This window comes from Chiloscyllium plagiosum, unplaced genomic scaffold (assembly GCF_037043375.1).
Source record: "Chiloscyllium plagiosum isolate Xiang-an unplaced genomic scaffold, Cpla_swu_hap1 HiC_scaffold_6, whole genome shotgun sequence".
Lineage (NCBI taxonomy): Eukaryota > Metazoa > Chordata > Chondrichthyes > Orectolobiformes > Hemiscylliidae > Chiloscyllium > Chiloscyllium plagiosum.
In genome coordinates, this window is record NW_028270144.1 from 16,546,961 (window position 1) to 16,653,860 (window position 106,900).

The 106,900-nt window shown below is 44.5% G+C and overlaps 2 protein-coding genes across 2 annotated transcripts; both read right to left on the reverse strand.

The window, feature by feature from the left end:
- Positions 1–312: 312 nt before the first annotated feature.
- On the reverse strand, positions 313–34,137 carry LOC122550474 (vitamin K-dependent protein S-like). The gene is made up of 15 exons (XM_087987907.1): positions 33,913–34,137; positions 33,130–33,287; positions 26,021–26,045; positions 22,160–22,222; positions 20,440–20,562; positions 18,903–19,025; positions 14,974–15,099; positions 13,233–13,354; positions 12,331–12,449; positions 7,379–7,574; positions 6,630–6,791; positions 6,239–6,407; positions 4,222–4,373; positions 1,893–2,124; positions 313–1,037 (listed from the first exon to the last, which is right to left on the reverse strand). Exons 1-15 carry the CDS (start codon positions 33,971–33,973, stop codon positions 886–888), a joined length of 1,983 nt encoding a protein of 660 aa, XP_087844033.1. The 5' UTR covers positions 33,974–34,137; the 3' UTR covers positions 313–885.
- A 9,065-nt stretch (positions 34,138–43,202) lies between these two features.
- Positions 43,203–106,612, reverse strand: pros1 (protein S). Its single transcript, XM_043691241.2, has 15 exons — positions 106,456–106,612; positions 99,881–100,038; positions 97,860–97,884; positions 90,917–91,003; positions 85,070–85,192; positions 80,655–80,786; positions 75,705–75,830; positions 73,359–73,480; positions 66,131–66,249; positions 64,547–64,739; positions 63,270–63,434; positions 54,164–54,332; positions 51,737–51,897; positions 49,579–49,810; positions 43,203–43,612 (listed from the first exon to the last, which is right to left on the reverse strand). Exons 1-15 carry the CDS (start codon positions 106,514–106,516, stop codon positions 43,461–43,463), a joined length of 2,025 nt encoding a protein of 674 aa, XP_043547176.2. The 5' UTR covers positions 106,517–106,612; the 3' UTR covers positions 43,203–43,460.
- Between the last annotated feature and the right edge of the window lie 288 nt (positions 106,613–106,900).

A 106,900-nucleotide genomic window follows, 5' to 3' on the forward strand; every position in this document is an offset into this window, starting at 1 on the left:
GTGCCCCTCTGAGGATGCAATTCCCAGAGATCCACCACCTTGACTGAAGGAATTTTGCCTTATCTCAAGTCCTGAATGACTTGATCCTTTTCTCCTGACTCACAAAGCAAGGGATTACTGCACGGTAATCTACTATGTGGTGTTCCACTGGATTACAATCTAGGGTGTTGTGGTTACTTACATTGCTGTGCGATGACTGACAACATTATGATCCATTATATCTGGATCTACTCTGTCGGGATCAAAACTCTCTCTTATGTGGATCAGTAACTTTAGCAATACGTTTTCCTGTTGCACTGATGAAATCACACATTAAGCAGATAAAATAATTTTATAAACTTTGCATTTTGAGTATCTGAGTCTTGGAAATAAAATATCATGGCTTTTTTGGTTAGGTATCTTCATTGTGTGAAGTTTATGTCCAAATTTTGAAATGCCAGTGTTTGTAAGCATACAGTTTGAATATAACAAAGTAAATGTACTTGATGTGTTTTATATAAGCCACATTTGAAAAGCATTAGTACATGATACTGTGATCAGCTTATTGGATACATGAGGATAAGCATCTGAAAACTCTGCTGTTCATTGCCAGGGTTGATCTGCTCCTATTTAATCCCAGTTCACCGAATTGTTTTTATCTGATTATGATTGCGAAATTGTATTATAGCCACTGCCTTCATTACAAAACCAACTTGCCACACATCTTTGTCTCATGAGCCTTCGCTATTGAACGGCCTTGCTTTTGTCTCACTCCCTCAACCTCCCACTCCAAACAGGGAGGGAACCTTCACTGTTAAGGCTACAGCAACTCGGTCACATCAGCTCTCGGAATGAACAGGATTCAGCTTTGGTGCAGCAAGCAGGCGAGAGGTCGAGTACCGTGTGCTAATCTCTCTCAACCACTAGAGGGCAGGAGTGTGACCTTATGTCGTTGTGTTTGTAAAGAGCTTCGTCCAGGTCGATGTAGTGGTTATTGATGCGAACGTGCATACAGCCTTGGTAGAAGGCAGTCACTGGGGTAGACGTTACTGGGACATCTGCAAAATGAGACATTGTAAAAGGTTAGGCAGCTGGGCAGCAGCATGGACAACCTGACACTTTCATTATGTCCTTGTAAATTCCAGGATTAAGTAACACTGGGAAGTTGAATTCACCCAATGGGTCTGATGGATATTGTTTTTCATGTCTTCATTCCTTGGTTTTTTACATTCAAGTGCGAGTGTGTGTGTCAGGAAATGACCGGCACTTTCCTGTCTGTTAATGACAATGAGCAGGGGGTCAGGCTGACTGTGCTACAGGCCAGGTAACCCCTCACCCAATGACAGGGGACATCCTGCACCAAAGCAGCCCAACCCCACAAAAGAGAGAGTTTTGACTGGCACCTCTGAGTTTCACCCAGAATAAACATTAAGTACAATCCTCATGGCGATTCAATGTCAGGGAAGGTGATTGCAGTGTGCTGGACTCCAGTTGGTGACATGAGAGAGTGAGAGACGGATCGGAGACATCTGGAAACACAGACATGGCAGCTGTGACCAGAACACAGTTTGTCACTGAATTCAATATGGTGCCGGGATGGCTGAGCATTTCAGTGGATGGGGTGGGTGGAGGGCTCCTCTGGAAGTGAAACCGTGATACTCCTGAACAATACACAATAATTCCATGAGGTAACTAGCCAATTTCCAGTAACATTGTTCAGAGAACTAACCAAGAAACAACATCACATAGTGGGGGAAAGCTTGCAATTACAGTGTGACAGGTAAAACGTCGACATGGAACTTTGTTTACTACAAGTCTTAACATAAGAACGCCACAGAGAAAATCATGAAAGGAAATGAGGGTGATGTGGACAAGGGTGTGAACATGCCACAGGTATACGTCATGGCTTTTACCTGGAAGTCCACCCAAGTAGGACAGCACTGAGCCTTGCATATACTGGTCCAGTTTGGAGAGATGTTCTGCGAGCTCTGACATGGCCAATGGACTCTCACCGACCACTCCAGAAGATTCTAAGACAATACGGCCTCTCGTTGCAATGAGCTGGACGGGCCATTTGTCTCTGGTACAAAGTGTCAGTCCTTCCAGTTTATAAACTATCACGTTCTCGATAGCTAGGATGATGTTCTAATAAAAAAAACAAGTTGGGCTTTGTGTCAGTTTAACAGGATAAAATGACAAAAGGTGCTTTACAGGAGCATGATCAGACGCTGTAATGGTGCAATGCCCCTCCCAGAGTCCTGCATTGAACGGACAGCCGAGATTCTGTGCTCAGATCCTGAAAAGGTTCTAATACAACTCCCTGAGGCTGACATCAAACTGACAGTGACACCTAGGATCGTGCTAAGTTGATTGCATGGAATTATTTTTTTTGTGAATTTCTTACATGGTTTACCATGAGCTTGATTACTCTAACATCCAATTTTTGAACTTATTCCCGACTTTTATTCCTGATGATTGCGATGCTCATTGAACTGTGTATCCCGTTTCAGTAACAAAAGGCTGGGACGTTTCCCATTGGTGCAAAGGAGGTTGAGAGGTAACAGTACAGGGGTTTATAAATCCAACAGGGGTATAGATAGGGTTAATGGAAGGTGTCTTTTCCCTAGGATGGGGGATTTCAAGACCAGGGGCACATTTTTATGGTTGAGAGGAAAAACATTTTTTTAAAAATGTGAGGGGCAAAGTTTTTACACAGAGGCTGGTTCATGTGTGGAGTGTGCTTCCTGAGGAAGTGGTGGATGTGAGCACAGTGACACCATTTTAAAGACATTTGGATAAGTCTATGAATAGGAAAGGTTTGGAGAGATATGGGCCAGGAGCAGGCAGGTGGGACTAGTTTAATTTGGGATTATGTTCAGCATAGGCCAAAGGATTTGTTTCCATGCTGTATGACTCTGCGACTCATTTACATTTGGATGAGTTAATAAATGTGCTGTCAGTTCAGAACAGTAGTATAAATTAATTTTTCACATAACACAATAGTTTAGCAGTACAGTCAACAGCAGTATTCCCTGAATAACTGAGCCTTGCAATGCTGGGTAGAATTGAAAAATACCATCTAGCATCCCTCAGCACTGTTCCATAAATGTTCCCAGTCAGATTGCAGGCTTGAACAGCCCAGAAAGTGGATACAAACAACAGATTTCACCTCAAAGAACATAAGCTGCTTAGATGGAATCACTGAGGTTACAACACTTTCAGAGAGAGGTCACACGACCTGACCTGTGGATGCTAAATCTGTTGGTTTTGAACACAAATAGCTATAGAGTGGTGTGGTTACATAGGTGTAGTTGCATAGTTCAAAGCTGTTAATAATCTGTGTTTAGTAAGTTTTTTTTTTAAAAATAGCCACATTTTTCTTGGTTAATGTAAGGAACCTGGATGACTTGCTCCTGACACTGAATCAGGAGCAAATTACTGCAGATGCTGGGATCTGGGCTGAAAACAAAAAGTGCTGGAGGTCACAGCAGGTCAGGCAGCATCCATGGAGAGAAAGCAAGCTAACATTTTGAAACTAGATGATGTGTGTGTGCGTGCACGTGTATGTGAGAGAGAGAGAAAGAGAGAGTTGCAAGAATCACTTTCTTTCATGGACAATAGAGGAGGAATCAGGCAACCTTCCTGACTGGGTCAGAATAGCAGCATGGGTTAAATGCAGAGTTAGAAAATCCTGCACACTGTCCCCCTGAGGTCATTTAATCTCAGCAAACCTCCCGTTACCAGAGTGAATCTCTCCATGTCCACACGGCTGGTCTCTTGGATGCAGAAATGACAATGTCAACAATGTGTGTGTTTGATCTGTACACAGCCCAGGTAGTCTGAACACAGGTGCAGACTAACAGAAGGAACAGTGCACACTCCCTCAGTTACTCCTGTAAGAAACAGTCATGGTCGGATCACGTTTTACACTATTGTGGTAACTCTCTCACCTCTTCCTCTGCAACGGTTGTGACCTTTCACCCCTGAAGCCCTTTGACCTTTCCCGCACCACCGTCCTTGACCACTGGCTATTATTCATGGATCAGGAAGGAACGTGTCTTCCCCCAGTTTGGAGTTTGACCCAGCTGGAATCTGTCACTGAGTCAGGAGCTGCTGTGCAAACGCCTTCATCCTCAATCTTACAAAGCAATGAACAGAAGCCCATTCTGTTACCCACTGGGTGAGAGGATCACTGTTCTCTGACATCGACGCCCAATCCCATTATTTTGTCTCGTTAATTACCTGTGTAGCAGCATCCAAGTCCGTGATGGCCAGGGACAGTGAGACATTGCTGCCACTTACAATCGCAAATAAGACGCCCGTGTCTACTGAGGGTTGGATTAAAAGGTCCACGTTCACCGCCCAGCTCCCAACATCATTGCTCAGTTTTGTCGCTGAGTTTAGAAAAATAAAGTTTGCTGTTTTAGTCAAATTCACCCAGCACAGATTCAAGAATCATTTTGTAAGTGCACACTCAGTAAAACTTAGGAGCTGGTGTAGGGTGTTTGGTGCTTCAACCCTGCTCCACCAATCATTACGATCCGATTGTGGTCACAGCACCACTTCCTGTCTGACCTCCATAACCCTTGGCATGCTGGTTTATTTTATTCCAGTGAATAATTCAGGGCCAGCAATTCAGATTTAAGATTTTATGGAAACGAAGGGAGGTAAGATGAGGAAAATATTTTATACTTTTAAGTTGGTAAGATCTGGAATGCACACCCCAATGATGGGCTGATAGGCCTCCTGTATTTTGTGATTCTATCCCTCTGCAACAATGACTTATTTCACTAAGTAAGATTCAACACACTACGCTATCCATTCCACGTGAGCCGACTGCACTGCCCTGCTCAGGATTGTTATAAGGTTTACATTAGAATGGTGCTGGAAAAGCACAGCAGGTCAGGCAGCATCCGAGGAGCAGGAAAATCGATGTTTCGGGCAAAAGCCCTTCATCAGCACAGCTCTGCCTTAACATCATGGGATGTGCTCTTGTAGTTGGGATTCCCATTGTGTCAGTTCGGAGGTCGTGTCATGTGACCCAATCAGCACCATTTTGGAATGGAAGGAGTTCTCTGGACCAGTGATCCAGAGGCCCAGCCTAAAATTCTGGGACATGGGTTTGAATCCAACTGTAGCAAATGGTGAAATTTGAATTCTACTAAAAGTTTGGAAATAAAAAACTACTGTAATGGCAACCATGTAATCATTGTCAATTATAGAAAATACCCATTTGATTCACCAATGTCATTCAGGGAAGGAAAACTACTATCCTCACCTGGGCTGGCCATTATGTAACTCCAGACCCACTGCAATGTGATCGATTTTTAACTGAGCTCTGAACAGGCCTTTGAAGCGATTCAGTTCAAGGCACTTAGGGACAGGCAATAATGCTGCTCCAGGTAAGTGACACACGTATCCCATGAATCAAGAAAAGAATTACAAATATACACTTTAGGATTGAACAGTGATTCTACTTAAAGACTACGGTGTGTTGAGAAAAGTCTGACAGAACCCAGACACAACTTTCATTTTGGTTGTAATGGGGGAAAATCTGATTTGCTTCAAGTTGAATCACTTAAAAGTTGCACTTTTCAGGAACACTATTACAATGTTAAGCAAGAAATTAATGTGTGAATGCAGAAACATTTCTAAAACATCGACCTCAGTCTGGGAGTTCCAAAAACCATCAGCCAATTGGATGTGTAAATGAAATCCCAGACGTCCATGATGATGATACATAATAGGTTGGACTGGGTCTGAATGGTCTGATTGAGTGAGCTGATAAACAATGGAGCGTTTGAGGATTCAGTACTGGATCTCAGTGCTGCTCATTATCAGTCTGGAGCAGGTTAACAGCAGCAAACATTGTAAAGGTGGGATTAAAATGGGAGTTGGAAAGATCAGGTAAGAGCATGGAAGGGGAACAAAACAAAAAAGTGTAAGCACAGTGACATAAAACAACTCTCAGATTGAAACTGTTCCAGTTCATAATCGAGCCGAAACAAAAATACGAAATAAATTTATGAATATTACGAAATTCCCTACTCTGAATCCAGGGTTAATTTAGCTTATACAAAATGAACCTCATAGGTAACTTCCTCCAAGAGGCTGACAGTGATGCCTCAGGCATCAGGTGTACACAAGCCTTGTGTCATCAGAGCTGGCAAAAATGAAGCTTTTTCATAAGTGACATGAAGATTGCCAGTCAATGACAGAACTCCAGTCTGATGTAACAGGAAGAGAATGGTTCACTTACCATATGTGATGTCAAAGGAGGCAAAGCCATATCCAGGAAAATAGGATCCTATCCCAATGTCAGAGAAACATTGCAACCTTTCATCATGTTTGATAGTCTCACTTGTTATCGTGTCTTCACCATTCATCCAGTTCCACCCACGCATGCAGGCATCCAATCGAGGATTTATCTGCAAGAGGACCAATCAGATCGTGAGGTCGCTTGGTAATTGAGAATCGCAGTCAGATTCTCATTCCTGATGTGGAATGTCTTGAACAGAGAACTTAGAGGAAAAGGAATCATTTCAGAGGAAGCTCATTTTCAGAGGAGAGAAACAAGGCTCACATACTCTGTAAGTAATCCCGAAGCCTAGCCTGATCGTCGGAAAGCAGTGTGTCATAAAGTCAATTACCGATTTAACAAGCTGCCCTTCATTAAGTAGGCCTCCAACAGAAATGTCTATCTGAAATGATCCTTGTATCTCCTGGAACAGGCTTGTGGGGATGTTAATATGCATCACCGCCTCTCGGGCAACTTTCACAATCAAGCTGCTCCTTGATTCTTCAACGGAAATCTGAAACGGAAAAATATTTTGCACCTTCAGAAACAGCAAAGTGAAACTAATGGACACAGTCAACGCAACGTGTAAGGTGCCACACTGGAAAGGCAGAGCCTGTACAACATTGACAACCATGAACATGGTCCTCTCATGTACATCAGCAATGAAGGGTTTCCATTTAACAGAACAATCAGGATCGGGAAATTTTAACTGGCGCCTTGTTAGCCAACACTCTCAATAAACTGGCAAGAATTATATCCCTTAAATACCAGAAGTTTACTGTGTTAATGCGATGTCTGAGTAATCAGTTGAGGGTGTGAGTGAGAAGGCTCTCTGCTGGTAAGTTTTATTTAAGGCATCATTATTTCAGTCAATCAGGTGGCAGATAATGTATAACTGCGACATACATACCCCCTGCATTTCATTTCTACATTGATTATATGGCTCTCTTGATCAATCGGTTATTTGATCGACCAGCACACTCCTGGCCCCATGAGTACTGGTCAATACTACGTTGTCTAACAAAAGTAGCTGAACCCCAAAGCCCCACAAACGCTCCTTAAAAGAAGTGCAAGTGAAGTGGTAAGCAGCTGTGAACATACCGTGTGCCAATTGCCATTGTTCAGGAGTGGACCTCCAGTGGTAACGCCACCTGTAGCCTCATTGGTGTTACTGTACTGAACTTGCAGCTTCCCATTATGCAGTCCCAGCATGATCCAGTTGCTGTTTTGCTGAAGTCCAGCTTGGAATATTGTACCTTCTGTATCAAACGTTCGAAAATCGAATTCCACCGAAAAGCTGCCCATTAAATAATAAGCAATCATTACCCGGATTACTGAGGAACACTCTCACAGCGAGTGTCAGCAACTCTGACTGGAGCACCACGTAACCAACCAATTACCTCACTCTCACACTCCTGTCATTGGTCACATGGTATCTCACGTGAGCCCCTACAGCCAGTGAAAAACAAACAGACTTTCCCAGTTAATCTTCACGGAGTTAAACATTTTCACCACCAGTCAATCCCCATTCCCAACACAGGTTTAACTTGTAAAACTTGGATGTATATGGTGCCTTTAACCTAGTAAAGCACCTCAAGGATTGTGACAGTTAGCAAAGTCAAAATGCTCGGACACAAAATGAAGCAGAGCAAGATCACAGACAAAGACACATCCCTCCCTGACACGGTCAATGCTCTCTAAACTAGGTTCGAGCAGAATGCTAGAGGTGTGGAGGTGCCTGCCCCGGACCCACCCGTTCCCTCGGTCACTGCTGCAGACATCAGGTCAATCTTCCTGGAAGTCAACCCAAGGAAAGCGATGGGGAGTCCCTGGCCAAGCACTCAGATCTTGTACAGACCAGTTGGCAGAGGGATTCACCAACATCCTCAACCTCTCCCTCCGACAAGCCGAAGTCCCCACCTGCTTCAAGAAGGCCACCATCATCCCCGTACCTAAGAAAGCACATGCAATGTGCCAAAATGACTACTGTCCAATGGCTCTGACCTCAGTAATCATGAAGGGCTTCGAAAGGCTGATCATGACCCACATCAACTCCTGTCTCCCAGCCTGTCTCAGTCCCCTACAATTTGCTCCCCAGTGTAACAGGTCCACAGCGGACACCATATCAGATTAGATTACTTATAGTGTGGAAACAGACCCTTCGGCCCAACAAGTCCACACCGACCCGCCGAAGCATAACCCGCACAGACCCATTCTCCTACATTTACCCCTTCACCTAACACTACGGGCAATTTAGCATGGCCAATTCACCTAACCTGCACATTTTTGGTTTGTGGGAGGAAACCGGAGCACCCGGAGGAAACCCACGCAGACATGGGGAGAATGTGCAAACACCACACAGAGAGTTGCCTGAGGCGGGAATTGAACCCGGGTCTCTGGCACTGTGAGGCAGCAGTGCTAACCACTGTGCCACCGTGCCGCCCACAAATCCCCAGCCCTGTGCTCATCCCTGGAACATCTGGATAACATCAGACTCCTGCTCATTGACTACAGCTCCGCCTTCAACACCATAAACCTCTCCAGACTGATCTCAGAACTCTGTGACCTTGGTCTCGGATCCACCATCTGCAACTGAATCCTCAGCTTCCTGACCCACAGACCGCAATCAATGAAGATAGGGAACTGCACCTCCCCCACAATAACACTCAACAATGGAGCCCCCAAGGATGTGTCCTCAGCTTCCTACTGTACTCCCTGAACACTCACGATGGTGTTGCCAAATTCCAAACAAGCAGCATCTACAAGTTTGCTGATGGCACCACCATGGTAGGACAGACATCTAACGACAAGTCAAAATAGAGAAAAGAGACAGAAGGCTTGGTGACATGGTGCAATGATAACAACCTCTTAATGTCGGCAAAACTAAAGAACTGATTACTGCCTTCAGAAAGAGAGGAGGAGAGCACGCCACTATCTACATCAGAGCTGAGGTTGAGAGGGTGGAGAGTGTCATCTTCCTCAGAGTGACAACCTGTCCTGGATTTCCCATGTAAATGCAACAGTCAAGAAGGCACAACAATGGTTCTTCTTCGTCAGGCAGCTGAGGAAGTTTGGCACGTCCATAAGGACCCTCACCAATGTCTACAGATTCACCGTTCTCTACAGACTCACCGTTGAAAGCATACTGCCTGGTTGCACAATGGACTGGTATAACAACTGGACTGGAAGAAACGACAGAAGATTGTGTGCACAGTCTAAACCATTAAGAAAGCCAACCTCCCACCCATGGACTCCATTTACATGGCTTCCTGTCATGGAAAGGCTGCTAAGATCATCAAGGACCCATTCCACCCCAGTTATGATCTCCTACAACCTCTTCTATCAGACAGAAGATACAGAAGCCTGAACACACACCAGCAAGTTCAGGAACAGCTTCATCCCGGCCGTAATTAGACTGATGAATGGACTCTCTAGCCTCAAATAATGCTGATCTTGCCAACGCTGATCTTGGGTGGCACACACCCTGTGCAATGTAACCTGTATGCTTCTGTCTAAGTGTTTTTGTTCTGTACATCCTTGCTTATTATATTCTGCCTGTACTTCTCGTAAACAAAGCGTTTCACTGTACCTCAGTACACGTGACAAATAAATAAATCAATCAACAAATATTTGTTCATATGTGGAGAAATTAGGGTAGATGACTAGGTGATGAAAGCTTGTTCAAAGGGGCAGATTTTAAGCAGCGAGTTAAAAGGGGGAGAGCAATACAAGTTGTACAACACAAAATAATGCAGCACAGAAACAAGCCTGTTAGCACACCAAGCCTGCACCAATTCTAACTACTTGTTGCCCAAGCATGGTTTCATCCATCTGTTCACCTGTCGTCCATGTGTCTCTTAAGATACATCGTAAACATTGCTAACATGCCTCCACTGGCAGTGCATTCCAGGTGCCCACCACCTTTTGTGTGAATCATTTTCCCTGCACTTCTCCCCAAACTGATCCCCCTCTCACCTTGAACCTGCACCCTCTTGTAGTTGACCTTCCCATCCTTGGAAAAAGCCTCTGACTATCTGCCCAATCTCCGCCTCGCATAATTTGTCAAGAGACTTCCAGTGAGACGATTCCTGCACTAGGGCCCAGGCAGCTGGCAGCACAGCCTCCAGATTATGGAGCAATTAGAATTGAGATTGTTCGGAAGGTTGGAACGAGGGGGAAAAAAGATTGTGAGAAGAGAGGGAGGGAGATTACAGATGTGACCCTGGAGAGATTTGAAAATAAGAATGGAAATTCTACAATTCAGCTGTTGGCAGGGCAAATACTACTGTGATTAGTGAGCATGGTGGGTGAACAGGATTACGTGTGATTTAGGACTCAGACAGCAGAGGTTGTTTTGGGACATTTTACTGCTTCAACTTCCACACTGAGAGTGACAGACATTTGTTCAGTCACAGTCTCCAGGTCAATGGAACAGGTTAGCTATGATCCCACTGAATAAAGGAACAGGTTTGAGGGTTTGAATGGTCTTCCTCCACTCCTGTGTTCAAAGCTTTCATTGTGTAGATATTTCCAGACAACATTAATGACTTGAAAGACTAAAGGCCTAAGCACTTTCAAATGTTCTGGAGTCCTGCCCAGTGGGACTAAAGACTGATAATCATGTGCACTGGGGCTCTGTAAGAACTTGCACAGTATTTGGCCATTAGTGAGCTCCAGGCACAGTCCCATCTTGGCCGAGTGAGACAGCAATATTCTCATAGCCTGTGCCAGGAGGACCCCACACAGGGATTCAAACCAAACGTAGGGCAAGCTTTATTTCAAAATATTCATTCAACAAGTTTCAATTTTGCATAAGGAAGCAATTTATGCCCATGGTTATGTTTTATTATTTATTTGTACGTTCTGTTCAAACTTCACACAACCCGGACTTATCGATTTGAAACAAAATTCACTCAACTTTAAAAGATGAAAGTTTCAGGGTGAAGGAGCACGCTCCCTAATAGACAGAATGAAAGAACTTACCTTTATATAGCACCTCCTTGACCTCAGGAGATCACAAAGTTCTCTCCAGCCAATAAAGCATTTGCTGTCCTTTCTGACGCAGACAAATTCTAGGATCAGCTGCACACAGTTTCACAATTCAAGGTTTGGGTAAAGATTTGCGGCTCAGGTGTCGGTTGCAGTAGTTCCGGGTATGTTCGCCGAGCTGGGACGTTGACTTACAGATGTTTCACCCCCTGTCTAGGTGACATCCTCAGGGCTTTGGAGCCTGCTGTGATGTGCCGCTGGACTGTACCATCTGGAATTTATTTGGTTCCGTTCCTGCTGCTTCCGGTTGCTCGTTGTAGTGGCCGGTATATTGGGTCTAGGTCTGTTTGTTTATTGACGGAGTTTGTGGATGAGTACCATGCTTCTAGAAATTCTTTGGCTGTCCTCTGTTTGGCTTGTCCGATGGTCGTTGTGTAATCCAGGACAAGCTAAACAGAAGACATCCAGAGAATTTCTAGAAACATGGCACTCATCCACAGACTCCATCAACAGACATATCGACTGAGACCCAATATGCCGGTCACTACAACAAGCAACAGGAGCCGGCAACAGGAAGCAGCGAGAACGAAACCAAATAAATTCCAGAATAGCCAGGCCCACAGCACATCACAGGAGGCTCCATAGCACTGAGGATGTCACCCAGGCAGGGACAGAGCGCTTGCAAACCAGCTCCCCAGCTCGGCGAACATACCCACAACAACTGCAGTTTCTCTGTTCTCCCATTCAAAGACACAGTAGAAACAGAAGACTATTCAGCCCCTCAAATCCGTTCTGCCATGCAAACCGATGGAGACTTGGCTGGATCTCGGTTTCATATCCCCACCTTGGTTCCATATCCATTAATCACTTCACCCAATCGAAATTTTAGAATTGACCCCAGTCAAAACAGATTCTTGTGGCAGACAGTTCCAGATTGCCACTGCTGTGTGTGTGTGTAGGAGGGCTTTCTGACCTCACTCCCTGAACAGCCTGGCTCTGATTTTAAGATCCTGTGCTCTGGACTCGCCCAGCAGTGAAATCCTGTGGCAGTGACAATGCCTCACCTTGTTTGCTGCTTTCTTTTGAAGTTAAAACGCATCACAGGAGTCCCTTTGAAGAATCGTCCCAGATATAAGGACCCTTCGTTTTTCCAAGTGTTCAGTGAAGCACATGGCATAATAAGCTGAAACAAAGAGACATCAAGATGGCTTCCTGTTTTCAAGAAAAATGTCCTGTAGCAAATTTTACAATGTAGCAACTAGTCAAAATGTCACAATGGAGATATTTTTCCAAGGCCAACTACCCATTTCTGTTTCTTGTTGGATAATATTAAGAATGCCCCAAAAGGTGTATGCACCTCAAAGGTTTCACAATCATTGCAGTCCAGACGGACACTCCCACAACTCCTTCTCCCTTGTGACCACCAAAATCCCTGACTACACCATTTAGGTTCTTGAGTGATGTTTGAGCTGCACTCATCATCCAGGCAAGTGGCATGCATTATACCACACCCCTCACTTATGCCTTACCGAAATTGGACAGGCTTTAGGGGGGAAAGAAATGGTGTGTTACTTACCACAGAATTCCCAGCATCTTACCTGCTCGTGTAGCCACAGTAGGACTCATCCAGTTCAGTTTCTGGTTAATCATTAACCCCCAGGATTTTAATGTTTGGAGATTTGGGGATGGTAATGCCATGGAATGTCATAGGGAGGTGGTTAGATTTTATTCGAGATGCTTAGCATTTGCGTGGGGTGATTATTGTCGGCTCAAATTCGAAGCCTGTCCAGGTCTTGCTGCATAATGAGCAAGGACTGCCTCACTATCTGACAAACCATGAGCGGAAATAGACGATTGCTAAAATGCACTTACTAAATAGCCACAAAATAAATAAATCATGTGGCGTCAGGTTGTCTTATTCTCCCCATTGTTCCACCAAGGAGACAAAGTACAAACAAGGTCTTACTGTACAACTCTGTAAGTCCGCTGCCAACTTGAGGCCTTGCTTTCCATCACAGAAACAAGCATATCCACCACGGGTATTGACACAATCTCCAGCACAGATATTCTCTTCACACTCATCTATATCTGAGCGGCAGAACAAAGGTTCAATATTATGACACATATCCTTGATTTGTTAAGCTTTAAATTAACTCAGCACGTCTTACTGCCAATGAAGTGTCATCACTGCTGTATTGCAGGAAACATGGCAATGAATGTTCCACAGGAAAAAAACAATGAGATAAATGATGAGATAATCTGGTCTTTGCAATGTTATTTGAGGGAGCACTCCTGCCCATTATAGTGCTGCGGGGAGGCTTTAGGTATGCAGGAAGGCATTGTACTTCTCTTCAAGATAGCACTTCTCAGAGTGCAACACGCCCTCAGTATTGTACAAGTGGGCTTGACTGGACTGAGGAATTCCTGCAGTACTGTCCTGGGACTGAGAGAATTGACCTCCAATAATCTTAATGACCCTTCCTTTGTATTAAGGATGACTGTCTCCAGGGGAGAGTTGTCCCATTCATCTGTTGGTTGACAGCACCTCATTGAGCCAGGGTGCACCATCTAGTTTGATGGCAATGAGGTAATGGATGCTGAGCACAGACTGTGCTCAGACTGTTGTTTATTGCCCACAGTACCTCACGGATACCTAGTCTTGGGCTGTTCAATGGTTAGATATATATTTAACTGGGCCCACCTTGCAGGGGTGATGCTGTCATATGCCTCAATAGGCTGTGACCTCAGTGTTTCTTCCTTACAGAAGTAACTAAGGAGTTTGGAACCTGAATTATTGTTGGGACTAGGATGGATAGCTTTTTGTTAAACAATGGCACGATGAATTATTGATCAAAGATCAGAATATGGCATGGATTGGGTGGAACATGGCCCACTCTTGCTCTTAATTAGTACATTCATATCCCCCATAATCAAATGGGACAGCAGAACAAGCTTGAGGGGCTGAATGAGCTCCTCCTATTCCTATGTTTTGCAGCCTGTGTTCAAGGATGCGAGCCTATTCGGAGTATTAACTGCTAGAACTGCCAACAGTTGTAACCCCTCCTCTCAATGAAACCGTCCAACACCCCCAGCAGTATCTGACAAAATAATTACAGTCGGGATTCCCTCCAGCAAGTTCCTTTCAGGGCATTTTGACAAACCTCAATTAGATAAGAAGCTCACATCAATGTTTACGGAGAATTAAAGCTCACCAGCTGGTGTGTTAGTGTTCCCCGAGGTTCAGTTCCTTCAAAAATCAAATGTGGAAATCACCTTCCCAGAGTGAATTCCAGCCTGGAACAATTCTAATCATTCCAACCTGGCTCAGGCTCCAAACTGCAGAGTTCCTCCCGAAACCTCAGCAATTATCCCTCAAGGTGCCCCTGGTAACCTTTTCGATCATGTTTTCAGTCACCTGTCCTAAAGTCTCCTTATATGGCTCAGTATCAAACCGCTCTTATGAAGTTCTTGGGGTTTGTTTTCCATAACACTGATGACAATATATAAATGCTAACACTGATGACAATATATAAATGCTAACACTGATGACAATATATAAATGCAAGTTGATTTTCTTGTTGAAATCTGTCATTTTATTCTCTGCAGTGAAACACCTGCCCGGATTGACACCAATAAGGAACTCGCACCTGGAAGGATGATTAGTTCCCAGTTTCCTTACTCCAGCATAGAGTTTGGGAAGCAATTACCTTCACAAGACTTCGTCGAAAAGTCATATTTGTATCCAGGATCACATGTGCACTTGTAAGACCCCAGTATATTTTCACAAACTGCCAATCCACAAATCTCCGAATCCAACGCACATTCATCGATGTCTGGAAGTTTAAATTATTTTTATATGACTTGCAACTTACAATAATATCAACTGAATTAATCTAATAAACTAAACATTTGAAGCAGCTGAACAAAAAAAACCAACGACTGGAATAAAATGTATCCTAAATTATAAGAAAAAGGAGTGTCAGCGGTTCTGTTCACTCAGAGCTGGCTCAGAGAGAGCTGGATCTGTGTCAAGGGAAACAAAATGTATTCTGGTACGCGGGGCAGCCAGAGACCGGAAGGCTGATGACTGTCCTGCAGGAAGGCTAGCCAAAGACAGTCTGATCAGTATGTGGTGTGGATGGGTGTTAGGTCTCCTTTTTTATAGCTATATTGGGTCTGTGCTCTATGCACTGTTTCTCATTGATTGCACTGTCTTGTCAGTGCTGGCTACTGTTACCTTTGAACGGAAGTGGGATTTGAGGTTTGTCCTCATCTCCCTGAAAACTGGTTGAACGGTGGAGTTTGGAGTTTGGCTTTACTGCCCTTTCCCCTATATATAGTGGGTTTTTTGTGAACTGCTGTTTTCTGTTTATTGTTAACTGTATTTTGTACTGTTTAATAAAAAAATTTAAAAAAATAAATAAAATGTATCCTGATCTCCTATCCTAACATCTCATTACTCAACGGCCTAAAGGCACCACACACTCATGACAGAAAACCTCTCTAGTAGTGAGTGTGGTACTGGAAAAGCACAGCAGGTCAGGCAGCATTCAAGGAGCAAGAGAATCAACGTTTCGGGCATAAGCCAAATGAGGAATGAGGAATGAGGCTTGTGAGCCAAGGGGGTGGTGAGATAAATGGGTAGGGGTGGGGCTGAGGGGGGAGGTAGCTGAGAGTGTGATCGGTAGATCGACGTGGGGGTAAAGGTGATAGGTCAGAGAGGAGAGTGGAACAGATAGGTGGGAAGGAAGATGGACAGGCAGAACAGGTCATGAGGGCGGTGCTAAGTTAGAAGGCTAGAACTGGGGTAAGGTGGGGGGAGAGGAAATGAGGAAACTGGTGAAATCCATATTGATGCCATGGGGTTGGAGGGTCACAAGGCGGAAGATGAGGCATTCTTCCTCCAGGCGTCGGGTGGTTAGGGTTTGGCGGTGGAGGAGGCCCAGGACCTGCATGTACTTGGCAGAGTGGGAGGGGGAGTTGAAGTGTTCAGCCACGGGGCAGTGGGGTTGGTTGGTGCGGGTGTCCTGGAGATGTCCTCTGAAATGTTCTGCAAGTTGGCATCCAGTCTCCCCAATGTAGAGGAGATTGCATCAGGAGCAATGGATACAGTAAATGACGTGTGTGGAAGTGCAGGTGAAACTTTGATGGATGTAGAAGGATCCTTTGGGGCTTTGGGCGGAATGAGGGGGGAAGTGTGGGCAGAGGTTTGCAATTCCTGCAACGGCAAGGGTAGGTGCCAGGAGGGGAGGTTGGATAAGCGGGGGAGCGTGGGCCTGACAAGAGAGTCGCGGAGGGAACTCTTTCCGGAACACAGATAGGGGTGGGGAGAGAAATACATTTGTGGTGGGGTGTCCGTTAGAAGATAGCAGAAATGGCAGAGCATGATGCAATGTTTACGGAGATTGGTGGGGTGGAAGGTGAGGACTGAGGGGTTCTGTCTTTGTTGCGGTTGGAGGGGTAGGGTGTTTGAGGGCAGGAGTGCGGGAAGTGGATGAGATGCGCTGGAAGACATCATCAACTATGTGGGAGGGGAAATTAGGATCTTTGAAGAAGGCCATCTGGTGTGTTCTATGGTGGAACTGGTCCTCATGGCAGCAGATGCAACGGAGGCGGAGGAATTGGGAATAAGCGATAGCATTTTTACAGGAGGCAGGTGGGAGGATGTGTAGTCCAGGTAGCTGTGAGTGTCAAACTCCATCAATGTGACTGACTCAACATTGTTATCATCCACAAACGCACTGACTCCCACAGCTACCAGTCCATGCTGACCATAATCCCAAACTAAACTAATCCCACTTGCCTGCACTTGGCCCATATCCCTCAAAACATTCCTTAATTGTGTACTTGACTAAATGCCTTTTAAATGTTGCAACAGTATCTGCATTCAACACTTCCTCTGGAAGTTCATACCACACACGAACTACTCTCTGTGTAAAAGAAATTGCTCCTTGTGTCTTTTTAAATTCTTTTTCCTCTCATCTTAAAAACATGCCCCCTGGTCTTGAAATCCCCCACCCTAGGGAAAAGACACCTGCCATTCACCTTATCTCTTAACCCTCATGATTCATAAATCCCTATAAGTCACTTCTCAACCTCCTATGCCCAGTGAAAAATATCCCAGCCTATCCAGCCTCTCTTTATAAATCAAACTCTCCATTCCTGGCAATGTTCTAGTAGATCTACTCTGAAACCTCTCCAAATTAATAATATCCTACCAAGAACAGGGAGACCAGAACTGGACACAGTATTCCAGAAGAGGTCTCACCTATATCGTGTACAACAATTCTGGAACACAATCATTCTTTGTTAAGGCCTTATTGAATTGGGGCAAGGCCAGCATTTATCTTCCATCCTTACTTGTCCTTGAGGTGGTGTCCTCTTGAGTCATGCCAATCCTTGTGGTACAGGGACATCCACAATGCTGATAGGGATGGACGTCCAGAAATTTGTCCCAACGATAGGAAAGGAATAGTGATATGTCAGGATGGTGTGTGGCTTGGAAAAGAACTTGCCAATGATGGCGTTCCCATGTGCCTGCTGCCCTTGTCTTTCTGGAGGTCATGTATTTTGCAAGTGCTGTCGAAGAAGATTTGGCAAGTTGCAACAGTGCACCTCATAGAGAGCACACACTGCTGCTACTGAGCATCAGTGATGGAGAGGGTGAATGTTGATTGTGACGGATAGGGTGTCAAGGTGTCAAGCTTGAATGTTCTCAAAGTAATAAATCCTCCAGTCAAATGGAGAACACTGCAAAAGCCTCTTCACCCCATGGACTGCAATGGGTCAATAGCACTGGAATATACCTTCACCCTATGGAGTGCAGTGGGTCAATAGCACTGTGTATATACCTTCACCCCATGGAATGCAATGGGTCAAAAGCACTGTGTATATACCTTCACCCCATGGAGTGCAGTGGGTCAATAGCACTGTGTATATACCTTCACCCCATGGAGTGCAGTGGGTCAATAGCACTGTGTATATACCTTCACCCCATGGAATGCAGTGGGTCAATAGCACTGTGTATATACCTTCACCCCATGGAGTGCAGTGGGTCAATAGCACTGTGGATATACCTTCACCCCATGGAGTGCAGTGGGTCAATAGCACTGGAATATACCTCCACCCCATGGACTGCAGTGGGTCAATAGCACTGGAATATACCTCCACCCCATGGACTGCAGTGGGTCAATAACACTGTGTATATACCTTCACCCCATGGACTGCAGTGGGTCAATAACACTGTGTATATACCTTCACCCCATGGAGTGCAGTGGGTCAATTGCACTGTGGATATACCTTCACCCCATGGAGTGCAGTGGGTCAATAGCACTGTGTATATACCTTCACCACATGGACTGCAGTGGGTCAGTAGGCAGCTCAACACCTCACCTCAAGCCTATTTAGCAAAGAGCAGTAAATGCCACTACCAATCATATCCCAGCATCGAACTGTAGAACCTCAGGCCCATCCCAACAGTGATTTTTCCTTCCTTCTCCTGTCCATTTTTCCCATCCGCAAATGTCAATGAACGGGAGCCCACAAATGTGAACATCTGAAATTATAAAGTGATCAGGTTGGCCTTCTCCCTCAGAGTCCAAACCCACAGGACTCTGTCCCCAGGTGCCCACCTCACCTTCACAACGTCGATTGTCCTGCTTCTTGATGAATCCTTTCTTGCACAGACACTCGTAACTCCCCTCCGTGTTTGAGCAGATGTGTTCACAGCCACCATTGTTGATTTCACACTCAATAATATCTGGAATGCAGAGAGTCACAATGTCAGCAGCAGAACCAATCCCAGTATTACTTAACTGAACCAATCACAGTATTAGTTAGCTGAACGAATTACAGCATTAAATAAAAAGCGAAAGACCTGCAGATGCTGTAAAATCGAAACAAAAACAGAAGTTGCTAGAAAAGCTCAGCAGGTCTGGCAGCATCTGTGGAGAGAAATCAAAGTTAGCGTTTTGGAGGAAGAGTCACTGGATCCGAAACATTAATTCTGATTTCTCTTCACAGATGCTGCCAGACCTGCTGAATTTTTCCAGCAACTTCTGTTTCCAACACAGTATGAGCTAACTGAAACAATCAGAGAATCAGTTTCCTGATGAAGGACTCTTGCCCGAAATGTTGATTCTCCTGCTCCTCGGATGCTGCCTGACCCTGCTGTGCTTTTCCAGCACCATTCTGATCTTGACTCGGATCTCCAGCATCTGCAGTACCCACTTCCGCCCAATCACAGTATCAGTTAACTGAACCAATCACAGAGTTGAAAGATCGATCCATGATGGTCAGTCACTCAGTTGTAAAGTGTATGAACAACACCATGGAATGGAGAAATAAACTGAACAGGCTTTCACAATTCACATGAATATAATCTCATAACTATTTTGTTTACAAAAAGAAATAAAGTCGGGGGTGATAGTAGTAAGAGGCCAAAGGTTGAAATTAACCTCTCACTGTCCAAACAGTGTTCTTAATAAATTTAGAAATTCAATGTACTAAAGGAAGCCATTGTTGGCTCATCATGTATGGGCTGACTCTTTCAAAGAGCTATCCAATTAGTCCCACTCTCCTGCTCTCTCCCTCAGGCACAGCACAGAGAGAGCAATCATAAATTTTCAGTCCTCTCTCAGAAGATAAGGACATAGCAAGTAGGAGCAGGAGTAGGTGATGCTGCCAGCCTTGCTGAGCTTTTCCAGCAATTTCTGTTTTGGTTTATGATTTCCAGTGTCTCTAGTTCTTTGGATTTTTTTTCAGGTAATTCAAGCCTGCTTCGCCATTTGATATGATCATGGCTGATCTCATCTCAGTCTGAATTCCTCTTCGCTGTCTGCTTCCAGTAACCCTTTACTAATTACAAAGCTGTCTCCTTCAATTTCGGCAATATCCCAACATCCAATGCACTCTGGGGAAGTGAATTCCACAGATTAACGACCTTTAGAGAGAAGTCATTCGCCCTCATCTCTGTTTTGAAAGCCACCTTTAGCCTAAAACCTTGACCTCTCATTGCCCCACTCTACGTCTACTTTGTCAATCCCTTACAGCATCATATACAACTCAAATAGATCTCCTCTCATTCTTCAAACCTTAAGTGAGTATCAGTATAAACTGCTCAATTTCTCCTCATCAGGAAAATCTTTAATCTCTGGATGTAACACATACTGTACCTTCATCACATAAAATGCCCTCCCAGCCTGATTTGCAAAAGCATTTGAAAGTTCCCTTCTGATCCTCACATCGGTCATAACCCACAGGGTTGCAAGGTGGGGGAGAACACTGATCTGGGATATCTAGAAACCAAGCAAAGAGAGAGAAATTAAGATAGTATTGGAATGCTATTGATAGGATTTGAGAGTCCTTGGAGATTCACATATTTAAATTCTCAGCAAGATCAACTTTATTGACGAAAAAACATTTTTTTCATGCATTTTTTTGGTTTCATTTCAGTAACATGATCCAAGTTAAATCTGGGACAGAGTGCAATATCTTCAACAAATCACATACACAGTCAAAAATGAAACAAAACAAAAAGGTCAGTTCCAGTCAGGAACACATACACTTTCACTATAATCCAGCAGACTGCACATTCTTCATTAGTGAGCACTGCATACAGTAATTCCCAGGCTCAAAACATAAAACAAATTATGAGCCATCAGATCATAATACTGCCTGAAATTTCCAGTCAAAGAATGAGGCAGTGCTGCACTCTCAGGGGGTCAGTGCTGAGGGAGTGCTGCATTCTCAGGGGGTCAGTGCTGAGGGAGTGCTGCATTCTCAGGGGGTCAGTGCTGAGGGAGTGCTGCACTGTCAGAGGGTCAGAACCGAGGGAATGCTGCACTGTCAGAGGGACAGTACTGAGGGAGCGCTGCACTGTCAGACGGTCAGTACTGAGGGAGCGCTGCACTGTCAGAGGGTCAGTACTGAGGGAGTGCTGCACTGTCAGAGGGTCAGTACTGAGGGAGTGCTGCACTGTCAGAGGGTCAGTACTGAGGGAGTGCTGCACTGTCAGAGTATCAGAACCGAGGGAGTGCTGCACTGTCAGAGGGTCAGTACTGAGGGAGTGCTGCACTGTCAGAGAGTCAGTACTGAGGGAGCGCTGCACTGTCAGAGGGTCAGTACTGAGGGAGTGCTGCACTGTCAGAGAGTCAGTACTGAGGGAGCGCTGCACTGTCAGAGGGTCAGTACTGAGGGAGCGCTGCACTGTCAGAGGGTCAGTACTGAGGGAGTGCAGTACTGTCAGAGGGTCAGTACTGAGGGAGCGCTGCACTGTCAGAGGGTCAGTACTGAGGGAGTGCTGCACTGTCAGAGGGTCAGTACTGAGGGAGTGCTGCACTGTCAGAGGGCCAGTACTGAGGGAGTGCTGCACTGTCAGAGGGCCAGTACTGAGGGCGTGCTGCACTGTCAGCGGGTCAGTACTGAGGGAGTGCTGCACTGTTAGAGGGTCAGTACTGAGGGAGTGCTGCACTGTCAGAGGGTCAGTACTGAGGGAGTGCTGCACTGTCAGAGGGTCAGTACTGAAAGAGTGCTGCACTGTCAGAGGGTCAGTACTGAGGGAATGCCGCACTGTCAGAGGGACAGTACTGAGGGAGCGCTGCACTGTCAGAGGGTCAGTACTGCAGGAGCGCAATACTGTCAGGGCGTCAGTACTGATGAAATGCCGCACTGTTGGAAAGTCATCCTTGAGGGAGCAGGGCAATGACCTAGCACTTTCCTTGCATAAGTTGACAGTTTTCCAAATTCAGGTACTGAAGTAACAGAAAGCCCCAACTTGCCGTCTCCCCAACACCTCCAGCCCCAGTCCTTATCACTGTATCTTTGAGACAAATGCAGAGGTATTTTTGTTACATTTTCAGCCTCCCGTCAACGAGCACATGATGAGGAACTTACTGTGAACACAGGTCACAAGATCTGGATTTCGGTTGCTGATGGGTCCAAAACTTCTCAGGCATTCTATGAGGAAGAGCAACACAAATAGTTAAAGGGGGAGCATCATGAACCAATGGTTGCACAAAAGTCACTTTAATGCAGTTTCTCACTCTGTCTCGCCATCGAAGCAATCACATTAGCTTTAAATTGCAAGATCTCCAAATTCAATCACTACACATTCTAAAGGTAACAATTTCATGGTATAACACAAAAAGATGAATCAGTGTGGGTGTTCCCTCCTGAACACTTGCCAGGAGGGTCTGGAAGTTCCTTCACTGTCCCTGTTAGAAGCGATTGGGAGGAGCTGTCTCTCAATCTCTCCCTCTCCCCATTGGAAGGCATTATCATTGACTCCCATTATTCTTTCCCTATCCTGATCTTCCAAATGTTTTTTGCCCAGCACCAGTGAAAACCAGGAAGGTCCTCCTTGGTTTCCCAATTCTGACTGATTTCCTCAGATCATGAGAAACCGGAGCAAGAGGACAGTGGAATGTCTCTCAATAGTATCATGGCCAATCAACCTCTTCAAGTCTATCCCCACATTCTTTGGAAAATGTGAAAAATGCATTAGTCTCAGACCTGAATGTATTCAAAGACTAAACATCAACAGCTCCCTGGAATAGAGATTTCCAAGATTCAAAAACCTCTGAGGGAAGACATTTTGTCCTCATCTCATTCATAAACAATGGCAGCGTGGCTCAGTGAGTAGCACTGTGGCCTCACAGCCAGAGACATGGGTTTGATATCATCCTTGGGTAACTGGACAGTTTTCACGCTGTCTCTGTGTGTGTGTGTGAGTTTCCTCCCACAGCCCAGAGGTGTGCAGATTAAATGGATTGGCCATTCTCAACTTCCCACAGTGTCCAGAGATGTGCAGGTTAGAAGTGTTACCCATGGAAAATACACATTTAAGGGGATTGGGTGGGATGCTTTTTGGAGGGATGTGCAGACTCGATGGGATTACAGCCTTTACTTCTTGATTCCTCAAACAGACAGAAACAGTCTCTCAGCACATCATGTGAAATTTTATTCAGTTCACTATGATCACCTCTCGTCCTTCTGAACCCCAGGGAAAGTAATTCCATTTGATTCAATCTCTCCTCAAAAGGAGAATTCCATTACCAAATAGTGAAACTTCCTTGCACCCACTCCAAGGCAAATATACCTCCCTTAAAGGGCAGCACGGTGGCTCAGTGGTTAGCACTGCTGCCTCATAGTACCAGGGTCCCAGGTTCGATTCCAGCCTCAGGTGACTGTCTGTGTGGAGTTTGCACATTCTCCCCGTGTCTGCGTGGGTTTCCTCTGGGTGCTCTGGTTTCCTCCCACAGTCCAAATATGTGCAGGTCAGGTGAATTGGCCATACTAAAATTGTCCATAGTGTTAGGTGTATTAGTCAGAGGGAATGGGTCTGTGTGGGTTACTCTTTGGAGGGTTGGTGTGGACTGGTTGGGCCGAAGGGCCTGTTTCCACACTGTAGGGAATCTAATCTAAAACAAAATAAGGAGACTGAAATCAGACATAGTATCACAAACCACTTTCATCATTTCACTTCCCATTTCCAATCACCTCACCCAGTCAATTCACCTTTTGCGAGGGATTGATTTTCAATTGGAACTGAACTATTAGAATTGTGCAGCTTAGAACAAAGCCATTTGGCCAATCATATCTGTGCGATGATAGATCTTTGAAAGAGCAATCCAATTAATCCCCATCTCCCCCCTGCTCTTTCCCCACTGTCTTGCAAATGCTTTTTCCTTTTCAAATATGAATCCTTTCAAAAGATATTCTTCAATCTGTTCCTACTGCCCTTTTTGGAAGCATTTCAATGATGCTGTGCAAAATTGTCACATAATTTCCCCAGTCGAGTTAATTTGCAAATTACTTTAAAACTATCTCCTCTGTTACTGAATCATAGAATCCCTATAGTATAGAAGAAGAAAATTCAGCCCATTAAGTCCACACTGACCCTTCAAACAGCATACCGCCAGAGTCATCCCTCTACCCTACTCCAGTAATTCTGCATTTTCCATGGATAATCCATTTAGCCTGCACATCTCTGAACACTATGGGCAATTTTGCACGGCCAATCCACCAAACCTGCATATCTTTAGATGGTGGGAAGAAACTCAGGAACGCAGAGGAAACCCAAACAAACACAGGGAGAATGTGCAAGCTTCCTACTGACAGTCATCTAAGAATGGAATCAAACCCGGGCCCCAGCTGTGAGACAGCAGTGCCACCCACGTTCCCCCAATATTGTTAAAACTGGCTAGCCCTGACTTTCTAACCTAATAACTCTTCTATATGGAAATGATAGGAGCATATTTGACACAGTGTTGGCGGGAATATTATCAGAAATCAATGATAATATGGTGCATTCCATACAGCCAACCTTTGGCAGCTCTCAGGTAGGAAGCTTCCCAGCTTTCAGATGCCAGGTCATGTACATGACCTGCATCAACATTCTACAATGACCCATCGGATAAGGTTCTGTTTGCAGACAGGACAAACTGTTTGAACAATCATTCACAGTAATTCTCACACATTAGGGGTCATTTTCTTTTAGCATGCCAAGTGTAAATTGGACCATCATGAATCAGCAGCCCCTTTCAAACCTCTTCCCCAGTTTTATTCCAGCTTCATAGGAAAGGAACATGACAATCAGGAAAGATTGAATCGGCTGGGAGTCTATACCCCAGAAAGCAAACTGAGAGGTGACCCAACAGGGAGGCCTTTGAATTTATGAATGAGTTTGATAGGGTAGATGTGCAGGAAATGTTTCCACTTGAAGAGAGACCAAAACTAGAGGCCATAAACATAAGGTTGTCACTAATTCAACAGAGACATCTCTCCCTGAGCGAACTTGCCTGGGTGGGTATAGCTCCAGCAATACTCAAGTGGCAGATGGAGTTTAATTTAGATAAATGTGTGGTGTTGTGTTTTGGTAGGGTAAACCAGGACAGGACCTCCAATATTAATAGGATTTACAGAGCATGTTGCCAAACGAAAAGACCTAGGAGTTCAGGTGCATTGTTCCTTGAAAGCAGAGTTGCAGGTAGACAGGGTGTGACAAAGGCATTTGGTACACTTGTCTTCATTGGTCAGTGCATTGAGTATAGGAGTCAGGATGTCATATTTACAGGACGTTGGTGAGACCACTTTTGGTCACCCTTCTATTTGGAAAGATGTTGTCAAACTTGAGAGGGTGCAGAAAAGCCCCAGCCTATTCAGCCTCTCCCTATAGTTCAAACCCACCAGGACTGGTGGGTTTGAACTATAGGGAGAGACTGAATAGGCTGGTGCTTTTTTCCCTGGAGCATTGGAGACTGAAGGGTTAGTTTATAGAGTTTGCTAAAACCATGAAGGGCATGGAAACGATGAATAGCCAAGGTCTTTTTCCTCGGATGAGGGAGTCGATAACTCAGATTTAAGGTGAAACGGGAAAGATTTCAAAAATCTTTTCACACAGAGGGTGGTGTGTGATAGAACAAGCTGCCAGAGGAAGTTGTGGAAATGTGTTCAATTACAACTTTTAAAAGGCATCTGGATGGATTTATGAATAGGATGGTGTTCAGAGGGATATGGTGTTCATTAGGAATAATGAAGAGCTTATACTCGAAAGGTCGATTCTCCTGCTTCTCGGATGCTGCCTGATCAGCACCACATGCTTCGACCTTTAAACTTCCCACTCCGGGCAACACCCATCAGTTGATTTTAATTTCAACCCAATCGAAAATGTAAATTTATTTTTATAACATTTGAGACTCGAACAACAGAGGAAATAATTTTAAAATCATTGTTCAATGCAAAGAGTCAGCTTACCCAAGTACTTTGGATAAAAGTAAGCCTGCAGAGAGAAAAGACATCACATCAAATATACAGAGACAAGTTACCAAATACCTGACAATAATAAAGCCCCAATAAAAGGATAAGATCCTTCCATTACAAGAGGGTGACACGTATAGGGTAACGCAGGCGAGATTACTCACACTAGGAGTACCTAGGAACTTCATGGATCATGTTTACATACTGCTGTGTCCAAAATAAACCTGCATTTATATAGAATCTTTCACAACCTCCTAAGGCAGTTTACAATTAAGCAATCACTTTTGAAATCTAGTCACTATTCTTTTAACTATTCAGGGAATCTGGTTGTCACCAAGCATGGTAGCATTTATCACCCATTCTTAACTGCCTACAGTAAGATGGTGATGAGCTGTCCTCTAAAATACTGTCCTTGTCTGATGGTATTTGATCAGAAACGTAACTATTGACAAAAAAAAAATGATTCCGGAAAATACACAAAAATAATCCAGCTGTCTCAGAATAAATTTGGGAGTTATAGTCTGAAACACTGTTTGAAATAAACACGTTCAAAGAATTGAAAATAATGTCAAATATTCCATCTGGTGCCCGGGCAGAGACTGATCATTCAATTTCAGAATAATAAATGCAATTAGAGAACAAACCATAAAAGACAACTCATTTGTTCTCCTTCGAACAACATTTTCCAAACCCACAAACTCGACTATCTTGAAGGACAAGGGCAGTCGATGCATGGGAACGCTACAGTCTGCAAGTTGCCCTCCATGTCACTCACCATCCCGACATGAAACTATATTGCCATTCCATCACTGTCACTGGGTCAAAATCTTGAATGTCCTTTTGTAACAGCCCCTACATCACATGGATTCAAGAAGACAGCTCACCAATACCTTCCCAAGGGTAATTAGGAATGGGCAATGCTTACAAGGCCTTAGCAGTAATACTCACATCCCATGAATAAATAGAAATAAGACACATGACATAGGTATCAGTTAAAGATGCAAACCTTTTGGTATAAAGCTCGAAAGAAAACAGCACAATAACATTTGGACAAGTTGAGAGATATGGAATTGAACAGTAAATGTTTTATAAAGTAATTTTCTTATATAATATTGAAAGAACACAGCATAATAGGAATGTTCTCTTCTAAAAAATGTGGTAATGTAGGAAATGCAGCAGTTAGTTTGTGCACAGCAAGATCCCATAAACAGCAATATGTGTATGAAGAGGTGACCAATGCTTAATGCATTAAGCCCAATGCTTAATGATAAGAAAGCAAAGCTCTTTAGTGACATTAGTTGAGCAACACTAAGGACAATTCCATTGTCCTCTCCTTAATCGCACCATGGAATCTTTCACATCCACTTGACAGGACAAGAAGGGCCTCAAATTCAACAGATGAATTACATCTGACTTTAAAGGGAAGCCTTTTGTTACATTAATTAAACTCCTATGTTAGATTCTCTCACCATTAAGGCCATGCTGGTTACTGAAAATTGTGTGTGAACCCATGAAATATCCTGGAATACATAAGGAAATATGATCCTTTTTTATTGCTTCATGTTAGTCTCAGTTTTTTTTGGATTAAGGTGATTTAACAAAATTGCCAAACTTTGTCAAACTGTGAGCTTAGAATTAAACTTGTGACACATGCTGACTTCAGGGACAGACATCCGTCTTCATTATTTAATTCATCTATAAATATGACTGCAGATCCACAGTAAAATCATTGGTTCTTAACTAGCAAACAGCTCAACCATATGAAATCAGGACAATTAAAAACACCAATACTCACAGTGTGGACATTGTTGTAGTAAATGTCAGAGTTGGATGATGAAAAGTAAGGCCTCTCCTCTTCTCATGGCTCTCTGTTTGGCTAATATTATCCTGTTGCACACCTCACCATTGGTGGGCACGCCTTTTCTCTATGCTCTAGAATCCCCAGTCTTGCCCAATGCTTCCAAAATTTCCCAATGACACCCCATTTCAAGGCTTGAAAATTGTCTCAAAGCATTGGTGACAACAGTGACAGGGAGAGTGAAGAGGAGAGGACAACCCAGTGCTTAGCACTGCTGCCTCACAGTGCCATGGTCCAGGGTTCAATTCCACCCTCAGGTGACTGCCTGTGTGGAGTTTGGACATCCTCCCAGTGTCTGCGTAAGTTTCTTCTGGGTGCTCTGGTTTATTCCCACAGTCCAAAGATGTGCAGGTTAGGTGAAGTGTCCAGGGAAATGCAGGCTATGTGGGTTAGCCATGGGAATTACAGGGTTAGGGTAGGGGTGTGGGTCTTGGTGAGATGCTCTTTGGAGTTTCAGTGTGGACAGTAAGTATACAGTTAGTGGCAGGACCTTGAACAGCATTTGGTGTTCTTGGGGTTTAAGTCCATAGCTCCCTGAAAGTGACCATGTGAGTAGAGAGAGTGATAAAGAAGGCACATAGTATGCTTGGCTTTATTGGTTGGAGAATTGAGTACAAGAGTCAGGACATCATATTTATAAGACTTGGGGCAGGCCATACTTAGAGTATTGCATTCAATTCTGGTCACCACATTACAGGAAGGATGTGGAGGCCTTGGAGAGGTTTACCAGGATGCTGTATGGATTAGAGGGTATGAGCTATAAGGAGAGGCTGGAAAAACTCGGGTTGCTTTCTCTGGAGCAGCAGAGGCTGATGGGAGACTTGTTAGAAGTCTATAAAAGCATGGAGTTGACAGGCAGAATCTTTTTCCCAGAGTTGAGATGTCTAAAACTAGGGGGCATTTAAGGTGAGGGTGGGGGGCAGTTCAAAGGAGACGTGAGGGGAAAATGTTTTCACACAGAGAGTGGTAGGAATCTGAAACATGCTGCCAGGGATGGTGGTGGAGGTAGATACGATAAGGGCATTTAAGGAACTTTTAGATAAGCACATGAATATGCAAGGATTGGAGGGATATGGAACAAGGGCAGGCAGAAGGGATTAGTCTAGTTTGGCATCATGTTCAGCACAACATCATGGGCCAAAGGTTCCACTCTTACTGCTGTACTATTCTCTGTTCTAAGACTTGATGAGCCAAATGGCCTGGTTCCACACAATAGGGATTCAATCATTCAATGGCCCAGCAAATTGGGAGCAGGGTAGCATTCCGTGGCAGCCTTTGCTGTATTGGAGTTCAAGGAGCCCATGATTTCTGCCTGGAACATCTTCCCCTTATCACCTCCCTTAGGTCCTGATCCCCTCTTTGGAATGTTCTAGTCAACAGTGACCTCCAGGGTGTTGATAGTGGGGGATTTATTGACATTAATTCTATTGACTGTTAATGGGACATGGTTAGATTCTCTCCGTGAAAAACAAAGAAAACAAAGAAAATTTACAGCCCAGGAACAAGCCCTTCGGCCCTTGAATACTGAGCCGATCCAAATGTACTGTCTAAACCTGTCAGTCAATTCCTAAGCATTTGTATCCCTCTGCTCCCCACCTACTCATGTATCAGTCCAGACGCATCTTAAATGAATCTACCGTGCCTGCCTCTCCCACCTCTGCTGGTAACGCGTTCCAAACGCCCACCACCCTCTGTGTGAAGTACTTACCGTGTGTATCCCCCTTAAACTTTCCACCTCTCACCTTGAAAGCATGACCTCTGGTTATTGAATCCTTCACCCTGGGAAAAGGCTTGTCTCTATCCACCCTGACTATACCCTTCATGATTTTGTAAACGTCAGTCACGTCCCCCCTCAATCTCCTTTTTTCTAGTGAAAATAAACTTAACCTACTCAATTTCTCTTCATAGCTAGCACCTTCCTTACCAGGCAACATCCTCGTAAACCTTCTCTGCACCCTCTCCAAAGTGTCCACATCCTTTTGGTAATGTGGTGACCAGAACTGTACACAGTATTCTAAATGCGGTCGAACCAATGTCTTGTACAATTTTAACATGACTTGCCAGCTCTTATACTCAATACCCCGCTCGATGAAGACAAGCATGCGATATGCCTTCTTGACCACTCTATCCATCTGTGCAACAACCTTCAGGGTACAATGGACCTGCAGTCCCAGATCTCTCTGCCCATCAACTTTTCCCAAGGCTCTTCCATTCATTGTATAATTTGCTCTAGAATTAGACTTGCCTAAATGCATCACCTCACATTTGTCTGGATTGAAAGCCATCTGCCACTCTCCAGTCTATCTATATCCTCCTGTATTCTCTGATAATTCGTTATGCTTTCTGCTACTCCACCAAACTTTGTGTCATCTGCAAACTTGCTGATCATACCAACAGTGCCCTCTTCTAGATCATTTGTGTACATTTCTAACAACAGTGGACCCAATACTGACCCCTGTGGAACACCACTGGTCACCTTTCTCCATTTCAAGAAACTCCCTGTCTCCTGTTGCTCAATCAGTTCTTTCTCCACCTAGCTAGAACACCCTGCACATCAGGTGACTTCACTTTCTCCATTAGTCTACAATGGGGAACCTTATCAAACACCTTACTAAAGTCCATGTATATGACATCAACAGCCCTTCCTTCATCTAACAACTTAGTCACTTCCTCCAAGAACTCTATTAAGTTGGTAAGGCACGATCTTCCCCGCACAAAACCATGTTGCCTATCACTAATAAGCCCATTCTTTTCTAAATATAAATAAATCCTATCTCCTAGTACCCTCTCCAGCAACTTCCCCACCACCGATGTCAGGCTCACTGGTCTAATTACCCGGAATATTCCTACTACCCTTCTTGTACAGGGGGATAACATAAGCTACCCTCCAGTCCTCCGGCACCTCACTTGTATTTAAGGATGCCACAAAGATATCTGTCAGGGCCCAGCTATTTCCTCTCTTGCCTCCCTCAGCAACCTGGAATAGCTCCCATCCGGTCCTGGGGATTTGTCCACCTTAATAACCTCTAGCCTACCCAACACATCTTCCCTACTTACGCCAATGTGATCCAGACTAATTAAAACTTCTATCTCTAATCTCAGGATTCATCATGTTCCTCTTAGTGAACACTGATGCAAAGTAGTCATTCAGAATCTCACCCATTCTCTCAGGTTTGGCACACAGCCTTCCTTCATTATCTTTTAGTGGACCAATCCTTTCTCTTGTTACCCATTTGCTTCTTATATATGAATAAAATGCTTTGGGATTTTCCTTAATTTTGCTTGCTAAAGCTGTTTCATGACTCCTTTTAGCCCGCTTGATTCCTCGTTTAAGACTTGTCCTACTCTTCCGATATTCTTCTAGAGCCCATTCTGTTCTTAGCTGCCTAGACCTTATGTACACTTCATTTTTCCTCTTGGCTAGTCGTACAATTTCTCCTGTCATCCACGATTCACGAATCTTGCCCTTCCTATCCTTTGCCTTCAACAGAACATGCCTATCCTGCACTACTGTTAACCTATCTTTGAAAGCCTCCCACATCTCATATGTGGACTTCCCTTCAAATAGCTGTGTCCAATCTACATTTCCCAGCTCCTGCCTAATTTTGATATAAAGGTTGTCATTGCTTGGTTCTTGTGTGACATGAACGTTACTCGCCACTTTTCGGCCTGGAAATTGTCCAGTTCTTGCTATGTTTGGGGCCCTGATGCACAATTCTACGAGAACTGAATTAGCCCTTGAAGGAAACGTATCTTCACTCAAAGGTTGACCAAAGAGTGCAACTTGCTCCCACAAGTAGTTAACACTAAATCAATTAAAATTAAATCGAAGATTGCGAGACTTTTCCAAGCCAAGGGGTATGGAGCCAAAACAGGTAAGCTATCACGGTGGCACAGTGGTTAGCACTGCTGCCTCACAGCACCAGAGACCTGGGTTCAATTCCTGGCTCAGGGCGACTGACTGTGTGGAGTTTGCACATTCTCCCTGGGTTTGCTCCAGTTTCCTCCCACAGTCCAAAAATGTGCAGGTTAGGTGAATTGACCATGCTAAATTGCCCGTAGTGTTAGGGGAATGGGTCTGGGCGGGTTGTGCTTCAGTGGGTCGGTGTGGACTTGTTGGGCCGAAGGGCTTGTTTCCACACTGTAAGTAATCTATCGATTAGCCATGTTCTCAATGATCGCTTTCTTCTGATTCTAAAGTCTAATTGCTGCGTTAAAGCAGCTTCAGGTTAAATAAGAAGAAAAAAATTGTAAAGTCTGCTTTTGGAACTGAGCACTGGTGTTAGTGACAGGACTACAACCGTTTCCAGTTAAATGTGATTATTCTTCCTGTAAATTACAGTTTATTTAAACATCGTCATGCCAGCTACAATTTTCTAAATTGCTGCAAGGAGCCAGAGAAGTAACTGGGCACGATTCAAACACTCCTCCACCAAAACTGCTGACAAAATCACAGCGAAGCGGCAGGAAAGCTTCCGATAAAGAAATTTATGAAGAACTTTCAGTCAGCTTTTCCTTACTGTGCACAAACTTGTCTAAGACGCCTTGTTTTGTAACCTCGACTTTGAGAGAAAACAACAGACTCCGACAGCTACAAACACAACTCCCCCCAACCCCCACACCAACACATGATCTGAAGTGTAACAGCTAACACTGACCCAGTGACCTCGCTGGAGTTGAGGTGAAGCAGAATGCAGTTTATTTTTATTCATTCATTTTATTTTTGTAAAAACAGAAAACTTGGTTTGTAAACTTTGGGAATACAGAAGACCTGTCTCCTACACTTTGGAAAGGTCGACCCTCACAGAGATCAGGGCGTTCCTAACATCTCCCTGGGAACGGGTCCAACAGTCTTCACTCGGTTTAAACACGAAACTAAATAATTTGCGCCATTTGTTCCTCTCAGACAATATAAAGCAGGGACAAAAGGCTGGAGTGTTAATGGCTCAGTGACAATTTGGCATCTCTTACCCGGTGTTTATATAGATACACGTCAGGGTCCATCTCCAGGAAAACACTCGAGAGGCCAACACTTGTATAGATTTTGTATTGAGCAACACTAACACACACACACACAAAGCTAGGAGGACTGGAAAACAGTGCTTAGCAAAACTGGAAATACCTACTGGAGAAAAGCAGGTTCAAATCAGTTAGGTATTTAAAATGTAAGGGACAGAGACACGGACCCGCGGGATTAGGGGTAATGAAGGCAGTGGGACTGAGTGGCCGAGGGTAGAAGGACTATTACCGTCTCTGGGTCGTTCTCGAAGACTTCCCTCGCCTCTTCCCTGCTGCAGAATTCCTCCACACATTCCCGCTCCAGGTGTCCCTGCCGGGTCTCCTCAAAGACATGGTTCGCCCGCTTGACCCGATGGAGGAAGCTGGAGGCGTCTCTGCGGGACACGACTGAAGAGAAAAGGAGAGAGAGAGTGGGGACAGAGTAATCAGAGGGAGGGGGAAGAGAAAGAATGAGAGAGAGAGACAGGGACAATAATCAGAGAGTGGGAAAGAAAGAATGAGAGAGAGGGAGAATAATCAGACAGTTGGAAAGAAAGAATGAGAGAGAGGGAGAATAATCAGAGAGTGGGGAAAGAGAAGGAATGAGAGAGAGACAGAGAGAGGTAGGGAGAATAATCCGACAGAGGGAAAGAGAGAGGGAGAATAATCAGAGAATGGGGAAAGAGAAGGAATGAGAGAGAGAGAGAGACAGAGAGAGGTAGGGAGAATAATCCGAGAGAGGGAAAGAGAGAGGGAAAATAATCAGGGGGGGGGGGCAGAGAGGGAAAATAATCGGGGGGGGGGGGCAGAGAGGGAAAATAATCGGGGGGGGGGGCAGAGAAGGAATGAGAGAGAGGTAGGGAGAATAATCGGAGGGAAAGAAAGAATGAGAGAGAGGGAGGATAATCAGAGAGAGTGCTAGAGAGAGTGAAGGAGTCAGCAAGGAAATGGAAAGGACAGAGAGTGAGGGAGTGCGTGTGTGTGTGTGTGAGAGAGAGGGAGACGGAGGGTCTCAGTTGGAGAGCTCACTTACACTGCCAGGAGTGTGGGCTGAGCAGCAGAAGCAGGAACAGGGGCCCGAAGCAGCCCAACATCTTGTCACGGTGAGGTTTGCGGGCGAATTCTCAGCTCTGCCTCTCTCAGGCTCCACCAATTAGCAGAGAGAGGGCCGAAGATAAACATGACAACATCCACTGTCACCTCTTTAACCCTTGCTGCACTGAGAGGTTGCAGCGTGAACCGGGACACAGAGCAGCATGTTGCAGCTTGCACGGGCTATGCAGAGACGGCCCGGCCCGGCCCTGCCCAGTTTGTGCAGCTCTGCTCAGCCTGAGGCTGGGGGGAGCATCAGAAATCAACACTCCTCCTCCCCACTCGAGTTACTCTTCCCATTCCACCCTCACACTAACTCTCCTCCTTCCCCCACCCGGCACTATCATGATCCAGTGATCCAGTCAACTCAAAGAGGAAAAAAGAAACAAATCATCTGTGTTTGATGATTTTCCATTTAAAATCATGTAATCGCTGCACATTGGAAAGTGTTGTACGACAGGACTACACGATACGGAATCTTAGAATTCCTGCTGTGCGGAAAACGGCCATTCGGCCCATCGAATCCGCACCGACCCCAGACATAGCCAGGCATCCCGACTTATAACCCTACATTTCCCATGGCTAATCCACCTGACCTCGACATCCGTGGACACTATCGGCAATTATAGTATGGCCAGTCCATCGACCCTGCTCAGCTTTGGACAGTGGGAGGGAACCCATACAGACACGGGGAGAATTTACAAATTCCACACAGTCGCCAGGAGCGGAGAATCGAACCCGGGTCTCTGGCTCTGAGAGGCAAAAGTGCGAATCAACGACTCTCTGACAGTGCAACACTCCCTCAGGGACTGAATCTCTGTGCAGCACTCCCTCAGCACTGACCCTGTAACAGTGCAGCACTCCCTCAGGACTGACCCTCTGACAGTACAGCACTCCCTCAGTACTGACCCTCTGACAGTACAGCACTCCCTCAGTACTGACCCTCTGACAGTGCAGCACTCCCTCAGTAATGACCCTCTGACAGTGCAGCACTCCCTCAGTCCTGACCCTCTGACAGTACAGCACTCCCTCAGTACTGACCCTCTGACAGTGCAGCACTCCCTCAGTAATGACCCTCTGACAGTGCAGCACTCCCTCAGTATTGACCCTCTGATTGTGCAGCACTCCCTCAGTACTGACCCTCTGACAGTGCAGCACTCCCTCAGTAATGACCCTCTGACAGTGCAGCACTCCCTCAGTACTGTCCCTCTGATTGTGCAGCACTCCCTCAGTACTGACCCTCTGACAGTGCAGCACTCCCTCAGTACTGACCCTATGACAGTGCAGCACTTCCTCAGTACTGACCCTCTGACAGTGCAGCATTCCTTCAGTACTGACCCTCTGACAGTGCAACACTCCCTCAGCACTGACCCTCTGACAGTGCAGCATTCCTTCAGTACTGACTTTCTGACAGTGCAGCACTCTCAGTAATGATCCTCTGACAGTACAGCACTCTCTCAGCACTGACCCTCTGCCAGTGCAGCACTCCCTCAGCACTGACCCTCTGACTGTGCAGCCCTCCCTCAGTACTAACCCTCTGACAGAGCAGCACTCCCTCAGTACTGACTCGCTGACGGTGCCGCACTCCCTCAGTACTGACCCTCTGACAATGCGGCACTCCCTCAGTATTGACCCTTTAACAATGCAGCACTCCCTCAGTACTGACCCTCTGACAGTGCAGCACTCCCTCAGTACTGACCCTCTGACAGTACAGCACTCCCTCAGTACTGACCATCTGTGCAGCGATACCTCAGTAATGACCCTCTGACAGTGCAGCACTCCCTTAGTACTGTCCCTCTGATTGTGCAGCACTCCCTCAGTACTGACCCTCTGACAGTGCAGCACTCCCTCAGTACTGACCCTATGACAGTGCAGCACTCCCTCAGTACTGACCCTCTGACAGTGCAGCACTGCCTCAGCACTGACCCTCTGACAATGCAGCATTTCTTCAGTACTGACTTTCTGACAGTGCAGCACTCCCTCAGTACTGACCCTCTGACAGTGCAGCACTCCCTCAGTACTGTCCCTCTGATTGTGCAGCACTCCCTCAGTACTGACCCTATGACAGTGCAGCACTCCCTCAGTACTGACCCTCTGACAGTGCAGCATTACTTCAGTACTGACTTTCTGACAGTGCAGCACTATCAGTAATGATCCTCTGACAGTGCAGCACTCTCTCAGTACTGACCCTCTGCCAGTGCAGCACTCCCTCAGCACTGACCCTCTGACTGTGCAGCACTCCCTCAGTACTAACCCTCTGACAGAGCAGCACTCCCTCAGTACTGACCCACTGACAGTGCAGCACTCCCTCAGTCCTGACCGTCTGACAGTGCAGCATTTCTTCAGTACTGACTTTCTGACAGTGCAGCACTCCCTCAGTACTGACCCTCTGACAGTGCAGCACTCCCTCAGTACTGACCCTCTGATAGTACAGCACTCCCTCAGTACTGACACTCTGACAATGCGGCACTCCCTCAGTAATGACCCTCTGTGCAGAGATACCTCAGTAATGACCCTCTGACAGTGCAGCACTCCCTTAGTACTGTCCCTCTGATTGTGCAGCACTCCCTCAGTACTGACCCTCTGACAGTGCAGCACTCCCTCAGTACTGACCCTATGACAGTGCAGCACTCCCTCAGTACTGTCCCTCTGATTGTGCAGCACTCCCTCAGTACTGACCCTCTGACAGTGCAGCACTCCCTCAGTACTGACCCTATGACAGTGCAGCACTTCCTCAGTACTGACCCTCTGACAGTGCAGCATTCCTTCAGTACTGACCCTCTGACAGTGCAGCACTCCCTCAGTACTGACCCTCTGACAGTGCAGCACTCGCTCAGTACTGACACTCTGACAATGCGGCACTCCCTCAGTAATGACCCTCTGTGCAGTGATACCTCAGTAATGACCCTCTGACAGTGCAGCACTCCCAAAGTACCGTCCCTCTGATTGTGCAGCACTCCCTCAGTACTGACCCTCTAACAGTGCAGCACTCCCTCAGTACTGACCCTCTGACAGTGCAGCACTCCCTCAGTACTGACCCTCTGACAGTGCAGCACCCCTCAGTACTCACCCTCTGACGGTGCAGCACTCCCTCAGAACTGACCCTCTGACAGTGCAGCACTCCCTCAGCACTGACCCTCTGACAGTGCAGCATTCCTTCAGTACTGACTTTCTGACAGTGCAGCACTCCCTCAGTATTGACCCTCTGACAGTGCAGCACACCCTCAGTACTGTCCCTCTGACAGTGCAGCACTCCCTCAGTACTGACCCTTTAACAGTGCAGCACTCCCTCAGTATTGACCCTTTGACAGTGCCGCACTCCTTCAGTACTGACCCTCTGACAGTACTGCACTCCCTCAGTATTGACCCTCTGACAGTGTGGCACTCCCTCAGTAATGACCCTCTGTGCAGAGATACCTCAGTAATGACCCTCTGACAGTGCAGCACTCCCTTAGTACTGTCCCTCTGATTGTGCAGCACTCCCTCAGTACTGACCCTATGACAGTGCAGCACTCCCTCAGTACTGAACGTCTGACAGTGCAGCGCTCCCTCAGTACTGACCCTCTGACAGTACAGCACTCCCTCAGTACTGACCCTCTGACAGTGCAGCACTCCCTCAGTACTGACCCTATGACAGTGCAGCACTCCCTCAGTACTGACCGTCTGACAGTGCAGCACTCCCTCAATACTGACCCTCTGACAGTGCAGCACTCCCTCAGCACTGACCCTCTGACAATGCAGCATTTCTTCAGTACTGACTTTCTGACAGTGCAGCACTCCCTCAGTACTGACCCTCTGACAGTGCAGCACTCCCTCAGTACTGTCCCTCTGATTGTGCAGCACTCCCTCAGTACTGACCCTCTGACAGTGCAGCACTCCCTCAGTACTGACCCTATGACAGTGCAGCACTTCCTCAGTACTGACCCTCTGACAGTGCAGCATTCCTTCAGTACTGACCCTCTGACAGTGCAGCACTCCCTCAGCACTGACCCTCTGACAGTGCAGCATTCCTTCAGTACTGACTTTCTGACAGTGCAGCACTATCAGTAATGATCCTCTGACAGTGCAGCACTCTCTCAGTACTGACCCTCTGCCAGTGCAGCACTCCCTCAGCACTGACCCTCTGACTGTGCAGCACTCCCTCAGTACTAACCCTCTGACAGAGCAGCACTCCCTCAGTACTGACCCGCTGACAGTGCAGCACTCCCTCAGTACTGACCCTCTGACAGTACAGCACTCCCTCAGTACTGACCATCTGTGCAGCGATACCTCAGTAATGACCCTCTGACAGTGCAGCACTCCCTTAGTACTGTCCCTCTGATTGTGCAGCACTCCCTCAGTACTGACCCTCTGACAGTGCAGCACTCCTTCAGTACTGACCCTATGACAGTGGTGCACTCCCTCAGTACTGACCGTCTGACAGTGCAGCACTCCCTCAGTACTGACCCTCTGACAGTGCAGCACTGCCTCAGTACTGACCCTCTGACAGTGCAGCATTCCCTCAGTACTGACCCTATGACAGTGCAGCACTCCCTCAGTACTGACCGTCTGACAGTGCAGCATTTCTTCAGTACTGACTTTCTGACAGTGCAGCACTCCCTCAGTACTGACCCTCTGACAGTGCAGCACTCCCTCAGTACTGACCCTCTGATAGTACAGCACTCCCTCAGTACTGACACTCTGACAATGCGGCACTCCCTCAGTAATGACCCTCTGTGCAGAGATACCTCAGTAATGACCCTCTGACAATGCAGCACTCCCTTAGTACTGTCCCTCTGATTGTGCAGCACTCCCTCAGTACTGACCCTCTGACAGTGCAGCACTCGCTCAGTACTGACACTCTGACAATGCGGCACTCCCTCAGTAATGACCCTCTGTGCAGTGATAGCTCAGTAATGACCCTCTGACAGTGCAGCACTCCCAAAGTACCGTCCCTCTGATTGTGCAGCACTCCCTCAGTACTGACCCTCTAACAGTGCAGCACTCCCTCAGTACTGACCCTCTGACAGTGCAGCACTCCCTCAGTACTGACCCTCTGACAGTGCAGCACCCCTCAGTACTCACCCTCTGACGGTGCAGCACTCCCTCAGAACTGACCCTCTGACAGTGCAGCACTCCCTCAGCACTGACCCTCTGACAGTGCAGCATTCCTTCAGTACTGACTTTCTGACAGTGCAGCACTATCAGTAATGATCCTCTGACAGTGCAGCACTCTCTCAGTACTGACCCTCTGCCAGTGCAGCACTCCCTCAGCACTGACCCTCTGACTGTGCAGCACTCCCTCAGTACTAACCCTCTGACAGAGCAGCACTCCCTCAGTACTGACCCGCTGACAGTGCAGCACTCCCTCAGTACTGACCCTCTGACAGTTCAGCACTCCCTCAGTACTGACCATCTGTGCAGCGATACCTCAGTAATGACCCTCTGACAGTGCAGCACTCCCTTAGTACTGTCCCTCTGATTGTGCAGCACTCCCTCAGTACTGACCCTCTGACAGTGCAGCACTCCTTCAGTACTGACCCTATGACAGTGGTGCACTCCCTCAGTACTGACCCTCTGACAGTGCAGCACTCCCTCAGTACTGACCCTCTGGCAGTGCAGCACTCCCTCAGTACTGACCCTATGACAGTGCAGCACTCCCTCAGTACTGACCGTCTGACAGTGCAGCATTTCTTCAGTACTGACTTTCTGACAGTGCAGCACTCCCTCAGTACTGACCCTCTGACAGTGCAGCACTCCCTTAGTACTGTCCCTCTGATTGTGCAGCACTCCCTCAGTACTGACCCTCTGACAGTGCAGCACTCGCTCAGTACTGACACTCTGACAATGCGGCACTCCCTCAGTACTGACCCTCTGTGCAGTGATACCTCAGTAATGACCCTCTGACAGTGCAGCACTCCCAAAGTACCGTCCCTCTGATTGTGCAGCACTCCCTCAGTACTGACCCTCTAACAGTGCAGCACTCCCTCAGTACTGACCCTCTGACAGTGCAGCACTCCCTCAGTACTGACCCTCTGACAGTGCAGCACCCCTCAGTACTCACCCTCTGACGGTGCAGCACTCCCTCAGAACTGACCCTCTGACAGTGCAGCACTCCCTCAGCACTGACCCTCTGACAGTGCAGCATTCCTTCAGTACTGACTTTCTGACAGTGCAGCACTCCCTCAGTATTGACCCTCTGACAGTGCAGCACACCCTCAGTACTGTCCCTCTGACAGTGCAGCACTCCCTCAGTACTGACCCTTTAACAGTGCAGCACTCCCTCAGTATTGACCCTTTGACAGTGCCGCACTCCTTCAGTACTGACCCTCTGACAGTACTGCACTCCCTCAGTATTGACCCTCTGACAGTGTGGCACTCCCTCAGTAATGACCCTCTGTGCAGAGATACCTCAGTAATGACCCTCTGACAGTGCAGCACTCCCTTAGTACTGTCCCTCTGATTGTGCAGCACTCCCTCAGTACTGACCCTATGACAGTGCAGCACTCCCTCAGTACTGAACGTCTGACAGTGCAGCGCTCCCTCAGTACTGAACATCTGACAGTGCAGCACTCCCTCAGTACTGACCCTCTGACAGTGTAGCACTCCCTCAGCACTGACCCTCTGACAGTGCAGCATTCCTTCTGTACTGACCCTCTGACAGTGCAGCACTCTCTCAGTACTGTCCCTCTTACAGTGTAGCACTCCCTCAGCACTGAACCTCTGACAGTGCAGCACTCCCTCAGTACTGACCCTCTGACAGTGCAGCACTCCCTCAGTACTGACCCTCTGGCAATGCAGCAGTGTAGCACTCCCTCAGCACTGAACCTCTGACAGTGCAGCACTCCCTCAGTACTGACCCTCTGACAGTGCAGCACTCCCTCAGTAGTGTACTGTGTGTCTATCTGAATCATGGCTTCAGACTCTGGAACTTTTCTTGACCCCAAAATTATCTGACTGTGGAATGACAGCGCTACTTATTAATCAATAATTTGTATTTAGATACACGAGTAAGCTATTTAAAAGCCCATTCGCAGAGACTGTGATTGAATATTGCACAGCACATATATCTGCTAACTGAACAATCACAGCCCACAATTGTAACGAGTCCTGCATAAAATCTGTGGCATGACCCAATTTAAATTTCCTATCCCTTTGTGCTAATTGTAAAGCTTAAATTCTCATCCCTCTAGCCTATCTTCAACATTGAATAAAAGAGCTATTTATGATTGTGACTGAGACTGTTCAATCTGCTGCCTCCAACCACCCTATCGCCGAGCCCAACCCCTAAACCTTCTCTAAAGATACACTTCGGTCCTAGCCCTGTCCTCCTTCTCCATCTGCCTTTGTATTGTCTCTGAGCTCAGCTTCTCTCGGATACCCATCTCCTGTCCCTGCAATCCTGTTCCCAGTACCTGTTATGAATGCTATTCCTCAACCAGTGACTTCATCCCTTTCCTTTACAACTGCCTGAAGCACTCCAGATTTCTCCCAGTTTTGCTGTTGTACCTGATCCCAGGACCATGACGTGCTTCCACCTCTGTAACATTGTCTATCAACTCTTCTCTCATCCATGGCTTTGTGTCCTCCAGACATGACTATTGCCCATCCAGATTTTCTGTAAAGCACAAACGACCTCCAAGCTGTTAAAAGTTCGAGCAAAGTAACACACACAAAGGTATATACAATCCCGGAATTTACATTAAGCAACTCCCTTTTTTAACTAACAATGATGCTCAGAAACGCTCTCCAAGTCATTTCACTGTAAGCACCTTCAAGCGGCTGAATCTTTTAAATTCGCACATCCTTAATAAAGTGTCCAAAATGAGCTATTGCCTGTACTCTTGTTAGAAACACCATTGTAATCATGCCTGTAGTGAGAAGTTCAAACAGTGACACTGGGGGCTCTTCTGGTGTAGTTATAGTGTCCTTACCTCTACACCAGGAGGTCTGGCTTCAAGCCCCACTTACTCCAGACCTGTGTAATAACTTCTCAGTACAAGTTGATTGAGAAAAATACTTTTTAAACAGTGATAGTTCTTGAGGGGAGTATGGGCACGTTCCTGGGATACTGTGACACAGCAGTAGTGTTCCTACCTCTGGAGTCAGGAGGCCTGGCTCCAAGTTGCCAGCTGCCCTGGACATGTGACATAATATGACTGAATATATCTGTGGTGCTAACACTGTGCAGCAGTGTTTCAAGTCTGCACTCTCTGCCTGCTATAGAAGTGGCTATAAAACACCTCAGTATATTTCAGTCTTCAAACCACGATTATGAAAGCAAGTTATTGCACCAGGAGCCATAACATATCCATGAGAAAGAAAGTGAACATCCATCAATTTTTTTCAAACATATACCATTGATATTGACTATTACATATAAAAATAACTGAAGGTTCTTTATCTTACATTTTCTTGTTTGATGCTCAGCACCACAAAAACATCTGGAGAACTTTGTGAACATTTAACCAATACTTCAAAAATATTCCTCAAAGCTTCAGTTATTTTTAAATAATAGTTAATGTCAATGAAGTTTGTATAAAAAAAGTTATTAGATGTTCACTGTATGTCTTTATTATGGTCTGGTTCCTGGTACAATAAATTGCTTTTATAATAGTGGTTTTAAGAGTAAAGTGCACTGAGATACTTTAAAGCTACGAGCATTGAAGTTAAACAATGAAACACACTGTATTTGCATTTATACAGCATGACCTTGGGACATCACAATATACTACAGACACTGTGATGTAATGTAGGTAGCCAATATGTGTTCAGCACAACAGGGATGTGACGATGAGCAGATCAGCTGGATTTGTAAAATGACGCTGGTCAAGGGATAAATATTGGCCAGGATGCAAAAATCCTCCCCAAACTTGGCCATGGGCTCTTTTATATCCACTGAAGAAGGTATGATTTTCATTCTCATCTGAGCCTTACAACAGTGCAGTACGACCTTAGAAACACATTGGACAGTAAGTAGCCCGTTTCATTGGGTTCACATCACTGGCACCTTAACCCAGAACCTTCCCAGTCGGACTGATCACCTGCTCAACTCCATATTCCCAGACTATCCCCATATCCCTCAAAGTCATTAGTAACTAGGAATCTGTCAATCTCTGTCCTGGTCTTATACTAATGACTGCTGCCCACTGAGCCACAGCTGACACCCAGATTAGCTCCTCTGTAGTAAACATCAGTGGGTAACAGATTTGATCCTTACACTGGAATAACATTTCTGGACTTCAAAACGTGCACAGTTCAATACAGTTTCAGTTTAATTAAACACACATATTGACAATAACAATTTTTAAAGAATGATAGAATTTACACTTTTCTTTTAGTTGTTATCTTTTAGCATAGGACAAACATTGTTAAATTCTACACTTATTCCAGAAGGTTTTCATGATGTACAGCTTACAGCCTATGAATTTTATAACAATCTCCACACAGTGGCACACAATGGTCTGAACACAGAAATATTTACTACACTGACAGAGTGCCTGATAGACTCTAATCTTCTCTCTTCACTGACGGGCATGAGTGGGACTGGATATTGGGATCCCTGTGACTGGCTTCATCCAGGTCAATAATTTCATCATTAATCTTGACATCGAGGCATCCAGTAAAGGAGGCTGTGATAGGTGTGGATGTAAATGGAACAGCTGCAAGCAAAAATGAGACAACATTGTTAAAAACCAAAGGATCACAAATTATGGCATTTAAGTATGCAGGAATAGTAATCTATAAAAAATGCCCATGGCTTTTGAGTATTAGAATCAGCCTTTTAAATCAACAGATAAATTCCCAGTGAATGCATTTAATTAGTAACTGGAAGAAGGGAAGGCCCCCCAAGTATCCCCATCCTCAATGATAGGGGAGCCCAGCTCATCAGTGTCCAAACCAGCTTTGACCATAAATGCAGAGTGGACGATCCATCGTGACCTCCTCCTGAGGTCCTCAGCACCACAGGCAATTCAAATCTCTCCATATTATATTAAGAAAATAGCTGAAGGCACTGGATACAGCAATTGAATGGACCCACAGAACATATAATAACAGAAAAACATAGAAAAATAGGAACAGGTATAGGCAATACACTTCCTTCAGCCTGCCCCACCATTCTAGATCATAACTGATCATCTGCCTCAACTCCATATTCCCATACTATCACCATATCCCTCAATGTCATTTGTAACTAGGAATCTGTCAATCTCTGTCTCGGTCTTATATTAATGACTGAATATCCACAGCCCTCTGGGGTGCAGGACTCCAATGATTCATCATCCTCTGAATGGAGAAGCTTCTCTTCATCTCACTCCTAAAAGGCTTGGTTTTTATTCTGAGATTCCCATAGTTCTAGACCCCACCAGTAAGGAAAGTATCCTTCTGCATTTACTTTATCTGTTCCTTCAAAGATTTCTATGTTGCTAATTAGACCAGCTCCCATTCTTCTCATCTCAAGCATATGTAGGTCCAGTCTCTCCAATGTCACCATCCCAGGAAGCAGCCTGGTGAACCCCTGTGCACACTGTCTACGATAATACTGTATATACTTTCACAGGCAGGGATTCCTGATACAACTGAAGCAAGACATTTTTGCCCCGTACTCAGATTTGATAAGGCTAACATAATGCTTGCCTTGGCAATTGCTTGCTGCATCTTCATGTTAGCTTTCAATGACCTCTGAAGAAGGACACCCATATGCCTTTGCATATCACACTATCCGAATCCACATCAGACAAGAAATACTCCAAACCTCCTTGCTCTCTACCAATGAAGACAACCTCCCATTTATCCAAATTATATTTGAATTGCCATGCTCTTACCTACTCACTCAATGTATTTAAACACCCAAAGTCCATCTGCATCCTTCTCATAATTGACATTTCCACTAAGATTTGTGCATACTTGGAAATATTATAATTGGTGTCTATGTCCAAATCATTGATATATATTGTGAACAGCTGTAACCTGATCATTATGGTACCCCACTGGTCACATCATGCCCATTGAGAATGACTCACATATTCCAAATTCCTACTTTTTGCTTGTTAACCAAACCATGCTAGCATATTACACATAATCCCACGTGCTTTAATGTTATTTACTAATTTCCTCATTGGGAGGAAGTCGTCTGAAAATCCAAATACGATAAATCCATTGGTTCCCTACTATTCATTCTCAAAAAGCTTTATCAAGTTTGTCAAACACGATTGCCCTTTCATAAATTCAAGTTGACCCTGACCAATCCGACAATTTTTTTAAATATCCAGTAAACTCATCCTTAATAAGAGGTTCTAATATTTTCCCTACATCTGATGTCAGATTAACAGGTCTACTTCACCCCCCCCCAACTCCTCCCCCCCTCTCTCCTTTCTAACACTGGGATTACATTTGCAACCTTCCAATCTGGAGGCTCTATTTTCAAATTATCAGAGTTTTGAAAAAAGATCAGCATCTATTATCTTGGCAGCTAGCTCTTAAATCTAGACAATTTTCAGTCTGTTGATATCTTGTAGTCCTGGATGAGCTTTGTCTGTATCCAAGCTGCTCCAGTACAGCTACAATACTGCTACCTACCCGACAAAGTGGAAAATTGCCCAGGTACATCCGGTCCACAGAAAGCAGGCCAAATCCAAATCAGGCCAATCATTCCTGAAGAAGGGCTCATGCCCGAAACGTCCATTCTCCTGCTCCTTGGATGCTGCCTGACCTACTGCGCTTTTCCAGCAACACATTTTCAGCTCAAATCCAAATCAGCAAACTGTTGCCTTATCACCCTGCTCATTATTGGCAAGGTGATGGAAGGTGTCATTGACGGTGTTATCAATTAGTACTTACTCTGCAATACCCTACACACCAATGCTGAGTTTAGGTTCTGATCCACATAATATCAGCTTTTGTACAAACATGGACAAAGCAGTTGAATTCATGAAATGGTATTAGCATGACTGCCCTTGATACTAAGGCAGAATTTGACTGGATAATGCATCAAGAAGCCGAAGCAATACTGGGAACCTGGGGAAAGTTTTCCACCAGTTCGAGTCATTTTCAGCACAAAGGAAGATGGTTGTGGTTGTTGGAGGTCAGTCATCTCAGCTCCAAGACATTGTTGAAGGAGCTCCTCAGGGCAGTGTCCGAGGCTCAGCCACCTTCAGCTGCTTCATCAATGACTTTCCCTCCGTCATAAGTGGGTCTGTTTGCTCACAATTGCACAAAGTTCAGCACCATTCAGACTCCTCGGGTACTGATGTAGTTAGTGCCCATATGCAGCATGACACAGACAACATCCAAGTTTGGGCTGATAAGTTTCAAGCTAAATATATATATTATATATATAATATATATATTATATATATACACACACTGCTTAGAGTCAGAGATTAAAAATCACACAATACCAGGTTATAGTCCAACAGGTTTAATTGGAAGCACACTAGCTCCGAAAGCTAGTGTGCTTCCAATTAAACCTGTTGGACTATAACCTGGTGTTGTGTGATTTTTAACTTTGTACACCCCAGTCCAACACCGGCATCTCCAAATCATACAGTCAGAGAGATGTACAGCACAGAAACAGAACCTTCAGTCCAACTCGTCAATGCCAACCAGATAGCCTAACCTAACCTTGTCCCATTTGCCAGCACTTGGCCCATATCCCTCCAAACCCTTCCTATTCATATCCCAGATGCCTTTTAAATGTTACAATTGTACCATCCTTCACCACTTACTCTGGCAGCTCCTTCCATACACGTACCACCCTCTGTGTGAAAAAGTTGCCCCTTAGGTTCCTTTTCTATCTTTCCCCTCTCTCTCTAAACCTATGCCCTCGAGTTCTGGACTCCCCGACTCAGGGATAAGACTTTGTCTATTTACTCTATCCATGCCCCTCATAATTTTATAAACCTCTGTAAGGTCACACTTCAGCCTCTGATGCTCCAAGGAAAACAGCCCCAGCCTGTTCAACCCCTCCCTGTAGCTCAAATCCTCCAACCCCTCAACATCCTTGTAAATCTTTTCTGAACCCCTTCAAGTTTCACAATATCCTTCTGATAGGATGGAGACCAGAACTGCACACAATATTCCAACAGTGGCCTTACCAATGTCCTGTACAGCCGCAACATGACCTCCCAACTCCTGTACTCAATACTCTGATCAATAAAGGAAAGCATACCAAATGCCTTCTTCTCAATCCTATCTACTTGTGACTCCACTTTCTAGGAGCTGTGAACCTGCACTCCAAGGTTACTTTGTTCAGCAACACTCCCTAAGACCTTACCATTATGTGTATAAGTCCTGCTAAGATTTGCTTTCCCAAAATGCAGCATCTCACATTTATCTAAATTAAACTCCATCTGCCACTCCTCAGACCATTAGCCCATCTGATAAAGATCCTGTTGTAATCTGAGGTAACCCTCTTCGCTGTCCACTACACCTCCAATTTTGGTGTCATCTGCAAACTTACTAACTATGCTCACATCCAAATCATTTATGTAAATGACGAAAAGTAGTGGATCCAGCACCGATCCTTGTGGCACTCCACTGGTCACAGGCCTCCAGTCTGAAAAACCCCCCTCCACCATCACCCTCTGTTTTCTACCTTCGAGCCAGTCCTGTATCCAAATGGCTAGTTCTCCCTGTATTCCATGAGATCTAACCTTGCTAATCAGTCTCCCATGGGGAACATGGTCGAACACCTTACTGAAGTCCATATAGATCACGTCCACTGCTCTGCACTCATGAATCAGCTTTGTTACTTCTTCAAAAAACTTAATCAAGTTTGTGAGACACGATTTTCTGTGCACAAAGCTAAGCTGACTATCCCTAATCAGTCCTTGCCTTTCTAAATATATGTAAATCCTGTCCCTCTGGATTCCCTCCAACAACTTGCTGATCACCAACGTCAGGCCTAACAGTCTATAGTTCACTGGCTTATCCTTACCACCCTTCTTAAATAGTGGCATTACGTTAGCCAACCTCCAGAATGCCAGCAATTATTTTCCTAGCTTTCCACAGAGTTCTAGGGTACATCTGATCAGGTCCTAGGGATTTATCCACCTTTATGCATTATGTGCCAGGAATCAACTTTTTGCAAAAGAGAATCTAACCATCACTTTCTCATGTTCAGTGACACAGGGTGGCATGGTGGCTCAGGGGTTAGCACTGCTGCCTCACAGCTCCAGGATCCCAGGTTCGATTCCAGCCTTGGGCGACTGTCTGTGTGGAGTTTGCACATTCTCCCCGTGTCTGCGTGGGTTTCCTCTAAGTGCTCCGGTTTCCACAGTCACAAAGATGTGCAGATCAGGTGAATTGGCCATGTTAAATTGCCCATAGTGTTAGGTGCATTAGTCAGAGGGAAATGGGGCTGGGTGGGTTACTCTTTGGAGGGTCGCCGTGGACTGGTTGGGCCGAAGGGCCTGTTTCCACACTGTAGGGAATCTAATCATTACTATCACACTGAGTTCTCTACCATCAACATCCTAGGAGATATCACTGGCCAAACACTAAATGAGACCAGCAATATATATACAGTGGTTACAAGAACAGATGAGAGACAGGGAATTCTGTGGCAAGTAATTCATCTCCTGTGATTCCAATCAATGACTGTTCACCATCTATAAAGCACAACGCAGGACAATGACTAAATTAGTGATGCCCACATTTGGGGAATGAAGAGAAAAGTTCTGAAACTGCTTCCTTAACAGCACTGTGGGTATACATGCACCATGGGGACCATACAGTTCCAGAAACAGCTTCACCACAACCTCCTCCTGGGAATGGCTGGAAATAATGGGACTTGCCAGCAATGCCCACATCCGTGAAGGAACAGAAAATCAGTCAATTCAAAGCAATATGCGTTCACTTCATGAGGGTTGTTTAAGGTTCTGAAAGTGATGAGATTCCTGAGATTCGATTATTATCATTTGCAAAGTTTCACCTTGGATCCTGTGTGAAAGGTGAAGCATCAGGATAAAGTGAGGACTGCAGATGCTGGAGATCAGATTCAAGAGAGTGTGGCGCTGGAAAAGCACAGCAGTTCAGGCAGCAGCCTGAGGAGCAAGACAATTGTCATTTCGGGCATTAGCCTCAAGGGCTTATGCCTGAAACGTCGATTCCCCTGCTCCTTGGATGCTGACTGACCTGCTGTGCTTTTCCAGCACCACACTCTCAAAGGTGAGGTATTGCCTGGAACTGGTTTAGATCACACTGGCATACTGATCCCAACTTTCTGTTCATCACCATCAGAACAGGAGAAAGCCATTCAGCTTATTGAGCCTGTTCCATGATCCCGTCAATTCACGGCTGATCTTCCACCTCAAATCCACCCCATGACTACATCTCATAATTCCCTCACAGCCAAACATCTGTCAATCTCAGTCTTGAACATATTCAATAGCTATGCATTCCCAATCCTCTAGGGTAGAACATCCCAAAGGTTAACAACTCTTTGAGTGAAGAAATGTCTCCTTAACTCAGTCTGAGATGACCAATCCTTTATTCTGAGATTGTGTCTCTCCATCCAGTGTTTCTGTGTGCTTGTGTGTCAGCCTTTTTGGAAAGAGGAGTATTGAGAAAATGTACTCCCTGGTGTCGAAAGGTAGCAGATTCCATTTGTCTGCACTTTTGTTACCTGGTATACCTCCCAATGTCGTATTGACTGTTTCCTGCATGGCTTGATCCAAAAAGACCAATTGCTTTTTCAGCTCCGAGTTGCTCAAGTGGCTTTTGTGAGTAACTTCATCTACCGTCCACAGGAAGTCTTCAGCGGTTATGGTGAGATTCACCGAGTGACGCTCACCATCGCATAAGCTAAACCCCTCAGCTTGAGACACTGTCCGGTTGCCTATAGTCAGAAGGAGATCCTAAGGAAGGATAAAGAAATGAATTCAGAGGTCAAGAACTTCTACCTCTCTCAGCTTACATTACACTAAGAACAAGGAATCAGTGAGTAGAGATTGGACAGCAAGATGTTCAAGAACAGAGAATGCACATTGAGGAGAGGCCCAGTGTTAGAGGAATAAGTGAGGAGTGACAAAAAGTTGTTAAAGACAGGAGGGAGCAAGGGCTCAGGATGTCATGAAGATCAAAAGGACCAACAACACAAAATGTTATGAAAGCAAGCTTCCATGTCTTGTAATTGGTGCACTGCAACATGCGATGCTTATGATCATGGGGTTAGAGTCCATCCATATTAATAAGAGCCAGTAAAGGTTTGGGACACTGTTACAGGACAGAACCTCACCCACCCCAAACCACTTTGGGCTTCTCATGTCCTTTCCAGAGCTGAGGAATGGGTTAATTAAAGGTTGTGCCTCTGCAGAAAGGATCTTGATGTTACCAATCAGCTGGGCATCTAGCAATGCAGCATATGCAATTTTCCTTCTGAATTGCACTGCATCTCACCCTCAGTACTGATCCTCCGACAGTGCATTACTCCCTTAGTACTGACCTTCTGACAGTGCTGCACTCTCACATTACCAACCCTCTGACAGTGCAGCACTCCCTCAGCACTGACCTTCTGACAATGCAGTACTCCCTCAGTACTGACCCTCAGACAGTACAGAACTCCCTCAGTACTGAACGTCTGACAGTGCAGCACACCCTCAGTACTGACCCTCTGACAGTGCAGCACTCCCTCAGTACTGACCCTCTGACAGTGCAGCACTCCCTCAGCACTGACCTTCTGACAGTGCAGTACTCCCTCAGTACTGACCCTCTGACAGTACAGAACTCCCTCAGTACTGAACCTCTGACAGTGCAGCACACCCTCAGTACTGACCCTCTGACAGTGCATCACTCCCTCAGTACTGACCCTCTGACAGGGCAGCATTCCTCCAATACCGACCCCCTGACAGTGCAGCACTCCCTCAGCACTGACTCTCTGATAGTGCATTACTCCCTCAGTACTGTCCCCCTGACAGTGCAGCACTCCCTCAGCACTGACCCTCTGACAGTGCAGCGCTCCCTCAGTACTGACCCTCTGACAGTGCAGCACACCCTCAGTACTGTCCCTCTGACAGTGCAGCATTCCCTCAGTACTGACCCTCTGACAGTGCAGCACTCCCTCAATACTGACCCTCTGACAGTGCAGCACTCCCTCAGTACTGACCCTCTGACAGTGCAACACTCCCTCGGTACTGTCCCTCTGACAGTGCAGCATTCCCTCAGTACTGACCCTCTGACAGTGCAGCACACCCTCAGTACTGACCTTCTGACAGTGCAGCACTCCCTCAGTACTGATCCTCTGACAGTGCAGCACTCCCTCAATACTGACCCTCTGACAGTACAGTACTCACTCAGTACTGACCCTCTGACAGCACAGTACTCCCTCAAGATTACATGGAGTCACTTTGAGCTAGAGTTTTTGCTTGCTTCTGGAGTGAGAATTGAAACCAAAACCTTTTGGTTTGGAGGAATTAATGTTACCTGTTTGTGAGTTTAGCCATTCTTCAAATAAGTCTCAGTATGTGGGCATCACTGAACCTCCCTGGCACTATAGATGGTGAGGTGCCTCATTGAACACAAGGAGTCATTTTGATACAATTGCTAGCTCCTTTCAGAGGGCAGTTAGGATTCAATCACATTGGTGTAGGAGTGAACTCACAAAAAGGCCTGGATTGGGTAAGTCAACAGATTCCGTCCCTAGAAGACAGCAAATGAAGCTGTCAGCCTTCGTGCCCATGTTTTTCACACATGAGTTTTATTTCTTCAGATTTAAAGGATGAGTTGAGATTTTAAAGGTGTTGCCATCCAGTCCTAGAAACAATAATGTGACTAAAGTAAATTACCTGCTTTTTGCCTATTGGCATTGAGTTGGAGTAAGTTAAGGCAAGTGACAAAGGGACATCCTCTCCCCTGACCAGAGCAAATAACACACCAGTATCTTTTGATGGTAGCATATGGAGATTCAGCTTAATTTCCCAACCTCCAGAAGGACCTTCTGTCATATCTGAAAGAACATTGAATAGAGAGGCACTGTTTTAGAAAGAAGAAATACATTGTTTTGATTTCACAGATTTTGCAAACCTAAAAGTTACTACTGCATCTCTTTCACTTCTCAATGAAGGTATACAGCCCAGAATCAGACCCTTCAGTCCAACTCGTCCATAGCGACCACGTTTCCTAAACTGAACTAGGCCCATTTGGCATATCCTCCTAAACCTTTCCGATCCATGTACCTGTCCAAACATCTGTTAAATGTTGCAATTGCAACTAATGGGCAGTGCATTCCAGATCACAACAATGGTGCGAGATTAAATTGGAATATCTGGTTGGTATTGATGAGTTGGACTGAAGGGTCTGTTTCTTTGCTGTACATCTCTATGATTCTTAACTCACTGTGTAAACAAATTCTCCTTTTCTCCCCAACTGGCTCTTTTGCCTATCAACTTTAATGTGTGTTGTCTAGTGGTGTACCCGAGAACTCTGTGGGAAGCTAGAGAAGTGATTGCTGGGCCTCTTGCTGAGATATTTGTATCATCGATAGTCACAGGTGAGGTGCCGGAAGACTGGAGGTTGGCAAACGTGGTGCCACTGTTTAAGAAGGGCGGAAAAGACAAGCCAGGGAATTATAGACCGGTGAGCCTGACCTCAGTGGTGGGCAAGTTGTTGGAGGAATCCTGAGAGACAGGATGTACATGTATTTGGAAAGGCAAGGACTGATTAGGGATAGTCAACATGGCTTTGTGCGTGGGAAATCATGTCTCACAAACTTGATTGAGTTTTTTGAAGAAGTAACAAAGAAGATTGATGAGGGCAGAGCAGTAGATGTGATCTATATGGACTTCAGTAAGCCGTTCAACAAGGTTCCCCATGGGAGACTGATTAGCAAGGTTAGATCTAATGGAATACAGGGAGAACTAGCCATTTGGATACAGAACTGGCTCAAAGGTAGAAGATAGAGGGTGGTGGTGGAGGGTTGTTTTTCAGACTGGAGGCCTGTGACCAGTGGAGTGCCACAAGGATCGGTGCTGGGTCCTCTACTTTTTGTCATTTACATAAATGATTTGATTGCAAGCATAAGAGGTACAGTTAGTAAGTTTGCAGATGACACCAAAATTGGAGGTGTAGTGGACAGCGAAGAGGGTTACTTCAGATTACAACAGGATATGGACCAGATGGGCTGAGAAGTGGCAGAAGGAGTTTAATTTAGATAAATGCGAGGTGCTGCATTTTGGGAAAGCAAATCTTAGCAGGACTTATACACTTAATGGTAAGGTCCTAGGGAGTGTTGCTGAACAAAAAGACCTTGGAGTGCAGGTTCATAGCTCCTTGAAAGTGGAATCGCAGATAAATAGGATAGTGAAGAAGGCGTTTATTTTATTGGTCAGAGTATTGAGTACAGGAGTTGGGAGGTTATGTTGCGGCTGTACAGGACATTGGTTAGGCCACTGTTCGAATATTGCATGCAATTCTGGTCTCCTTCCTATCGGAAAGATGTTGTGAAACTTGAGAGGGTTCAGAAAAGATTTACAAGGATGTTGCCAGGGTTGGAGGATTTGAGCTACAGGGAGAGGCTGAACAGGCTGTGGCTGTTTTCCCTGGAGCGTCAGAGGCTGAGGGGGTGACCTTATAGAGGTTTACAAAATTATGAGGGGCAGGGATAAGATAAATAGACAAAGTCTTTTCCCTGGGGTGGGGGAGTCCAGAACTAGAGGGCATAGGTTTAGAGTGAGAGGAAAAAGATATAAAAGAGACCTAAGGGGCAACTATTTCACACAAAGGGTGGTACATGTATGGATGGAGCTGCCAGAGGATGTGGTGGAGGCTGGTACAATTGCAGCATTTAAGAGGCATTTGGATGGGTATATGAATAGGAAGGGTTTGGAGGGATATAGGCCGGGTGCTGGCAGGTGGGACTAGATTGGGTTGGGATATTTAATCAGCATGGATGGGTTGGACCGAAGGGTCTGTTTCCATGCTGTACATCTCTATGACTCTACCAACCATTCTACCCCAGAAACCGTTTCCCCTCAGTCAAGCCATCAAAATACCCCAATATCTCCTGAATGAATAGCTTGGCAGTCAGTCATATTCAAAAACAGATTCCTTTTAAAAAAGTCCCCCATTACATCTGACGTCTTTCATGTCCTAAAACTAACTCAAAGCCCGATAAAGCTAACAATTGCTTCAAAATTCAGGAATAATGCTCTCTGGCCTAATCTTTTAACCCATGTTCCCAAGAATTGAGACATCACATTTGGAGTGCCACTTACTGTAGCTCAATGGAAGCATAGCATATCCCATGCCAGGGAAGTAGGAGCCTTTCACTATATTCTGATAGCACTGTTTGCTTCCTATATTCCGAATAACATCTTCAATTCCAGCAGATCCTTGATTCATCCAGGACCATCTACGCATGCAGCCATCTAAGCGGGGGTTCATCTGGAGACAGAACAGAGTTTCATGCGTGAATGAAGGTGTGAATGTACAATACCGAGAAAGATGTGTTTTCTCTTCCACAGTTTTACATTTGACCTGATTAAGATTTTGTGTTAATTTTATCTTAGTCTAAACTAAGTCTGGGTGGGATTCTCTTTGGAGGGTCGGTGTAGACTTGATGGGCTGAATGGCCTGTTTCCACACTGTAGGGATTCTATGATAAACAGATCCCAGCCCAGAAGCCAATCCTTAAAATGTTGTGAACTCAATTGGCCTGACTGTATCAATGCTGATGAGGAAAATGTCTCAAAACATTTAATCTTCTTTCACAAAATAAGTTAGTTCCAATATGTCCAAACAAGCCTCTCTTATTGATGAATCTCAGCTGGACAAAAAAAAACAACTTGCTGGATTGTACTTCAAGATTAATTTGCAAAGCTGCTGGGGTTCGTGGTTAATTAGGACTTGCCTGTCAAAACCATTCTTCCTCCCACTGAGCCAGGACCCTCAATTTTATTTCACAATATTTGAACACTTTAAAACATTTCACAGTTTTTGCATGTTGTGGGGGTGTGGGTGGCATGGACAAGGTCATTCTTTATTGCTCAGCACTTGTTGCCTGGATGCATTGAGCCAATCACAGAGTGCGGAATTGGGAATCAGCTCCAGGCCACATCATGTATAGATGGCAGCCTTTCTATCCTGGAAGGATACACTTTAGCCGGTTAGGAATTCCACATCAGTCCGACAGTGCTCGCAGTCACTTTCCGGTGCCAGGCCAGACATTTTCAGAATTACTGAATTGAATCGCACAGTGTTTCCATGGTTTGGATTCGGATCTGACAACCTCTAGGAATCTTGTGCAAACCGCAAACCACTGGGCTGTTTTTATTTAATCCAAATTTCACATGAAGGGCTAAACTGAGCAGTTAAACCTCAAGCCAAGGACAACTCAATGGAAATCATTCAGGTATACTTGATTCATTTAAAAAAAAATCAAATTAAAACACCCAGTACCTGTTTTGTACCACTCAATTTCCCAGATTTACTTCATAAATACGCCAAAAACCATCCAAGTTATAGACAGACATGCATCTACAATACATCTAATCATCCCTTACAGTCATAGAGATGTACAGCTGAAAACAGATCCTTTGGTCCAACTCCTTCATACTGACCAGATATCCTAAATCAATCTAGTCCCATTTGCCAGCTTCCCACAATTTAGACATCTGCAAGATTCCAGAGCCAGTGATAAGCTGAATGTGGTATTGAGGAATACTGACAAGATCACAAACTGTTTTGTTATATTCGCACTGACAGGTCAAAATCTGAAATAAGCATCTCAGGCAAGTGCAATACTCCCTCAGTACTGACCCTCGACCAGTGCAGTGTTCACAGCACTGACCCTCTGACAATGCAGCACTCCCTCAGTACCGACCCTCCAACAGTGCAGTGTTTACAGTACTGACCCTCCAACATGCAACACCTCCTCAGTACTGACTCTCTGACAACGCAGCACACCCTCAGTACTGACACTCCAACAGTGCATTACTCCCTCGGTACTGACCCACCAACAGTGCAGCACTCCCTCAGTACTGAGACCCTCTGACAGTGCAGCACTCCCTCAGCACTGACCTTCTGACAGTGCAGCACGCCCTCGGTACTGACCCTCTGACAGTGTATCACTCCCTCAGTACTAACCCTCTGACAGTGCAGCACTCCCTCAGCACTGACCTCTGACAGTGCAGCACTCCCTCAGTACTGATCCTCCAACAGTGCACCACGCCCTCGGTACTGACCCTCTGACAGTGCAGCACTCCCTCAGTACTGACCCTCTGACAGTGCAGTGCTCCCTCAGTCCTGACCCTCGTAAAGAACAGTGCTCCATCAGTATTGGTCTCTGGACAGTGAGTCCTCCCTCAGGATGTTTGGCAGCATTTGCAGTGCTACTCAAATATGGAAACAGTCCATGTGCAAAAACAGCAAGATCTGGACAATATCCAGGCTTGGGCTGATAAGTTGCAAGCAACATTCATGCTACACAAGTATCAGGCAATGACCATCTTAAACAAAAGAGAATCTAACCATCATGTCTTGACATTCAATGCGATTGCTACTGGTGAATTCCCCACTCTCAACATCCAGAGGTTACTATTGACTAGAAACTTAACTGGACCAGCCATATAAATACAGGGGCTACAATGGCAGGTCAGAGGCTAGGAATTCCGCAGCAAGTGACTCACCTTCTGTCTTCCCAATCAATGCCTGTTTACTATCTACAACGTGTAAGTCAAGCATGTGATAACATACTCTATACTTTCCTGGATGACTGCACCTCCAGGGTGCACTGAAGTAAACTTCCTAACACTCCTCGAACAGCACCTTCCGAACCATGAACTCTACCATCTGGAAGCCTAAATGTAGCAGAGACACGGGAACACCTGCACCTAGAAGGTCTCCTCCAAGACACACACCATCCGGACTTTGAAATATATCATTGTTCATTCAGAATTCGACAGCTCCCTCCCTATCAGAACTGTGGGTGTCCCTACATCCTAAGCGCAGCAATTCCTGAAGGCAGCTCACCGCCAGAATGTTATCCAGGGCAATGTGGGATGGGCAAAAGATTCTAGCAACGATGTCCACGCCACATTAGCAAATAAAGTAAAAAGACTGGCCCACCATCACTGCAGTTCTCAATGTCTTAGTCCTGCCATATATTTCTGTCTCAACATCTTAAACGATGCAGACTATACCTGACTGACCAACCGTAGTGAAGGTAAGTTGATGCACTAATTGCTTTTAATACAGGAGTAAATCTCCAGTTCATTTAGCCAATAGACATCAGCTGTGGGGATTGGAGAATTATGACTATAGAATCTTGTCTCCTTATCTCCAATCTGTGCTGGCGCTGCCTCATTTCAGAATTCCAATCCTTCAAGTCTCTAGAAAAACATGAACACAAACAGGAAACGCTTCTATTTATCCCACTATTATCTCCAACAATTTAACCCACTGGTTCCTCACCATTAATTAATTCACAGTTTGTGAAAAACTGGGATTCTCAAAATGCTTTTGGCCAGACTTTTACTTTGGAAGTTTCTGGCTGACCTCTCCTTACACTGACCACATAGCCTCGAAGTTGTTTCACAGATTCATTACTTGGTTAATTGGAATCTGACCACTTCTCTCCCACACTGACTTTGGCCAGTGTTCAGAGAAGTATCTTTAACAAGGCTACGGGAAACAATGTTCAATTTATTCCAAAACTTAGTTAGACCACACTTGGAATGTATCAAATATATTCTCCATATCAGAAAAAAGAATACAGCAGTGGTAAAAGTTCAAAAATGATTTATGAATGTGATAGTGGAGAGATTATCACAACCTTGAATGGTTTAATGTAACGGGACTCTTTAATGTAGGAAAGAGAGGGCGGAAGGAAATCCTCACAAAAGGTTTAAGGTATAGATGGCATAATTAGTAAGTTAAAAACCGAAAGAACTGCGGATGCTGGAAATCAAAAACTAAAACAGAACTTGCTAGAAAATCTCAGCAGGTCTGGCAATATCTGTGGAGAATAGCTGCAGTCAACATTTCAAGTCCAATGACCCTTCTTCCGGACATAATTAGCCGATGTTTGGGTAGAGTATAGGAGCTGGAAATGTGTTGCTGGAAAAGCGCAGCAGGTCAGGCAGCATCCAGGGAACAGGAGAATCGACGTTTCGGGCATAAGCCCTTCTTCAGGAATGAGGAAAGTTTGTCCAGCAGGCTAAGATAAAAGGTAGGGAAGAGGGACTTGGGGGGGGGGGGGGGGGGCGTCAGAAATGTGATAGGTGGAAAGAGGTCAAGGTGAGGGTGATAGGTCAGACTGGGGTGGGGGCGGAGAGGTCGGGAAGAAGATTGCAGGTTAGGAAGGCGGTGCTGAATTCGATGGATTTGATTGAGACAGGGTGGGGGGAGGGGAAATGAGGAAATCTGAGTTCATCCCTTGTGGTTGGAGGGTTCCTAGGCGGAAGATGAGGCGTTCTTCCTCCAACCGTCGTTTTGTTGTGGTCTGGCGATGGAGGAGTCCAAAGACCTGCATATCCTTGGTGGAGTGGGGAGGATTGAAATGTTGAGCTACAGGGTGGTTGGGTTGGTTGGTCCGGGTGTCTCAGAGGTGTTCTCTGAAACGCTCCGCAAGTAGCCGGCCTGTCTCCCCAATATAGATGAAGCCACATCGGGTGCAGAGGATGCAATAGATGATGTGTGTGGAGGTGCAGGTGAATCTGTGGCGGATATGGAAGTTTCCTTTGGGGCCTTGGAGGGAGGTGAGGGGGGAGGTGTGGGCGCAAGTCTTGCACCTCCTGCGGTTGCAGGGGAAGGTGCCGGGAGTGGAGGTTGGGTTGGTGGGGGGTGTGGATCTGACGAGGGAGTCACGGAGGGAGTGGTCTTTACGGAATGCTGATAGGGGAGGGGAGGGAAATATATCCTTGGTTTGGAGGTAGCGGAAATGACGGCGGATGATGCGCTGTACATGGAGATTGGTGGGGTGGTAGGTGAGAACCAGTGGGGTTCTGTCCTGGTGGCGGTTGGAGGGGCGGGGCTCAAGGGCGGAGGAGCGGGAAGTGGAAGAGATGCAGTGGAGGGCATCGTCGACCACGTCGGGGGGGAAATTGCGGTCCTTGAAGAAGGAGGCCATCTGGGTTGTGCGTTTTTGGAACTGGTCCTCCTGGGAGCAGATGCGGCGGAGTCGAAGGAATTGGGAGAATGGGATGGCGTTTTTACAGGGGGCAGGATGGGAGGAGGTGTAGTCCAGGTAGCTGTGGGAGTCGGTCGGTTTGTAGTAGATGTCCGTGTTGATTCGGTCGCCTGAGATAGAAATAGAAAGGTCGAGGAAGGGGAGGGAGGAATCTGAGACTGTCCAGGTGAATTTGAGGTCGGGGTGGAAGGTGTTAGTGAAGTGGATGAACTGTTCAACCTCCTCGTGGGGGCACGAGGCGGCGCCGATACAGTCATCGATGTAGCGGAGGAAAAGGTGTGGGGTGGGGCCAGTGTAGTTGCGGAAGATGGATTGTTCCACATATCCTACGAAGAGGCAGGCATAGCTGGGGCCCATGCGGGTGCCCATGGCTACTCCTTTCGTTTGGAGGAAGTGGGAGGATTGGAAAGAGAAGTTGTTCAGGGTGAGGACCAGTTCAGTCAGTCGAAGGAGGGTGTCAGTGGAAGGGTACTGGTCGGTACGGCGGGAAAGAAAGAAGCGGAGGGCTTTGAGTCCTTCGTGATGGGGGATGGAGGTGTACAGGGATTGGATGTCCATGGTGAAAATAAGGCGTTGGGGACCGGGGAAGCGAAAATCATGGAGCAGGTGGAGGGCATGGGTGGTGTCCCGAACATAGGTGGGGAGTTCTTGGACTAAGGGGGACAGGACGGTGTCAAGGTATGCAGAGGTGAGTTCGGTGGGGCAGGAGCAGGCGGAGACAATGGGTCGGCCGGGGCAGTCAGGTTTGTGGATTTTGGGCAGGAGGTAGAAGCGGGCGGTGCGGGGTTGTGGGACTATGAGGTTGGAGGCGGTGGATGGGAGATCCCCCGAGGTGATGAGGTTATGGATGGTCTGGGAGATGATGGTTTGGTGGTGGGGGGTTGGGTCATGGTCAAGGGGGCAGTAGGAGGAGGTATCTGCGAGCTGGCGTTTGGCCTCAGCGGTGTAGAGGTCGGTGCGCCAAACTACTACCGCGCCTCCCTTGTCTGCTGGTTTGATAGTGAGGTTGGGGTTGCAACGGAGTGAGTGGAGGGTTGCGCGTTCCGAGGGTGAGAGGTTGGAGTGGGTGAGAGGGGTGGGGGAGTTCAGGTGGCGGTTAATATCGCGGCGGCAGTTGGCTATGAAGAGGTCGAGGGCAGGTAGGGTGTCCAGGTGGATGGGGTGTGTTGGAGGCGGGAGAAGGGGTCGTCAAAGGGTGGGCGAGAGTCTTGGTTAAAGAAGTAGGCACGGAGGCGAAGGCGGCGGAAGAATTGTTCGATGTCACGGAGCTGGGAAGAGTATAGGGGCTGGGAAGTCTTGTTACAACTTTGTAAAACATTGCTTAGGCTACAGATGGAATACTGTGTGCAGTTCTAGTTGCTACACTATTGGAAGGATATGGAGAGGGTGGCAGAGGAGATTCACCTGGAGTTAGCTTGGGATGAAAATTATGAGGAGAGACTGGGCAGGTTGGGATTGTTTTCCTTGGACCAAGGAGGCTGAGAGGGGTGACCTCATTGAGATAGACAAAACTATGAGAGGCATAGACAAGGTAGATTAGATTAGATTAGATGACTTACAGTGTGGAAACAGGCCCTTCGGCCCAACAAGTCCACACCGACCCGCCGAAGCACAACGCACCCAGACCCATTCCCCTACATTTACTCCTTCTACTATCATGAGAATCTTTTTCTCCTGGCTGATGTATCTAAGACCAGAGGGCATAAGTTTAAGGTGGTTTAGAGGATATCTGAGGAAATGACTTTTCACACAGAGGATGGTGGAGCCAGGTACTCTCGCAACATTTCAGAAGCATCTGATTGGTGCTTAAAATGCAAGGGCCTAATAGGCCATGGACTAAATGCAGGTAAATGGGATTCGTGCAGTTTGGACTTTGATGGTTGGTACAGACATGGTGGGCCGAAGGACCTGTTTCTATGCTGGATGACTCTATGATTCTAATTATAATGGTGTATAAACTGATAGACAAATGGAGAATGTTTCCACTTGAGACCAAAATTAGAATTGATAATTTTAAGATAATCAATCAATCCAAGAGGAAATTAGGGAAAATATCTTTTTTCCTGGAAATTGGTGAGGTGAATAGTATAGAAAAATGTAAGGCAAGACTTGAAGGATTAGAAAGATTTGACAACAGCGTGAATTGAAGGTGATTGGAAAAAGGCTCATGTGGAGCCTAAAAAGTAGCATAGCTGAAAATGTGTTGCTGGAAAAGCGCAGCAGGTCAGGCAGCATCCAAGGATCAGAAGAATCGATGTTTCGGGCATGAGCCCTTCTTCAGGAATAAGGAAAGTGTGTCCAGCAGGCTAAGATAAAAGGTAGGGAGGAGGGACTTGGGGGAGGGGCATTGGAAATGTGATAGGTGGAAGGAGGTTAAGGTGAGGGTGATAGGCCGGAGTGGGGGTGGGGGTGGAGAGGTCAGGAAGAAGATTGCAGGTTAGGAAGATGGTGCTGAGTTCGAGGGTTGGGACTGAGACAAGGTGGGAGGAGGGGAAATGAGGAAACTGGAGAAATCTGCATTCATCCCTTGTGGTTGGAGGGTTCCTATGCGGAAGATGAGGCGCCCTTCCTCCAGCTGTCGTGTTGCTATGGCCTGGCGATGGAGGAGTCCAAGGACCTGCATGTCCTTGGTGGAGTGGGAGGGGGAGTTGAAGTGTTGAGCCACGGGGTGGTTGGGTTGGTTGGTCCGGGTGTCCCAGAGGTGTTCTCTGAAACGTTTCGCAAGTAGACGAAAAGTCGATTCTCCTGATCCTTGGATGCTGCCTGACCTGCTGCGCTTTTCCAGCAACACATTTTCAGCTCTGATCTCCAGCATCTGCAGTCCCCACTTTCTCCCCTAAAAAGTAGCATAGCCCAGTTGGGCTGAATGGCCATTTTTCAGTGCCAGACATGTTAAGACATGATGAGGTCAATTTCAATGATTCTGTTACATGGCTTCTCACAACCCAACGGCATCTTGGGACAGTTTGTCACCATGCTAGGTAACATCATCAGTCAGCCTCCGGTGAAGCGCTGGTGTTTTGTCTCGCTTTCAATTTATGTGCCTTGGTCTATTAACTCAGTTCTTTTTCTCAGAGTTTGGTAAATGGGGTCCAAATTGATGTGTTTATTGATGGAGTTCTGGTTTGAATGCCAGGACTCTAGGAATTCCCGTGCGTGTCTCTGTTTAGCCTGTCCCAGTCGAAGTGGTGTCCTTCTTCGTCTGTGTGTAAGGATACAAGTGATAGTGGTTGGTTAACACCAGCACTTCACTGGAGGCTCACTGATGATGTTACCTACCATGGTGATGTAATGTCTGAAAACAAACCTTCCAGCTCAGCGAGCAAACTTACAACCTGAACCTCAACCTGAGCTACAAGTCTTCTCAAAAATCGCAAACATCTTAGGAATAAAAATTCATCCTGGATGGGGGTCACATTCAAGCACAAAGGTCATCTTTGTTCATAACTCAGCTCATGTTACCATCACATCCCAGAGAAGAGGAACTCTGCACCTTTGTGAACAGGATGTCATTACCTTAAAGCCCTGAGACCTTGTTCCATTTATTCAGAAATTCACAAAGCTTGTCACTTTTAAAGCAAACTGCATAGAATCATAGAGTCATAGGGATATACAGCATGGAAACAGACCCTTCAGTCCAACTCGTCCATGCCGACAAGATATCCTACATTAATCTAGTCCCATTTGCCAACACTTGGCCCATATCCGTCCAAACTCACCCTCTTCATATACCCATCCAGATGCCTTTTAACTGTTGTAATTGTACCAGCCTCTACCACTTCCTCTGGCAGCTCATTCCGTACACGCACCACCCTCTGCGTGAAAAAGGTGCCCCTTTGGACCCTTTTAAATCTTTCTCTTCACTCCCTAAAGATAAGACCTCTAGTTTTGGACTCCCCCATCCCAGGGAAAAGACCTTGTTTATTTACTCTATCCATACCCCTCATGGTTTTATAAACCTCTGGAAGACATTGACGATGCTAACATGAGTGAGTGGGACTTTGGAGTCAAAGTTTGACAAATGACAAAACATGGCGAAAATTTATCAATAAAACCCAGCTTCCTCATTTCTTTAAATTTCCTTTGTTTCTTTTAACTGAAATGCTGACTGATGAGCTTTGCTTTTCACCACTCGCTCTATTTTAAAGCAGTTTGCAAAACGGGTGTAACATGTTTCAGTAACGGGTGATTACAGTTGGAAGGATACGGTCGGCCTGTCTGGGTAAACCGGCGATAGATATCTTTATCTCTGTCGTTTCATTATCCAAGGAAAAGAGTCGGCTAGGACTGTTGATTTTGATCACAGACTCCTGGGCGATCTTCACTAACACACTGCTCTGAGTTTCTTCCACAGAGATCTGAAGAGAGAACCAATGTGTGTCATTTAGCTCTGGACATGATCAGGCACACAGACACAGAGGAGACAATAATAATGAGTCACTGTAAAGTGAGCCCTGTTCGTGCAGGAAATTAGAACCTTCACTTAAAACCAGGCGAATCTCCAAACACAGAAGAACAAACTATACTCAACCATAATGTGAGACAAAAATATAGAGCAGCTACATTTCTATAGTGCCTTCAGAACATCCCGAAGCATATTACAGTCAATGAAGTTAAAAATCACACAACACCAGGTTATAGTCCAACAGGTTTAATTGCAAGCAAAACTAGCTTTCGGAGCGACGCTCCTTCATCAGGTGATTGTGTGATTTTTAACTTTGTACACCCCAGTCCAACACCGGCATCTCCGAATCATGACTACAGTCAATGAAGCACTTCCTGAAATTAAACAGGAAACTGGTAACAGCTAGAAAAATTTATTTTTGCTTGGGTGAGGAATTGCCAGGACACCAGGGAGAAATCACTGCTCCTTTTTGAACTAATGTCACAGGCATTTACATCCACCTGAGAGGGCAAATGGAATGTGAAGGTGGTGATGGAGGCAAACTCAATAATGAACTCTCAAAAGGACAGTAGATCAATGCTGCCAACCTTGTTTTAAATGGCAACTAATAAACCAGTGCTCTGAATAAACCAGCAAAAGTTATATCCTTGAAATGCCTGTTTACTGTATTATCACGATTTTCAAGCAATCAGTTGAGGTTGCGAGTGAGAAGGCTCTCTGCTAATAAGTTTTATTTCAGGCAAAGTTGTATTATTATTTAAGTGACTTGTGCTGTAAATAAAGTTGAACAATGATGCGTATAACCCTCTGCACTAAGCTTATCTTACTTCGTGTGTGTTTTAACACTGATTATGTGAACTTCTTGATCAACCGGAATATTTGATCAATCAGCACATTCCTGGCCCTACAGGTGCCGGTTAATACAAGGTTTACTGTACTTGGAAAGGAGAAATTCTGCATTGCTATGAATAAAGTAAGACTACGTTTTAACACTTTCAGAGAGTTAGCACAATTTCAATGGAAAAAATGGGCTGCTTTTGGGCTTTAGATTTGGAGATAACTTACTGTGTGCCAGATTCCATCATTGATTACTGGTCCACCACTGATTGTCACCTTGGCTATGTTCTCATTCTTGAACTGAACTTCCAGCTTTCCATCCCGAACAGCGAACAGGAACCAGGCACTGTTCCCATTCGTTTCAGCGTAGAATATAACACCTTCTGAGTCATAGGTCCTCAGGTCAAATTTTGCTGTAAACCTGTACAACATGAAATGAATTTCAACAATAAGCAGTGAACTAAACTTCAGGAAAAAGAGCAGAGAATATCAATTCTAGACTTGATTAGTCAAACGCACTCAGGCTTCAATGTTCTATACTAAAGTTAAGCCATCTAAAATTGGCTGCCCTTGTCCTATTATGGCTGTATTCAGTAACTTTTATTAGCTCTGAGTCAAGCAACAGCTTGATTTTAAAATACTCACCCTCAATTTCTGCATGGGCTCATCCTTGCATACCTCGATAGCTCCTCCAGCCCTATCACCCTCTCCGATATATCTGCATTACTCTAATGCTCATCTTTTGAACATTCCCAGTTGTTATTGCTCTGCCTGTGGCTGTGTCTTCAGTCATAGAGTCATAGAGATGTACAGCATGGAACCAGACCCTTCAATCCAACTCGTCCATGCTGACCAGATATCTTAACCAAATCTAGTCCCATTTGCCAGCACATGGCCCATATCCCTCCAAACCCTTCCTATTCATATACCCATCCAAATGCCTTTTAAATGTTGCAATTGTACCAGCCTCCACCACTTCCTCTGGCAACTCATTCCATACTGGTACCACCCTCTGTGTGAAAAAGTTGCCCCCTTAGATCCCTTTTATGTCTTTCCCCTCTTACCTTAAAACTTTGCCCTCTACTTTTGGACTCCCCTACCCTGGGGAAAAGACCGTGTCTATTTACCCTATTCATGCCCTTATGATTTTATAAACTTCTGTAACATGTCCCCTGAGCCTCCAATGCTCCAGGGAAAACGGCCCCAGCCTATTCAGCCTCTCCCTAAAGCTCAAACCCTCCAACCCTGGCAACATCCTTGCAAATCTTTTCTGAACCCTTTCAAGTTCCACAACACTGGCCTTAAATGCTCAGGAACTGCCTCCCTAAATGATACCACGTCAACCTCATTTTCCTCCTTCAAGACTCTCCTTAAAATTTCTGACCAATCATTTGCCGATCTGTCCTGATATCATACTTTGTTTGAGAGTACTGTTGTGAAGTAACAGAATGTTTCATCACATTAAAGGTGCTCTATTAATATAAGTTGCTTCTTCATTCTATTTAATATCACCTCCTGAACCACCAGTAACAAAAAAACAGATGAACTGCTTACTTAACATCACATTGCTGATCATGGAATCTTGCTGTGCACAAAATGGCTGCTACATTTTCTACATTACAACATTTAGAAATGCTTAATTTAGCATACAGCATTTATAGGAAATTGAAAACACTCATAACAATTTAAATTGTGCTGTCAACTTGTTCAATAAATCAGACAGTTAGAGTGGATGAAGATTCCAATAAAGTGAGCTTCATAAGAATTAAAGAAGGTAAGTGAGAACTCAACTGTACAGTGCCAAAACCTCACCTGCTGTTAGCGGAAATCTTGAATCGAACATAGACAACAGGAATGCCAGCAAAGAGCTCCCCCATGTTTAGAATGTCTGCCTTCCTGCTGGTCTGCAAGGCGACGCATATGGGGATTTCCTGACAGAATACAAAGTTCACATTAATAACACACCAGCTCCCACACTTGCAAACATTTAGAAATTCCCACCCCTTCCACCATTCCCACTTATCCCAAACAGTCTCCTACCATCAGAAAAATATCACTAACTATCAGGCAGCACTACCAGCATCAGTTACAAGGTGCCACACAAGCAGCCCATCTGCACTGAAGGGATTTGCCTGATCCCTGACCTGCAGCATTGACTGATTGGCACAGGTTCCACTGGAGTTGGGCATCTCATAACATGCCTTGCTCGTTAGATTTGTTCTTGCAATCGGTCATCTTGCAAATGTTCTCCCCTCACTGGGAGTATGAGCTGTTAACAGTGAGGTGAGGGTGAAACAGCATCTAGGATCTCAGTGAAGGATGGGATCAACAACTTACCTCCTTAACTAATTGGGATCCAAGAATTGAGAATGATACAGAGAAATAATGGAGATGGAAGTCAATTGAATTTGAGTCAAATCAGGGACTGAAGAAGGAACAAAGAGAAGGGGAAATACTAGCTTTAGAAAAATTTTGACAGGGTTCAGAAAAGATTTACAACGATGTTGTCAAGGTTGGAGGGTTTGAGGTACAGGGAGAGGCTGAATAGGCTATGGGTGTTTTCCCTGGAGCATCGGAGGCTGAGGGGTGACCTTAGAGAGGTTTATAAAATCATGAAGAGCATAGATAGGATAAATAGACAAGATGTTTTCATCAGGATAGGGGAGTCCAAAACTGGAGGGCATAGGTTTAAGGTGATAGGGGAAAGATCAAAAAGGGTCATAAGGGGGAAGTTTTTCACACAGAGGGTGATGCGTGTACGGAATAAACTATCAAAGTGTTGGAGAGGGATACAATTACAGCATTTAAAAGGCATCCGGATGAGTACATGAACGGGAAGGGTCTCGAGGGATATGGGCCAAATGCTGGCAAACGGAACTAGATTAATTTAAGATATCTGGTCAGCTTAGACAAGTTGGACTGAAGGGTCTGTTTCTGTGCTGTACATCTCCATGACTCTAAGTGAGAAAAAAATCAGTAAAGTAAGAAAAAAACCATTTCACATTTTTAAAATCGCTGACAAGATTTTTGTTTAAATCAACTTATTTGAACATGTCATGACCCAGCTCCATGGTCATCACATCCTGAGACGAGGCTTCTGGCCTAAAGGTAGCAATAATACTGTTGTGTTGCATCTCACAGTCGGTACATATGCCTTTATGGGGCATGATCAGGATAGCATGTGATCTGAAGATAAAAAGATCTCACACTACATCTTACCTCAGGTGACATGAAGCACGATACCCTTTTGGAAACATGCTCTTTTGTTCTTACACAATAGCTTAGTGTTCGCCCACACATCTGTGTGCCTGTGGAATGGATGCTGCCTGGACTGGAGGGCATGTCTTAAGAAGAAAGGTTGAGGGAGCTAGGGCTTTTCTTATTGGAGTGAAGAAGGATGAGAGATGATTTGATTGAGATGTACAAGGTGATGAGAAGCAAAGATACAGTGGATAGCCAGAGCCTTTTTCCCAAGGTGGAAATGGCTATCATGAGGGGCATAATTTTAAGGTGATTGAAGGAGATATCAGAGGTAGGTTTTTTACACAGAGAATGGTGAGTGGGTGGAATGCACTGCCCAGCAGTGGTGGTAGAGTCAGATACATTAGGGACATTTAAGCGACTCTTGGATAGAAACATGGATGATAGTAAAATGAAGGGTACGTAGGTTAGTCTGATCTTAGAGTAGGATAAAAGGTCAGCACAACATCGAGGGCCGAAGGGCCTGTACTGTGTTGTACCGTTCTATGTTCTATAACAATTTTCTGAAGGTGGCCAGGCAAGTTGAAATAGTTGCTAAGAAGGCTTATAAGGCTTAGATTTATAAATAGAAGTGTAGAGTATAAAAGCATGGAAGTGATGCTACATTCTACAAATTATTGGTCAGACCACATTTGGAGTATTGTGTTCAGTTTGGAGCTCCTCATTTAAAGCAAGATGTTAAAACCCTGGACCGAATGTGAAGGAGATTTACTGGAATGATACAAGGAGTGAGGAATTTTAGATACAAGGAAAGAATGGAGAAATTGGGCTTATTCTCCTTGAAGCAGAGAAAATTAAGAGGTCACTTTATTGAGATGTTCAAAATTATAAACAATTTTGACAGGGTAAAGATGAACATTCTGTTTCCACGAATTGATATATGAGTAAGTAGGGCTCACAATTTCAAGACTGTCAGCAAGAGAGCTAGGAGTGAGATGAGGAGAAACTTCTTCACTCGGAGTTGTTAGGATTTGGAATGTGCTGCCTGTGAAAGTGATGGAGGAGGTGGATTCTATCTGAGGTTTCAAAGAGAGTTGAATATATATCGGCTAAGGAAACGGAGAATGGAATTAGCTGTGCAGCTCTTTCAGAAGCTGGTACAGATATGATGGGTGAAATGGCCCCCTCCTGTACTGTACAATGCTTTAATATGATAAATTCAATGGTGGTGGAATTTGAACTCAATAACACATCTGGAATTAAGAGTCTAATAATGACCATGACTTAATTGTCAATGGTCAACAAAAACCCTTCTGGTTTACTAATGTCCTTTAGGGAAGGAAACTGCCATCCTTACCTGGTCTGACCTACATGTCACTCCAGACCCACAGCAATGTGGTTGACTCTTAACAGCCCTCTGGACAATTAGGGATGGGCAATAAATACTGGCCTAACCAGCGACACCCTCATCCCATGAAGGAATAAAAAACTACAGCTGGAGCTACATCCTGATTCAAGGGAGATGACAACTCCTGTCATTCACTGTGGGCTTTACCCATTCAGAAAATAGCTATTTGGCATCAAGGTAACACCAGAGATTTATCAACAGGAAATCCATAAAATGGTCCAAGGAATCCCAGGTGACATCATTAACTCCGAAGCCAATCAAGAGGAGCATAATGAGAGGCCGAGATTACTGCTGGCCAGATCACAATCAACAGGAATAAAAGCAAAATACTGCAGGTGCAGGAGATCTGACATAACATTAAGTGCTGGAGAAACTCAACAGGTCTGGCAGCATCCTATGGAAAAGGTGGATTGGAGGTCAAACATTAACTTTGTTTCTCTCTGCACAGATGCTGCCAGAGCTGCTGCCTTCCTGTTTTTGTGCAGATAAGTGCTTGCTAGGCATGACAGAGCTCACAGTGGTGGGGGGGGGGAGGGGGAGCTTAAACTCATGAGCAAATCAATTCTGCCCAAACCGAGATTAGCATGAATAACAAGACACCAGCAAAGTACTGGTGGTTCAAACACACCGTCTTTACTAGAGAAGGAAACTGAATTATTCATATGGTTTGGAACAGTTACGCACAGATTAAAGATGACACAGAGAGACTTAAAAAGGTTCAGACAAAGATCTGGAACTGGATGATATCAGACAGAGAATCCAAGTTGGGAATGTGGGGGGAATTGCCCACTCAGGGTGGACATTGCGATCTGAGATGAACAGTGCACACAATCGGGAAGACGTTCTTGGCGGCAAAAGACTTGTAGTGTCCCAGAGCTTGGACCTAGGTGGATGAGCACTTGTTTGTACTTAGCAAAACTTAGGAATCAAAGTATTTCACCAGGGACAGAGAAAGATGTCAGGAGTTTGTCAAAGCATGACGAGATGTCAACATGTCAGTTGAATGAACCTCGCAGAATCAGACAGCAGCACAACTGTTAATGGTAGGTTACAGCCCACTTCCATCGGAGTTCAAACTCATGGGGGATTGACGAATACATCTATCACTGCGAGTATGCTGTGCTGAAGTCAACAACATTAATGGGAAAATCATTTGCACTGATGGAAATATCTTCAAGGTGCAGTGTACCAGTCACTTCGTTTGACCATGGGCCGTAATTTGCTTTACAGATTCTTGCAGGTAACACGAGGTAACCTAAATGACCCAAGCAGCCAGTGGCACGGTGGTTACCACTGTTGCCTCACAGCGCCAGGGACCTGGGTTCAATTCTGCCCTTGGGCAACCATCTGTGTGCACCTTGCATATTCCCCCTGTGTCTATGTCGCAGTCCCAATAAGTGCAGGTTGGGTGGCTTGGCTTGGGAAATGCATGGTTATAGAGGACGGGTATGAGTCTGGATGGGCTGCTCTTTGGGGATTTGATGGGCTGAACGGCCTGCTTCCACACTGTATGAAATGGAGAACGAAGAAATGGATATAGGTAAAGATTACACAGTCTGAGATTTTAAAAAATTGAAAGGAAGAATAGTTGTCTTGTGGCTATGTATCGAGCAAAAGTGTGTATTATAATGGGAAAAGCTGATTAACTCAAAGTATGCACCATGATACCTGAGTTGAGGAACATCAGTGATGATTAGGATATTGGAGGTCTTCAGGCAGGAAATAGGCATGCTAAAAAGGTTTATACAGTCACAGAAGAGGAGCGAGACTGTCTGAGTGATGCAAGGTGATGAAGTATTATTGTTCGAACAGCAGAACACTGTACATGTAAAATTGCTCCCACTATTTTAATCTAAGCTGTAGATTGTTATTGTCCAGCAAGAAAACCGTGTAACTGTGTCAGAAGGAGTACTGTACAACAGGGAAGCTGTCTCAAGTATACTGTCTCAAGTATACTGGAGACAGCAACATAACAGCAGACGAACCAGATGTGGGAAACTAACATCCAGCAATCCAGAATTGCAACTCTGTGATATTGATGGACGGCAGCTTGTTATTCAGAGGAAATATCATCCGTTCCAGAGGACACAAAGCTTCCTAATCCTGATGAGGTGATCACAGTCTGTGAGACAACAGCAGATCACAGCATGAGAGAGACTACAACAGGATCTCAGAATTTGCATTGGGATTATGGTTAAAACAAGATGGTTTTTTTTCTGAACACCGCTCTTAAAAGCAGTTCTGCTGAAAGAAAGAAAGAAAATGCAATACGATACAAAGACTGAAACTATATTGGGTTGTGTTGCATTAGCTGTATGTGACAGTCGTTAACTGAAGTGACTTATTGATTCAATGAGTTCGGAAAGTAATGATCTTTTGAGTTTGCTTGCAAACTATATGACATTATGTTTGAAAGACTTCATTTGTGTCATACTAGAAATTCACAACCTCGGCCTGGTAAGAGAGAAATTTCAGAGCAATGGCTCAGCTATTAGATCCTGCATGTTACTTGAATAAGAAATGGAAATAACACTGGGTACGACATTGAAAAATCAGATAGCACATGTGAGAGCAATAGGAAGTAGACTCTATTACAATTTTGCTAATCTTTGTGAAAAAGTTAAAGCTGTGACTTTGAGTGGCTCAGTGGTTAGCACTGCTGCCTCACAGCACCAGGGACCCAGGTTCAATTCTAGCCTCGGGTGACTGTCTGTGTGGAGTTTGCACATTCTCCCCGTGTCTGCGTGGGTTTCCTCCGGGTGCTCCGGTTTCCTCCCACAGTCCAAAAATGTTAGGTGAATTGGCCGTGCTAAATTACCCATAGAGTTAGGTGCATTAGTCAGAGGGAAATGAGTCTGGGTGGTTTACTCTTCAGAGGGTTGGTGTGGAGTTGTTGGGTCAAAGGGCCAGTTTCCACACTGTAGGGAATCTAATCTAAAAGTGTTATTTCTATCGTGTAAAGGATAAATGTTGATATTGCAGGTAAAGGGATGTCCATCTTAATTAAAATGACAGCTCTTTTGGGACACTAAAAGCAACATTGGCCAACTGAATGGCATGTTGGTAAAACTGGCTAACTTGATGGTATGCTGAGATAGTAAGCCAGGAATCTTACAGAGCTCATTGTCAAACTGAATCAGGCCAGACAGATATGCAAGTCCTTTACCTTGATTGACTATATTAAGTAACTGTTGATGAGACAATGCTGTGAGGTTTCAGTTGGAACAATAGATCAGAGTTTTGACAGAACTGTGTTTGAGACAGCTCAGCTCCCGGGGTCAGCTCAATCTACAGTGAAGTTATAATACCCAACACTGCCTTTTGTAACACTCTTACCTGAAACAGAAACTCAGTGACATGGAGCAACTGACTTATGTTAATTTCATTGCTGTATCAAACTGGCGTAACTACACAGGAGGAATCTGTGTTAGTTACCATGCCGACATAGTAAACTATAGTAAGCCACTGTACTTGGGGATGACATGGACAACTGTACTTCAAGGGACAACTCAAATGAGAGAGGCTGACACTCCGGAGACAGTGTCAGCACAAGAAGCAGGACCCTTGGGGAGGAGGAGAACAGCCTCACCCTCAGGCAGGCCATCTGTAATCGGTTCTTTACCATCTGCACTTACAAAGTGGATTTTAAACCAGTCTGAGAACAAAGACTTTTAAGAACTGTAAGGCTACTTGGGAAATTAGAGGGACAGGTGGGTGTCATAGAATTGTGTTTGTTTCAACAATATTAAACCACATCTCATGGTAAGGCACGTCTCATTATTATTGTACTGAATCCCAACAAGTCTGCAAATATACCAGACCCACATGAAAACGACATTTACATTATGTAAATAAGATAATCTACCTTGTCAATGAAGTCAAATTTCATGACTTCCATGACTACTTTGCTGGACAGATTTTGATGATTTAACCAAGGAATACGAGATTAAGACAGGATTGGACAGAGGAAAACAGACAAACAGAAAACAGACGGTACCATGTTCAATAAAATACACGATTTACTAAGAACTAGGTCTCGCCAATCTGCGCCAACCCCATACCTGAATATAACCAAACTTCCAGCCTGAGGTCTGGCAGTTGGCAGCACTGTATTCAGGAAGGGAAATGCCACAGCAGTGCGGGCACTGGAAGCTGGTTCTCAGAGGCCAGTTTTACTCTGCACATGTACATTTGATGCTGTAACATGAAAAGGTCTCTCTGCTGTCCTAGCTGATTATTATCCCTCAACCAACATCTGGACAGGGGGATAATCTGATCGTGATCACACTGTTGTTTCTGGGAGCTTGCTGTGCCTAGGTTAGCTCTCTGGCATTTCCTACATCACAAGAGAGACGCCAGTAATGTCATTGTCTGTAAAGCACTAGGAGAGAGCCTGAGGTTGTGAAAGATGCACATTATTTCTTCCTTCACCTGACAACTCTGACCATCAGGGGATAACCTCTCTCCTTTTCGCCCATCACAGAAACAGGAGTAGCTGCCGGGGAAGTTCACACAGCCATATGCACACAAGTTCGCTGCACATTCATCGATATCTGTTTGGAGAAGATCAAACTTCAGAAACACATTTTCCTCCTTCATTTAAAAAGAATGTTTCTTACTGAAGGAAATGTAAATTCACAGAACCGCTGAAGAGATAATAACACAGAGCTCATCGATAGGATGCTGCATACAACTTTTCATCATGTTTTCCAACATAAATATTCAGTGTGCAACTGGATGTTCGGATTCCAACATGAGAGAATGCTCACAGTGGGATGGCTGTGTGTAGGGTGGACAGGAAGTGGGTCAGGAGTTCGAATCCCACTGCAACAAGTTGTGTAAAATCTGAAGTTCTGCAGCTGTCACCACAATAAATAGTCATTTAAAAAGTGCAGCCATAACTGGGCAACATGGTGGCTCAGTGGTTAGCACTGCTGCCTCACAGCTCCAGGGACCTTAAGTGACTGTGTGCACTTTGCACATTCTCCCCATGTCTGTGTGGGTTTCCTCACACAGTCCAAAAATGTACAGCTTAGGTAGATTGGTCATGCTAAGGTACCCATAGTGTCCAGATTAGGTGGGTTAGACATGGGAAATGCAGGGTTACAGGGATGGGACTGGGTGGGATGCCCTTGCAGGGTCAGTGTGGACTTGATGGGCTGAATGACCTGCTACCAATCAGTAGGGATTTTAACAACTGTTTCACTATATTGTTCAGGGAAGGAAATCTGCCCTAATTAGCCAGTCCAGGCTCATATCTGACTCCACACCCACAACATACTTTTAAAAAATTCATTCATGGTACGTGGGAATGGCCGGCATTTATTGACCAATCAAATGACAAAAGATCCATCATCATCTTTAGGCAACTCCATACTACTCAATCACCTGCTGCAAGCTAGACAGGTACCAAATCAAGGGGTTTTCCAGTGCAAGAGGCCATTCTGCCCACTCTACCTGTCTTGGCTCTTTGAAATAGATATCTAAGTAGTTCCACTGTGACCACTTATTCCCCGCAGGCCTACAAATTTCTCCTCTCAGTTCAATTCCCCGTTATTAAATTGGCTTTCCCTGCCCTCTCAAGCAGCGTATTTCAGATCACATCAACGTACTGTATTAAAAAAAGTTCTCCTCATAGTTTCTTTTGCTACTCACCTTAAATTTCTATTGGCTGGTTACTGGTGCTTCTAGTATTGGAACTGTTCCTCCTCCCTGATTCTGGCAGAAACCTGCAAGAGTTTGAGCACCACCACCAAATCTCTCCTCTTCTTTCTGATCTTAGAAAAGTGCAGCCATAACTGGGCAACATGGTGGCTCAGTGGTTAGCACTGCTGCCTCACAGCTCCAGGGACCTTAAGTGACTGTGTGCACTTTGCACATTCTCCCCATGTCTGTGTGGGTTTCCTCACACAGTCCAAAAATGTACAGCTTAGGTAGATTGGTCATGCTAAGGTACCCATAGTGTCCAGATTAGGTGGGTTAGACATGGGAAATGCAGGGTTACAGGGATGGGACTGGGTGGGATGCCCTTGCAGGGTCAGTGTGGACTTGATGGGCTGAATGACCTGCTACCAATCAGTAGGGATTTTAACAACTGTTAACTGAAGCCCCTCCTTCCTGGTGTCTGGGGTTGTCAATGAAGGCTGGCATTGCCTGGTAATAAACTCACTTCCCAGTAACAAACAATGGGGAACTGGATCATACAAGTGTGTTTCTTGGTGAGATGAAGAATAGGAGGTGATGGGTGAAGAACACGAAACTGGATGTGGGTGGGTGCAACTCCTTCTAACAAAAGGTTTTGCCAGGCCAGCCTATAGGCTCCCTCTGCTTTTAACGCCAGTTTTCGGTCAGATGCCAACTGAGGCCCTGGTACTGCACAAAATGTTTCTGTCACCAACATCACTTCCAATTAACTTCCTGTTCCAAAGAAATGCAACATTTTTGCGCAGAAGTAACTGGGGCAAGGACAGTTACTGTGTCACTACTCAGCATCAGTGTGAGCCTCACAATTACACTTAGCTGTCATTCTCATTTCAACCTGCCACAGAAAGCAGTCGAGGCCACAAATGTTGAATGTTTTTAAGGAGGAGAGAAATATTGTTCTCGGAGCTAAAGGATACGGGGAGGAAACAGAAACAGGGGACTGAGTTGGATGATCCACTGCGATAATATTGAATGGCACAGCAGGATCGAAGGGCTGAATGGCCTATTCCATTCTTTCCAGAGTTTTTGTGCAAGTTGCTGTCGGCCTTTGAGAGATCTCTGTTCAGCCCTTACCGTGGCAGTCTTTCGTGATGGGATTGAAGGTGTATCCTGCGGCACATTTACATTCGAAGGTACCCGGCAGATTGTTGCATGCTGCTTTCCCACAGATTTCTGGGTGCATAAGGCATTCGTCCTTATCTGAAATGTTAAAGAGCGTACAGCATGAGTCAGAATTCAATGAAATAACTTATATTGTGATTACACCTTGCCCCCCACATCTGGGCATCCCAAAAAAACTGCATACCAATGAAGAACTTTGGACATGTTCTGACTGTTGGAGTGTAGGAAATTCGGCAGCTAATTTGTGCACAGCAAGATCTCATAAAGTGTCAATTGGAAGCTAGGCTCCCCTAGGTAGCACCATCCCAGAAGACTAATCTTCATCTCTAGAGACTTCGATTTGCACATGCTCAAGCCGAGGAAGATGTAGGTCACCTTCCTCTTTTATGATCTTACAGCAATGGCTGATTGCCCCTGATCAGGTTAACCCATCTCCTGACCCACAACAACAACAACAGACATTGCTGGAGAAACTCAGCAGGTCTGGCCGCATCGGTGGAGAAAGAGAAACAGAGTTAACATCTCGGGAGAATGAGACAGGAAAGTAGACAAAGGGATTGCTGACGTTAGACTGAGTGGGAAGTGAATAGGTGAGAGGTATTAACAGAAACTGTGAATAGCTGAAAGTGGAGGGGGGAGGGGTGGTAGTGCTAGTCAATGCTGAAAAGACAAAGGAGATGAGGATGGACTGAGAAAAGATTTTACCAAAGAAATTCATGTTAGACTTAACAAGGGTCATGTGTTGTGAGCTCACATAAATGGTTATGGAGTAGAAACAAAAACTCGATTACAATGACAATTTGTCGTCTGAAAACATTTATGTGGCCACAAACGATGGCTGTGAACAGAGGGCTATCAAGATGAGTGATGAGGCTCAGAAAAGCAGCATTTGCAATGCAAGGGTTCAGCCAGGTATTAAGTGTGTCCCAGGACAGTCAGGCAGGTTTTTGAGAAAGCCAGGGTTAAAAAGAATTGCTTGGGGCAGTAATATTGGTAAATCTTGCATATTCTGGGTGTGCAACAGGAACAGTAGAGCAGCATTTGGGAAAAAGGAGATTATGAATGGTATACCACTTGGAAAATGTGCATAAGGAACGTGTGTGATGACTTGGATGGACAAAATCAAAATGTGGACCTGTCTTGCTTTGGGACAGGAGGTGAGGGCAGCAGAGGGAAATACCTTAAAGTGTGGCTAGCCCTCATCTCAGGGACAGAGACACACACTATGTCTGTGTCAGCTCTTTAAAAGAGTAATGCAATTAATTCCACTTCCCCAGCACTTTCCCAATAGCCTGACAATTCTTTCCCCTTTGAATATATAATGTATCAAATTCCCTTTTGGAATACTGAAGTAATATTGAACAGAACAGACAGCACAGAATCTCAGTTACAATGACGACTTGTCCTTTGAAAGCACTTGTCTGGCCATCGACAATATCCGGCTGTGAATGTAGAACATTCTAGATCATATGACAACTTTTGTATTTTAAAAACAAACCTTCCTCATTACCTCCTGTGGTTCATTTTCTGATAATCTTCGATCTGAGTCCCTCTGGTTAATGACTGTTCTGCCACTGAAAACAATTTCACCTTACTTACTCCATCAAAACTTCCATAAATTCAAAACTTTTTATTACATCTCCCCTAAATGTTCTCCTCTCTGAGAAAAGCAATCCTAACTTTTCCAATCTCTCCACATAAGCAAAGTCCCTCGTTCTCAGTATTTCACAATAAAGGAGGAGAAAGTGATGAAGGGCTTATTCCCGAAACATCGATTCTCCTGCTCCTTGGATGCTGCCTGACCTGCTGCGCTTTTCCAGCAACACATTTTTCATTTCACAATAAAAACAACTTGTGAAGAGCTTATGCTCAAACCATCGATTCTCCTGCTCCTCGGATGCCGCCTGGCCAGCTGTGCTTTGCCAGCCCCTTGCATTTACACAGCATTGTTAATATAAAGCAAAACACTCCAAGATGCTTCACAGGAGCATTTATCAATCAAACTGCTACAAGTTGACAGGAAATAGTTCAGGCAGGATTGTGTCTTTGTTGAATTGTTTTCGAGATGGATATCAGCAATGAGTACCTCATGGGCATTATATTACAACAGTACGCTAGAAGGTATATTAGTACAGGATTTCAGTTTATCCCAAACACCCCCCAATCATGCAAAAGGAATTGCATCCATCATTTACATCATGAGTCACCTATTGCACATACAGTTGTTAAATCATGCCAGTCTCTAAATGCTTATTATGCTCTTGACCACCAGGAGTATCCTTGATACGTTTGGATATCCTTTCATCATTACTCCTTGCAACACTTGGAGTGTTGCATATTGTTGGGTAGTTTGTTTGATGTGATCAAACCTCCTGCCTGTTCTAGTTAATGTCACTGCTCTGAACATGTCAAGTTGCTGCTTCTCATTGGATTTGGAAGATTTCACCCTCTGTCAAAGCATCTTTGACCCTCTTCATAAGGATTGCTACTCTCAACAGCATGTCATTGTTCTCTCTTACTATATCTCATGTCCAGCTATTACCTTTGGTAATGAAATAAATTCTTCAAAACCGTGAAGCAGACCAAATCTTGATGAAAATGCTTCAAAGGGGCTCAGCTGACACTTTGACCCTTCCAAGCAGATATCAGTGAACAGTTTCTCAAACAAATGGATAATCAGGCATTCTTTCTTGACCCAAGCTTAGGATCATTTTCTGTGCTTAATGTTTGAATGAATATGCAACCAATTATTCTCCTCACACAAGGATGCATCTCACTGGCCTCACACTGCTGGGCTACATCATCATTTGATTTCAGCACTACGGTTGCTATCATTGGTTACTTGACGGCTTCTTGTTCTTTGCCTCAGAACCACTGCACATCTTTGACAGTGAGTTGATGGAATGGTCCACACTGTGGTGACAAATTGGGGAAGAGTTTTGCTAAACAGTTGACAACTCCAACAAATGTGCCTTGATATCTGATGGATGCTGCTACAACTCCGGCCTTTCCAAGATTTTTACTGCCAGTACACACCCTAGGTTGGCTTCAGGAATCTTGAATTGCAAGTTTTTCATGCTCAGCTTTTAGGTAATCTGTGAGTTTTAACATTCGCACGAGATTTTGATCGTAGTCAGTAATAACTTCTTACATTGTGTCTCTGTATCAGTAAACTAGCAGATCATCCACTTCCAGCTTCCATTTTGGGAAGATAATAACTCTGTCATGGTGTTGGCATTAATACTCACCTGAGCTATGGAAATGCCAAGCACCATGTGCAACCACTTGCTATCCAGAAAGTAGTTACAAAGCAGTTCTCTAACCCTTTGCATCAATAGGCATGAAGACGTTTGCCTTTGCAAGCTCGAGCAGAATTCTAGCTTTCTCAGTCCTTTGAGTCAACACATAGTCTCAGTATGTTTCACTTCAGCCACGCAGTTAGTCTATTCTGGAGGAGGAACTTCTTGCTTGACTAAGCCCTTCTTTTCCAGCTCTTTCTTGTCTTTCAGCCTTGGCCATGAGAATCACTTAGAACCTTTCTTGGATGATGTTTAAATGGTTTTCTCATCCAGTTCAAGATGATATTCACCAGGAAGACATTCGAAACAAACCACTGTATTCCTCTAATACCTGTCCCATGGTCAGTGGTTTAGTGTGTTGTGACACGTTGCAAACTCAAGTAGGATTTCAGAGGCATCTTAAACGTGGGAGTGTTCTGAGAGGTGGACAGGGTTAGGGAGGGAATTCCAGAGTTTACGAAATGAACTAAACATCAAAGCATGACAGGATTTGTGTAAGGAATGGAAACTGAAGTGCAATATACACCCCCACACATGGGCACATATACAAGCACATCCACTTACATACACAAACATTCTTCATGCACACACTGACACAAATGAATATATTCACACACAAATTCCTCCTCACATGGATACATACACAATAAAAGCAGACAAGCACACATACATCAGCATTTAAACACATATTCACAAACACACAGGCACATTTACGTATGTACACAAACACATAGAATTAGAGACTCATACAGCACAGAAACAGACCCTTCGGTCCAACCAGTTCATGCGGAACATAATCCCAAATTAAATTAGTCCCACCTGCCTGCTCCTGGCCCATATCCCTCCAAATGTTTCTGATTCATGTATCCATCCAATTGCCTTTTAAATGATGTAACTGTACCCACATCCCACATCCTCAGGATATTCATTCCACATGCGAACCACCCTCTGTGTAAAAACATTGCCCCTCATGTCTGTTTTAAATCTCTCTCCTCTCACCTTAAAATGTGCCCTATAGTCTTGAAATCCCCAATCCTAGGTAAAACACAACTACCATTAACCCTACCTATACCCCTCATTATTTTACTTCTATAAGGTCACCTCTCAACCTCCTATACTCCAGTGAAAAAAGTCCCAGCCTTTCTTTATAACTCAAACCTTCCATACCCGGCAACATTCTTGTAAAACCCTTGTGAACCCTCTTCAGCTTAATAATATCCTTCATTTAACTGGGCGACCAGAACTGGACACAGTATTGCAGAAGATATGAACATGTGAACACTCTCTCACCAGGAGCATATAGGGATACACACATACAGCATACATAGACATACAAACACACACACTCTCAGGCAGTCACACAAACAATCACACACAAGCAATCACACAGGCATTCACAGCAGGTTTAACTAACATGGAAACGTTGAAGTATTTATGGCACTGAAGAAGAACATTGAACCTATTACTTCTTTTATGGTCAACAACGCCAACCCAACCAAATCCCCCAACCCAGCTCTGGCCATAGCTGTTAGTTTGCAGCATCTCACATCTTTATTCAAACGTTTTTCGACATGCTGAGGGCTTCTGCCTCTGTGTTTCTCACCAATGCAGTTCCGTTTATTTGAAGCAATATAGAATCCTTCATCACAGTAACAGCGATAGCTCCCAGGCACATTGTGACAGGAATGGTTGCAAGCTTTCTCCTCCAATATCCCACTTTGGCATTCATCGATATCTGGGCAACACAAATTAAGGTGTAAGTTTGCATCTTTGATGATGATCAAACTTTGAACAAATAAGGCTAAAACGTGACAAGATATTATAAAACATTTTTTAAAAATTGGCAAAAGGTTTGTTACCAAGCTCCGAGCAAAATAAAATTAACATTTAAACCATTTTTTCTCATCACTGCAGATATTAATCGTTTTCTGCAGCTCACAATTTAAATTTTAAGTCAATTAACTGAAAGAACAGGGGCCACAGAGGAACCTATGTTCTCATCCTATAATGCAAATTCTGGTGGCTGATTGGTAAAAATAAAAATCATGCATTTCTGTAACCCCTCTTATACACTCGGAGATGTCCCAAGCTCTTCACAGACAATAATGTACATTTTGAGGTACAGTATCATACTATTGCAATGTATAGTATTAGACTACTGCAATGTGTAGTATTATAATACTGCAATGTATAGTATTATACTACTGCAATGTATAGTATTATAATACTGCAATGTGTAGTATTATAATATTGCAATGTAAAGTATTATACTACTGCAAAGTACAGTATTATACTACTACAACATATAGTATTATGCTACTGCAATGTATAGTATAATACTACTGCAATGTATAGATTATACTACTACAATGTATAGTATTATACCACTGTAATGTTGCATTATACCACTGCAATATATCGCATTATACTACTGAAATGTAGTATTATATACTGCAATGCATCATATCGAAATACTACAATGTTTAGTATTATATTACCGCAATGTATAGTATCATACTATTACAATTTATAGTATTATACTACTGCAATGTATAGTATAATACTACAACAATTTACAGTATTATACTATTGCAATGTATAGTATGATACGACTGCAATGTATAGTATTACAATACTGAAATGTGTAGTATATTACTACTGCAATGCATTGTATTATACTACTGCAATGTATAGTATAATACTGCAATGTATCATATTATACTACTGCAATGTATAGTATTATAATACTGCAATATAGAGTATAATACCACTACAATATATCATATTATACTACTGCAATGTATAGTATTATATACTGCAATTTATAGTATTATAATACTGCAATGTTTAGTATTACACTACTGCAATGTATAGCATGATACTACTGTGATGTATGGTATTACAATACTGAAATGTGTAGATATATTACTACTGCAGTGCATAATATTATACTATTGCAATGTATAGCATTATAATACTGCAATGTATAGTATTATACTACTGCAATGTATAGTATAATACTGCAATGTATCATATTATACTACTGCAATGTATAGTATTATAATACTGCAATATAGAGTATAATACCACTACAATATATCACATTATACTACTGCAATGTATAGTATTATATACTGCAATTTATAGTATTATAATACTGCAATGTTTAGTATTACACTACTGCAATGTAAAGCATGATACTACTGTGATGTATAGTATTACAATACTGAAATGTGTAGATATATTACTACTGCAATGCATAATATTATACTATTGCAATGTATAGCATTATAATACTGCAATGTATCATATAATACTACTGCAATTTATAGCATTATAATACTGCAATGAAACATATTATACTACTGCAATATACAGTATGATATACTGCAATGTATTGTATGATACTACTGCAATGTACATTATATACTGTAATGTATAGTATCATACCACTGCAATATATCGCATTATACTACTGTAATATATAGTATTATATTCTGCAATGAATCGTACTATACCACTGTGATGTTTAGTATTGCACTACTGCAATGTATAGTATGATACTACTGCAATGTATAGTATTACACTACTGCAATGTATATATTATACTACTGAAATATATAGTATTATACACTGCAATGTATAGTATTATACTACTGCAATGTGTAGAATTATATGACTGCAATGTATCACATTATACTACTGCCATGTATAGTGTTACAATTCTGCAATGTATAGTATTATACTACTGTAATGTATAGTATTATATTATTGCAATGTATAGCATTATACTGCTGCCAGGTATAGTACTATACTACTGCAATGCATAGTATTATACTATTGCAATGTATAGTATTATACTACCGCAATGTATAGTATTATATTACTGCAATATATAGTATTATACTACTGCAATGTGTACTATTATACTACGGCAAAGTATAGTAGTATATTACTGTGATGTACAGAATTATACTACTGCAATGTATAGATTATACTACTGCAATGTGTCGTATTATACCACTGCAATACATCGCATTATACTATTATAATATATTGTATTATACTGCTGCAATGTATAGCATTATATAACTGCAAGATATAGTATTATACAACTGCAATGTATAGTATATTACTACTGCAATATATAGTATTTTATTACTGTAATGTACAGTATTATATACTGCAATGTATATGTTATAATACTGTAATGTATAGTATTATAATACTGTAATGCATGGTATTATATGTCTGCAATGTATAGTATTACACTACTGCAATATGTAATATATTATTGCAACATATAGCATTATACTACTGCAATGTAAAGTATTATACTAGTGCAATGTGTTGTATTATACTACTGCAATGTGTAGTATTGTTCTACTGCAATGTATAGTAGTATACTACTGCAATGTAACATATTATACTACTGCAATGTATAGTATTATATACCGCAATGTACAGTATTATACCACTGCAATGTATAGTAATATATACTGCAATGTATAGTATTATACCACTGCAATGCTTAGTATTACACTTCTGCAATGTATAGTATGATACTACTACAATGTATAGTATTATATACTGCAATGTATAGTATTATACTACTGCAATCGGTAGTATTATATGACTGCAATGTATCACATTATACTACTGCCATGTATAGTATTACATACTGCAATTAATAGTATTATACAACTGTAATGTATGGTATTATACTACTGCAATGTATAGTATTATAATACTGAAATGTATAGTATTATACTACTGCTACAATACATAGCATTATACTACCACAATGTATAGTAATATACTGCTGCATTGCACAGCATTATACTACTACAATGTATAGTATGATACTACTGCAATGTATAGTATATTACTGCAATGTGTAGTATTATATACTGCAATGTAAAATATTATACCACTGCAATATATTGCATTATACTACTGCAATGTATAGTATTATATTCTGCAAGTTATAGTATTATAATACTGAATGTTTAGTATTACACTATTGCATTGTATAGTATGATACTACTGTGAAGTATAGTATGATACTACCATAATATATAGTATTATACTAGTGCAATGTATAGTATTATAATACTGCAATGTACAGCAATGAATAGTGTTATATTACTGCAATGTATAGTATTATACTACTGTAATGTACAGTATATTATTGCAATGTATAGTATTATACTACTATCAGGTATATTATTATGCTACTGCAGTGTATAGTATTATACTATTGCAATATATAGTACAATACTACTGCAATGTATAGTATTATACTACTGCTACAATATATAGTATTATACTACTACAATATATAGTATTATACTGCTGCATTGCACAGCATTATATTACTACTACAATGTATAGTATTATACTACTGCAATGTATGGTATGAAACAGTATTATATACTGCAATGTAATGTATTATACCACTGCAATATATTGCATTATACTACTGCAATGTATAGTATTATATACTGCAATTTATAGTATTATAATACTGCAATGTTTAGTATTACACCATTGCATTGCATAGTATGGTACTACTGTGAAGTATAGTATGATACTACTACAATGTATAGTATTATACTAGTGCAATGCTCGACCCCAAGGAGCTGGTGCAGGGTATAGTTCAGCATCATTTAAAAAGGGTATTGAAGAATTATTTAGAAAGGAAGGTGTAAGAGGATGGGAAAGAGGACAAGGAGATATGGTCAGAGGTGTCTGGGTGAAGAGCGAGCACTGACCTGGGGATGAAAGATGGCATCAATAATCAATTCCTGTTTTGCCAAGTCTGAGATTCTCTCGTGGCTTCCAAAATCTGCTAAAGGGTTTGACATGCCTTTGCAAATGGACAGGTTAACAGCTTATAATTCCCGTTTGGATCTCAGCTGGACCCTTTCTGTGGCTTGCCTGAAAAAAGCTTCACCGACATAAACCATGCAAATGGAGCACAATGGCTTCAGTTCCAGGGATTCATTCGGGACGTACCTTGCTGACACGTAACTCCCGTCCAACCTTCTTTACAGACGCAGGTGAACGCAGCCACTTTGTCCACACATTGAACGGAGCCTTCAGGATTACACGGTGAAGGGCTGCACTGGTCTGGAATTTCTGAATCAAACAGCAGACAGTAAAACAAGGCATTGATAAGGATACACAAAGACACACAAGATACACAAGGAGCTGACTAAAGATACCCAGAGAATTATTAACTCAACAGGCACTGAATGAAAGAAGGTGGACTGGCCCAACTAATCTTCCACTGTTTGAAAAAGATTTTCAAATCGTCTTTCAAATCCCTCCATGGCTTCATCCCTCACTACTCCAGCAATCTTCTCTCGCCCCACATCTCTCCAATTCTTTTTGCATATCTCCAATTTTGGTCTCTAGATCTTCTCCGATCTTAATTGTTCCACCACGAGCAGTCATGTCTTCACTGCCAAGAACTCTAAACTCTCAAAATCTTTTTCTAAACCTCCCCCAACACTCTCCCCTCCTTCGAGATGTTCTTAATAACGTAGCTCTTAGACCAAGCTTGTGACTATCAAGAAAATGGCCATTACGTCATGATGACAGAAGTTCTGTTTCCTGCTCTGTCAATGGCAGTTTTCAAAAGGACAGAAGGGAGCGTGGGGTTTTCATTTTTTTTTCTTTTTTCTTCTTTTTTTTTCTTCTTTTTTAACCCCCACACTACCGCCTAAGTGCGGTAGTGCTTATTTTTCCCCCAGCACCCATGGTGTGTGTGTGCAGGTGTGAGACACAGTGAAAGACACAAAGTGCACGAATCTTTATTCAAATTCCACCACCAGGAAGATAGGAAAACACCCGGGTGGCGACAAACACTGCCCTTCACATCAAAGCAGTGCTGTATGATCAAAACAGTGAAGGGGAGGGTAGGGACTAAATCAAAATAGAGTTGGAGGGAGAAATGATGCACTCCACTCCCTGCGGTGCCCACCTCTCCCTGAACAACTCCAGGGTGTTGGTGGACACCGCGTGCTCCTTCTCCAAGGACACCCAGGCTCTAATGTAACCGCGGAGGAGGGGCAGAGCGTGGGGTTTTCAAACCGACCTGAGCTCATTAACAGGTCGATTAAACAAATTAAGAGCTTATTAAGAGTCAGACTATCAGAAATTGTGGAACTTTGGTGGAGGCAGTTGGCCTTTAAGAACCCTCAGGTCTGAGACACAGTTAGGCTCAGGCAGACAGGCAAGATAATGTAAGTCAGAGGTAAGGACAGAGGTCAACTTGATGGAGCTTGGTGGCATGGTATAGGCTGGTGAGTTCCCAGACCCATTCAGAAGAGCATGCAATAGGTCAAAGGTTGAAGGGCTATTGGAGATAATAGCGAAGGGATATTGCTGATAGTCTGTGTGGGGTGGTAGAGATCAGAAGAGATATTATTAATGTGCCCCTCACAAGGATTGCCACTTGGTGGAAGCAGTCAAGTTAGGAAGGGTACAGTGCACCCTGAGTGGGGGACTTCACTAGCCACCAGCAACAGTGACTGAGCTGGTCGGGTCCTTAAGGACATAGCTATTAAACTGGTTCTGCAACAGCTGGTGAGAGAACCAACAAGATGGAAAACCAGACCTGACCTCATCCTTACCACTATGCCTCCCACAGATGTATCTGTCCATGACAATATTGGTTAAATTGACCACCACACAGTCCTTGTGTAGTGACATCCTATCTTCATACTGAGAAAACCCACAATTGTGTTGTGTTGCACTATCACCATGCTAAATGAGATAAACTTCAAACTGATCTAGCAACTCTGTAAGGCATTGTGGGTCATCGGCAGCAGCAGAATTATATTACAACACAGTCTGCAACCACATGACCAGCATATCCTCCACTCTACCATTACCACTGAGCCAAGGGATCAGCCCTGAGAAGAACAGGAGGGCAAGCCAGAAACAGCACAGGACATCACTAACAAGGAGCTAACCTGATGAAGCTACAAATCAGAGAGTTCAGGCAGTATCCGAAGAGAAGGAGAATCAACGTTTGGACAAAAGCCCTTCATCAGGAATGAGAGAAGCTTTGCCAGGTTCGCTACTTTTTAGTGATGTCCTGTGCTGTCACTCCTGATGTAGGACTTTTGCCCGAAATGTCGACTCTCCTGCGCCTCGGATGCTGCCTGACCTGCTGTGCTTTTCCAGCTCCACACTCTTGACTCTGATCTCCAGCATCAGCAGTCCCCACTTTCTTGAAGCGACAAAGGTGGTCTACTTGCGTGTCAAATTGCAGAAACAGTAAGAGCTAGACAGAGCTAAGTGACTCCAAAACCAATGGATTAGATCAATGGTGTTCTGTCATATCCATTCATGAATGGTAGTGGACAATTAAGCAGATCGCTTAAGAGGGAGGTTCCATAATATCCCCATCCTCAGTAATGGGGAGCCCACACACTAATGCAAAAGATAACACTGATGTATTTACAAATCTTCAGCCAGAAATGCAGAGTGAATGATCCATCTCAACTTCCTCCAGAGATCCCCAGTATCTCAGACAATTTGATTCACTCAATGTGAAAACACACAATGGCTAAAAGCAATAGACACTGCAAAGGTTGTGAGTCCTGGCAACATTCCAGCAACAGTACGGACAATATACATTCCAGAACTTGCCACTGCCTTAGCCAAGCTCTTCCAGTACAGGTCCACACTGGCATCTGCTCGACAATGTGCAAGATCGCTCAGGTATGTCCTGAACATAAAAAACAGGACAAATCCAACCAACCAATTACTGCCCCCTTCAGTCCACTCTCAATCATCAGGGAAGTGATGGAAAGGGTCATCAACAGTGCTACCCAAACAGCATCTGCTCCACAATAAAAACCAAAATAACTGCAAACACTGTAAATCAGAGACAAAAACAGAAATTGCTGGAAAAGCTCAGCAGGTCTGGCAGCATTTGTGAAGAGAAATCAGAACTAATGTTTCAGGTTGAGTGATCTTTCCTCAGAACTGAAGAAAGGACACTTGATCCAAAATGTTAACTCTGATTTCTCTCCACAAATGCTGCCAGACCTGCTGAGCTTTTCCAGCAACTTCTGTTTTTGCACCTGCTCAGCAATACCCTGCTCAGTGACGCCCAATTTGGATTCCACCAGGGCCACTCAGCTCCTGATCTCATTACAGCCTTGGTTCAAACATGGACAAAAGAGCTGATCTCCAGAGGGAAGGGGAGGGTGACAACCCTTGACATCAAAACTGTATGTGAATAAGACCTTCTTTCCATCCTAAGGTCAGAGTTGAGATGTTCACTGATAACTGCAGAAGGTACAACACCATTTTTGACTCCGCTAATACTGAAGCAGTCCTTGTGCATCTTCAGCAAAACCTGGACAATATGCAGGTTTGGAGTGACATGTGACAAAAAACATCTGTGCCACACATATGCCAGGTAATGACCAACTCCAACAAGGAACAATCTAACCATGCCAGCTAGACCCTCAATGGCATTTCCATCACTGAATTCTCCACTATCAACATTCTGGGAGCCTGAATTGACCTGAAACTGAACTGGATGAGAAGTATATAAACAGTGGCTACACGATCAGGTCAAATCCTGCTGGGATTTCTGCAGGGAGTTACTCACCTGCTGACTCCCCAAAGCCTGTCCACCATCTACAAGGCATAAGACAGTTGTGTGTTGGAATACTCCCCACTTGCCTGGATGGGTGCAGCTCCAACAACACTCAAGAAGCTTGACACCATCCAGGACAGAGCTTGATTGGCACCACATCCACAAAAGTCCACTCCCTCCACCATCTGCAAGTTCCCCTCTAAGCTCCTTATCCTGCAGAGTTGAAAATTTACCACCGTTCCTTCAGTGTCATTGAATTAAATCCTGGGACTCCCTCCCTCACAGCTCTGCGGGTGCATCTGCAACACATCGACTAAAGTAGGCAGCTCACCACCAACACTACCACCTTCTCAAAGGCAATTAATGAGCAGCAATAAATGGCGGTCCAACCAGTGACGCCTACATCCCATGGTGACATTTTTAAAATATACACAGAAACCTCTTCAACGATTCAGGTTTGACAGCAGCAGGAAGGTGTTCACAAAAAGAAGAACTGTGTGGGCAATGAGTGGCTGATGATGTGGTATGAAAGTAACTGTTTCACAGTCTAAAATACAAGATCATTAACAGAACCTTTTTACAGGTATACACTCATCCCGCCTTCTCCAGAGGGAAGCTGCCTCCATTCCTGTATTTCCACAGTCTCACTGGCCAGCAGACCCATCCTTTACTGAATGAAGACTCTGACCTGGGGCAAACCACTGAGGGTCTTAGTTTAGAGACCGGGAAGCGAAGCTGTCTCCCAGTGCCTTCTCCCACAGGAAAATATCCCTCCTGGCTTCACCCTACACTCGATCCCTTGATCGATTTTGGTGAACTCTTCCAAGACAGAGAAGCTAATTCAAGAAATTCAACATTATTCTAAACGCTAATGAATATAATTTCACAAGATAAATGGAGATCTTTCAATGTCTCAAATCATTTGATTCAAATAGCAAAGCATTTGCATTCTATTATCCAACAGGCACTGAAGAGCTATCCATCCACATGCTGAGTGCTGTCAACAGCAGCAAAACCTCACAACAATGATTAGATTAAATTCCTTGCAGTATAGAAACAGGCCATTTGGCCCAACAAGTCCACACTGACCTTCTGAAGAGTAACCCACCCAGACCCATTTCCCAGCACTATGGGCAATTTAGCATGGCCAATTCACCTAACCTGCACATCTTTGGACTGTGGGAGGAAATTGGAGCACCCAGAGGAAACCATTACAGACATGGGGAGAACATGCAAACTCCACATAGATAGTCACCCAAGGCTGGAGTCAAACACGGGTCCCTAGCGCTGTGAGGCAGCAGTGCTAACCAGTGAGCCACTGTGCCATGGATAATGATGAGCACACTCTTGGTGCTCAGGATATCGCCTAGGATACTGTTGGACAACATAGAATCTGAAAGAATTAATGGCTGAACATCATGGTGCAGCAACAGATTTTCTAGGGAAGGCATGGCATTCTTAAAGTGTGCAAAGGGAAAGTATAATCTGTCTTCCTCTCTGCACATAAGGGATAAGTGACAGCCAAAGTGTGTGTGAAGTGTCATTTTATGGACAAGTATAATAACCAATGGTAGAGGCTCCATTAACTCCAGTCTGGAAACTTATTCATCAATAGCGTGCGAAGGGACCTTCTCCACCCAGCTGGGAAGGATGACATTGCCCAGGTTTTGTATCAGATCAAAAAGGACCTATCTCTGAGATCACAGCCCCCTTTCAGTAACGCATTGAAGTGTCAGTCTGGATTCTTGCATGCCAGTGTCTGGGAACGGTTTTGAATCCTCCACCTTCTAACCCAGAGGGGAGAATGTTACCCACTGAGCCACAGACAGCATTCGCACAATCAGGAAATTTATTCAAGCATGATACAGAAAAAGCCCAGACTGGGTCAAGGGCTATAACACCTGGCTTGAAATAGTACAGGGTTTAGATGCCTACTATGTGCCAAATACTGAAACTGTGGCACTACAAAGATGAATTGTTATCGAAAATACTCATTCATTCAGCTCTTCAGGGTAGATATTTGCCAAGGCTGCTTAGTTTGTGGTTCCAATGATTATAAGTGACTCCTGTCCCAGCTGCAAGTGTAAGTTGTGATCTGCCCGGGTAAGGTTAGAAGGGAAATGTTCATCACATTCAGTCCACTTACTCATAAATCATCCACTGTACACATGAAAATCGGGCACAGCCCTCTCTTACGTCAAGTCTCAATTGTACACTTCTGCCCATGTCCCCTAACTTACCGGTTATACAGCTCCGCAAATTCCCAGGATAGCTTTTGAAACTGTGGTACCGGCTTGGAACGCCTACCTGGTAGCGGCTGAGACAGTCTGCAGGGAAGGCAAGGAAAAAGTCTGAGTGCTCACAGTAACAACACTGCGGGAGAAAGCAAGGACTACCCAGTCGGAAGGTGCATTCTCATTCATAAAACCATAAGACATAGGAGTGGAAGTTAGGCCATTCGGCCCATCGGGTCCACTCCGTCATTTAATCATGGCTGATGGGCCTTTCAACTCCACTTACCCGCACTGTCCCCGTAGCCCTTAATTCCTCACAAGATCAAGAATTTATCAATCTCTGCCTTGAAGATATTTAAAGTCCTGGCCTCCACTAATGAATTCCACAGGGCCACCACTCTCTATCCCCATGCCCTTCAGCCAGATTATTCATATATAAAGTGAACAGCTGCGGCCCCAACACTGAACCCTGCGGGACACCACTTGTCACCGGCTGCCATTCCGAAAAAGAACCTTTTATCCCAACTCTCTGCCTCCTGTCAGACAGCCAATCCTTAATCCTTGCCAGTAGCTCACGTCGAACACCATGGGCCCTCACCTTACTCAGCAGCCTCCCGTGAGGCACCTTATCAAAGGCCTTTTGGAATTCTAGATAGGTAACATCCACTGGGTTTCCCTGGTCAAACCTACTTGTTACCTCTTCAAAGAATTCTAACAGGTTTGTCAGGCATGACCTCCCCTTACTAAATCCACGCTGATTTGTTCACATCTGACCCTGAGCTTTCAAGAATTTAGAAATCTCATCCTTAACGATGGATTCTAGAATTTTATCAACAACCGAGGTTAGGCTAATCGGTCTATAATTTTCCATCTTTTGTCTTGATCCTTTCTTGAACAAAGGGGGTTACAACAGCGATTCACAGGTTGAGTTTGACAATTCACCCACGGCTGCAGATTTAATTTACATTCCCAGTGCAGAATCTCACCACACCGGGATTAAATCAGGAATTCTTTGTGCAGGGAAAGGGGAATAAATTGAAGCGTGCAGAAAAAAGGGGATGGTGAGACGGCAGTGGTTCACAGTAATTCCATGTCACATTGCAGGAGACAATGGACAACCTGATATGCATGGTACACTCCTGTTCTATTGGATAAATATGACCACTGCAAAGGTGTGTTTATCAGTACACATTGACCAACATGGTAAAGTGTTCGCTTCTGAAACAGAGTCCAGCTGCTTTCTGCAGAGAACAGAGAATCTGTGTTCAGGGAATTCCAATCTGTGTTCAGGGAATTCCAAACTGTGTTCAGGGAATTCCAAACTGTGTTCAGGAGTTCCAGACCCACCAAACTGGCAGTGCTGTACATAACTGAAAAGAGCAAAATTAGCACTGCGTTCAGATCTGGGTCCAAGTCCTCAGGATGGACGTATTGGTATTGGACAGGGATAGAGCACAGATTCAGCAGAATGATACTCTGATTAAATTACCAGGCTGCAGGGATGAGGCTTACAAATCCCTGAGTTTAGGGAATTTAGGAATAATCTATCTGATGAGATTAAAGTGATGATACAGAGGAACTATTTCTTCTCATGGGAATGTCAAGAATTTGGTTGCCTTCCTCTTTCCAATTTTCCCATTTCAAATGGATGCACCAAGACTGCTGGTTGTTCAATCTTCACATTACCCATTAACTTTCTGACGATTTATCCAGACTGGGGCCCGATATCAATTTACACCACCGTACCTGAGACTGGATTCTTCCGTGGCTAATGTGGGACTTGAATGCAGGGTCTCCTGGTTCAGAGACAGGAACACTACCAACATTACTACTCAGGCAGAGCCCAGAACAATGGGCACTACCTTAAATGTAGAGCCGGATTTTACAGGGATTTCTCCACACAAAGGGGCTTGGAAAGGCATTTCTCCACACAAAGGGGCTTGGAAATCTGGAATTCTGATGCTTTATAAAGCTGTTGTGGCTGGGAGCCAACTAAATCTTTTCACGACCAAAACTGTTCAACTTTTGCTGTTCCACCAACACACCTCAGGCATGTTGTCAGAGTGGCCAGTGAACTGTGAGTTTGTATAACTTGTTTAGTCTCCTCACTTTTAGTGTTCAAATGTTTCAACCCTCCCTAACAGCACAGCACATTTACCAACAGGATTTAAGAAGGCAACCCACCATCACCTTCTCAAAGGCAATGAGGGATGGGCAATGCATGCTGGCCCAGCCAGTGAAGTCCACTTTCCCCAGCCCTGAATTAAAAACACCCAGGAACAAAGCTGCAGGCTTGAACAAAGTAAAGGTTGTGGCAAACTCATCTAACATGGAAAAAGCTACAAGAAAAACACTGTGGTCAGCCTTCTCCTTTACAAGACAAATTGGAAATACACATATTTTTTCATTTGTTGTACAACTACATTGTGGGAACCAAAGGTAAGGAAATGCAGAATGTTATTCATGCACACACACAGATAGCTGGTGTAGTTCAGCTCTCCGTACATTTTTCATTTTGGTTTTATTGTGAGATTCTCATCTGTCTCTTTTTTCTCAATCATTACAGCATAAGACATTGATTCTAATTTTGGAACTGTGCGGGTCTCCCCTATCTGTGAATTTCCCATTGGTCAATCAGACAGATCTGTAGCGACTTCGATTTTGTTTTAACCTGGACGAGCTCCTGTTCATTTCTCAGACTATTATAGTTTCCCCTTGAGATATTAAGTAAGCATTTTTTTTATTTGCCAGTAACTCACTCCCTTCTCTAGTTAAAACTCTGGGAATGCTTTTGCAAGAATGTCATGATCAACATACAACTATACAAAACGCTGTCACGGCCACACTAGGAATATTGTGTACAGTTCCAGTCCCCTAATTTCAGGAAGGATGTGGAAGCATTGGAAAAGGTGCAGAGGAGATTTACCATGATGTTGCCTGGTCTGGAGGGAAGATCTAATGTGGAAAGGCTGAGAGACTTGAAGCTGTTCTCATTGGCAAGAAGAAGGCTAAGAGGGCATTTGATAGAGACATGCAAAATGATCAGAGGATTAGATAGGGTAGACAGTGAAAGTCTTTTTCCTACGATGATGACATCAGCATGTATGAGGGGGCATAACTACAAATTGAGGGATGATAGATTTAAGACAGATGTCAGAGGCAGGATCTTTACGCAGAGAGTGGTAAGGGCGTGGAATGCCCTACCTGCCAATGTAGTCAACTCTGCCACATTAGGGAGATTTAAACAATCCTTAGATAAGCACATGGATGAGTTTGGGATAGTGTCGGGGGACGAGCTGAGAATAGTTCACAGGTCAGTGCAACATCGAGGGCCGAAGGGCCTGTTCTGCGCTGTATTGTTCCATGTTCTATGATACTTTTTCAGAAGTTACATGACACCAGGTTATATTCCAACAGGTTGATTTGAGAACAGAAGCTTTTGGAACACTGCTCCTTCACTACCCAACAGAAGAACAGTGCTCTGAAAGCTTGTGCTTTCAAATAAAGCTGTCAGACTGTAACCTGGTATCATATAACTTCTGACCCCAGTCCAACACCAGCACCTCCACAGCATGGACTTTCTTTATGGTCAAGCAAAAAGGTATGATGTTCTTGTCTGGTTTGCTGAATAAACTTTTTAAATCACTCATCCCAACCAGAGCAGATTTCATCCAATTATAGAGTCATAGGGTCACAGAGATACGGCACGGAAACAGATCCTTCGGACCCTTCCATGCCGACCACATATCCCAACCCAATCTAGTCCCACTTGCCAGCACCCGGCCCATATCCCTCTAAACCCTTCCTATTCATGTCCCCATCCAGATGCATTTTAAATGTTGCAATTGTACCAGCCTCCACCACTTCCTCTGGCAGCTCATTTCATACACACACCACCCTCTGTTTGAAAACATTGCCCCTTAGGTCCCTTTTATATCTTTCCCTGCTCACCCTAAACCTATGCCCTCTAGTTCTGGACATCCCCACCCCAGGGAAAAGACCTTATCTATTTACCCTATCTATGCCCCTCATGATTTTATAAACCTGTATAAGGTCACCCCTCAGCCTCCGACACTCCAGGGAAAACAGCCCCAGCCTATTCAGCCTCTCCCTGTAGCTCAGATCCTCCAACAACCTTGTAAATCTTTTCTGAACCCTTTCAAGTTTCACAACATCTTTCCGATAGGAAGGAGACCAGAATTGCACACAATATTCCAACAGTGGCCTAACCAATGTCCTATACAGCCGCAACATGACCTCCCAACCCCTGTACCCAATACTCTGACTAATTATTTTTCAGCAATATCAATTGCTTTAGGACTTTCATCTTTTAATTTTTTTACCCAATACAAATCTGCCATTCAGCTTGCAAATTATTTTATCTTAATTAAACAAAGTTCTAGTTTGCTCAGTTAAACAAAGTTATAACTTGCTTCCTGAACTGAATTCAGTTCCATTGGTTTCTGCAATTTTATTTGGAGACTTAGCACTGAGAGGAACAGGTGATCCATATGCTGTCTTGTTCCACTCACTGGACTTGGTTTTGGTTCTCCTACAAACTGAGTTCGCTTGGGTTCCTTGATTAATTGGGACATTCCCCTCATTGCCTCTGGATCTGCTTTGGGATTTCCTCAGTCCCTTCTGTTCCTGTGGATTTTGACTGAGCTGTTCAACCTCCATGGGCTTTATGCACTTTAAGAAGACTTCGCAGCTTAGAGGAAAGACCTGGAGAGAAACAGCTAAAGTCCAACCTAACATTTTGAAACAGAAGGATAATTTCTCTGGGTTGACCCATTGCAAAGTGATGGCTCAAAGTTTGTGAGAAGATTTGTAGCTCGGGTGCTCGTTGTTGTGGTTCTGTTCGCCGAGCTGGGAATTTGTGTTGCAGACGTTTCGTCCCCTGTCTAGGTGACATCCTCAGTGCTTGGGAGCCTCCTGGAAAGCGCTTCTGTGATCTTTCCTCCGGCATTTGTAGTGGTTTGAATCTGCCGCTTCCGGTTGTCAGTTCCAGTTGTCCGTTGCAGTGGCCGGTATATTGGGTCCAGGTCGATGTGCTTATTGATTGAATCTGTGGATAATACCACTACAAATGCTGGAGGAAAGATCACAGAAGCGCTTCACAGGAGGCTCCCAAGCACTGAGAATGTCACCTAGACAGGGGACGAAACGTCTGCAACACAAATTCCCAGCTCGGCGAACAGAACCACAACAATGTGTTGGCTTTGGAGAGTAGGTGAGACTGCGGTTTTTTGTGTGTTTTAAGATTTTCCAAACTGTTTTCTATATTTAGATAACATAGTTTTTTTATAATATTTGTTCCTTTTTATGTAATAAGCTTCTCTTTTAATGTTAAAGAAAATCTGCAGCCTTGTGTGCCTATGTTTCAGTTAAACATAGAGACAGAGAAAATAGCTGCAGGAATAGGCCATTCAGCCCTTCCAGCCTGCACCACCATTCAATATGATCAGGCTGATCCTGCAATCTTGGTATCCCACTCCCACTTTCTCCCCATACCCCTTGATCCCTTTAGCTGCAAAGGCCACATCCAGCTCCCTCTTGAATACATCTAATGAGCTACTCTAACAGCTTCCTGTGGGAGAGCATTCCACAGGTTCACAACTCTCTGAGTGAAGAAATTCTTCCCCATCTCCATCCCAAATGGTTTACCCCTTATTCTTCAACTCTGAATGGCTCCCATGTTAAATTAAAAAAAGAGGAGACCTATTAAGCCAGATTTCATTCTGGGTTCTGACTTGTCCAGTAACAGCATTAACTGGGATGGTAACATTGGTCTGAATCTGATTCAACCTTGGTCATCTGCTCAGTCAATGTTGTTAAGAACTTTGTCTTATTGAGGTTCTTTCTATCATATCCAACTATCAATAACTTTTAAATCTTCCATTTCTAAAGGACACCAACTTCTACCAATTTAAACCCTCACTGTCCATAAATGTTTGTGCAAAGTCACCACCTTAAGTTATGATAGTATTTGTACATCATACTTTGCTGTTGTCATTTCAGGTTTGGTTTCAAACAATTTGACTTGTAAGTTCCCTTCAACATCCACACTCCTGGTAGTTAAAATGTGGCTCTGTTAACCACAGATTACATCTTGGCTTTTAATACAAATTTGACTTTGGTTCATTTTGCAATGGGTCCCAATTGCCATGACCACAACAATCATGCCCTCAAAATAGTCAATTAACCAAGATTTATATAAACTCATTCATAGTTTGGATTTAAAAAGAACCAGTAGATAAGCATCAATCTTAAACAAAGAAGTTTCTGTTGATCCTTGGAAATGTTCACTGAATTTTAAAAGGCATCTTGTGATTTCCTCCTGAGGTAAGTACAGTCCAGTCCCAATTCTAGCTCCAGCCACAAGGATGACTTGTGGAAGACACTTTAACAGATTCTTTATCTATTTTAAAGACAGAGTTGCCTCATTTACAAAGTATTTAATTTTTTATGTAAATATTTATATACTATAAAGTCATGTCAGTTTGGGAGGGGCACTGAAGTTTATAGAATGGAGGTAATGAATGGAGTTAAGGTACAGGAGAGACACCATCTAACGCAATGCTGACAGGCTCAAGGGACTTCTCAGCCTCCCCCTATTCCTTTAACTCACTCTATATCTCTCACACTGTTTCCCAATAACCATGTCAACAGCAAAAGGTCATTTTAACACGCTGCAGCGTTACAGTTGATCTGCAGAAATGGCAGTGATGGAATTCAAACCCACACCTCCTTAGAGACTGTGTGGCCGAGCAGTCTAAGGCACTGGATCAATATTCCAATCTCTAAGGAGGTGTGGTTTTGAATCCCATCACTGCCATTTCTGCAAATCAACTGTAACGCTGCAGCGTGTTAAAACAGCAAAAGGTAACTGACACACTCAGAATTGTTCAGACACCAATGGCAGTGTTAGCACAGAATTGAAACTCACCGAGATACCTGGGATAAAAGTATTCCTGTGGAAGGAAGGAGAGATAAATATCAGGAAATACATACTGCTCATATCAGGATCGGCATCAGCCTCAGCTTCCCATTCACAGTCACCACTGCAAACTGAGACAGGTTAGCTGCCTCATTCCCAAACAATATCTCTTAATTTTTTTTCCAACTTCCAATTCTCAAATCGACTTCCAATTCTCAACATTAATGGGTGAGGGGGAAATAAATTCACTCTGGGAGCGTGACCACTTAGGACGCATCCCAGACACCAAGGTCGCAACAGAAAAACTAACAAGGATTCCCAATAAACCCCAAGAAGCATCCCAACAGTATACCTTTCAGAAACCTGTAAAATATATAATTTATCAGCACGTTAGGGCCTGGATTACCTTGGCGCACACACTGCCATCAAGCCCACATCACCAGACCTCTCACTGTTTCCCCCAAAGCTCTTAACAGTCAATAAAATATTTCAGAGGTTTCACCACTGCATCAAATACACCAGGAAATGAGCACAAAGCAAGCTCCACAAACAGCACTGAGATACAACGACAAATAATCCATTCCACTGCTGTGGGTTGAGGAGTAAAGCTTGACACGAACACACACAAATGAGTGATGCTGGCTTTCCTTAAAATGAAACTGTGGCATCATGTGCATTCAGCTGAGAGCTCAACAGGAGCCTTGATTTAATTAATCATTGAACAGGAAAGCTCCTTCACTACTGACCCTCCGACAGCGCAGCACTCCCTCAGTACTGACCCTCCGACAGCGCAGTACTCCCTCAGTACTGACCCTCCGACAGCGCAGCACTCCCTCTGTACTGACCCTCTGACAGTGCAGCACTCCCTCAGTACTGACCCTCTGACAGTGCAGCACTCCCTCAGTACTGACCCTCCGACAGCGCAGCACTCCCTCAGTACTGACCCTCTGACAGTGCAGCACTCCCTCAGTACTGACCCTCTGACAGTGCAGCATTCCCTCAGCTCTAACCCTCTGACAATACAGCACTCCCTCAGTACTGACCCTTTGACAGTGCAGCACTCCCTCAGTACTGACCCTCTGACAGTGCAGCACTCCCTCAGTACTGACCCTCTGACAGTGCAGCACTCCCTCAATACTGACCCTCTGACAGTGCAGCAATCGCTCAGCACTGACCCTCTAACAGTGCGGCACTCCCTCATTACTGATCCTCTAACAGTGCAGCACTCTCTCAGTACTGATCCTCTAACAGTGCAGCACTCCCTCAGTACTGTCCCTCTGACAATGCAGCACTCCCTCGGTGCTGACCTTCTGACAGTGCAGCACTCCCTCAGCACTGACCCTCTAACAGTGCAGCACTCCCTCATTACTGATCCTCTAACAGTGCAGCACTCCCTCAGTACTGATCCTCTAACAGTGCAGCACTCCCTCGGTACTGACCCTCTAACAGTGCAACACTCCCTCAGCACTGACCCTCTGACAGTGCAGCACTCCCTCAGTACGGACCCTCTGACAGTGCAGCGCTCCCACAGTACTGACCCTCTGACAGTGCAGCACTCCCTCGGTACTGACCCTCTGAGAGTGCAGCACTCCCTCAGTACTGTCCCTCTGACAATGCAGCACTCCCTCAGAACTGTCTCTCTGACAATGCAGCACTACCTCAGTACTGACCCTCTGACAGTGCAGCACTCCCTCAGTACTGACCCTCTAACAGTGCAGCACTCCCTTGGTACTGACCCTCTGACAGTGCAGCACTCCCTCAGTACTGTCCCTCTGACAATGCAGCACTCCCTCGGTACTGTCCCTCTGACAGTGCAACACTCCCTCAGTACTGTCCCTCTGACAATGCAGCACTCCCTCAGAACTGTCCCTCTGACAATGCAGCACTCCCTCAGTACTGACCCTCTGACAGTGCAACATTTCTTATTTACTGCATGCGGAGTGAGAGCTTGGATTATTTACTCAATTCTGCAGAATGGGATTTGAATCCATGACCTTCGGTGGATGGTGTAAAGAACAGAAAGTACTTACTGTTTCCTGATTGTTCTCAAATATTTCCCTAGCTTCCTCTCGATTGCAAATTTCTTCAATGCATTCCCGCTCAAGGGAGCCTTGCTTGTGCTCCTCAAACATCACATTTGCTCGGCGGTGTCTGATGAGGAACTGTGAGGCTCGTTGTTGTGACAGGACTGTATAAAGGTGAAAACATTTGGGTGAGTGACTGTTCACTCACTCGGTGCTCAATTTCACTGCCTACAGGGAGTCTTCACTTAAGTTGTGGTTGTATTCCTGAAAATTGTCATTTTGACAGTAAAATCTTTAAGTGAAGTGTGGTTGCCCGTGAGAAACAATGTTAAAGCCAGAGTTAGGTTTCTGCAAACATTTCTTGCCCAGAAAATAATGTACAAGTTTAAATATTGTGTCGTACAGTGCTGTGAACTCCTACCTCAAATAACTTGCAAAGCGAAACAAATCGTTAAACATTAAAGAAATATCATATTAGTGGAAGGCAAAGCATTGCCCATCATATGGTGGGGTTTGAAATGGGCAATTCTGATACGTCAGGGGGCAACTTTTCTACCAAGGCAACATATCAGAAGTAGAAATCAGGTGGTCTTTACTAAACCATAAATTGGAAGTCACAGTCCAACAAATTGAACAGTAGCAATGAGAAGGAAGAGCTAAGGGTGAAGGAGGTTGTATGAATTGGTTGCATTGTGCTGCTTTTGTCTCTCTGGCAATGTTCTTTGCGAGTTGAAACTTTATTGCTGGAACAGCACAGCAGGTCAGGCAGCATCCAGGGAACAGGAGATTCGACGTTTCGGGCACAGGCCCTTCTTCAGGAATGGCCTGTGCCCGAAACGTCGAATCTCCTGTTCCCTGGATGCTGCCTGACCTGCTGTGCTGTTCCAGCAATAAAGTTTCAACTTTGATCTCCAGCATCTGCAGACCTCACTTTCTCCTCGAATGTTCTTTGCGAGCACAGCAGTGGTCCAGGCCCTTCGGCCCACCATGTCTGTGCTGACCCCAAATAATCCCATCTACCTCCACATGGTCTATATCCCTCTACTTCCTGCCTGTTCACGTCTGTCTAAATGCCTCTGAAACGTTGCCATCGTATCTGCTTCTACCAGCACTGTGTTCCAGGCACCTTCCACCCCCCCCCCACCCCCCGCCCCCCGGAGTAAAAGCCTGCCTCACACATCTCCTTTAAACTTTCCCTCTCTCACCCTAAACCTGTGCCCCCTCATATCTGACAATTCCACCCTGGGAAAAAGATGTCCAAGTATTCACTCTATCCATGCTTCTCATCATTTTATATTTCAGACCATCCCTCAGCACTTAGCAAAAACAATCCAAGTTTGTTCAACCTCTCCTGATAGCTCCAATCCAGACAACAGTCCTGGTAAACTCTCCAAAGCTTCCACATCCTTCCTATAGTGTAGTGACCAGAACTGTACATAATTCTCCAAATGTGGCTTAACTAACGTTTCATACAGCTGCGACATTACTTGCCAACTTTTATACTCAATGCTCTGACTGACAAAGCTAGCATTCCGTATGCCTTCTTTATCACCTTACCCACTTGCGTTGCCACTTTCAGAGAGCTATAGACTTGAAACCCAACATCCCTCTGTCTTTCAATGCTCCTAAAGGTCCTACCACTAACTGTGTACTTTCCTCGTGCATTTGACCTTCCAAAATGCATCATCTCACACTTGTCCAGATTGAACTCCATCTGCCATTTGTCCATTCAAATTCCAACTGATCTATATCCTGCTGTGCCCTTTGACAATCTTCCTCACTATCCACCAATTTTCATGTCATCTGCAAACTTACTAATCAAGCCCAACTACATTTTCATTTCAATCTTCTGTATTTGTTACAAACAGCAGAGATCCCAGCACTGATTCCTGTGGAACACCACTGGTCACAGACCTCCACAACTACCCTCTGTCTTCTATGACCAAGCCAATTTTACATCCAATTTACCAACTCACCATTGATCCCATGTGACTTTATCTTTTGTACTGGCCTACCATAAGGGACCTTATGGTAGTAAAGTAGACGACATCCATTGACTTGCGCTCAATCATCTTTATCCCTTCCTCAAAAAAAATCAAATTGGTGAGAGAAGACCTCCCACGTAGAAAGCCTATTCCTAACAAGTCCATTCTTTTCCCAATGTGGGTAAATCCTGTCCCTAAGAATCTTCTCCAATAATTTCACTCCCGCTGATGTAAGACTCACCGGCCAATGCCAAGTAACAATTAAGGCTATTTTCTCCGGCTCCACACATAAAGTCCCTCCTTTGTCCTGGAATGGACTTACTCTATCCCTGGTTACCCTCTTGATCCTAATATCTGCATAAAATGCCTCGGGATTCTCTTTAATCCTACTTTCCAAGGAAATTTTTGGCCTCTTTTAGCCCTCCTAATTCTTTGTTTAAGTCCTTTCCTTTATATTTCTCAAGAACCTTGTCCTATTTCAGTTTCGTAAACTTTCAGTATTCTACCTTGCTCTTTTTGACTAAACTTTCAGTATCTCTTGTCATCCAAGATTCTCGAATCTCACCACCATTATCTTTCATCCTCACAGGAACATGTTGGTCCTGAACTCTGATCAACTAGCCTTTAAAAACCTCCCACACATCAATGTGGATTTACCCGCAAACAGCCTCCCCCAATCTAATGTCACCAGTTCCTGCCTAATACTGTTGTAATCAGCCTTCTCCAAATTTAGCACTTTCATCCAAGGACCAATCTTATCCTTATCCATAACTACATTAAAAATTGCAGAGTTATGATCACTGTTCCCAAAATACTCCTCCACTGAAACTTTAATCACTTGGCCAGGCTCATTCCCCAATTCAAGATCTTGTACACCCCCTTCCTTGGTTGGACCAACTACATACTGTTCTAAGAAACTCTCCTGGATGCACCTAACAAATTCTGCTCCGGCTAAGCTCCTAGCACTAAGGCTGGGAGTCCCAGTCAATACCGGAGACGTTAAAATCACCCACCACAACTCTGTTGTTTTATGTATTTCCATGATCTACTTACACATCTGTTCCTCTATCACCTACTGCCTAATGACAGGCCTATAATATAACCCCTGCATAGTGGCTACACCTTTCTTATTCCTGCATTCTATCCCTAACACTTCACGTGATGAACCGTCCAAGATGTCCTTTCCCAGTGTAGCTGTGAAATCCTCCTTAATCAGTAATGCAACTCTCTCACCCCTTTATATCCCTCTCTGAAACATGTCACCTCTGGAATACTGACCTGCCAGTCCAGCCTTCGCTCAACCAAGTTTCTGCAATGACTTTAACATTGTTGCTTTCTGCTCTGTTTTATGCTTGATTATTATAGGAAAGCCAGGATTGGGAACGCCAGCTTCTCCCATTGACAGTTACTGACCCGGCCCTTCCACATGATAATGCAGAGTGCCAGGACCAATCTTGAAACCCTGTTCCTGCAGCAGCAGTGCCCTGTGGCCGTACCACCTGCTGCTGACAATGCTCACCTCCAGCCTCATCCATTCTGCTCCTGCTCTCCACCAATTACTTGTTTTAAGTTCCACTGTTTCATGCTGTCCATTTCATGGCTGAGTGGACACAACTTGCTCCCCCTCCTACCTGCGATTCACTCTTTCCCTGGGATCAGAGCAAATAGAATGGCCCAGGTACACTGGTGCAGTGATGTCCACTTGCCCACCATCCTAACAAAAAGTAGAGAGAGTCTGGGGTGTAGGTGCTACACTAATGAACAATCACGGCTCCTGATGTCAAAGTACAACTCAGGACACCGACAGCACACTCTAATAACAGTTACAAGAAAGGCAATATGAGGTAGAAAAACGAGTCCAAAGAATCAACAAGGTTAGAATTCACTGATATTAAGCAGAGTCACCTAAAGCAAGGGCTTAGTCTACATTAAAGGTTCATCTGCAAAAGTCCTCTGGGTAGATTTGACCAATGTACTGGTAGTGTGAGCTGGTGAAGCAAATGTTGAGAGTGGGTCCTTTTTGTTGTCCATTACTTTCAATTTTACATTTTAACAGGAACACACTTTGAAAGTATCCCACTTACAGTAAAGCACTTCGAGACATTCTAAGGTGAAGGATGATGTCAAGGAAATGCAAGTTCTCTTTCTTCTTTTTAGGCACTACCTGGATTAGGGAATGACTCTGGTTTGATGAGTTCTGAAATGGCGGATAGACCCAATGCACAATCTGCAATCTACATGGCTCCCTCCATGTGCAGGCCCAGTGGTGCTGGAAGAGTTGGGTAGATGGATTGTTTGGAAGTTTATGCAATCCATCCAACACCTCACCTTAACCTCTGCAAGTTCTTGACAAGTCTTCTGAGTGGCTTCCCAAACAAGTGCTCCCCATTTTAATCAGTCACAAGTCAGGAACCAACAGGGATATCTGACCCTCCAGTTGTTTCTTTGGCTGAATGGCCACCAGAGGGCAGTCAAGGTCAACAATGGCTTCCTCCATGGTAAAGTCTTTTCGGGTCACCTCATAATTTGCACTCCTCAGCCATCATCATCATAACAATTGGAATGGAGAGACAAGGAAAGAGGGGGAGGGTATTGGCTGGTGTGTAGAGGAGGTGGAGAGCAGGAAGGGGAAGGAGGTGAGAAGGGATAAGAGGAAGATGGGAGTACAGTGCAGAAAAAGGGAATGTGGAAGAGGAGCTGGAAAGAGGCAAGGAGGCAGGAGGAAGAGGAGGAGGAGGGGTAAAGATGAGGAAGAAAGGATGGAGTGGAGAGAGGGGTAGGAAGCCAGTGACGAATAGACAGACTTCAACAATCCGTAACCCAGCTTCTCAATGTCACAATAATGTGGACAGCAACCATTCAATAATTCTATCAGGAAGTCTACCTAAAAACACAGGCTTTGTAAACTTTACCAAGCCTCCCATGGCACTACTTTGGTGACATGAACTTTCATCCCACGTCATCCAAAATGTTATTGGAAGCACGGATTTACCATAATTTCAGAAGTCAACTGGAGCAGTATTGCACTGTGTGTGAATGTTCAAAAAGCTTAATATTATAGCCACACTGGAAAATGAAAGGGCAGTGGAAGCGGATTCATTGGAATTTCTGAAGGGAACTGAATAACTGCTCGAGAAAGGGAAGTTTGCAGAGTTATGGAGAAGGGACAGCAGAATGGAGCTGATTGGATATTCTTTAAAGGGTCATCACAGGCATGATGAGCTGAATGATGGCAAATTGATCTGATTTTATGTCACACTTCTATTTACTGCCCTGTGTAGCTTGGGAGTTGGTGGAGATGCTGATTTTGTGTAATGATCGATGAAGGATGCACACTTGGGCTTACTGCAGTTTGCTGATGGAGGTTGTGGAGTTGGGAGCATGCAGCAAGATTGGAAAGCGCTAGTTCCAGAGGGTGCGAGGTGGTTGTGAGAGGCAGCCGTGGAGTTGTTATCAATGATACTGAGCTCCTGGGTCTGGCAGAGAAAGCCAAACGGAAAGTAGTATGGGAAGAGGTATTTTTTCAACTGATTCAATCTTGTGAACACAGAACTCTGTGACTTTAACTTGAGTTACCTAAGACTCTCGATTCTGGTGGCCGTTCTGTCCTGAATCTCCTGTGGGCTGCTGTTTGTACCTAATAAAAAAACCCAACTTGCATTCACGTAGTGCCTTTAACATAGTGAAAGTTCTCAAGGTGTTTCACTGGAGAAATATCTTCACCTGAAGACACATGCAGAGAAATTAGAATAAATGCCTAGAGGAGTCTGATTTTAAGGAGCATCTTAAAGGGGGCAGGAGAGAGGCTGAGAGACTTGGAAAGGAAATTCCAAAGCTGGAGGTCAGGCTAGTTACCAATGGTGGAACTATGGAAATTGTGGGACTAGAATTGGAGGAAAGCAGAGATCTGAGAGTGGTGGGTCTGGACGAAGTTACAATGATAGGGAGAGGCAGGTTGGCTAGGGGAGGATTTGAAAACCAGAATGATAATGTCTAAGGGACTGGGGAGCATCTTGACTGGGGAGCATCTTGATAGGCTGGCCTAGTCTGAGTGACTAATTAGCCCTTTCAACCAGAATTTCCCCACCAAGGTTTTTGTTTTGCAAAAGCTGTTACTTGAATCTGACGGTCTTGAATCTGTGGGAAAATGAAAGAGGACGTATAATTCACAACAAATAGAACGCTGTAACAAAGAAAAACTCCAAAATACTGAATGTCAGACCTTAGCTACACCTTTCAATAGTTCAAAGTTTGCCCCTGTCCTGCCCATCTCAGTTGCACCCTGATTAAACAGGATGAGAGAGAGAGATGTTACAATCTGATCGATTTGCTCAGTTCTTGTGCAATTAGTTGCGGAGTAACGAATCTGAAAGGGTTTAAAAACCCTCCTAATGACAATTCCACTGACCGCAACATTCATCTGTGACTGATTACTGTCAGGCACACGGCCAGGCGTCCTGATGTGAAGCCTGCAGATCTCTGCGGTACGTAATGCACCAAAACAAACTCAATCGGATTGCGCTGGCCCCGGGAAATACTGCGGACGGAGAGGGGGTGGTGGGAGGATGGAGGCGCACTGATCAGGGAGATACTCACAGGACACCGCCTGGGACATGGCAAGGCACAGCAAGGCGACGCGGTACAACCTCCCAGCCATGGCGAGAGGCCGACAGAGGGACAGCAGCGTCCACACAGAGTCCGGGATCCCACGGCCTGGCCCAGGGTCAGTGATCTGAAGCTGCCCCGGGGGGGGGGGGGGGGGAGGGAGGACGGTAGGGGGGAGGGAGCTGGGAGGAGAGGCTTCCAATCCTGCTCGAATCAGAGCCGTGCACAGCCAGAAAGGGAACGTGGGAGTGTGTGCTGGATTGCATCTTTGAGGATGTCTGCATATATCTGTGTGTGTGAGAGATTGCATCTTTGAGGATGTCTGCATATATCTCTCTGTGTGAGAGATTGCATCTTTGAGGATGTCTGCATATATCTCTCTGTGTGAGAGATTGCATCTTTAAGGATATCTGCATATATCTGTGTGTGTGAGAGA

What these genes read in the sequence shown, in the direction of transcription:
- pros1 (XM_043691241.2), bottom strand. Translation starts at nt 106,516, where the DNA reads ATGGCTGGGAGGTTGTACCGCGTCGCCTTGCTGTGCCTTGCCATGTCC. An exon ending in AAGATTTCCGCTAACAGCAG is followed by an intron (nt 64,740 to 66,130) that starts GTGAGGTTTTGG and finishes CATGTTGTACAG; the next exon opens with GTTTACAGCAAAATTTGACC. An exon ending in TGCCAATAGGCAAAAAGCAG is followed by an intron (nt 49,811 to 51,736) that starts GTAATTTACTTT and finishes ATCCTTCCTTAG; the next exon opens with GATCTCCTTCTGACTATAGG.
- LOC122550474 (XM_087987907.1), bottom strand. Translation starts at nt 33,973, where the DNA reads ATGTTGGGCTGCTTCGGGCCCCTGTTCCTGCTTCTGCTGCTCAGCCCA. An exon ending in CTTTTATCCAAAGTACTTGG is followed by an intron (nt 22,223 to 26,020) that starts GTAAGCTGACTC and finishes TCTTCCTCATAG; the next exon opens with AATGCCTGAGAAGTTTTGGA. An exon ending in ACAATGGCAATTGGCACACG is followed by an intron (nt 6,792 to 7,378) that starts GTATGTTCACAG and finishes TTTCCGTTTCAG; the next exon opens with ATTTCCGTTGAAGAATCAAG.